We start from the raw sequence: 142,253 nt of genomic DNA, 5'->3' as shown, positions 1-142,253 counted from the left end.
AGCGATCTTGTAGCATTCAGCCTCAACGTTGTGTGAGTGCTTCTTGTGCCAAATTTTTTCTTCTAACCCTTCCTTTTTGTCCTGCAAATGTGGAAGTGTTCTTATATCTATTGTAGACACTAAAAACAACCGAGTTATTTAAAATTGCCACTGTACAAATAATGTCAATTACATTCCCATGAGAAGCATGGATCATTTTTATGTGGATGTTATCATTTGGATCATTCTCATTTGCTATGTGCTCTGTGCTTCTGCGTATTATATCAGTCTAGTTAGAGTAAATGGTCTTGGGATTGATCTAACTTTATAATATATTTCTTTGAATTTAGAGTTCTATCGATCTCCTTCTGTTGCTTTAAATTTCTGTACTTTGAGTATCACTGGAAAATGTGTCATTGTTACAAGTGCTTCCAGATGTGAAACTTTTCTAGTTTGACATCGAGTAAAACGTACTACTGTTATTTTTGGTTTGATTGGGTGCTAGAATTTTCATTTGTCTCTGGAAGTTGGGCTATTTTTTTTCAGGTAATCCTTTCAGTTCTTTACTGTTTCATTTTAAGTCTTTTTCTGGATTTGTCTTAATTTTATGTTTAGTTTTTCTTCTGATAATATGGAACCTTAAAATTCTCAATTTTTACTTGAGTCCTATCACTGTTTTTTCTTGCAGCATATATATTATATGTCGACTGTCGTTGGTTTTTTTCATTGAGAAATAGAATTATATAAATTGTTCTTTCCCCACTTCAGTCGTTTTAGTTGGGTCCAATTTGGCTTGGCGATCTATCCCTATAAATGAAATTCTGATCATTCTTTGTTCTTTCATTCTATAGGTTCCTAGGATAGCTATGAAAAGGAAAAGGAAGTCAATAGCTTATCCCACCAAAGTAGGCAACAAAGATGAACACATTGAACAAATGGGCCCTGTTATAACAGATCTTCCAAAGTTTATTTGTCAAATCATTCTACTAAAGCTCCCAACACGCAGCATTCTCATATGCAAATGTGTATGCAAGACTTGGCGTGTGCTAATTTCTGACCCGGAATTTGCCAAGATGCACTTTGCACAAGCAGAGGCCTATCCCATGGTCCGACCTTGGGGACCAACACGGGTGTCAAGAACCCTTTACTTGGTTGAACCTGAAGATGACTTCAGTTTGGCTATAAAGGACAAGGACTATTTGTCCGATTGTGACTATGGCTCATTGAAGTTTGACAAGTGTCATTTCCGCATGAATCTTGCCAAATATAAATTGCCATTGCGGGATGCTGAGAAGGTAATGAATAATGACGATAATGTCAATCTGATGCGTAATAAGAAACATGGCACTAAAAGGATACCTTGCATCAAGATTAGGCCCAACGATCACAAATACAATGTGGTGAATTCGTGCAACGGCTTCCTTTGTTTGTCTGAACCAATTTTTAATGACCCAGTTGTTGTCTGCAACCCTGTAACAGGCGAGTTTATGCACCTTCCTGAAGCTTCTAAGCAGGAGAACCAAAAGGTTACCATCCACTGCGGAATTGGTTTCAGTCCAAAAGCTAACAGATATAAGGTGGTGCGAATCTTTGATCACGGGTCACCTCATCCTATTACGATGGCTGAGGTACACACTCTTGGGTCAAGTTCATGGAAACTCATTGGTAGTTGTCCCTGCTCATCATATAACCAGCTAGCGTTCCCCACCTATATTGAAGGAGCACTTTATTGGTTTTACAATGATCCTTTAAAATATGTCATACTTTCATTTGACTTGGACAGTGAGAACTTCCAATCACTTCCACCACTGCCTTTTCAACGAGAGCAATATCGTAATGTGAGCATGGGAGTTTTGGGAAATTGCCTTTGTGTCTGTGATGCTCATGGTATTCATATCAATTTGTGGGTACTGAAAAATCATGGTGCAAAAAGATCTTGGAGGAGGAAGATTTCTATTGAAACAGATCATTCTGGGTTTGATGGTGAAAGGTGGCCTTCTGGCTTATATAAACCAATGAAATACTGTAAGGATGGGGGCTTGTTGATGTTTAACTATCGTACTAATGCGTTGATTTACCATCACCCAAAAACCCACAGATTTATTTATCTCAAGCTTCGTGGGATCAAGTCAAAATTTTCAGCTATCAGTCATGTTCCAAGCTTTATTTCACTCAAGGACATTTTGGTGGGGGATGATGTCAACATACTGAATATAAATTCAAGGTAAGAGTGATAGTTTGAAGGTAATTTTACATGCACACAGGTACACAAATATGTGTTATATATTTAAAATTCACTCCATGTTCTCACAGTATTGCTCATAATTTGTCATTGTGGTTGCGGTTTCATTACTTCATCTATGCACACACTATGGTTCATTAATTTACTTTCAAACTGTCAATTGTCACAGTGATATATCTTTTCTTTGGGACAATAATGCAGTTCCCATGTTGAAAAGCCTCAATTAGAAACAACCATTACAATATTTCAGCTAGTGGGAGCTTCTCTAATGGTAGAAGAACACTGAATACATTATATACGTTTTACACATCACGAAATATGATTAATGTAGTCCGTGACATTATTTGTGTTAGATCATTTCTATGACCGCAGACTTTCCAAAAAGATGAGTCCTTTCTGGCAATTGTTATTTGTTTTTTTGTGAGAATATACATGTCCTGTAGTGAAAACTATTGATGGCGCTTTGCCAATATTTTGATGGCACACTGAACACAATACACACACACACATTTTATACCATGGAAAATGATTAATGTAGTCCATCACATAATATTTGTGTTAGATATTTTTTTTTTATGACTGCAGAAATTTCCAAAAGATGAGTCCTTTTTAGACAATTGTCAATTTTTTTGGTGTTAGGCAACTGTCAACTTTTCTGGTGAGAATATATGCCCTAGTGTAGTGAAAACTTTTGATGGTACCTTATACAAGATTTTGGAAAAAAAAAAAAAATGAAAAACTGATGTTGGCATTAGTTCTTAATTTTTTTTATTTTTTTCTTTGAAAGGACTCCTTAATCCATATACAAGCATACATACAAACCTATACATGTATATCTGTTTGTATCTGCAAGTCATGTCGCAAGATGTAGGATTTGGTTTTCTCCATTTGTGTATATTGCTACCTTATCCCTTAATGTTTTATATATCACACTGGGGATGTAGAAGCTGGCAAAGATGGTGTATATTCTGTTTTTAAAAGATTACATATCGAGCATTAAGACAATATCATCTGATCCACTATTTGCAAGTGAGGGGCTGCACCGTCACAATACATAAGATCCACTCTTGTGAGGCATCAATTTAGACCATATTGCATGTTTTCGTATCTCATCTAGTTATCTAAGATTATCAGAAGAGACTGTCATGCTGATGTTTATACAACGGTACACATAAAGCCAAATATATAACAGCAATTTTTGTAATTATTTTGCTTTGCAGTAATAGGGGATACGTGCTTATTAGAAAGTGGCGTTATGAAACTACTTGGAGTGACTATTATTTGTTGAATTATTTTGTAGGTGTGCACAGATGAAGCTGCTAGGAGAGACAAGAGCTCTTTTTCTGGAGGAAGAAATTGCAGATTTAGCATCAGACTTTTTCACGTCTGAGAGTAGCGATGAAGACTAAAATAGATCTGGAGGGCTGAGTGTCGAGTGCACTGTGCCCCATTTTGCTGAAGGATTATAAGTGGCTGTAGTATCTATGTAGTTGGAACCTTGATTCCTCTCACCTAAACTGACCCGCTACTATTTTGTTCTAAGCTACTTTTGTTAGTCTTGCGTCCGAAATTTACTTATCATGTTTATTGCATTAGAATGCTAAAGGCTTTGCTTAGTAGTGCGCAAGTATTTCATCTATGGTTTTCCTAGTATTACATGTTGATTGTCTCTCCCAAAATTACTTGTGAACGTAGAGTTTGATTGAGTTAATTATCATGATCATTTTTTTTTTTCTTTTGCAAAGAAGCAATCTATTAGAGAACAAAGAGAAGGGCAAAAACCCATAACAAAGTCCCATTCTCAAACATCAAGGGGGAATAGCACTTGCATCATACAAAAGGATGTGAGATAAGGAAAGAGGCAGATTGATGACTCAATCTGGAGGACACACTTTCCGACTAGCAAAGCGGGCCACAGTGACGGGTGGACCACTATCAGCTAAAAGAGACGAAGGAACGAGAGAGATCCTTGATAGTGCAAACTAGAGGGGCTATAAAACTCTTCTACCACAGAAGGCCTAGATAGAGCATGGGGTGCGCTCTTTTGGAGGCTTTATATTTGGCTGCCTTTCTTTTCATGCTCTAGCAGACACTGCCATCTTCTACAAGTGGTTTTGTAGGATGTGGCATTTTGTTTCTGTTTGTAACAAAATTGAGTGATTAGGCTTTTTAGTATGAGGAGATAAGAATTATTTTTGTATTAATAAGAGAGCTTAATGCTTTGGAATGAACTTTATTGCCAAATGCGATCAGCCTTTGGCTTGAGAATTGAGATACTAGCATGCACGAGGGGTTTAGTGAGAAGGATGTCTAAGTAGTCATACAATATTTGCACTAGTCTATATATAAGTAAGGATTTAAATTATTTGTTTTTTTTTTTTTGGGTCCAAATATACTACTTATTTAATTAAGTGGACCTAGTGCTTTGCTAGGGTTTTGAGAGTCTATTCTTTGAGTTATTTTCTCTTGTACCTTCTCCATTGATTTGTCAATGGTGGCCATAGCAGGCTTAGGCCTGTTCATCTTGTGTGTTTAAGGAGCGATCGGTGGTGGCGGCAGTTTGGGCCATTCGGTCTCAAATGAAGGCATGGCCTATCTGGTGGCTATGGGTGAGGGGAGTGCTTTTGGGGCTTAGGACGAGATGAGTGGTTTGGGGTGGTGGTTTATGGATTCGTTTCCGCCGGATCAAAAGCCTAAAAGCACGGCTGACGAGGGCTATAGAAGGATTGAGGGTGCGGCTAGCGCACTCGGTGGCGCTAGGGACGAGTTACGTCGACGATCAGAGGATTCCAGGTGGGGTTCTCCTCTCACTACTGTTGGTGGCTTTGAGCATGGGTTCAGTTTGGATTCGTGTTCAGGGTGTTCGGGAGGGGACCGGCGTTGCTTGTGATAGGGGTGACATGTATTGCGGTGGTGTTCAGAAGCTGGTGATGGAAGAGGATCGAGGAAGACCTGGTCGGTGCAGGATTTCTTTGGCGGCGGCGCCGGTAGTCGGTGACTTGTGCGGTCTGCTATTATGTGGTTGCAGTGGGGTGCCCTTAGTAATCTTTGGGGTGCCTTGCGTAATTGCCATGTGGGTTGGAGCTTGGTGGGCTGGTGTTCACTGGTGGGCCTGATGGGCTTGCCTAACTTTGGAGGGGATGGAAGGTGACTTGTCATCTTCCACTCCTAGCATTTAGTTCTTTATTGGGTCGCAAAAACCAAATGCTCTGAGGGTTCATTTTACTACTTGTTTCGGAGTTTCTGGGTTTTTGTTTGAAATAATGGTTCGTGGACTTTCTAACAGTTAGGTGTACTGGGGGCATCGTAGGTCTTATTCTAGTTTCAGAATAGGTTTTAGGGTTCTCTAAGGAACGATTCTTTCTGTCGACCCTTTAGAGGTGTTTCGTTTTTGTACTGCTTCCTGAATCTATATAATGGGCTGACTTCTTTTCATTGAAAAAAAAAGGATTTAAATTATTTTGAAATTTGTTGAAATTTCCGTACATTACTGATATTTGACCAAAACCGAAAAGAGCTTTGAAACTAGTTGTTAGTACCACTATAACAAACGGATATTTATCAAAATTCCAATAAACACTCAAAGTTTTTGTCGATTTCCACCGAAATGAGTGAAGACTTTTTTTCACTTCTGACATGTATTTATCTAAACATTTGTTCACGTGAAGTCGTGAACATATTATGGCAGTGTGTCTTATAATATTTTTTTTTAGAATGAAATTCACATTTCTAAAATTTTGTCTTTATTAAAAAAATTAAGATACACAAAACAAAACACATGGAGTGTGGATTATATTATTGTAAAATAAAGAGTGTGAATTTCACTTTCCTATTTTTCCTACATTTGATGTTAGGGTAGTAAATGAACCGTCACATTATCAACCAACGGGATATTATGTATATTGGTGTGTACTACAGTACAAAAATCCCAGTGCGATAATAAGATGACCGTCTTCTGTGTCGTGAAGCAAAGCAAGTGAAAACAGAAAACCTAGCCGTTGGGTTTTAGATCGCGCTCTCTCCATCTAGGGCTATCCAACACTTTCAGGTAATACTCCTCTATTATATTTCGGTTTTTCCTGTCTCGTTATACAACTTTGATCTCGGTTCGTATATCTTCTTGATTTGTATAATCATTTTCGTGATTTCTCTCAATTATATCGTTTTTCCCGCTCGAATAAGATCAAGTATGGGATAGATTCTGAAACTTTTTTTTTCCTTCACCAATAGATTCATAGAATAGCCATGAGAAGGAAAAGAGGGAGGAAGCCAAAAGCTGACATCCAAATAATTAAAAACAATGAACAAATTCAACAAATTCTGGATGGTCCTTTTATAACAGATCTTCCGAAGTCTATAGTTCAAGTAATTTTAGTAAAGCTCCCAATAAAGAGCATTCTCATTTGCAAAATTGTGTGCAAGACTTGGCAAGGTGTAATTTCGCACCCTGAATTTACTCATATGCACTTGCATTTGAACCAAGAAGAGGCCTATCCTATGTTCCGACCGTGGCATAGATGGTGTGTGGCAAGAACCCTTTACTCAACAACTCTGGTTTTGATTTGGAAGACAATGCTGATGACGATGGCACATTAAAGTCTATTCCCTAGCCTGTCAGCATGAGTATTTCCAATTGTAAAATTCTGTTGCGCAATTCTGAGGAGGCATTCAACTACCACAATAAGCTCATTAATTATATACTTAACAGAAAACGTGGTGCTAAAAGGAAACATAGATCTTGCATCAACGACATAAATCCACTCGATCACAAGTACATGTTGGTGAATTCGTGTAACGGCTTGCTTTGCTTGGCTGAAGAATGCAATGGACCTTCTGTCATGTGCAATCCAATAACTGGCGAGTTCATACACCTTCCTCAAGTTTTGAAGAATGAGAGCCACAAGAGATGTATTAGTCGAGGATTTGGTTTCAGTCCGAAGAATAACAAGTATAAGGTGATAAGAGTCATTCATGAAGGCGCAAAGCATCCCATTCGGGTGGTTGATATAGAGGTACACACACTTGGGACTCATTCATGCATGGAAAGATGTTGGTAGTTCTCCCTTGGCCGAGCATATGGCATATCCCTTCTATTTGAAAGGTGCTCTTTATTGGTATAACTATAGCAGTTTGGATTGCATAGCTTCTTTTGACTTTGACAATGAGTTGTTTCAGTCAGTTCCACCACTGCCTTTTCAGTTGGATTCTTGTGACTGGGGGATAGGGGTTTTGATGTGCTCATATTTTCCTATATTTCTTTACCTCTTAATCTTAGTATTTATGCTTAGTCCTCCTTATTTCGAGTCATTTATGTTGTTATAGTGTTTTTGTAGTTTTGTCTCATAAAGAGAAGAAAAGAAGCTAAAATGAGCTAACTAGGATTGAAAGACGCCCAGGTCCCAGAATCTGTCTGTGCAGAACACCCAATTTCACCGAATTACTGGGAGTTACCTAGATCGAATCAGACAATGAACCTTATATCATTGGAAAGCTACGGATGTCTACTTTCTGTAGAATTTTACAGATCTCGATTTCGATACTTCTGGATAAAGTTATGATTATTTGAGTGAAGATAGGTCAGACAGGAAATCTGCTCGGGAATTTACAAACATTCGTGGATAACTCAAGTTCCGTGGCACAAGATCATTAATCCTAATGTTTCAAGGAAGTTAATTCAGATGAGGATTCAAAGAGCACATGTACGTATTCCTACTTCTACAAGAGATATTTCAAGGTTTTCCCTTTCCAAATGAAGAAAGGAATCTAAACCCAAGTTTTACAAGGAAACATGAAACCAAAGATGAGCAGAAATCTGCCCTATATAAGGGAGCACGAATTTAGATGAGAAGGAGAGTCTCGAGAGCACAATGTAGACGCCTAAGGAGCAGAGACGACTCATCCATTTTCCTTTCTTTTCCCTTCCATTCTTTTTATGTTCTTTCTATGTTTTATTTAGTTATATTTTGCTAAACCTTTTTCTAAGGTTAAGATGATGCCTTATCATGATTGTTTATGTACTTTGATGATCTATTGATGGATTTATAGTTTCTTTATGATGAATTCTTGGTCACTATTTGAATTGATGCTTTATGTTTAAGTTCTTTGATTGATCACCTTAGGGTTTTGCATCTAGTAATTAGAAGATGAATTTGAGGCGTACCTGCAATATAATTCAAATTAGCTTCTTGTGATTAAGAATTGTGAATTACATTATTGTCGTACCTGAAGTAATGGTTTGCATGATTCTCTTGTTTTCTAGTACGTAATGAGTCCTAAGTGTTAAATTTATGTCGTACCTGGATAAACTGGATGTTAGGATATACGACCTCTGCCGTACCTGGAGAGAATCATACACTTAATTAAAACTATGGTCTAAGTGCCGTACCTGGACTTAGATACGAGAATTGTCATCAATAGAAACAAAAGAATCTGTTAATTGCATCGAAACATAAATAGGATTGTTAGTGGTTGATTCCAAAACCCTAGGTTTTATCATCTTTGCTTTTCAACTTACAAAATTATTTTGTTTGTTTGTTTGTTTCACATTATCATCTTCTTTATCTTGATTAATTGTTTATTTTGTGTTTGGATTAATTGAGTTAGGATTTAAATTGATTATCAATCCTCAGTTGGAACGACCTCGTACTTGCACACTATACTAACGACGATTTGTGCGCTTGCGAGTTTTAATTAAAATTTCACAACAGGTTTTGGGAGATATTCTTTGTGTGTGGTACTCATGATAATCATATCGATGTGTGGGCTGATAGGAGCATTTTAATGCGACGTTTTAACTGCATTTCCCTACATTTTTCTGCGCCATTTCCTTGAAAAATCCTTGTTTTGGAAAGTTTCCATTCTTTGATTGGGAAAGTTCCTTATTGTAGAAAGTTTCCATTTTTGTAGTTTTCATTTCTCATTTCTGGCAAGTTTCCATTTTCAGTTTAGGAAAGTTTCTATTTTTCATTTTTAGTACGTTTCTATTTTTCATTTTTAGAAAGTTTCTATTTTTAGTACAGTTTTCTATTTTTCAGGACCTCCGAGCTAAAAAGTGGAAATGAACGCACGAATAGAAAGAGGAGCCTGCGAACATCAAGACGAACGAATATGAGAGAAAACGGCCCACACATTTGAGCAGAAATGAAGAAATAAGCTTTCCTAGTCCAACCAGGAAATCCTACGAAATGGAGGAAGGCTTCCCTAGCAAGTTTCCAACGCAACTATGAAAAAGAAATGGAAAAACAATGTGTTTTGCGTTGGAAGATGAGAAGGCTTGAAGATGAAGCAACGAGGCCCAAGAACTCTATGGATTTTCGGCAAAATGGATCAAGGCCCATCAAAGCCCATGACATTAGGGTTTGTGACGCATAACCCTAACCCTAGGGATGTTTTGCCGTGAAAATCAAAGGGAGGAGAGGCAAAGTGGCGTGAAAATCAAAGAAAGAATAAAAGATTATGCAAGAGATTTTCTAGGGTGAAGTTTATGGTAAGAATTCATTCCTAGAAACCCTAAGCATGTTTTGGCCGAAATATCAAGAAGAAAATCAGAAATATATTCAAGGAATTTCGGCAAGAATATATTAGGGTATCTTCTTGGAGTTTTATGATTGGTTGGATGACACACTAGGGCTTACTTGGCAAATTCTCATTGGTGGAAGGCATGTGGAATTATTAATTTAATTCCTTGGAAAATAAATCAGAAATTCACGGCTTGGAGGCCAAGACTTGACGTCTCCTATATATACTACATCCTAGACGTCTCAAAAGGAGCACTACACAATTCAGAAAATTCTCTCTACGCGCGGAAGCTCTCTCCATTCTCTAGTTCAACTTTTGGCGTTTTCAAGCAAGGAAGGAAGAAGCAAGACTAGGCCGTGAGCATCATCATCCATTCCACCTTGAAGCCGTGCACTTTGAAGCTTGCTTTCAAGTTTCATTAGTTCATCATTCTAATCATTCATCCATCTCTCCATTCACGGTGTAATTCAACCTTCTTTCTTGTAATCACTTTTGATTCTCCTTGTTTGATTTCGTTGGATGTTGTTCTAGTTAACATTGATGTTTGAACAAGATTTATATTCTGAAATTTTATGATTGAATGAAGATTTCGATTCATACTTTGTGATTCCAAAGTTGCTTATGTGTGATTGTTTAATTAAATTTGCATTATAGATAACTTTTGTATTTTAATCTTATGTGGTTGCAAACACTTAGGGTTTCGATATGAATGGTGCTAGGTTTAAGAACATGAAATCGACTTTTCGTTTTGTGTAAACTTGAATCAAAGTAGTAAAGGTTTTGTACAAAAATCGAATTTAATTAACGAGGATTGCAATTAGGTGGATTTTTCCATACTAAGTTGTACACTTGAGTTGATAGCCTTTCTTTGAACTTTTTGCGTTAAACATGTGTGATTGACTAGCTTTCTAGGGCTTGAATGCATGTTTGATAGGATTAGTCTTTGTGCTTTCACTTAGATTAATTTAGCATTGAAAAGTAAAATATGGGAATTGTTTGCTTTCTAACAATTTACATGATCAACTCCTTTCACATGACTTGGAAGAACAATGTAGGGTTAATTCGAATTTAATCATGAACTTGGTTTTAATCTTTGTTCTCTCATTCCATTCGTGTAATTATGTTTTTGTGTTTTATTTGTTTTCTTAACTTAGTTAATTTTCGAAAACCAAAACCTAAATCCCCCCTTTTTCGTAAATAATTGTTTATACTTGTGAATATCTTTGTGAATATTATACTTTGTTTTAATTTTAATTGTTTAATTGTTTGACAATGACAGGTGTACCCTCAATCCCCGGAATAGAACGATCCCTATTTGCTTATACTACTAACGATCTTTTCAGGGTTAAATTATATGCTTGCTTTGAGCGTATCAATTTTTGGCGCCGTTGCCGGGGATTGAAAAATCATTTGTCACTTTGTGAATATATTGTGTTGTTTATATTGTGACCGAAAAAAAAAAAAAAAAAAATTACTTGTTAATTATTTTGTAATTGTCGAAAATTAGTTAATTAATTACTTAGGTTGTTATTTTTATTGTTGAACACGAGTTTAATTGTTAGTTGTAAATTAAAGAAGGAATAGGTGAAGTCGTGTTTATTAATATTGGCCTAAACCCCTTATTGGTACCTAGTTCAGGTCCCTTAAGGTTGAGGGCGGCCTTTATTAACATTCATTGAACTGTCTTCACACCTAGGACCTTTTTCATCTAAGTAAGTATAGCCTATGTGGGATGGTGTCTAGGAAGGGGACAACGTTCATAACGGGTTTGGATCCAGAAGTGCTTACAAATGGGCGTAAACCTCAATGAGGGAGTAGCCTATACCAAAATGGATCCTACCTCTTGTGTTCGTCCTCCCCTACCTGGCCATTTCAGTAAGGTTGCCCAAAGGATGTAGGAGGGACTTTGTGTCTAGACGATTATACTTGGGCCGCACGTCCACTTGATTTACCGCTTGGAATTAAATTTGATATCAATAATATTTATGACAAAAGAAAATGTAAGAATATGTTGTGATGCATTAAGGTATATTGGATTAAACATAGTCTTGAAAGGGCAGTGGAAGATCATGATGCACAAAAGTCTTGGACAAAAAAGGTTTATATTAATATGGATGTTGGGGGAGGACTACTAGGCTGGCCAAAGGGCACATATATACCGATGAAATACTTAACAGATGGGGCTCTATTGATGCCTCGGTTTACTATCATCCAAGAAGAAACTACAGATCAATCATTTATCTTGACCTTAAGATTAGAGGTGGATACGGAGAAGGTTTCGAAGTAATTCATCATGTTCCAAGCTTAATTTCACTTGAGGACATTTTGATAGAACATGATGTAGAAGTACTGAATGTGCATTTAAGGTATGAAATTTCAATAAATCCTCATGTAAATTGGTTTGCTAGTAATTTTTTTATTAGCATATTGAGTAGATGTCACTCCATGTGTGCTTTAGGGAAGTTGGTTCGGTTGATTCTTATTTTTTTTATTATACGTGATTAGGCTTCAGTTCTCCAAGGATTTGGGACCCAGGAGGTGTTTTGGGTATCTGTTTGATCAATTGTGTTATCCGTCTTACTTCGAGTATACCGTGTTTATGTGCAGGTAGATTGCTCATCTCTACATTCTATAAGAAATCTCAGTATAATATTACCGTGAGTACCACAATTGCGTGTCTGGCGAACAGTGCTACTTGTGCTGGGACGAATATAGTTTTGCCTGGTCTATCGATCTCTTGCATACCCAGATTGCAGATACTGATGGTTTCGTCTCCAAATCTCAAGGTCGTGGCAATGGTCTCATCGTTGGTAATTATCTTGAGGAGGCTGGGAATTTACCTTCAGTTGTTTGCTAGTTTCTCTATAAGTGATTCAGAGCAGTATTTTATTGTACATGGACAACCTGTTGGTGTAGTACACCTTCTGGTTTGTTCTAGCTTAGCTCTAGCTTCAAGTCATTTGTGGCTTGTGTCTGCTCCCAAGATTTTTCCGGATGCCATTCTAAACGATTATAATTGTTAAAGTTTCATTGCATTCACTTTTGTTTTTTAAATGATCAAGTTACCTCTTATGAAGAGTCGTATGATAAATTGATAATTAGTCCTAAAGAGATTCTGGACCTAAACTACTTCATACACTACTTCAATAAGTGCATCACACAACGTTACTTATAGAACGGAAAAAAATTAATTCATACTTATATAAGTATCTCAGTACGTTTACATTTTCTTTCAGAATCAATTAATTTGAATTAAATAGTCCATCTGCTTCTTCCCCTCCTCCATCCAAAGCCTTGATTGATTGGCCACTTTGGCCTTGAACTATTCTGTGGGCCTTTTCTATGGGCTCATTGGATTGCTCTGTTGGATGGAATTGGCCTTTATGGCTTATACAACTATTTAAATCTAGTTTGAGTCACAAAAACTAGAGCCTTAGTTGAAACCATTTTATGTCTGCTTCGAGGTTTCTTGATTTTTGTTAGAATAATGGTGCGTGGACTTCCTAAAAGGTGGATGTACTGGGGACTTTTTGGGATTTTTATTTTTCTAGAATAAGGATTTTGGAAGGTTCTGAGGAACGATTCTTTCTGTCGACCCCATAGGGGTGTTTCGTTTTTGTACTGATTGCTGAATTTAATGAAAGGGCTGACCTATTTCGATAAAAAAAAAAAAAATTAAGTAGTCCATGATTTTGTCAGTACGTTAATTGAATTTTTGTTCTCTGTTTTTGCCTTGTTATTGAGAATTATACTCGATCATCTATTATGAATTTATGACTAGGATTTCGTTATTTTATCCACCTATTTATATCATTCATGGCTTTTTACTCTCAGTTAGCATTGCATGCTATAAATCTATTCTCTTGGAAAGTATACATTTTTCATTTTGGAATAGCCTGAATTGAATAAATGTTCAGGACTTCATATACAGGTAGTGTTTGTAAAGCAGCGTTCAGTGATTCTCATTTTAATTTTTGTAAAGTACAACGCTTTGCTCGACTGTTTTTGCCTTTATTAGACCAAAAAAATATGTTATCGTCTTTATATATCTCATTGCTGGAGCTGTAGAAGAAGGGCAAGATGTGATAATTTTTTCTTCTCTTTTTCTACTTGGGGCTGTTAAGAGACGATACCATCCATCTTAATTACCACTCTTATTTGCCGTACCCCAAGAAGTAAAGCTCCTTCAATGACAGAAGACCAGTATTGCACTGGTCTTCTTCTAATACCCTTCAACTTTTGGAAACCATGCATATTTATTGCATAATTCTTGTGTCTCGGATCGTTATGCATACTGTAGTAAACTGGATGCAATCAAGAGTGAATTGTAACACCATTACAATTATTCTCTTCTCGTCACTGCTTTTTTATGTTTTTTTTTTTTTTTTGCCTGAATAATGTTGTAAAGTTTGATGTCAGTAGCAATTAGCCTTGGAAAAATGATTGGAATAACTAATATTTATTCAAGCATTATAATTTAAATGCTACAACTGTTGATACAGGTGTGCAGAGTGCAAGCTGCCGCGGGAGACTAGAGGTCTTAAATTGAAGACAAATGAGTGGTGATACAAGTCAATCTGACACTTGATTTCCCTAAGTAAAGTGAGCAGTAGGGGTGGGCTCGCGAGACTGAAAACCGAAAAAAACCGCACCGATACCCGAACCGAAGCTAGAAAAAAACGCACAAAAAAAAACCGCACCGAAAAGCGAAAAACCACACCGCACCGAATCTGGTCGGTTCGGTATTCGGTTTCAGCCGGGCCGAAACCGAACTAAACCTCCTCAGAACGACGTCGTTTTGTATATGCGGAAACCCTAAAAACCTAAAAGGCTCAATCCGCCTCTCTCAGTCCCGAGACTATCGACTCCTCCCTTTCTCTCAATCTCTCTGACCTCTGTCCCGATCGCGTTTCGACCTCAGCCCCGACCCCCGAGTCTCGACCTCTCCCTCTCTCTCTGACCTCTGTCTTGATCACGCTTCGACCTCAGTCCCCAGTCTCGGCCTCTTCCTCTCTCTTTGACCTCTGCCACAATTGCAAAACGTCGGTGGTCGTCGTCTCCCTCGCTACTTCGCCGGAAGTCGAAGCTCTCTCCGGTAAGCATATTGCTAATTCCCTTCTTTGTTGTGCGTTAATTTCACTTCAGTCTCTGATTGCATTTCATCTTCAGCAAAACCCCATCGATCTGGGCTTTTTGACGTCTCTGTGGATCAGAGCCCGGTGATAACCTCATCATGTTTTGCTGGTCGTCGTCTCCCTCGCACCTTCGCCGGAACCGAACCTTGGAATTGAGTATTTTAGTTTCAGGTACACCTCTTTGATAACCTCATCACGTTCTGGCTTACTCTCTGTCTCTTATGGATTCTTGTTTCTTGAAGTTGTTGGACTGGTTTGTTTCAACATGCAAGTCATTATGCTTTGAGAGTATCATCTGTGTGATAATTGATGTGAACATGAGTTTTGATCGTTTGTGTTTAGGATTTGTGCTTGTTTATGGGATTTTCAGTTGCTTTTGTTCATGTGGGTTTTCAATCTTGTTGGTCAATTGAGTATCACGCTTACTTTTGAATGATAAGGTATTGATTTTGGGTTTGAAATATGGAGGGTGGTGGGTGAGCTTATAACTTTGACAAATTTGGGATATGGGTTTGTTTTAGTAATGCTATATTGTATCGATATACTCAGGGAAATGGGTTTGTACGGTGTTCTGGATTGTTATGGAAATTAGGAGTGACATATTATTATGGATGACATCTCTACTAGTATTGTGATTTCGAATGCAGTATATGTTGCATTCATCCTATTTTATTTACCTTTTGAATTTTTCAATTGCTCCCTGAGTTCACCAAATCTCTATCCTTTGGTAAATTGGTTAAGACTTGAAGATATAGAACAATCTTAATAAGCCAAGGCACTACAAACCTATGTATAATTGGTTTAATATGGATAATTGCTATCTGTCCATATTTTTTTATAGCTTTGCAAACCTGTTCTCTAATCCTCTATAGTCTATACGGTAGCTTTTTGGTCTAAAAATGTTTTCTTGACCTCTATACTCATGTTTCTGTTTACTGATTTGAATAGGAGTAATTTGCATATCTAGAAAATGAAGAGGCAATCTAAATCAGCTGCTACTAGTTCGGGTGCTCATCCGAAATCGACTTCATCATCTCAATCTCAGGTATGTGCTTCTGTCCTAAACAATTTCTGCAATGTGTAAATAGTTTGTGCAATGTGTGTTCATTTTCTGCAATGTGTAAACTTTTTCTGCAGTGTGTAAACATTTTCTGCAATGTGTAAACTTTTTCTACATTGTGTAAACTTTTTCTGCAATGTGTTAACATTTTACACAGTTTCTACAATTTGTAAACATTTTCTGCAATGTGTAAACTTTTTCTGCAGTGTGTAAACATTTTCTGCAGTGTGTAAACTTTTTCTGCAATGTGTGATTTTCTGCAATATGTAAACATTTTCTGCATTGTAAACAGTTTCTGCAATATGTTTTTGTTTATGTTTCTGCAATTTGTGCAGCTTTCTGTAAACTGTTACTGCAATATGTAATGCTTACTGTAAACAGTTTCTTTTTTGCAATCTGTTTCTGTTTTCTGTTTTTATGTCTATGTATCGATATACTCTTAACAATCAAATTCTATAAACTGCAGATCAACACTAGTGTTGGTGAATCGACAACACCAATACCAGTTGCTGTAAATCCGGAAGAATAAAGAGGAAGTCAAGCAACCGAGCTTGAAGATGATGGAAGTGTGGAAAGCATCCTTGAGGCGTTGAAACGGAAAGAAAGGTCAGATATTTGGAATCATTTTGGGAGGGATGTGGTGGATGGTAGAATTAAGGGTAAATGTAATTATTGTGGAAAAAATTACTATGCCGATCCTAGGAAGAATGGTACAACCTCCCTTATAAATCATATGGACAAGTGTCCAAAGTATCCCCTTAATATTGAGAAGTTGAAAGCTAAAAGGCAAAAGATTTTCTCTTTTAAAAAATCAACTACTGAGTTGTGTATTGTAGAATGCACTCAAGAAGAGCTATTTATGTTATGTGTGGAGTACATTATATTAGATGAGCTACCATTTTCTCATGTGGAGGAAGAGGGGCTTAGGCGTTTTATGGGTAGAGCTCTTCCTTATTGGAGAATTCATTCCCGTAAGACAATAGCAAAGGATGTCCTTAAGCTTTATTTGGGGGAAAAGAAAAAATTGATGGATCAATTGAGTAGATATAGGTTGTCTCTTACAACCGATACTTGGACTTCTATTCAAAACATTAATTATATGGTTCTCACTGCACATTTCATTGATAATAATTGGGTGTTGCATAAGAGAATTTTAAATTTTTGTGTGATTCCAAATCATAAGGGAGAGGCTATAGCTAAGCTATTGGAGGATTAATGTTTGTTGGAATGGGGTATAGAGAAGATTCTCACAATCACCGTTGATAATGCTTCATCAAATGATGTTGCATTGAAGGAGTTGAGTAAGAGGATAGGTGATTGGGGTGTCCCTAATGCACTTTTGCGTGAAGGGAAGAATTTGCATGTGAGGTGTGTGGCCCATATTCTTAACTTGATTGTCAATGATGGGTTGAGTGTGATGAAGATATTCATTGGTGTCATTCGCAATGCGGTAAGGTATGTTAGATCCTCCCCACAAAGGCTTGATTTTTTCAAGGAATGTGTTGAAATGGTGAAACTAGAGTGCAAAGGGCTTCTGATTTTAGATGTCCCTACTAGGTGGAATTCTACATTCTTGATGTTGGAACGGGCTTTGAAATTCCAAAAACATTTTGATAGAATGGTGGATGAAGATGCGGGTAATTTTTGGGCATGGCTCCAAGGTGATAGGGGTGAAAAGCCAAAAGAAGGGCCACCGGCAAGTGTTGATTGGCAATATGGGGAGCAATTTGTGGATTTCTTGAGACCATTTTATGAAATCACTTTGAAGGAATGTTGTTCTAATTCTCCTACCGTTCATAATATTTTTGGTGATTTACTCTCTATTTATGGTCTCTTGCAAGAACAAAAGAACCCATGTTTGTCTGAGATTGCATCACCCATGCAAGACAAGTTTCAAAAGTATTAGTGTAGCTTTGATAAGTTGAATCACTATCTATTCATTGCTATTGTTCTTGATCCACGTCATAAACTTGAGAAAGTTGTTGACTATTTTGAGATTCTAGATGATGGGGATATGGATGAAAAGGTGGAAGCTAACACAAAGAGTGTGAAAGATCTCTTGTATGACCTTTACAAGGTGTATGAGGAAGAGGGAAGGGAAAGAGGTGTTGGTGAGGTTAGTGGTTCTCAAGTATCAAGTGAGGGGATATCTAGTTCTAGTTCAAGTAAGGGTGTAACGGAGTTAGAAAGGAGATTGAAAGAGAAGGAGCAAAGGAGAAGAGCAAAGAAAGTCAAGATTGTAAACAACGATGTGGATAGATATCTTGGAGATCCTATTGAAGGAGATGGTGAAGGCTTTGACTTGTTGGATTGGTGGAGGGTGAATGGAGTTTGTAAATATCCTATATTGACCCGCATTGCAAAGGATATTCTAGCTATTCCGGTGTCAACCATAGCTTCGGAATATTCTTTTAGCACGAGTGGGAGGATTATTGATCCATACCGTAGCTCTCTAAGTCCTAGAATGGTGGAGACCTTGATATGTACACAAAATTGGCTTAGGAGTGAAAATGTGTATCTACATCATATGCCTACTATTGAGGAGATGGAGTTGTGTGAAGAAGCGGAAAGAGGTAATAGTTTCTATTTTCTTAGTTAAAGTTTTTTGGGTTAATGAAGTTGTAATATTTATGTTATATATGATTGTATGTATTTATTTTCTAATGTTGTTCTTTTTATTATTCTCTTATACTAATGTAGAGATGCTTAAGATGCCATGTGGAGCTACAGTAGGGAGTAGTCGGAGCGGAATGTGACCTCCAAAGTCGAAGACTTCATCTTTCCGAGCTTGAGATCATGCCATTGCCCTCCTTCATATGTTGATGTTGGTTCATTCTTTTTGTGATGTTTAATCTTTTAGTGAACTTATACATTTTTAATTTGTGAGGTTAGTGTTGATCGATGTAATGATGGACTTTTATAAACTTTGGACTCTATATTTTTTGACCATTTCATATGTTGATGCTAGAACTTGATGGACTATTGGACTATATCAATTGAATTATATGGACTATGGAGTATGGAATTATAGATTATTGTCTATTGAAGTACAAAGCATGCATTAGTAAACTTGTAAACTCATTGTGATAGATTATTATTACAGGTTTGAAGAAACAAAAATTTCTCGAGTTACAATACCAAAGAAGCATATTCGGTAAAAATCTGTTTACAAAAAAAAAAAAAAAAAACGAAACTGGGCCGAACCGAACCGAACCGAACAGTTCGGGTCGGTTCGGTTTTTGGTGTCAACTTCTCAAAATACAAAAACCGCACAGAACCGCACCTATTCTAATTTCAGTTCGGTTTTCGATTTAGGCTTGAAACTGAACCCACCCTAGTGAGCAGTTAGCAGCTTCAATTTTTGTATTTTATTCTTTTAAGTTACTTTAATGATTTTGGATCAGAAAATTACTATCAAGTCTATGAAACTACAATGCCAAAGACTTGCCTGAGTGGATGCTATATATCAGTAATATCCTTGTATATATGGTAAATATGGTATGTAAGATATTATAATGGGGAGTGAAATTTGCACTCCCCTTTTTGCAAACCACACTCCTTTCTTCAATTTTATTATGCAAAATTTCCTTTTTGCCCTCATGTTCTCATCTTCCTCATTTGTTTTCTCCCTCTCTCTCATCTTCTGACCCTTCTCTCCGGGCCTATTACAATTAGTCACTGAGATTAACAACTAAGAAAATTTTGTCTTGAATCGAACAAATGATTATGGAGGAGAAATCAAGAACGTATTAATGAATGATGATCATGGGTTTGTATTTCTATTTGAGTTCTTTTGGTAGGCGTGGTTTTCCCCTTTCTGTCGCTAAATCTATATGCATCTCAAGCTGTGGAAACTGGCAAGTCTCATGAGTTAAATGGATTCTCTTATCTTTTATTGCAGCTTTTATGAAATATTTTCATTGTCAAAGAATAACAAACAGAAGAAGAAAAAAATTTCTAAATCTAATGCTCCTTCCTTTATCTGTTTTACATCCTCTTGTCTCCTGGGTATGAATAAAGCACTAGATGAGTTTCAGAATTAGATTTGAATGACTAAATGAAGGAAATTTATCTTGGTACAAGTAAAACCCCTTTATTAAAGCTGCAGAAACAAGTAGTAAGCTACCCGAGAGCCTCTCTCTCTCTCAACTTAGAGAGAGAAACTAGATCTAGAACTATAGCTCTCTCCCCCTTCTCTCTTCCCCAGATTGTGATCCCTCCAGATCTCGATCGGTGGCTGGGGGGGGGGGGGGGGGCTCTCCTTGCTCTGTCTTGCACTCACTTCATCTCCCTTGATTCTCTCACACCCTCTGTGGTGGCTTTATACCCTATTTTGTGGTGATTTCCTGACTTATGTTCAGATTTAGAGGACTTTGTTCCTTCTTTCTTTGTCAAACATCCCAGAAAATTTTCAAATCCACAAACCTCCATGATTCCCCTCACCCATTTCCTCACATAAACTCCCCTCCAACTACCAAAGACTTGTTCCTTGAAGATTCTTATGGCTACCTCTTAAAAGTGAGAAACACTTACCTAGAGGTGTATGGGTGCTCACGCATGGGTGTTTCACCCCCCATTCACCATTGGATTTTTTCTTTGCTATTGGCTTCTATCCCATTTCGGTGGTGTCGGTTTCTTCCCGGTTTGAGTTTCTCTGGTGGAGAAGAGAGTGTTAGTGTGTGGGTTTGGCTCCAATTTATCATCTCATTACCTTGGTTTCGATTGGATTTGTATTTTGGGATTGTTTTGGCAGCGGTTATTCAGATTTTATCTCCTCGATATGGCACTTTTCCCTACCTTTTTACTCCGGGCGGCGGCGGCGGCATGGATGGCTTGGGTGGCGGCTGTTGTATTGTAGGAGATGATGTTTTTCTTAATTTTTAGGGTTACACTCTTTTTCCCTATCTATGTGGATTTGGGTTGAGTTGTAATTTTCCTTGTTAGGTTTACTTGTAATTGGGCCTTGTTTGGGCTCTTTCCATTGGGTTCTTCCCCTTTAGTTTTTAATGAATGATTTCATTGACCAAAAAAAAAAGTAAAACCCCTTTCATTGTGTTATACTCTTCATGAAAAGTCTCGTGAATTGTGGCTTCAAGAAATTTCTGCAAAGAGGGGGGAGAGAACCAGCTTTGGAGGAGAGGGAGTGGTTAGAGGGGTAATTTTGGAAATCAAAAAGTTAAAATGAAAGTGGGAGTGTGGTTTATAAAAAGGGGAGTGCAAATTTCACTCCACTATGTCAGATATTATAAACTACTAGCCCCTTAACATCCCGTACTTAATGCCGTACTTAATGCCGGTCAAGGCCACTAAGCCGAATTTCCTTAAGGGTATTCACATTTTCGATTAGGACAAATATGAACTCTCTAATTCATGAGTTAGTACCTTACTAGGGCTACCAAAACATGAACTAGAGGCCTAGAGCTCTAGAAATTAGGGATTTAAGCATGCAATATTTACAACCTAAAATTTAACGATTACTTAGTTCTCTACCTAATGTCGGTTAAGGCCACTAAGTCAATTTCTCTTATTTGGTATCCATTCTTCCGGTTAAGGCAAGAATGAACTCTCTAACCCTAATCATTATGCCTTGTTAAGGCCACAAGGTCTAGGATTAAAGGCGAAGGGCACAAGAAAATAGAAACTTAGGCAATCATTCATTCTCGATTAAGCAACTACTTGACACACCACACTAATTACATGAAGCTAGTGAACAAAAGAACCACAAATTGTATCACACATCACAAATCTCAACACATAACAAAGAGAGTGGTTAATTCCTTAAATTCATGCATCAAGAACCAAGTAGCATAGTAATTAGAGTGCACCCATATGAAAATACATTATTTATCACTTGCAAAATACGTCAATTACATGCATCAAAATTGAGCTAGAGTTAGAAACCCTAGCCCCCCAAAAGTAACTACTCACAACCCATATTCATGAACATCAAAATTACAAAATTCAAATAGCAAAGAGTAGAGAAGTGTAGGAGAAAACAAGGATAGTCACAAATAGCTATGAAGCTAGCATGACTAGCCTTGAATTACAACCCCACAAAATACCCAAATCTTGAATCTTGTAGAAATTGAGTCCCTTGATGGATCCTTGAAGCTTTGTATGAGTAGTCCTTCAAATCTCAAAACAAAATATAAAGAAAAGAGGAAAAAATTGAGGAAGAAGATGGGAGAAGAGAGCAGCCCAAAGGGCTGCCCTGTTTTAGTGGTGTGCGGCTACTGTTCTTCTGTAGGGTTGTTCTCATTTTCATGTTACTCTGTGCTTCTTGGTTTAATATCATGCTTAATTAAACCACCAATGTGCTGCTACCATGTTTTGGTTTCCAATGCATTCAATTTATTCAATTAAGCAACGTGCAGCACTTAATTATTAACCACAGTTAATTAAAACTATTGGTTAATTAAGCTTGTTATCTCCCTTTTCTTTTATTTATTTCTTTTTCTCAAATTACTTCTGCGTATCTTGACCGCACGCCAACTCATGGTTGACATTCCCGTCATGTGGTAGAAAATCCTCATTTACTCTATTTTTTTCGTGTCGGTTGTCTCAATTTCGTAACTCCGCTTATTTCATACGAAATAATAAAAATGGATTAATTACATAATAATTGTCATGAAGATAAGCTTATTTCTAGTGTTCTAGATATAATTGCACGCAAATAAATACGCGTAATAAGAGGTTGTCTAAGTCATATGAATCATTTGCGAATCAAATATCTGCTGTATCAGTACCTAACAAAGTGCAGGATGCATTGGGGGATCCAAAGTGGAGGAAGGCAATGGATGAAGAGATGGAGGAGTTGCAGAAGAACAATACTTGTCAACTTGGCAACTTGTGCCTCCACCACAAGGCAAGAAGGCTGTAGGTTGTCGTTGGGTGTTTACCGTGAAGCATAATGCAGCTGGATCAGTGAATCGGTACAAAGCACGCCTTGTAGTAAAAGGGTTTACTCAGACGTATATGGTATAGACTATGATGAAACTTTTGCTCCTGTTGCCAAGATCAATACTATTCGGCTTATGCTCTCGTTCGCTGCTAGTTTAAACTGGCTACTCAAACAGTTTGATGTCAAGCATGCATTTCTTCATGGAGAGTTAGCCGAGGAAGTGTACATGAGCCTTCCACCGGGGTATGTAGTTGCTTCTCCTGGTGATTTTGTATGCAAATTGAGAAAATATCTGTATGGTCTCAAACAATCACCTCGTGCTTGGTTTGGAAGATTTTCACAATTCATGCGGAAGGTTGGTTATAGGCAGAGCAACTCAGACCATACCTTGTTCCTCAAGCATCAACAAGGGAAGGTAACAGCTCTAATTATTTATGTGGATGATATGGTAATCACTGGTAATGATACTGTTGAGATGGATAAACTGTAGAGACAGCTAGCTTCTGAGTTTGAGATGAAGGACTTGGGTGAGCTTAAGTACTTCTTAGGAATTGAGGTAGCCAGGGGGAGAGAAGGAATCTATCTGTGCCAAAGGAAGTATGTTCTTGACTTGCTGACAGAGACAGGTTTGTTGGATTGCAGACCTATTGATACTCCTATTGAGCAGAACCATTGTTTAGTTGAGTATCCAGATCAGGTACCTACTGATTGAGCTCTCTATCAGAGGTTAGTTGGACGCTTGATTTATTTGGCTCATACTAGACCAGATGTTGCATATGCAGTGAGTGTGGTGAGTCAGTTCATGCATAATCCGAGTGAGAGTCACATGGATGCTGTTTTGCGAATTCTGAAGTACTTGAAGTCAGCTCCAGGAAGGGGAGTACTGTTTTCTAAACATAACAACATTCTTAAGGTTTGTGGCTTCACAGATGCAGATTGGGCTGGAAATATCACAGACAAGAGGTCGACATCAGGTTACTTTACCTTTGTGGGAGGTAATTTGGTTACATGGAAGAGTAAGAAACAGAAAGTTGTGGCACGTTCTAGTGCTGAGGCCGAGTATAGAGGTATGGCTCACGGAGTGTGTGAATTGTTGTGGTTGAGAAATCTGTTACGTGATCTGGGTTTCAAACTCAAAAATACCATGCAGTTGTATTGTGACAACAAGGCAACTATTGACATATCACAGAATCCAGTACAGCATGATCGTACTAAGTATGTGGAGGTTGATCGTCACTTTATAAAGGAGAAGCTAGATGCCAAAATTATTAGCTTTCCTTTTGTTCCAACTGAAGAGCAACTTGCAGATGTACTTACCAAAGGAGTTTCTAGGAAGGCATTTTATGACTCACTAAGCAAGTTGGGCATGGTTGATGTATATGCGCCAACTTGAGGGGGAGTGTTAGTGTGAGTCATCGTTCCCTATTAGGAATGGACTACAAGGGAATATATTGTGATCGTAACTACTTACCTTGTATATGTTGTGTAGTGCAGTAGTACACAATAGTTGTAGTACGTAGTATGTTTATATACACCACAGAATGGGTGTAATAAGATATTAGAAAATTCATTCTCTCAATAGTGTCTTATTTGACTTATATTTCATTTCTTAAGAATAGATAACGGATGATGATCTTTCTTACCACATCTCACCCTTCAAATTAATAGATCTAGGCACAATCGATAAGTGAAAATACCACGAAGCTTCCAATTGTCATGGCAGCTAGCTAGCTGTGAAGGGCTTTTGGAAGTTGTCCGAGGTTTCATGAGAAAAAACTACAATGATAAGAAACAAATTCTTTCTCACATACACTACCAAATAATCTCTTTACTGTCTCCTTTTAAGCACAGGACCGGAAATCACCCAAAGTCACAATCAAGAGACTGCATCTACAAAATAAGTTTGCTCAATCATGATCAATACTAAAGCCTCCTGCGTTTTCTCAACTTCGTTCGGAGAAATCTCACTTTAAGCTTCTAAAATCTCACCACAGTCAACATGCAGCCTTAGCATTGCCGTCTAGCATGTGAATTACCTCATTACCTGCCAATACTCTCAAGTCTCAACCAGGGGCGGATCCAGGATTGAAACCTTGGACGGGCTGGATTTCTTAAACAAAAAAAAAAATCACAATATAAGCCACAATGATATATATGCACTGATGCACAATGAAAGAAAAAGAAAAAAGCACCTCGGAAAGCAGTAGACTCAAGCTTTTGCCATTCACTTCATCCCTTTGTGTTCCAGTTCGTAGTTCCACCTCATAGAATCAAGTGTCATTCACTTATCATATCCAACCTACCAAGGACAAGATACATATTAACTTCTACCTCTACTGGAATGTTTGCAGTAGAAAGTATTGAAAAGTGAAAACTGATAAGATCATTCAGTGACAGATATGTTCCCATTTCATACAATCATACCTCCATTTATATAGTCAAGTTCTCCCGTCGTCAGACACTTAGACCCACTTAAAACTTAATTAATTAATCAAACATTCAAACCCACTTAATCAATTAATCAAACATTCAAACCCACTTACCCACATCAATTTAAACATTTAAACCCACTTACCCACATCACATTTAACCCACATCAATTAAACAATAAAATGATAAATTACAGATTTGCAAAACAAGGAGAAGGAGAGAACGCTCAACGCTGCATACCAGATTTCCAGACCAAGAGAAATTGACCGCAAGTCCGCAACCTTCATTCTTCAATCCACGAAATCTTCAATCCAATACAACCTACGAACACGAATTTTACATCAATCCTTAAACCCTATATATTGCCCCAAATTGGATTGATTCAATTAAACAAAATCTTACATTGAATCATTGCCCCAAATTGATGTTGGTGTCTTGATCTCTGAGAGAAGTGGAGAAGCCGAGAATGCCAGAGCTGCAAAAGTTTAGAGGAGGAGGAGGACTGGAGGAGCCGAGGAGAGACAATTAGATGAACTGGAGGCTGGAGCGTAGTCGAAGACTCGAAGTCGACTAGTCGAGTGAACTGGAGTGGGTTTAGGAATTACTCAATTACGACGGGCTTGGGCTGGACAATACACAACTAAAAAAAAAAAAAGTATACATCTAATTTTTTTTTGAAGCCCAAAAATCTCAGACGAGCTGTAGCCCGCCCCACTTATAGTGTAGATCCGCCCCTGGTCTCAACTGGCAGCTGTCTGTGAGAGAAATATATATGCCTGAAGTCTTAACATGAACGACTTGTATAAAATATTCACACATAAGTCACTGTGGCTTCTTACCAGTGATCAATGGCTGAAAAAAGATCCAGCGTCAAACTCCAGTATGCAACATAACACCTGAAGAATAAGGATGAAGAAAGGTTTTAGTTGGTTTTGCATGTGGATTCTCTATGAATTTATATTATATATGGATTGTTAGATTAGCACATAACCAATGTGGTTGATGAATAAACAAAGAAGGCATGATCCAAATTATTGTTGCTCCAAAGTCCAAACATATGTAGCAGCTGACAAGATATAATAACTTTTCGAAAATGAATATTAGTCTTTCATATGACGCTGAGCAGAGTCTATCTATTAATAGTCAAGAAAATTTGATGACTTAGACGGTTCTAAATCTCAACTCAACTGGAAAAAGTAACACAACTGATAGAAAATAAATCATACAAAATGTAAGATCTTGAGTACTTCGTTAAGAATAAAAGGAGTATGATCTTGCTTACCACAAATCTCGATCTCTTAGTCCCTCCCTTAAGTTTAGCTTGCTGCAATGGGTTCCAACCTTTGAACATTTTACTATTACCTCTTTGAATTTGGAATATAATTTGACAGAAGTCTCACTGTTCAAATAAGAAAATGAGACAAGTATAAAAAGAACTATGAAATTAGTAAAACCAAATTAAACAAATTCTTTCCTACGACAGTAAACAAAAAAACATAAAGGTTTTGACTTTTTCTGACATTGAAGTACCTGGGACAACAGAATGAGAATTTTGATGCTTGAGAATGCAAGGTCTTGTGGCTATGGAGGACCAATTTGGTCCTTTACTCCATTTGCATCTGTTTTATAGTCGAGGACCTAAGTTGACCAAAAGCTGTGCTTGAAAAAGGGCAGCAGCCCTCACGAATGAATTCAATTCCCTTTCCAAACTTCGTTTAGGGGATTTGGGAAACAATGTACCATCTCACGCTAACAGTGGCTTATAAGTCTTGACATCATAAATTGGAAGTTTCTGAATTAGCTAGCTTGCCGTAGCATCTGCAAATAATGTATATGCTTAAGGACATGAACAAAAAACAACGTACTTTACTGTAATAAACTATATTGTTTATGTAGAACTAATCAATTAATAGAAAATATGCAAAAAACAAAGGGGTTTAAGTTTCTTGTTGTAAAGGTTATGGGTTTGATTCTCACTGACATATGTAAGGGTGGGGTGGGCTAGGGTTTTTTTTTTTTTTTTTTTTTTTTTTTTTTTTAAGTTTCTTGAATCCTTTACGTACTTTAATAAATTGTAGTGTTCATGTAGAACTAATCATACGGACATGAACTTGATACGAATGCATAAGTAAAATAGTGAAACAAGGTCCCACACTCCAGCTCTGTATCAAGTAATGTGGATAAGGAGGTTGAATAACAAACATTAAGGTGATCATAAATATCTAAATAATTGTACAAGTTTCAGAATGCTATTCTGATTAATAAATGTTATTGAGTAATTTGAAAGGAAAAACAGAATCTTGCTTACAGTAATTTCTTCTTCAGTAACTGCTGTAAGGAGTTGTACAACATTTAAGTACAGAATGTGTTGTGCTTAATCTGGATCGGCTCTCTGCAAGTGAAAAGAATAATGTATTCATACCATTATAAAGATGTTGGAAATTAATTAGTGAAAACAAATAGAGTTTTCTCTGAATTGGAAGCAAGTACATTGGAGGGAGTAGAACCGGATGTCCATGTCTCCATTAGTTATGCAAGGGATGTGGGCTATGGTGGACCAGTATCTACCTTTCATTGGATTGCATCTCTCTTTTAGCAGAGGACATTGAATGACATAAAGTCGAGTAAGTGAAAGAGGCAAACCCCCCTCTGGAATTGATGCTAGTTTAGGACAACTAGATACTTCAAGATATTCAAGAGAGGTGAGGAATTGAAAGCCCTTGCTGAGTTTAGTAAGATTTGGGAAGTCGGCGATTGTGATTTGAATGAGAGATTTGGGCAGGGGTGGTGTCATCTTGTCCTCGGGTGGAAAGGACACCAAATCTGGATCTTCACCACTGATATACAACTCTCTAAGAGAGGTGAGACTGTGCAATCCCAACTCCAACAGTGCCTTGCAATTCTTGACTTTCCAAACTACTAGTCTTGTTAGATTGGCGGGAAAACCCTCTTCTAGAAAAGACGCCAATCCATGAAAGTCCTGAAGAGAGTTCAGGTTCTGCATGCCTTTGGGGATGCCCTCCAAATTATGGCAGTTGGAAATCTCAATCATCCTCAAGTTGAAGGCGCTTCTTGGAAACACTTCTCTGGGAAAGGAAACAAAACTTTCACAGTTTATGATCGATAATGATAGAAGATTGGTCAGGTGGCATAGACCCTCCGGGAAGGATTTAAGATTTGGGCATCTCCATAATTGAATTTCTTCAAGAAGAATGTTATCATGGAACCTATCGACTATTTTCTCCATATTTGCACAGTCCGATATCCGAAGATGTTTAAGCGTCCTGATTAGTAGGTAGCCTAAGGACGTCATAGAGGGACAACTATTTATTGCCAAGTCCTCGAGACTAGATGTCTCCTTTTGCATCATCAGGCAAGGAGTTGAAGCAGAAGATGAAGAAGACCAATAAGATGAAGTCTGAGTACTTCCTACTTCAATCTCTACTAATGATTTAAAGTTTTTGCAAACCAGGATACTTAATCTTCTCAGTTGTGGGGCAATCTGATATCTTGCAAAATACACAAGAGAATGGCAACGCACAATCTCTATTTCTTTAAGAAAAGGTGGAAAACAAACCTCTTCAAAAGAAATTATACTAGAGCAGTCGTATATGTGAAGTTTCTGAAGTGATGATAAGTAATGAAACAAAACAAGGTGGGAGTTGCTTATGAAGAAATGAGGAACATAAATCGGGTTTTCCAGTAATCTATCCTCATTCTCCCTTAAAAATGTCGGCTTCTTAGAAACTGTAATCTTCAGATCTTTAGTTTTTGTCAACCCTCTCACAAATTCCTCTGCTTGGAGTACGAACTCTGAAATACTTGAAAGCTCTAGTGCCTCTAGTGACTCAAACTGAGCAGCACTTCTATGGATCACCTGTCTGCAATTATTTATTTTCAATTCACAAAGGCTTTTATAATTTGTGATTGAAACCACTAGCTGCTCACATTGATGAATCACAAGCGTGGACAGTAAATGAAGGTTCTCAGGTAACCGACCCTGCAGTTTCCAGCAGTTTTTGATGGAAAGCATTTTCAAGCAAGGGAAAGTTTCAAGTCCCTGATCTTGTTGATAGGAAAACCACTCCTTCAAAAGGTCCATCCGCTCAAATTCCAGAATTTCTAATCGAGGGAAAGGCAAGCTACCCTCCCCATAAAACTCCTGCCCTACATTTACCACTCCAGGCATTTTTCTTATATATAGCTCTTTCAGAGAACACAATTGCCCAAGTGGTGGCAAGATCTGGCAGTTTCTACAATTTTCTAACCTCACCACCACCATTTTAGAGAATAAAGAATCTCCAATCCATGCTGAAAATTGCAATCCCCTGAAACCCCTTACTGTGAGCATTTTGAGGTTTTTATGAGGTTGCAACATGTCAAGCACATCTAGTCTCATTTCTCTGTTTTCACTCCATTCGAGTACCAATTCATCAAGCTTGTCCTTCTTAATACAGTTGGCCATCTTTGCATCCTCCGCATCATTCACATTCTCCAATCTTGAAAGATGCAATGTCCCCCGGAGATGCAATAGGGGACCGATCTGACTTATCCCTGAATCTCCACTTTCGGCCACCAGAAAATTATTCAATGTTTGCAGATTTGTCAGACTACCAAGTTGGGCAGGCATTCTTTCCAACAAATATAGTTTTGAATTGTGAAGATGACGCAAACTGATTAGATTCCTCATGTTTGTAGGTAGTGTTCTCAAAAAATTACAGTCATTTACTATCAATGTTTGTAAGTTGTAAAGAGTACTGGCAGATTCAGGAAAATCCTTTATTACTGCATGAGAAACATCAAGATACCGTAAAGACTTCAACTCCCCTATCGATTTTGGCAGATCTGTGATTCCATAGCCATTAAAAGACAACACCCTTAGGTATGGCAGTTTTGGCACTAAATCATGAGTGATCTTACGAGTCAAACAATGTCGAAAACCTGGCAGTGTTGAAACAGTAAATGGTAGAAAAGTCCGCAGATGTTTGACTTGATCAAAGGCTTCGAATTTTTGAACACCATCAGATATGCCAGAAATGTAAGACAAATGACGAGCCTTCGGAGAAGATCTAATTTGCCTGTAACTATTCTGTGCGTCCTCCAATCTAAAACATATCGCTCCTGTGATCTTTCTTGCCAAATCACTAATGAGATCATGCATTACATATCGTGCATTGCTTTTGCTTGAATTTTGAAAGAATGATCTAGATAACAACTCCCGAAAATAATCAGCACCTAAATCTTCCAATTGTTTGTTGTCTTTCGGTTGTGGAATTAAATCCTCTGCCATCCATAGGAGGATCAACTGCATTTCCTCAAATTCATAATCATGTGGAAGTATCGAGCAATAAGCAAAACACCTTTTCAAATCTGAAGGGAGATAATGATAGCTCAAATTTAACACGGGGAGAATGTTACTATTATCAGATAGACTCCATAGCTTGTTTTCAAGTATTTCTCCCCATTCATGTATTTCTTTACAACCTAAAAGACCACCAAGAGTTCTTGCAGCCAAAGGTAATCCACCGCATTTGGCAACAATTTCCCCCCGAAATACCTCAAAGTTCTGTGGTCCGCAATTACTAACATCCAAGAGTGCATGTTGCTTGAATACTTTCCAACAATCATCATTTGATATATAGTCCAAATTGTGAACATCAATGGCTCTCACTATTTTTGCAACTCCTGCATCACGTGTTGTCACAATTATTTTACTTCCTGGTGGACCAGCATGAAAGGGGGACTGTAGTGTCATCCATAGATCATAGCTAGTCACATGAGTTCCAAATGTCATCCAAAACAATTAAATACTTTTTACTTGCTAGTTCCTTTGTCAAGCCATCTTGAATTTGACTGAATTCCTCCCATTGACAGTGTTGGGACGTGACTGATTCAAGAATTGCTTTAGTTACTCTTACAATGTTAAAGTTATCTGACACTGATACCCAGACCTTAAGATTGAACTGTTTGAGGACATCATCATCACTGTCATTGAATATATACTGAGCAAGTGTTGTTTTCCCCAATCCAGGCATACCAACAATGGCAACAACATGAAAATTGATTGTGCTAGGCTCATCTCTTGAGAGAAACTCAACAATCTTTGCTTTGTCACCATCTCTTCCAACAACAGGTGTTCCACCCAACACACATGAACTCGGTGGCCTTAGCCATTCCTTACTAGTAGATATTGTCCCAATATAAGTCAAACCAAGCTTATCTTTCCGTTCAGATATGTCTTGTAACTGATCAGTAATAAGCTTTATCTTGGAGTTAAAATTGAAGCTAAATCTAATTTTAGGAATGAAGCCTCGTACCTTGCTCATGGTAGCCCCATATTGCTGCTCCTTGACTTTGCGGTGTATCATCTCAGTGGAAAACTCATCCAAAACATCTTCCACATCATAAGCCAGGTCTTTCAGATCATCTAGCCACAGTTTCACTGCCTCGCTCGTCAGTTGCTTCTCTTCAGCATCATGCAGCACAGCTCCGATTGCAGCCAGCGTGTCCTTCCATTTTTTCAGCTTCTTGTCAATACCCCCTTGTCGTGCAAAATTGAGGAAGTCATCCGTCAGCCTATTAAGCAGCACCTTAAGGAATGACGCCAGAAAGATCTCCACCACTGCCATGGTCTTTTTGTTGGAAAAAAGCAATGAAAACTGTTCCAAGATAACAGCACTTGGGCAAGCAATCAAAGAAGTTCTGAGTTTTCTGTGAATGCTGGGAATATTAAGTTTCTAATATGAGCTGTATGCAGAAAGTCAGAAGAGCTAGTTAGGTGGGTAAAGCATTAGAAAACATCATGGACAGCTGCAAGTGTGTTTAATAAAATGGATTGAATACTCGTATATGTAAACAAACTACAAAGAACACGCTAATCTTTGAATTTTTTAAGTTTTTAAAATGTAATGATATTGATGCGTGAACAAATTCATTAAATTTTTCAGTGAGTACTTCAAATACAAATGATGGGATAGGTTAACTTCATTACTATAAAGTAAAAGATTAAAACCGAGTCAAAATCAAAAGCAAAGAGTTAAGCTATCCTTTTTGTTATATAAGGAGTATTATTATGACTGATAAAATGGATCAGGAAAAGGTCAATATCCCTACAATCTCATTTTTTTATCTTTCAGCTATACTGGTTCACAAAATTACTCTTCACGTTTACTAAAGTACAATGCTGAATATTTGGCTAATTCCATCTAGTCTTTCTAGTAGCTAGAATTAGATTGCAGAAATTGTTTCTCATAAAAATAATAATAATAACTGTAAACATTGACATAGAGAGACATAGAGATAACTTCATCTCCATATTTGTTCATGGTATCAGAAGGTTGATCCTGGGTTTAGGATTAAATGTGATATATTGTCATGGGCTATAATAATCAGGTTTCCCACTATGTTGTCACCGGAATGTAAATGCAGTGACAGTTAGTTTCACTCTATCACTAGGCGATTGAGACTATTTGATGAAGTCAGAAACTAGCCGTCAACCTAGAATAGACAAGACACACAAAATGTGCAGCTCGGGACCAAGCCTGCCTCGCCCTACCACATATCGGTATGGACTTATTGCTAGCATAAGGCTATATCCCACTAACAAATAACTATAAAAGAAAACAAGAAAATTGTCTTAAAAAAAAAAACAAGAAAATTAAAGCCGTACCAATAATGACACAATGACCCACTTGGGCCCAAAAGCATAGCCCAGACCCAAAAATCCAAGGTAGCAAGGTTCCATTTCGTCAACCTAGACTAGGTTTTCAATTGCGCGCACCACCACTCCACCACCACAAGCAAAAACTATTTTAGTTTTTTTTTTTTTGAAAAATAATTAAAATAAAGGGTAAATTTCGCAAACAGTACACCAAGTAAAGGCCACTAATAATTCTTATACATAAAGTTCCAAACCAAACATTTCGGTACACGAAATCTGAAACTCGACCCACTATCAGTACACGATGTCAATTTTTGACACCAAAATGTCCATTATGCCCTCAGTTCTTTTTTTTTTAATAATTTTTTTTTCTGTTCTTTTTTTTTTCCTTCGTTTTTATCTCTTCCTTCTTCTGGCTTCTTCTCACATGAAAACAGAGGTGGGTTTCGTGGAGCCGGAAGATGGAAGAAGAAAGAGATAAAAACGAAGGAAAAAAAAAACAGAAAAAAAAATTATTAAAAAAAAAAAAAAGAACTGAGGGCATAATGGACATTTTGGTGTCAAAAATTGACGTCGTGCACTGATAGTGGGTCGAGTTTCAGATTTCATGTACCGAAATGTTTGGTTTGGAACTTTATGTATAAGAATTATTAGTGGTCTTTACTTGGTGTACTGTTTGTGAAAATTTCCCTAAAATAAATAAATAAATAATAGTCTTGTTCATCTACTTCGTTGATTATTTGCTCAGTTGTGCTAAATTGTCGTTGGATTGTGCTCAATTGTGCTAAAATGTGATTAGATTTAAATCCAACAACAGAGAATAATAAGACCGTTGAAATTAATTTAATTGTACATTATTCCTATCATTAAATTTAAATCAAAAGACATTTTTATTTTTTTTTATTTTTTTGAGAAATTAAAGTTTATTCACATGAGAAACAATTACAAGATGGGTGCGGCTATTGTCACCCTACCATTTTCTTTGTTCACCCTACTTGCTCATTACACCCTACATTTTAATTTCAATTATTAAATTTACTTATGTAACTCATTTCTATTTCCAAGAATATCCTTATATGACATATTTAATTAAAAGAGATTTTTTTTAATGAAAATCTCTCATTTAATTTATACCAATAAAAAAACTATAATATATTAAAGTTTCCTAACAAAATCATAATCTAATTTACTTCCATTTTTTTAATTTTTCTTTCTGCTTCAATGTTAATCTATTTCAATCTATGTCAAAAGATTAGTTAGTTAACAACTATGAGCAATGAAGAAGATATTGAAGAGAAACCCTAAAGCCGGGAGTTCTCCGTTTGCTGCAACTTTGTGCTCGTTCGGCGGCGCCTCGACGTCTGAGTGGCCTCCGGCCTCCCCACCTTCATGGGGTTGTTGCCAGACGGAAGATCAATATCTACCGCCCATAGGATTTTGTCGGAGGGGTTGTGGTCCTGGTTTGGTCAGTTTCGGTTCGGCTAGGCTCGTGGTGGAGAATAAGATCGTGCTGTTACAGGTCGGTAGCCAGTCCCTGCGATGGGTCTCTTGGAAAGCCGGTGCGGCTTGGAGTTTCAATCGACGGTGGTGTGGGGCTGTGAGAACCCAGAACGAGGACGGGGTTGTTCCATGATGATGCAGATCGACGACGTGGCTCGGGAAGACGCTGGTCAGCGGCGTGTTGGCGTGGATCACATCTACAGGGGTCGGATGGAACACTGCCGGAAGGTGACGGACGACGAGGGAATGGGAGAAGATGGTGGACTGGGCCCGAATCATGCTGTTGGGCCTGGAGTGCTCTCCTTGGTGACGACCCTATTGGGCTTAGTTGTTGGGCTGGGGTTCTATCCTAGTCCATTAGCTTCTATTTGGGCTAGGGTTTCGGCTCTTGGCCCAAACCTATGTTTTTAGATTTTTTTGTCTAAATATTACAATAAGTTTCTTTGTAGGACTAATTTCAGTTTACCCCCCTGAGGTTAGGGGTCGTCATCATGTTAGTCCCTCTAGTTTCAATTTAATCATGTTAGTCCCTGTACTCTCAAATTTCATCATCCGTGTCCAATTTCTACTATTCAGTCCAATTTGGACCGTTAAGTCTGACTTTTGAGGGCTAAAATGGTCATTTCAAGACCAAAAAAAAAACTATAAAAAAAAAAGATTTTTTTTTCTTTTTTTTTGTTTTTTTTTTTATTTTTTTTGCATTTTTTTTTTCTGTTTTTTTTTTTGCATTTTTTTTATTTTCTTGTTTTTTTTTTCTTTTTCTTCGCTTATTATTATTATTATTATTTTTTTTTTATAATTTTGTCTTCAACCTATACACCACAAGTTATAATAGGTTTATAAAAACAAAAAAAAAAATACTCTAGGTGGTTAAAAAGCCGCTCGCTGGTCTACGATATTTGTGATATATCTCCGATAAAGCGAAGAATTTTAGGATATATCTGTAAAATGTAATAGGTTTATAAAGTGAAGAATTTTAAGATATCCTCAATAAAGTGAAGAAATATCTATAAAATATGATTAAAAAAATAAATACAGATATTTCTTCACTTTATTGGGGATATATCCTAAAATTCTTCACTTTATCGGAGATGTTCCACAAATATCGTAGACCAGCGAGCGAAGAATTTTAGGATATATCCCCAATAAAGTGAAGAAATATCTGTATTTATTTTTTTAATCATATTTTACAAATATTTCTTCACTTTATTGGGGATATATCCTATTATTCTTCACTTTATAAACCTATTATATTTTATAGATATATTTTACAAATATATCCTAAAATTTTTCACTTTATTGGAGATATATCACAAATATCGTAGACCAGCGAGCGACTTTAACCACCTAGAGTATTTTTTATTTTATTTTTTATAAACCTATTATAACTTGTAGTGTATAGGTTGAAGAAAAAATTTATAAAAATAAAAAATAAAAAAATAAAAAAGAAGCACCTAGAGTATTTTTTGTTTTTGTTTTTATAAACCTATTATAACTTGTGGTATATCTCCGATAAAGCGAAGAATTTTAGGATATATCCCCAATAAAGTGAAGAAATATCTGTATTTATTTTTTTAATCATATTTTACAGATATTTCTTCACTTTGTTGGGGATATATCCTATTATTCTTCACTTTATAAACCTATTATATTTTATAAATATATTTTACAGATATATCCTAAAATTTTTCGCTTTATCGGAGATATATCACAAATATCGTAGACCAGCGAGCGACTTTTTAACCACCTAAAGTATTTTTTTTTGTTTTTATAAACCTATTATAACTTGTGGTGTATAGGTTGAAGACAAAATTATAAAAAAATAATAATAATAATAAACGAAGAAAAAGAAAAAAAAAACAAGAAAATAAAAAAAATGCAAAAAAAAAAAAAAAAAAATCTTTTTTTTTTTAGTTTTTTTTTTTGTCTTGAAATGACCATTTTAGCCCTCAAAAGTCAGACTTAACGGTCCAAATTGGACGGAATAGTAGAAATTGGACACGGATGATGAAATTTGAGAGTACAGGGACTAACATGATTATATTGAAACTAGAGGGACTAACATGATTTCGACCCCTAACCTCAGGGGGATAAACTGAAATTAGTCCTTCTTTGTATTAGGAACCTAGAACTTTAGCTCCTCCGACGTAGTACCAAAGGAGGATCTCCACTATCTTTACGGTTTGAAATGTGTAATGAGTGGGTCTATTTCTACGTACTACTTGTTTGGCTCCAATTTTGTTGCAGCTGGTCAACAGTCTATTTTCTTGCGCGGGCGTGCTAGCACCGTTTGGGTGCGGTCGTTGGGGGTGTCCCTTGACCTGACTTCTTTTGAGCGACTGTAGACGAGGAGAGCACCAACCTCGTCGTGGGGTTCTTTATGCCTCGTGGCGAGGACTTTTACTGAGCTTCTTGAAAATCACAATCGATACTCGATGTTGTAGATCGAGCAGAGCGAGAACCACTGGGAAGTAGAGAGAATTTGCTAAAGCGTGACTTTAGCTTGGCTGGGTTGCTAGGGCGTTACCCTTGCTTGGCTGGTTCTGTAACCGTTGTGGTCGCGGCACTACCGTCGGCTCCCGAGGAGACTAGGACCGAAGCACGTTGACAGAGGGTTTGGTGGCACTGAAAGTCGGCTCTTGAGGAGACTAGGACTTAAAGTGTGATCACCTATAAGAGAAAGAGAATGAAAGGAGTTGCTCTTAGAGAGGTTTGCTCTAGAGAGGTTTGCTCTAGAGAGAACTTAGATCATCTTAGAGATGTTTTGATGTATGAATTGGTCTTTTGTGGTGTTTTTGGTCGTGGTACTACAATCGGCTCCCAAGGAGACTAGGACCGAAGTACGTTGACAGAGGGTTTGGTGGCACTAATAGTCGGCTCCAAAGGAGACTAGGACTTAGAGTGTGATCACCGATAAGAGAAGGACAAAGAGAGGAGTGCTCTTAGAGAGGTTGCTCTAGAGAGAACATAGATCATCTTAGAGATGTTTTGATGAATGAATTGGTGTTTTTGGTCGTGGTACTACAATCGGCTCCCAAGGAGAGTAGGACCGAAGTACGTTGACAGAGGGTTTGGTGGCACTAATAGTCGGCTCCAAAGGAGACTAGGACTTAGAGTGTGATCACCGATAAGAGAAGGAGAAAGAGAGGAGTTGCTCTTAGAGAGGTTGCTCTAGAGAGAACTTAGATCATCTTAGAGATGTTTTGATGAATGAATTGGTGAATTGTTCTATGTTGTAGCCTCTATTTATAGGCTACCAAGCAACACTATTTGGCCTTAAACAACTCATAATGGGTTAGGTTTTAGCACTTAAACATTAATGGAATGTTAGGTTTGAATACTTAAACACTTAATGGAATTTGTTAGGTTTAAGTCATTTTCTGCTCCCTTATCCCTCAATTTTTTATCTCCACTAAAAACTCAGATTCAACCTTCGATTTCTTCATATGAAATGATCCACCATGAATGTAGATTATTGTGGTAAAATTTCAGAATTTATTTCCATGTGGTTGGGCCGAAAATGCTGCTGGACCTCTTACAGGTCCAGTTTCCAAGTTTTGCTTCTGCAGAAAATTGGACTGTTTGTTTGAAGGTTTTCCACTCCGAACGAGCTTTGGCACTCTTCATAAGAAATGATCAATGGGATGTCTAGAATTAATCTGGAAAGTTTCAACTCATTTGGAGTTCGGATGGTTAGTCCGTCATCCCTCATTTCTTGTCTAGCTCGCTTTCTCCTAGCCGAAGTAGGAAAATGTGCTAAAGTTGATTTTTCATTTCCATGTTTGGTAGGCCTTATTTAGCCTCTTAATAATATATTTTTGAACTTATCGAAAATATATATGTGAGCCACTGATATTGGCTCAATTTCTCCAAGACACGCTTTGTCAAACCAAAATGCTCATTTTGGGTCCAAACACTACTGTGGGTACTACCACTACATTCTTGTCTGTCTATGTCCTTAAATGACAGCGGAAGGGTATGTAATGGTCTATTCTAGCTTGTGATGAATATACTATTTCGCCTCGTGGGCTTGATTCAAAAAAAAAAAAAAATGAAGAAGATATTGAGATTTTTCTTTTGTGTTTTAAATTTTTACTTTTGGTGTTCATAAAAGGTATTGCAAAGATTTTGATGTAGTTAACACTAATGATTTAAATAATGGATTCATGATGAAGAGGTAACAAAAAGATAAAAAGTTAGTAATAAATGCAAATTTGGGTGGAGAAGATGAAGATTAATGTTATCCAATGAGAAATTAAGTAATCTTTCTATTTAATTCATTAGTTATTTATTTATTTTTCCTAATAAATTTAGATTTTAGAAAATTAATGTATTTAGTAGTCATTTTACACTTGGGTAATATAGTTTTCTAATAATTCAAATGTTTGTAGGGTTAACTAAGAAAATGATAGGGTGACAATAGACGCACCCTTACAAGATATAAGTACAGGATTGTTTTGACAATCCAAAACCTAATATGAAAATCAGGAAACAAAAGCACTCACTGTTGAATAGAATTAAGCAATGAATATGATAACTGGGACTCATAAATAACAGAAACACAAAAGATAAAAAAGAAAGGTGTGGCCGAAACCCACCCATTGGTTTACTGGCATGGTCTGGGCCCAAACTGTCTCTAACCGGGTTCAATATTAACGGGAAAACACAGGTATTTGTTCCATTTGGAGAATGCATGTTCTTGGAGGTGGAGGCCATGGCGGCTTTTGGGGTTGGGACTCTCTACCAAAGAAACCCAAACAACAAAGAAAGCGATTCGATTCCAAATCCTCCAATTCTGTCGAGGCAAACGGAGGACCCGGTTTCCGGTTCCCGTTAAAGCAAGCAGTGACGGCTGGCTCACTGGCTCTAACCGGAGACACAATTGCTCAGCTCAGAGAGCACTGGAGAAAGGCCAAGACTTTAGACCAACAAAGCAGCAGCTCCACACCCACCTCTCAGGTTTCGTAACTTGTCTCGTTTTCGTTGTGTTGGGTTTGTTTTTGATTGGTTTCTGAGACAATGTAGAAAAAGTTTAGTTAAAAAAGAAGAAGAAATGAAGACATATTACATTCTGTTTTTGATTGTTCTGTTTGTTTATAGTTGGGTAAGGAACAGTTCATTGAGACATTTTTCACATGCATAGGTTTGTAGTTGGGTTTTGTTATAGATAACTTTGTCAAAGTTGGTGCAAATGCTCATGTCTATGCTCAGTATCTGTATACTATGTTGAATTGAGGAACTCGAATGTTGTTTCTGTTAAGTTGAATAAGTGCTGATGTCCAATTTTGGTATATGCATTCTGCTTCATTGCTGATAAAATGTTGGAAATACTTGCTAGGATGGGGAAAGGACAGTGAATATAAACTGTAGTTGGAATGAAAAGAATTGGTATTTGTCTTACCGGAAAAAACGAAATATTTGTACTCGTGCTTTGCATATTGACAGATGTATAGGACAAGTAAAGTATCCACAGAAGACGGTAATTGAATCAAGACTCGTGTGATGCTGAGATGGATAGGTAGCTGGATACGAGCTAGAAATTATTTAAGTGTTATCAATCACTTTGAATGGCACCATTAGATCACAACTTTCCAGCTTAAAGCTTGTCGTCTGATCATGGTGTCTTGGTTCTAGAGGGTGCAATGATGAATCGCTGAAGGCTTAGTGGTTTAAATTTTGAATAAATTTGGCACTGGTATCTGTTTCTTGTAGATAACAATATACATGTAAGAGAATTTATGGTGTGCTTCCTAGTTGATATGGGCATTCCATCCTCAAGGCATGTTAACTGTTGTTATATGAATCAATTGTTCTAATCTTTTCCAATCCTAAGGCCCTTATAACTCCAGTCTAGTTTATTATTTTTACTTGTTATAGTTTATGTCTTTTATGTACAGATTGTTGTATCAATATTTTTCTTATTTAAGTATTTCTTGAGGCTCCTTTGAGTTTAATGTTTAACCAAAAGCGCTTCCTTAGGATGTTACTCAAGCTCTCTTATCAGACCACGATTGGCTTCGTGCACTTCGGATGACTTCCTATGGGTTTCTGTTGTACGGCCCTGGCTCATATGCTTGGTACCAGTATCTTGATCATGCTTTGCCAGGGAAAACAGTAGTGAACCTTTTGTTGAAGGTACAATTGTTGTTACATTTTCATTATCAGTGTTGGGGTATTATGACTTTTAAGGAACTTGGACAAACCCCACAAAGAAGTGACCTCATTGCTTTTTTCATGACAGGTTTTATTGAACCAAGTTGTGCTTGGTCCATCTGTGATTGCTGTTGTTTTTGCATGGAACAATTTATGGCAAGGGAAACTCTCACAGCTTCCAGAGAAATACCGTAAAGATGCTCTTCCCACATTACTTTATGGTAAAAAGCACTTCCCATCATTATTTTTGTTCACTTGATCCTCCAATCAGAGTTCATGAACTGATTTCTTACAATTATGAGCACTATCATTTCTTATGCAGGATTTAGGTTCTGGATACCCGTCAGTCTATTAAACTTCTGGTACTTTCTCCTCTTGTTAGTTTGGTTTTCCTGCTTTTTCTCCCCTTCTAATTGGCATGAGAAATTTATGCATTGCTTCTGTGAGTTCTGACATAGTACATTATTGTGCTTCATCCTCTGCTCTCTTGTAATGGTTGAGGGTGACTTTAAAGAAAATCCATATTCATATATAGTAGAACCACATTAGCATCCATTGTCTCATTTTAGAGGGTGAGATACAAATGAAGAACAATGTGAATATATGTGTATCTATCGATCTGTATTAAGTTCTCGTGTAAAACAAATAGGGTTGACTTGCCCAGAAGCTTTTCATTCTCAACATTGGGAAATCTAGTTAGTTTTCTATATGGATTGTATGCAGACATGCAGTAGTTGATGACTCGATCAGAAAGTTCTATTCCAGGAACTTACTCTTATAGAATTACAATTTTTAGTGCCAAAGTTTAGTAGTTTTGACTTTTGTGCGATAATATACACTAAATGCTATTGTAAACACAGTTATTTACTTTAAATGCCTCTATGCAGGGTTGTACCTCTTCAAGCCCGTGTAGCTTTCATGTGTGTGGGTTCAATATTCTGGAACTTCTGCTTGTCTTCAACAATGAGCAAGTAAACATATGAGCATTCGTCGACATTTTATATCAGCAACCAGAACTTTGATTACAAGGTACCAGCAAATGTCCAGAAGAAATTGGTAGACTTCATGTGCAGAAGAAATTTCCAGAAGCAACTTCTTGATGCAGTTGGCTTCAAGTTTAGAGATGATTGTAAAACCTTGGACCTAGTGAGCAGTGAATCAATTCTATTCTACTAGTCCAGAAAGAGTGCAGACTGATACTTATCCTAATTTATCTGGTGATTACTTTTGGTCTTTCACATAATCAATTTTTCATGATATCATTTGCTTGACTTTAACCGAAGCATATACCAAGTTATAAGATAAAGCAGTAAACAGAAGTGTCCAAGGAAAATGCAAATATTGTGCTGGTCCAGAAGTGTCTGTTTGGGAAGGACGGGAATGAGTACAAGCAGAAAGATACTGATATTGCCAGTGGAATTGTTAATGACATGTTATATTCAAAGCTATTGTCACCCCCTCAATAAATATTGGAGTACAAGATCATGTCTATTCTAAACTCCTATCACTGGCCCAAGTGCAACTTCCAGTGGACTGGAATGAGATACATAAACGTCACCCAGTACAACGAATCAGTATGACATTCTCACTTCTGAAAAGCCAAACGCTAATTCCTAATTCTCTCTCAATCTCCCTCAATCTTCAACGTTCAATCATTTTAAGCAATCCATCACCAATTCATCATTAGTCACCATTAACAATTCATCACTATCTCTTTCACTAGTCACCACCATATTGTTCCACCATCAAGCAGACAGAGGTCAAATTCATGTCTAGAGGCAAAAGACAGCTACTAAACCTCGACCAAGTACCTCTGGTTTTGATAATGGTTCTTCTACAGCAACTAGTACTCCATCTCTGACACTGATAAAAGGTCCAATTGAAGCAGCAACGTATGCAACCCAGGAAGCTACTTCGAGTTAGCAACAACAAGCTCATGTAACTGACGTTCCTCATGCTCCTTCCTCCTTTATTGTTTATGTTTGCCCGTGACCTGTGACATGTTGGTAAATTATAATTCCAACATTATAAAGGTCATGAATTCGATTCTCACTGGCATATGTTAAAAAAAAAAAAAAAAAAAAAAAAAAAAAAAAAAAAAAAAAACATTTCCCTCGTGCTCCTTCTGCTAGTTCAACTCTTAAACATAGTTGGATTTGAGAACATTTTAATGGGTATGAGAAGATACATATATTGGGGATTAATTAACTACCTTAGAAGCAAGGTAGGAGCGGATAGTTCAAACATTGGAACTGGTGACAGGTTCCTTCGTAATGTCACTAGTTTGAGAATAAAGTTATTGTTTCTACTCAAAATAATAATAATAAATAAATTTAAAAAAAATGCTGTCTGTTTGTACAGAGCTTTGGGCATTTCAAAAAGGTTATCTTGATGGTTACGGACTGGTTTTCCAAAGGGAATGAACCCGAATGAAGTAAGTGAAAGCTAAGCATCTAAAGAACGAGCAATATATCATTATATTGTTGCCTCTTAGATGCCTCGGAAAAGTTTTTGGGGTCTAAAAGTGAACTGAAATATCACTAGGAATAAAGTTTAAAGCACTACTGGACTGCAGTTCCAGGGAAAAGTAGAACTGCAATATCAACGTACCATTTGAAATTTAGTATTTTAGTATTTAGTAAAGTAAACATTCCAAGTAACATACTTTTCTTTTCGTGAGTACTTGAAATGTTGCATATTCTTTCATTCGTAATTTATATGTGAATAGTGTTTACCTTAGTCCTTAATTATCTAATGTTACTTCTTTTTTTTTCTCTTTTTTGAGTTACAAAGTAGAGAGACACCAGTCATCAATGAGAGCTTTAGAGACTTGAGCAGGGAGCTGGATCCAGCTCCATAATCGACCTCTAAACCAATCGTGGAAAGGCCAGCCGCCACCAGTCTTCTCTCTAAAAATATGATTGAACTGAAAGTCTTCAAAGCAGTTTTGTATTCTGATAATGTTTACAGCTTTAGTGTTTCAGACTTTCAGCTCATCAAAAACCTTATATATTCATTGTAGAGATTTACCAAATAACATGTAGTCTGCTGATTTGCTGTAACTTGTCCTAATTAACGGATGATAATTGTTCACGCATGTACCGGTGAGTGACATTGTAGTAGGCAAATCTGTATCGTAGAATGTGTTGGACCCTAGTCACATCCATCAGAGGAACAAGAAAAAGATAGATGTATGTATAAGCATCGATTCCTATCTTACTTTCCGTAAAATTTATGGATGTTTCACTCAATCCATTTGCCAAAGAATCTAGAGGATGGAGAAACATCGATCATATACTTCACCACTTTGCATCAGAATGAAAAAGTGTAGATGAGCATCAGAATGAAAAAGTGTAGATGAGCATGTATAAAAACGAAAGATGAAAAATGGAGAAGTCATGTATCCACAGAACAATGCCTGAATGACCTTGGAGCAGAGGAAGGAATAAAGCTACAAAGTCTTAAAAATCCCAAAACCACAAGCATTGCATCTGCTAGGGAGGTAACCAAAGTTTTGCGGATTTAATAGAACGAAGACATGACGAGCAGAAGAACCAACTCTAACAGTTCAGCCACATTTAATTGGAGACTTGCCTACCCTCCTCCTTCTCCTCCTCCTCCTCCTCCTCCTCCTCGTACCCATGATAATCCATATGGCTACTATTTTTCTTCTCCTCCTCCACCTTCCCTTTCTTCTCCTCCTCCGCCCTCCCTTTCTTCTCCTCTTAACCATCTTACTCCATATGACTACTTTTTTTCAATTGATGATGATGATGTTAATGATCACTGGCATTTCGAGGAACCTATTCAGCCCCTGTCAAATACCTTCCAAGTCACCCGAGTAAGTAAATACTCTCTCTCTCTCTCTCTCTCTCTCTCTCTCTCTGTATATATATCAAGCTATGGTACTGTGATGTTTATCATACACTCAATTTACATCTATTTGAATAATAATTACAATTTATATGAATTAAAATTACGACATTGAGAACAAAGTTACCATATTCATTTACACTATTTACATATAATTAAACAAAAATTACAACATTGACAACGAATTTGTTCAAAAACTTGTAATAAGGTCGTAGTGATATAATTACCATTAATAGAACTAAGATTACTCAAAATAGGACTCAAGGTTACCAATCTGTTACATTTATAAATGTGTGTATCACATACGGGTGTGTATTATAGAATTTTTCCTATATTATATGTCTTAATTATCAAAGATGAAGAGATCGTACATTTTTTCGTAACATTAATTGATCACCAGGTTACCAGAACAAGGAGGCCATTTGGGGGAGCGATAGGAGTAGCACAACCACCGGGTTTTGCAGGGTAATCTATATCCTCATAACTCTTTCTCACTCACATATCACTCGAACTGACTTGAATGCATACATAATCTCCATGAGTAACGCTTCGACTTTACTGATAGCAAAATTGCAAAGACTTAATTAATAATATGCAATACTTGGTAAGTATTCAGAATTATCACTACTAGAAAACTGCTCATACCACACTGAATTGTACACAGGGTGGGGTGGTTTTGGATTGCTAAAGCTAATTAATGAGGTATGTTTGCACTTATATATGCAGTGTATTGTTCACAGTACTAAATAGATCAAGTTGCTGCTTTTGGAATAACTGCATTGCCAAGTTTTCTAAGAACACCCTAGGAAACTATACCAGAATTGAGGTTTAAGCTTTATACTGTCTTCTCTACTAATTAACGCATCTCGAACAGCCATTAAATTCGATAAAGACATCTGAAATTCTCGATGGGTAATATTATCTTGGTGAGATGGATGTACTCAACTGTTCATATTATTACTTGTTCATATTTTTGTTTTTCCCTCTCTTGCAGCTCACTAGCACCACCAGGTTCCCGAATTCATGCTTTGCTCCTCGACAATCCAAGGACTAGACAGATCCTCAGCGGCCAATGGACTCCGGCAGCTCCTAGACAGGAAGCCGACTCCAGGTTGACCTATAATGAGCAAAAGAAGGCATTGCAGAAGCTCAGGAAGCAGATATACAATCCTTTACGGAGAATATCGCCAACGGTCAACTTGTATTATAGAGGCACTCCTGTTCAAGACAGTGGCATAGGAAGAAATGAGGGTAAGAGGTGTACCATTTGCTTGGAAGATTTTGAGCCTAAAGAAGAGGTTATGCTCACCCCATGTAACCATATGTTTCATGAGGAATGCATTGTGCCATGGGTCAAGAGCAACGGTCGGTGCCCGGTCTGTAGGTATGGGATAAGTGACTAATCACAAAGGAAACCTAGGTTTCCCACTTTCCCTGTTGATCGAGTGATGTTATATGTATCATATTTATTGATTACCATATCGGTTGCCCTAAGTAATAAAGAGATTAAAACTTCTATTCAGGGATTTTTTTTTTTCTGCGAAGTTTAAGATTCTTGATACTAAAACTTATTACTGCTAAGTTTTTTATGAGATCGAGCCAACTGCCTCAGCTAAGGTTTTCTTTATTTGGATGTTATTTTTCTTTCTTCTCCAAGCCTTGTGCTAGAAACAACTTCACAAGTTTTAAAGTTATGCTCTAAAACTAACCGGTTAGTTTCATATTATTTTTTATGAACAATGAAATATTTAATTATATTGAAAACCAACGACTATGAAACAATAATCTGCAGCCCAGTACCATTTGGTGTACGTAGTGGCATAAATCTCCCTTTTGTGAGTGGGAAGTCGTGAATTCGACTAACAATAAACTAATTGCTATATATGAATTATTTGATTTGATGAAAAAAAAAAAAAAAAAAACAATAATCTGCGTTGGCCATGTTAAAGTGAATCATCTTTGTAGGAGATATCTATAGGGGAGCCTCTCCCTATTGAGACTGAACCAATGGAGGATGTTCCTTTGGTTACTGTAGAGGTTGGGAATGCTGAAAAAGATGATATGGTAGTTATGGAGGATAAATATGATATAAAAAAAGTGGATCAAGTTTGTATGATAAATTCCGTCTATATTATTTTCTCTACATGCACCAAGTCATTCGTCATTATCTTTTTCTCAATTTGAGAGTAATGCCATGAAGGCGAAATAATATATTCATCACAAGCTAGAATAGGCCGTTACATACCCTTCTGTTGTCATTTAGACAGACAATTAAAAAGCTAGTGGTAGTACCCACAAGTGGTACGTACATATAGTCCTACTCATTATACATTTAAATACGTAGAGTTAGCGGATACCCTCTTTTGGTACTACTCCAGAGACACTAGAAGTACATAGAGTGTTCCTAATACAAGGAACTTTATTGTAATTAGACAAACTAAAAACATAGGGATGAGCTAAGAGCAAAATCCTAGCCCATCAAATTTTTGTCCCAAAGAGCTTCAAAAACAGGCCCACACAAAGCTCAACAGGCCAAGATTGGCCCAGACCAAACTTCCATCTCCAAACCCGTCCTCAGCCGCCACCGTGCCCACGCCCGCTCAGGCAGGATTCCCCTCCGTCACGACGCAAACACCGCCACGACCCAGCACATCACGATCCTACGCCGCCACCGAAGTCGAAACCGCCACGACCCAACGCTCCATGGTCACGCCGTCGCCGAAGTCGAAACCGCCACGCCCAACGCCCTCAATATCTGCAACGCTGTCGATCTGCACTGAGACCCACCATAACTACACCCATCCCAGAGATTTCCATCGACCTAGAGCCAAAAACCACCTGCAAAAACTTTCGAGCAACACCCATACTCGAGCCTCCTAAACGCTAGCATCAAGTCCCGTCCGGCAGCAAATCACGCGTCATTGGTGAGGCCAAAAGGCCCGCTCGAATGCCATAGCCGCCGCCGGACGAGAGAAAGCTCTTAGTTGAAGCCGCCGCCACCGACCCTTAGGGTTTCTGAGAGAGAGAGAGAAGGGTCTCTCTCTTTATCTTTTTTTTTTTTTGTAATTAAACCATGCATATTTACTAATTTATAAAGGGTGGTGCTATTCACACACCATTTTTCTCTATTCACACACCTCCTCTATTTATCTATTACTTGAAATCAATTTTTTTTACAAAATACCCTAACTACCCTCCTTTGCAATTTTTTTTATTTGGCAAGTCAATTATCCCCAAATCCTAAACTCTTATTTTCCCGCAGAAACAGAGGAATTCAAAATACTTTTTCTTGAGAGGAGGGATGGCCGGGGGGGGGGAGAGAGAATTCAGCAAGGTTTTTTTTTTTTTTTTGAAAGGAAAGGTTTGTGTTTTCTATTGAGGATTGATTGGTTTTGATGCTTCTAGTTGCTTTTGCTTATTAGTTTTTATTTTTATGAAGCAATGTTGTGAATTGGTAATTGGTTTTTGTTATTTTCTGTTTGGATAATTCATGCTCTAATATACACAATTGAAATATTTGTGCTGTAAACTTAACTTTGTGAGATGATTTTTCATTGTTTCTGAGATTAGAATGTGGAGAGCGAAACCATATCTACTACTGAAAATTAGTGTTACTTAAAAGATCTTCGTAACATAATCATAATATTTTGGTAGCAAAAAAATTTTGATTTATTGTATAATAATGTTTAATTCATGATTGACTTGCTAAATAGAAAAAAGAAAAAGAAACATAGTTGCAAGAGAGGGTAGTTAGGATAATTTGTAAATAAAAATTGGATTAAAGTAATATAAAAATATATGGGGTGTGTGAATAGAGAAAATGAGTGTGTGAATAGCACCACCCTTTATAAATTCTATAAGAGTTTTTCTATTGGAACCTCCATATTTACTCACTTGACCTCTATGCTTTTTACACCTCTTATCAAATTTTCAAATACTAAATTTACTCACTAAACCTCACTAAACTTCCTCAAATAACCTCACTCATATAATTTGCAAACAAATTATTATCTTTAAAATAAAAAATTTAGTCATTTCAATGATTTAATCACTCTATAAATTTTTTTTTTTTTTGAAAGGGGTTCACTCTATAAATCTTAACTAAATATACATTTCTTAATCAAACTTGAGTTTCAAAAATTAATGTCTAATCAATAAGAAAATACCATGAACTATTATGTTTTTTTTTAAAAAAAATTTCTATTTTAGTTGTGCAAAAAAAAAAATGAAGAAATCATTTGTTTTTATTCTCAAAAAAAAAAAATCATTCGTTTTTTAATGTTTATTTTTTTTTCTGTATTTTTTGTACCACATGATTAATTATTTAAATATTTTTAGTTGTTTTTTTTTTTTTTTGCAAATATAATGGATTGACTTAGATTTAGGTCATAAATCATAAGAGGATTTATTTTGTTTTCCCTCACCAATATGCGTTCAACATATATATCATACATTTTTATGTCACATGATCTTAATCATATTTTTAATTCTTATTATATATATATATATATATATATATATATATATATATATATATATATATATGAATGCTTTAATGAGTATGTAGTGAAATTGGAAAATGAAAATAGATAAGGAATACAATCTAATATTATTGAATTGGAAAGTCTACATAAAATAAATATAATATTTTTTTGGTATAATTATTGTCCTTAATAGTCATTTTATAGTAGGTTATATATGTCATTTAATAATTCATAATAGAGTGAGGTCAAGTGAGCAGATTTGGAGGTCCTAATAGAAACTCTCATTCTATAAATATGATTTGAAAAAAAAGTGGATCATGTTTGTATGATAAATTTCGTCTATATTATTTTCTCTTGATGCACCAGGTCATTCATCATTTTCTTTTCCTGAAAAGTAGTATGTAATTAAACCGTATTTGACTAATTTTATAAATTCTATAAATAAATTTAGGGATATGTTGATAAAATTTCCCTTGTTTGTTTCTAATAGAACTTTATGAGCAAAAAGTCGGAGAATACAAAAAGAATGGGAGGGCTCCGATCTCTAGCAAACCCTAGCCGCCTAGGCTTGGGATTCCATCAATGGCGTGTGGCGCCAATGCCAAGCAGATCATCCATATCTGCCTCTCGCTGTCTTCTCGCAGCAAACCAACGCCGATTTTATTCGGCGAGTTTTCAAAAGGTGTTCTCCCTTGCAGAGGCGATATATTGGGTTTTCCCCTCCACCACGTCGCACCGGAATGATTTTAGAGTGGAAGGTAGTTCTGCCGTCACCGACCGCTTGGGCTGGGTATCAGAGGTGGACTCGGCTGAATTCCAATTGTGCAGAGGTGGTGGTCCTATGTTTATGTGTCGGGATCTTTGGGATCCGGGTCGACATGGGATGCCGGGTGCGGTAGTAGGTATCCGGTTGCAGCAGCGGGTGGAGTTTGTCGCCCAGTTTCGGCTGAGACGGTTAGCGGCGATGTGGTGCGACAGTAGGACAGAAGAATGGCTCTTGAACGTAGGCAGAGAGCACTGTGTTCATGCTGGAGGTTCAAAATGGAGGCCTAATGATGGGCTTTGGGTGCTTTGGTCGATGGGTGCAGTGGAAAGAGCCGATGCACATTGCTTGGGTCATGTTGCGGCGGACATGATGGTGGTGAGCACGACCATGATCGCTGGTGATACAAATGGGAGAGTGCTCTCCTCAAGCTGGGTGCCCAAATCAATTGGGTGGCCCAAGTCCAGTTGGAAGCCCAAATCAATTGGTGAATGTTGGGTGTCCAAATCATTTGGGGATGCCTCTTGGACTAGGGCCCAATTGTGGACCAAAAGAATGGACCTAATTTCTCTAGGGTTTCGCATTTGGGATCCTGGAGGATTGATACAAATAGCTTTGTCTGTGTGACATAGATGATACCAGCTTGCACATCTTGGGGGTGAATTTACACCAAGTAAATGAGTCATCTGGAGCACCACAATTGCGTGCATTGGCGAAGGAGGATTCAAGCTATTTTATTTTGTGTGATATGACCTTACAAAGGTGTGTAGGCTCGTGCAATTTTGGGCTTCAATGTAATAGTGAATGGTACCATGAATCCTGTATGGATGGCATGTATGTACCGTTCTGGCTTTTAGAATTTTGTCTAGCTTTCCTTGTTGCTCCTAGCACAGGTAGGCTAGCTTCCTTAGATCTCAAATCCAATACCAATCGGATATGGATAGACCAAGCTCCAACAAGTATTTTGGATGCTTTACAATTTGATTGTAACCATTTCTCTTGATCCAATAAAAGCACTGCTATGGTTTTACTCAAAAAAAAAAAAAAAAAAAATTCTATAAATAGGAAGTGAATCAAGTTTGTACGATAAATTTCATCTATATTATTTTCTCTTCATGCACCAAGTTATTCGTCATTATTCTTTTTCTCAATTTAGTGTGTAATTAAACCGTATTTACTAATTTATAAATTCTATAAATATAATTTGAAAAAAAATGTGGATCATGTCTGTGCGATAAATTTTGTCTATATTATTTTCTCTTGATGCACCAGGTCATTCAACATTTTATTTTCCTGAAATGTAGTATGTAATTAATCGTATTTGACTAATTCTATAAATTCGGTATATATGATTTGAAAAAAATCTGTGTATTGAATACAATATTAATTACCATTCCATAATGTTATTAGAATTCTCGCTATAAATGAATTGGAATTCCAGGCTTTGTTCGACATCAAAAATTTGTCAACTGAAAACAATGTGCCATTCAGAATTAAGTAGAGATTTTTGTCCATTTGATTTTTTTTTTCAAGGTGTTAAGTTCTCAATCCTAATACGTCTTTCCATGGTAAGATTAGATCATTTTTCCAAAGCACATCTAGATTGTGTGAATGTTCTTCCTCTGGTTTGCAATTCGATTTTTCAGCGACTTTTCTTTTTATTTTCTATCAGCCTAACATATCTCCTCTCTTTTTTGTAGCCATTCTCTAAGATTGTGATTGAAGAAAATCATGATGATGCTTCATTTCGAATTACATATAAGCGTCTCTCACTAATCCATCGAATCAACGTTTTACCAGATTATGGTATACCCATCTCCACGAAAACTCCTTTTATTTATAATTTATCATTATTATTATTGTTATAGAAAGCTAATTTTGTTGTTGTTATGTAGCTTTATATATGTGTGTGTGTGTGTGCTGGTGAGCTATAAATTTTTAGTTATATAACCAATACCGTATAAGTTTATGAATTTGAATCTCATGGGCATATGGGGTGGGGTGGGGATGGGTATAAAATTAATATTCAAAAATAGTCTCTTTCGTATAGAATTTACTATTCTTACATAAACAATAGTTTAATAAATCAAGTATTATAGTAATTAGACAACTTTTCTTTTGATTTGCCTTCTTCTAATTTTTCACTTTCCCTGGCAGTGCTCTTCTATCCTCGGAGGTCCTCTCTTTATGTAATTTATACCAGCAAAGGCACCTTCCAGGCAAACTTTACAGAAGTTATGAGCACATGGTGTCATAACTGGGGTAGTCAAAGCCTTTTTACATATGTGACAGCTAAACTCTGTCAGAATCTCTTCTTCCATGTTCTGTCTCTGTTGATAAACTCTCTTCAGTTTCACTTGCTAAGTGGTGGAGGCTTTTTCCACATCCAGCACTCTTTTTCCTCATCATAGCCCCATGACGGAGATCATTTTCATTATGTTATATCAATTGCATTTTTCAACTTCTTAATAACTGGGAGAGGCCTTAGACGATCCCAACTAAACATTAGGTGTTGAAGGGGCAGATTCCTTGTCATATCTCACAAAAAGATATATGCATACCTTAAAACCCTGGGTTCCCTTCTTCCGCCAACATTTCTCATTTCTGTAAACCCCATTGTATCGCACTACCGCTTCTCTTGGTGCATATATATGAAGAGCAATTCTCCTTATGGGATCTGACTACTTGAACAAAATAACTCATTCGACAACTTAACCTGAGTGTCTCGTTCATATGTGTGAACTCCTGATCTTTACTCTGTTTTTTATTCGTCCGCTTATTTCCTCTCAAATCCCTTCCACCACTCCTAGTTAAATGAACCACTAGCCATGATCCTCATCATCAACATACCCTCTTCAATAATTGTTCTAAAATGGTTAGACCAACGTACGTTGATCGTGTTGGCATGAGTCATCTATTAATTAATTGATATTAAGAATGTACCAATTATTATTTATTGCAACTAGAATTAGTATACATTGTAATATATTATTTTGCCCATACTATACATTAATTGATATATCCGTATATATTACCTCTAAGAGAGATATTTGAATCGAAGGAGGTCAGCCATTTATTGAAATTGAAATATTACAACGATACGATGCCAAAAGACATCAAGAAATGAATAAAACAACCTGAAAAGAAAAATACATATGAAATATAAAAACTTAATAACACAAGGAGCAGCAACGTCGAAACGCAGCGCTGATTTTACATTACGGATTGCAGCCGTGTAGTGAATTGAGTAGTTGGTGGTTTGACTACCCATCAAACTCCAACTCACAAAATGACAAAAATCAACTTGGCGTCGGAATGAAGGCACTCTCCCACCTAAAGATCGAAGCCGACCAAGGGTGTCAGAACATGGTCATGTTGGCAGACGATCTTTCACGAACAAATACCATAGAATTGGGTCTTGGATCCAATACCAATAAGGCACAGGAGCCCCAATCCATTCTAACAAATCATAAAAAGCCCAACAAAGATTATGGGCCGCAGGCCAAAACCAAACTCCACCCGGATCCTAGATCCGGATCCTGATGCCAACGAGCTGGACAGCAGCACCGGCGGACGCGTCCCGAGAACCTACAATGGAGGATGCCAAACTGCAATAGCCATCGCTGACGAACAGAACACCGCCATTGAAGTCCCAACAAACCGATCCCATCGCTCGGCCATCACCACCAGAACCCCATCCCCTCACCTCGCACCAAAATCCGACGTTCTTCAGCCTAGCGTCGTAGTCCCACGCAGATGAAGATTCAAAGCCACCAGCAGAAGAAGAAACCAGATCCCCTCCGCCCTTATCCGTCAACCAACGATCCGACCAAGCCCCCATCACCACCGTATCTGCAGCAAGACCTTGCCCCAAAACCCTGAGATAGCTGAGACTGTTCCCCGGATCCCACTCCTCACAGTAATCACCGCATCCCTCCGATGGTGTACCAATATCAACTTGGCCCACCGACACAGTCCCATCAGCGCCCAAACTCCGCTCAACAGACGCACTGCCGCCGAAGACAAGGAAGACGAAGATCTTGGCAAAAGCCTGAGATTTTCTCCATGAATGGAGTAGGTATAGGACACGACAACCAAGAACGGCCGCCGCACCACAAACCCTAGTAGAGCGTTCTGCTAGGTCATTTTGGCTTTTTTCTCTACCTCTAAGAGAGATGAATAAGATTATGCTGAATATTCATCCTATTTGCTCTCTTTTTCTTGACTTGGTATCAGAACGAGTCCCTTTCCAATCATGTCATTATGGACTCGATTTGGATTTCTTAAATTGGTCATAAAAATTTTTTTGATTGAATTGTTACTTGATTGACCAAGACTCTAATGTGGTAATTGAATTTGTTGATTGATTACACATGCAGACTTAAGTTATTTACATGTAAGAAATATATTAAAGAAAAAAAAAATCTTACATTACAAAAGTGATAAATAATATAATTTAGGGTTTTTGTCCATTTACCCCATTTCTAGAGATTTTTTTCCCACTTACCCCAGTAAGTTTTTTTAATTCTCTCTTACCCAAAATACTCTAAGGAGGTCTTCCCTAATATCCCATTAAGATTTTTTTTATTTTATTTTTTTAATACCATTTTACCCTCACCCCTTTGTTATTTAGAGAGAGAGAGAGAGAGAATGGAAGAGAGAGAACCATAGGAGACTTCGCCGGAGCCGGTCACCGGCTGCCGGATTCTGGTCGCCAGAATTCGGTCATAGGTCGCCGGATTCCGGCCAACTTTCTGTTTGGCTCCAATTTTGCTGCAGCTGGTCAACAATCTCTTTTCTTGCGCGGGCGTGCCAGCACCGTCGGGTGCGGTCGTCGGGGGTGTCCCTTGACCTGACTTCTGTTGAGCGATTGTAGACGAGGAGAGCACCAACCTCGTCGCGGGATTCTTTGTGCCTCGTGGCGAGGACTTTTGCTGAGCTTCTTGAAAATCACAATCGATACTCGATGTTGTAGATCGAGCAGAGCGAGAACCACTGGGAAGTGAGGAGAACTTGCTAAAGCGTGACTTTAGCTTGGCTGGGTTGCTAGGGCGTTACCCTTGCTTGGCTGGTTCTGTAACCGTTGTGGTCGCGGCACTACCGTCGGCTCCCGAGGAGACTAGGACCGAAGCACGTTGACAGAGGGTTTGGTGGCACTGAAAGTCGGCTTCTGAGAAGACTAGGACTAGGAGTGTGATCACCGGTAAGAGAAAGAGAAGGAGAGGAGTAGGAGTTGCTCTTAGAGAGGTTTGCTCTAGAGAGAACTTAGATCATCTTAGAGATGTTGTTGTTGAATGTGAATGTGTGTTTTAGAATGAGAGGAGAAGGTGTTTATATAGGGAAGAAAAAGAAGAGTGAAATGATGAGTGGAAGAAAAATAATGAAAGTGGAGTATGAAAGTGATTTGTAAAATATGGAAAAGATAGAGAAATGATGAAATGAAAGCAAGGCATGAAGGTGCAAAAACATGGAAGTGATGATGATCTATTAAAGAGATTGTCTTGAAAAATATATCCAAGGAAAAGAAGAAAAGCATCTAGCTTTCTTCATGTGGGTAGGAAACATGAACATGTGAATATTGAGCTGGTTTTAGGTCAGTTTCTGCCCCTTTATTCCTTCAATTATTTCTCCAACAAGACTTCAGAATGAGCTTTCGACTTCTTCATAAAAAATGTTCCACTATGAGTGTAGATCATCCTAACAAATTTTCAGAGCTTTATTCCATGAGGTTGGGCTGGAAATGCTGCTGGACCTCTTACAGGTCCAGTTTTCCAGTTTTGCTTCTGTAGAAAATTGGACTGATTGTTTGAAGGCCTTCCACTCAAAAAAATCTCTGTCACTCTTCATAAGAAATTATCCTTGGGCTGTCTAGAATGGATCTGCAGAGTTTCAGCTCATTTCAAGTTCATTTGGTCAGTCTGCCGCCCCTCCTTCCTTGTTTAGCTCGGTTTCTCCTAGCCGAAGTAGGAAAATGTGCTAAAGTTGACTTTTCATGTTTCCATGCTTCCATAGTAGGCTTTATTTAGCCTCTAAATATATATTTCGAACTTGTCGACAATATATAGCTTGAACCACTGACATTGGCTCAATTTCTCCAAGACACGCCTTGTCAGGCCAAAATGCTTATTTTGGGTCCAAACACTTTCTCCAGTGTGTTGTCTCTAATAAGTCCTCATCAAAGTATGGTAGGCGATAGTGGGCTCTGTCCCGGTTTGCACACTCAGTGTGCCTTGTCTGGCCTAGTGAGACGACTATCTGTTTTAAAATGGAAGCAACCTCCTAGTGGCAGGATGAAACGAAGTGCCGCCAGATATGATTCTGTGCGGCAACATAGTAGGAAAGCTGTGCTATTTGTTATGATGCGTCTCCTTCGTAGAGTTATCTTTCCGTTATGTCACCGCTTTGTCAAAGCAAAATAGAGTTGCCAATGATGCATTCTTTGCTAACTGGTGCATGTTAGAATACATTACTTTTTGTAAGTTGGGGTTCAGGCTCTATGTCCCCCCCCCCCCCTTGTATTCTATGGTTTCATTAATCAAGGCTTGAGGGCAGCCGCACCGGCCCTCTTTTCAAAAAAAAAAAAAAGTTTTCTATCTTAAAAAAAAAATGTTTTGATAAACTTAAATCGATTTTGAATTAAAGTGGTTACAATATTTTACTATTCTCAGTTGACCTATTAAATTTTAATTTTGAGAAATTTGGGAAAGTGTTTTGGCCAAAGAAAATTAGCCTCAAGCTATTATGTGAAAGTTATATTTATGGCATTCATTTTTGTTCACTTAGATTTATTTGACACGATCATAAGTTGCAATTTTGTATAGTTATGTGGAAAGTTGTTCTTTTGTGGGTTTTATGTGCAACCAGTGGCGTAGTTAGAAATGTTGATAAGGAGGGTCAAATCCAAATACATTTTTAAACTATAGAAAAATTATCTATTTGCATAAAACTTTGAATAGTCATATAAATTATCGATTAGTAATAAACAGATTATATGCTAAAAGAAAGTGCGCTTAGACTTTGAAACTTCTAGAAATTACTTAACCAATAATTTGATTTGCTGATTGATTCATGTACCAAGAAAAAAAAATTTAAATTTTTTTGATTATTATACTAGAGTAATTGTGCTGTGTTAGGATGATTCTAAATGTTCTTAGATCTAATTGGTAAAATAAAGATAGTTTAATATTGAGTGTTGTAAGTCATTGGCACCAAAATTAATTGTTTAGAAGGGTCAAATTTTTGGATGTATATCTTACACTACGAGAAAGAAACAAAATTTCCAAATCTTCAGAAGGGTTAAGTGACCATTCTCGACCCTACCTCCCTACGCCTATGGAGCCAAGTAGGGGAAGATATAAACCAACTCAGAGCTTGTATATTGATGAAGCTTGTAGGGATTAATCTCTCTCAGTCCCTTTCTATAGTTTAATTATTATCCTAAATAACTCAAAATTAACAGTTCATTTGATAAATTCAATAATAAGGTCAAGTATGAATCCAAAAAGTGTTTGAAACTTCACTCCGGAACTGAATTTGTCACCTTTTAACGTTTCGCTTTCATGCTGTGGTGCAAATTAAGACAGCAAGCTTGCTTAGCTAGCAGCAAAAGCTTACACGCAAAGCTTTTTATAACCAGACAAAGTTAGCAAAAACATGTTTTGACATGCACCATGCAAATAATCCAGCTTACAAGCAAAATAAAATGTTCTTTTTTCTTTTCTTTTAAGCCAAGGAATGCCAAACTTAGACTCATTATTTCAGTGTGTGCCCGTGTTTTCTTAATACTGTTCTACTGGTAGACCAATTTGGTAGAGCGATAAACCAAATTCATGTAATCGTACACCAGCTCAAATCTTGGTTCAATTACTGTACCACTTTATGGACTGTGGAGTCTGTCTATCAATTGATCTATTTAATTAATGTATCTTACAAATATACTCTAGTATCACTCTTCTTTCTTTTAATTTATAGAAAAGACTCCTTCAAATCTCAATATTCTTTATAAAATTTTTGGTCATATGGTATATATAAAATACTATTTTCAAAATGAGACACCAAAAAAGCCGAAAACTTAATAATGGATGATGACCATATGACCAAAAATTTTATAAACTTTTATCACGTTTGCTAATTTGTTTACTTTGATCAAACAAAAAACTAATAGATGATTATGAGAGTCGTCACATATAAACAAAAAACTTGTGCCACTAGATCTCAACTGGTCATGGACGTGTTTTGCTAAATTAGCAATAAAATGTTTTGGAAATACCTAGTCGTTGGGATTATAAAGTTGCAAAATGAAATCAATTTTCCTAGAAAATTTGACCAAAGTTTTGAATGACGTGCCTTCTTAAGATCCCCAACCATTGACAGTCGACACTACTGAAAAAAAATCCTCAAAATAATCTCTCAGTCTTCTGACCAAAACCGCCAACAAAAATCTAAAGAGGTGAAAGAGACCCGAAACAACCACTAACATCGAGCCACGTACGCCTTCTGAAACCACATCCACTCCCTTCAAAAGCTTCTTCCCCTCAGTTTATTTCTCAGACCACCTCTTCACCTCGCCCTCTCCAAAATCTTCACCATTTTTCAAGGTACTAACTCCTTTTACACTTGCATAGTTGTAATTAGTTGCTATCTGTAATGGGTTTGTTTTAATTTGTTCAGTTTTTTAGTCTTAGCAGTTCTGCATAACTGGGTTTGAGTCTCTGTATTTTCATGTCTGTCTTGATATTGGGTCATGGAAAAGTTAAGATTTCAGATTGGTTTGGCCTGAATGTGGGTATTTCATTAACTGTATGCTTCTTTTTTGAATGTTAGTTATAATTAAGCTGTTATTTGCAGTTTTGTTATGATGTTGTTGGACCGGAAATTACTATCTTACAAGTTACAACACAGTCCAATTATGTGTCTTTATGATATTGTTTTCGCTTTCGATTGGATTGTCTATAAAAATCATTACATGGGGTTGGCTGAAAGTCTAATGTATGGTGATATGGATTGAGATCTTGATGATTGATGTTCATTCATTCATTCTGTTCCGTTATATGTTGAATTGCTTTAGTTTCTACTCTAGTAATGCTTATTCAAGTCCAACTGGTGTTTTGTAAAGTCATTATTGTGGTATGTTAGTATGTATTGGGATATTGAGCACCTGTTTGAAGTTGATCCATTGATTTTACCTATTCTTGTTGGTTGAGATGCAATCAAAGATTAGGTTCAGCTCTTTGTAGTTCAGTACTCACTTTCACTTCCATGATCTAACCATCATTCTTGAGATTGAAATACATATTTCATTTGTTATTTTGTTTCTTGATTCTCATTCATGCGTTAATATACTAGGTGTTTTTCTATTTTACCTACAGATGGCAGCATCATCAGCTTGCCTTGTGGGGAACAGTTTATCTACCCATGGTACTAAACCAAGTTTGAGCAAGGATTTCTGTGGGAGACCTCTCTTCCACTCTTCAACTCTTCCATCGTTGGCTAAGGAGACAAAAGCAGTTCTTGTAAAGGCATCATTGGACCAAAAGCAATATGAAGGAAGAAGAGGGTTTATGAAGTTGCTTGGAGTACCTGCTTTACTTGGAGCAGCGAGTGCTAAGGCCGATGATCAAGGGCCCTCTTCTTCACGGATGTCTTATTCTAGGTTCTTGGAGTATCTAGACAAGGACAGGGTGACAAAAGTTGATCTTTTTGAGAACGGGACCATAGCTATTGTTGAGGCTATCTCTCCTGAGTTAGGGAACCGATTGCAGCGAGTTCGTGTGCAACTCCCAGGACTAAGCCAGGAGCTTCTTCAAAAGTTCAGGGAAAAGAACATCGACTTTGCAGCACATAATGCTCAAGAAGACTCGGGCAACCTTTTATTTAACCTTATTGGAAATTTGGCTTTCCCACTAATTTTAATTGGGGGCTTGTTCTTACTCTCAAGGCGTTCAGGTGGAGGCATGGGCGGTCCTGGTGGGCCTGGGTTTCCCCTCTCCTTTGGTCAGTCTAAAGCCAAGTTCCAAATGGAACCAAACACTGGAGTGACATTTGATGATGTTGCTGGGGTGGATGAAGCCAAGCAGGATTTTGTAGAGGTGGTGGAGTTCTTAAAGAAGCCTGAGAGATTCACTGCTGTTGGAGCTCGCATTCCTAAAGGGGTTCTTCTTGTCGGCCCTCCAGGAACTGGAAAGACTCTGCTAGCGAAGGCAATTGCTGGCGAAGCTGGTGTTCCTTTTTTCTCCATCTCAGGTTCTGAGTTTGTTGAAATGTTCGTTGGTGTTGGTGCTTCCCGAGTCCGTGATCTTTTTAAGAAGGCCAAGGAAAATGCACCTTGCATTGTATTTGTTGATGAAATTGATGCTGTTGGACGGCAAAGAGGAACTGGAATTGGTGGAGGCAATGATGAAAGAGAACAGACCCTTAATCAGCTTTTGACAGAAATGGATGGTTTTGAGGGTAACACTGGTATCATTGTGGTTGCAGCAACTAACAGGGCAGATATTCTTGACTCTGCCTTGTTGAGGCCTGGCCGGTTTGACAGGCAGGTGTCTGTTGATGTTCCAGACGTACGTGGCAGAACAGATATCTTGAAGGTTCATGCTAGCAATAAGAAGTTTGAGGGAAATGTTTCCCTTGATGTAGTAGCTATGAGGACACCTGGTTTTAGTGGAGCAGATCTTGCCAACCTCCTAAATGAAGCAGCTATATTGGCAGGTCGGCGTGGGAAGTCGGCAATTTCATCTAAAGAGATTGATGATTCAATTGATAGAATAGTGGCTGGAATGGAAGGCACAGTAATGACAGACGGAAAGAGCAAAAGTCTGGTAGCATACCACGAAGTTGGGCACGCCATCTGTGGGTAAGTCACATTTTAGTCTTTGACTTTTCATTTATTTTTAGAATTCTCTGTGTTAGTTTTCATCAAACCATGGTTCATTCTTTATACTAGTTTTTTCTTCATATTGCACCAATGATTATTTTGTTGGTGAGTTTGCCTTGTTACTTTATTGTTCAGGTAAATTTATATTGATATAAATTATTTAACTGTATGAATTTTGTTGAGTATAATATTACTAATTGCATTAGAATTTTAAACAGATTTGGTATTTTTAAGTTTGAACTCATTCTGACTATCACTGAGCTAGTGAGCCTAAAACATTCAATTGAATCATGAACCTTCACAGGTAAATGCATTATTATCAAATGTTAGTTGATAAAGTTGAATCAATAAATAATTTTGTGGCTTTAAATTGTAGCCAAATTCTATGGTTCTTTGATCTTTTATGGGTTTCTAACAATGATGATGCTCAAGTTCATCTTAAACTCGGTTATAAACTCGCTCGCCCATGCTTTCATCCAATATATCCAAACTCATCTTAGTTTTCTTTTTTGGTTCTGCTGGTGGCTATAATAACTCTCAAGGAAAGTTAATAACCCACCTTGTTCTCATTTTCTCTTCAATACAGGACATTGACTCCAGGGCACGATGCTGTTCAGAAAGTGACCCTAGTTCCACGAGGTCAAGCACGTGGTCTTACATGGTTCATTCCTGCAGATGATCCTACCTTGATCTCCAAGCAGCAACTATTTGCAAGAATTGTTGGTGGGCTTGGTGGTAGAGCAGCAGAGGAAGTGATCTTTGGTGAGCCAGAGGTGACAACAGGTGCAGCTGGTGATTTGCAGCAGATCACTGGTTTAGCTAAACAGGTAACCAATATCCGCCATGACTATCTGCTCATAGGAATTTAAACTGTTGAATTACTATGATCCTTACTTTCCTGAAAGAGATTTCGTATCTTGTGGGATTTATATATGAAATGAATCCTATAACTCTGACTTCATTCATTCTTTAGCGTAGCTCATTTTTGTTGCTTTTTTATTCTCTCTTTTATATTTATTGAGGGCAAAAATTTGGAATTGGCAGCTAAATTTTGTGTCTTTCCCTATCCAATTGTCCAGCAGTTTTCAATGCCATTCCTACTGCGCTTCTGTAGTTAATTTCTTTAAGAGTACCTGTCCTTAGATCATTGAGCATGTTAAAATCAATTGGACTGAGGCATTAATTGACATTATTGCAGATGGTAACCACATTTGGAATGTCCGACATTGGCCCATGGTCATTGATGGATTCAGCTCAGAGTGGTGATGTCATAATGAGAATGATGGCAAGGAACTCAATGTCAGAAAAGCTTGCTGAAGACATTGATTCTGCTATTAAGAGATTATCTGATGAAGCATATGAGATTGCATTGAGCCACATAAGAAACAACCGTGAAGCCATGGACAAGATAGTGGAGGTCCTTCTTGAGAAGGAAACAATGACTGGGGATGAATTCCGGGCAATCCTCTCTGAATTCACTGAAATCCCAGTCGAAAACCGGGTCGCTGCTGCGGTCCCTACTCCAGTCGCTGTTTAGGTAGTGTAAGTCATACTGTCATTGACACTTAGTTGCACATCTATAATTGGTTAAGTGTATAAAAAGCTGTAATTTTTTTGATCATGTGTAAAGTACTGTAATGTGGAATGACCAAATATACTCGGGCCTTTGGTTATATGATAGTTCTTGTTACTTTATTTGCAAGCATAATCTGGTAAGCAATTTGTTCTGTCGAGTCTGCCCATATATAATTAACTGATTACTTTATCAATACACTTCCGAAAATGGTACCATGGAAATAAGGTCACCTTCAAAATTGTAATTCCAAATTTTAACTTTTAAGATACACTACCTAAACTGATCTAGATATTGTATGGAAAGCAATAGCTTATATCCTAGTTTCCTGCTCAATTTAAGCTTAATTTTGATGGTTCAGTTACTCTCGAGCAGTCTTTTTATGTTTGGATCATATATTGGAATTTCTAAGGTAACATTCTCGACCATCCTAATCGTATGCCTCAAAGACTTTCTGGGTCCAAGGACTAAACCTTGTAGGGAGGTCATGTCAGAACGTTCATTTCCTTGGCTACTAATAATATATTGAAATTTAACTCCAATAAGTGTTGGTAGAATTTGAACATATTGGTGCGGGGGTTCCACACCTGGAAGCTCTTACCAGCCAGTTCACCTGTGTTGGTTGTGTCGTAATCAAATTCACTTTTCACGGTCATAGACTCGTATTTATATTATATTAATTGCACTTTCTGAACACAACCCGCTTCGGCAAGCTAGATTGACTACTCTCTACTTACTTGTATGGGCAAGTCTTACTCTTCTACTACTTGTATAGAGCAATTGACTACTCTCTGCTCCAAAGGACTTATCAAAGAAGCTTTTGGAAGGTTCAAATCTGATTTATGGTCAGACCCATCTCTCTTCTCACACTTACTGCAAGCATGCATACCCAGAAAGTCACTCTCATTAGGAAAACAGCTCCATTCTCTGATAATCACATCTGGGTGTTCCTCAGACAAGTTCGTATCCAATCACCTCCTCAACTTGTACTCCAAAATCGGGGACTTGAAATCAGCTTCGACTCTCTTTGGGCATCTGCCGAGGAGAAACATCATGTCTTGCAACATTTTGATCAATGGGTTTGTGCAGAAAGGTGATTTGGGATGTGCCCAGAAGGTGTTCGATGAAATGCCAGAGAGAAATGTGGCAACGTGGAACGCAATGGTGACGGGTCTGGTGCAGTTTGAATACAATGAGGAGGGTTTGGGTTTGTTTTCTGAGATGCATGAGTTGGGGTTTTCGCCTGATGAGTTCACATTGGGTAGTGTTCTTAGGGGGTGTGCAGGTTTGAGAGGACTATCTGCCGGGTGTGAGGTTCATGCTTATGTGGTGAAATGTGGGTTTGAGTTCAATTTGGTTGTTGGGAGTTCTTTGGCTCATATGTATATGAAGTCTGGGAGCTTGGTTGATGGAGAGAAGGTGATTAAATCAATGCCGATTCGCAATGTGGTTGCTTGGAATACGCTGATTGCGGGGAAAGCCCAAAATGGGCAGTCCGAGGGAGTGTTGGATCAGTACAATATGATGAAAATTGCAGGCTTTAGACCTGATAAGGTCACATTTGTGAGTGTGCTTAGTTCGTGTTCGGAATTGGCAACACTTGGACAGGGTCAGCAGATTCATGCTGAAGCGATTAAAGCTGGGGCTAGCTCAGTTGTTGCCGTGATAAGTACGTTAATTAGCATGTATTCTAGATGTGGGTGTCTTGAAGATTCTCTCAAAGCTTTCAGGGAATGTGAAGGTGCAGATGTTGTGCTATGGAGTTCTGTGATTTCTGCGTATGGGTTTCATGGACGAGGAGAGGAAGCGATCAAGCTGTTTGAACAGATGGAGCAGGAAGGTTTGGAGGCAAACGATGTTACTTTCTTGAGCTTGCTCTATGCCTGCAGTCATTGCGGAATGAAGGAGAAAGGAATTGAATTGTTTGACTTAATGGTACAAAAGTATGGACTGAAACCTAAACTAGAGCACTATACATGTGTGGTTGACCTTCTTGGCCGGTCGGGTTGTTTGGAGGAAGCCGAGGCAATGATAAGATCAATGCCTGTTAAAGCAGATGCTATCATATGGAAAACTTTGTTATCTGCATGCAAAATCCACAAGAACGCAGACATGGCAAGAAGGATCGGTCAAGATGTTCTTAGGCAAGATCCAGAGGATTCAGCTTCGTATGTGCTACTTTCAAACATCCATGCTTCAGCCAGAAGATGGCAGGATGTTTCTGAGGTGAGGACAGCCATGAGAGATAGAAAGGTCAAGAAGGAGCCAGGTATAAGCTGGCTGGAAATAAAGAATAAAGTTTACCAGTTTCGTATGGGTGAAAATTGCCTTCCGCAATATATGGCGATTGATTTGTATCTTAAAGAACTGAGGTCGGAAATGAAGTTGCATGGCTATGTGCCTGATACTGGTTCGGTTTTGCATGACATGGATAATGAGGAGAAGGAATACGATTTGGCACATCATAGTGAGAAGTTGGCAATTGCTTTTGCTTTAATCAACACTCCTGAAGGTGTACCAGTAAGGGTGATGAAGAACTTGCGTGTATGCATTGATTGTCATGTTGCTATTAAGTACATATCCCAGATTAAAAACAGAGAAATCATCGTCCGTGATGCTAGTAGATTTCATCACTTTAAACATGGGAAGTGTTCTTGCGGAGATTACTGGTAAAGGAAGGTTCTACCGTATCACAGTCGAGAAGGTTACTTTTCTTATGTCTGATTTAGAAATTTTTTACTGTTGCTATTATTTTGTGAATTTACAACCACATGATTCTTGGTTGGAGAGCTTATTTTATACGAATCAATTAGAAACTCTTAATCAATGACAAAACATGTTCATTTATTCTAACTTACAAGCTCTATATATATTCTAGTGACCTTTTAGTCTAAAGTCTAGTTCTCCATCACTTTAATTTCTACTTGGAATTTCAACCGGAAGTACCAAGTCTAACAGAGTAACAGTTAAATACAGTAAATACTGATATATATATATATATATATATATATATATATATATATATATATATATATATATCTCTTTTTTTTGCCACTATTTAATTATATTTCAGCATCTCGACCGTTCAGTTTTTTGCTCCTAATGTATGAATCAAATCTGCAAATTTTCAGCTAAATTTATGATCGTTAAGGTATCGAACTAGTTTAAATAAATAGACGAACTGAATCTGTCTATGAACCGTTCATATTTATAATTGTAAATCGCAGTTATGAATGCCTTAATGATTATCAATTTGACTGAAAATTTACAGAGATGATTTATTCATATAGACCTAAACACTGAATGTTAGACATACTTTTCGATCACATATTCACATTTCTACCGTTTCCCTTGAGTGACTTAATATATCAATACATTAAAATTTGTGATTGCATCTGGGCCTATTTTTGTTCACTACAAGTTTCAAAGAGCAATGACGTCATCAGATCGTACACTTGAGACACCATCTGTTTGATGAGACTTCACACTTCAAATGGCAAGACTGTTAACGAACACAAGGCTTGGGACATGATAATAAAGTACGTGTCATGATGAGTTTGTGAGAATTTTCAGGATTTTTTTTTTGGATATCCGAGCTATTTATTACGATTTTTAGAAGAGTTAGAATTTTAGATATTATTTATTTATTATATTCTACAAAATAGAAATTATTTATTAGAAATGAATTTTGAAGAGATGCGATCTGGATCGTTCACTCTCCACCATTTGATTTGAATCGTTAATCAAAATTATATATATAGGCTACAAATACCCCTTCTCGACCAGGACACCCAGAAGGATGACCCGATTTGAACTTCAGCATCAGGCCACATCATAGCGGCCCACCGATGCCATTTAACTCGCCTTCTCATTGCCGACCTCCCTCAACACCTGGTTTGTCCTATCTTTGAACGAGGAAGGAGAATCGAAGCTCCAATTAAAGCTTCCGGCTTTCCAATGGTTTTCAAGCATTTTTTCAATGATTCTGGCAACAGTTAGCCATGCATGACCAATGGAACTTCGTCTACTTGTGTTAGGATCCCCAAGATCCAAGCCCAGAAATGACATTGCAAAGAAAGGGAAATAAGGGAAAACTAAAAGGAAATAAGAGAAACTAAACTTCAATATTCTTCAATGATAGTCTTGCAATACAACTCAGTAGCTATATAACATGGTCATGAAGTCTAATAAGCCCACATCACAATAATAGCCCATAAAACATGCAAGAGTACATCTGGCCCATAAGATAAACAGTTCCTAACAATCCCACCCCCTTAAATGAAGGCTTGTCCTCATGCCGAGAGTTCCGAGTGAATTTCCTTGACAAAAATCAACCATGCGGAGCATCTTGAAAATTATCATATTGTCAGAAGCAACCCAAAGAATGTTATACCAGCAACACTCAAAAATGAAAAGATGAGAGATAAACTTGAAGTAGGAGATGGAAAATGTGATACGCCATTGATGAAATGAGCCGTTGTCTTTATCAACAAGTTTGGTCATCTTTGTGGCCTCATGCACACCAAGTTTGTCATTGGAGGTGTAGGATGGTGTCATCATACCCATTTTGACATTGGCAAAGGTGTTTTGAAGTTCATAACAGCTCTTGGCAATTTCAAGTATAAGGATGATACAGTCTAACTTACTAGTAGGGTGCCCCCATTCATCATTGAACATCTTGACAGGCCTAGTAATTATGCCATTGCTTTCAAATGTCCATGCAGTACCAACCTGCTTTCTATTATCCTCAGCTATGAGTTTTTGTGCCATCACAATGTATGAGACAAACATACTGTACAAGACAATCCTGATGAAATTTTGTTGAATCTGTGCTGTAGCATCCACAATTACAACTATAGGAAGAATCGAGTTACACTTGCAATAGCAGCTAGATAATATCCAAGATAGGAAACCAGAAACTTGCAGTTCTGCCTGAATGAGTTTCTTTAGAATTATCTACAGGTAACTGAATTGTTGGACCATCTTATTATTGCAGTGATGGAGGGTAAGCAATGTAAGTAACCTTCTACTGATTCTCTTTGTACCTACGCAAATGGATATTTCATCATGAACAGGAAGCCACTGATCGACATTTGTATCATAAAAATTCACAATGAATGCAATATGAATGAATTGCTCAATTAAAAGTTGTGGACCAATTGAGCAAAGATGGTAGGCCAAATGATCAAAGGCTATATATATCTCAAAAGCTCGAAGAAGTTTGTCCATTCCCTTGTATAACTCAGTAGCTTCATTTAATTGCAATTGAATAGTTGCAGTTGCAACAACAGCCTTGACATCTAATGGATCAATTTGATACTCATTTTGCAGCAACGCCAAACTCGTAAATTCAACCTTTACACCAATTGTTGGGTCTCCCATTAAAGTAAGCACATAGGATGTACCAGGTACAAGGAATATATCATGGAGGTCAATCTCTGGTGCTGCATAGACTTCCACCATAATTGGTTGACTCAAAATTTCATGCCCAAATTGCTGCAAAGCACTAACAGAGAAAGGTGTGATCCCAAGATGTAAAGCTAAAATCTTAAATTTTGGGATATTTATATTTTCTCCACCTGTGTTTGACATATCAATAATTTGATCCACAACATGCACTTGAACACTAATGTAGGCAAACTGATAATTGTCAAAAGTTCTCCCATCACTATGCTCCTTAACACCAAACTTGCCACATCCTTTGGCACAAACACCCAATATACTTGAGAAAGAATCTGCACACTCTGTTTGTCCTATCAAAGAATTCACTCCGCACACAATGAATGCCATATTTTGTGTAATCAGTTTGTTGGCTGCATCATCAATAAGTTGTGTCTTCAGTTGGCGGCAGAGATAGACAGAAAATGCTTCCCATATATTCTTGAGATCCCTATCAACACAAAAATCATGGAATTGATTCAGAATTTTTTCCAGCATAACCAATGAATAAAATACCTCTTTCCATAAAGGAATGGCAATTTCATGAGGAGAATCATGAGTGACAGTATCGATGGCAGACTGCAAGATGCTTTCAGTCACTTGTAATACACTATTGATATGGTTGTGGAATCCTTTCTTCATGACTTTGATTTCAACCAGCAACCCCAAAGCTTGAGCTGCTGCACCCCACAGTTGCTGCTTCTCATCCAAATGCCAAGATAGACTCAGATTAGACAGCAAAAAATCTAAATGTCGTTGCAATCGTTTTTCTGAAAGTGGATAATCACTTAAGAAGTGAGACAGGATCTGAATACACTTGCGACGAATTGGTTTTACTTGACTTGTTACCCTCAATCCTGCAACTCTAGTAAAAAGATCATACATCTCCGGAACAACTAGCTTGCGTTTATTAATTGCTTTCAGAAGTGAAAGAGCAACAAATGAGGGGTCCTTTTCAATATCAACAAACAACGAAGCAGAATCAATACACACCCCTCTCCTACACATCAGCCTAAACATTTCCAAAGCCTCTGCAATTTTGTCCATCTGCTTTAACCTCCCCATTCTAGCCGTAACAGTAATCTCATTCGGCTTAGCCATTTCCCCGAAAACCTGCATTGCATCCTTAATGACTCCACACTTAGCATACTTGCAGAGTAAAGTATTCCCCACATACACATTTACCTCAATGCCAGTTTGCTCCACAAGGCTATGATATTTCCTACCCTTCTCCACATCCAACCACCCTCTACACGCACTGAACAAAATTGCTAATGTAAAATGTGTAGGCACCATTCCCTCCGAAATCATGGCATCATAAACACCCAACGCCTTTTCATCCTGACCATTTAGGATCAAAGCACTAATCAGAGTTTTCCACGAGACAATGTTCCTCTCAGGCATTTTTAGAAACAATTCTCCAGCATCCATTAACCCTTCAGCTTTAAAATAATAACCCAATATAGCATTCCATAAGTACACATCTGGCCTAGGCATTTTATCAAATAGGTGGAGAGCATGGTATTCTAACCTCTCATCATTCACTTCGACGTCATGGGCAGACCATGGTTTAGCTTGGTGAATGGAGGTTCCCTGTGTAGGCATTATACCCAACTCTTGTTTCAAGTTAGCAGTGACAAACTCTGGTCCTTCACTCACAGAACTAAGATTGACATCAACGTTAACATTGACAGCATGGTTAACAAAGTCCTCAATAGCATTTTCCCAAATAAGTTTCTTTCTCTGAGTTTTTAAACACAAGGAATGAATTGAATCTAAGGTCTCTTGACCTTTCAGAGCTTCAGAAACTACAGGAGGCACTAGACTTATATCACTGTCGTTCTCTTGGAAGCCCAAGCTACTGCTGTAGCTAATGCCTGCATTTCCATTGCCATCATGTAACGTGAATTTCCGTGGTCCGGTCTGCTTCATCAACCAAGACGGTTGGGCCACTGGTTCTGGATTCACACCATGAATTTGAGACTCCACCTCTCCTTCACCCCCCTAAACCCACTCTCTTAGTAGAAATGTTGGTTTCTACCCTGTGACCCATCTCAAGTTCGAGAGAAATTGAAGAAGGTTCTTCATTGGCCACGGCTGGAATTGAAAATTAGGGATGTTCCAAGTGTTTTGCAGCAGGAACTAACATCGGTGAAGGAATAGACTGCTTTGTGGGAATGAAGTGAGGCTGGGTAGGTGGGTAATGGTGATAGATTTCACTTGGATGAGGGTGAAGTGGAATTAGAGGTGATTGGGGTGTGGTGGTGAAGAGCTCCGTACTTGAGTAACATTGGTTTTGAGAACGTGGGGAATTGTATGGAGAATGTGCAGCGGTGCTCAACTGAGTGTGATTTGCAGAAAGGTGTGGAAATTGGTGAGGAAAAACATACCCATTGATGATTGTTTGGGAAGGTGGTGGTGCTAGTGGTGGGTAGCTTGGTTGCGATGGAAATTGAGAAGGAGGTGGTGGGTAGCTACGTTGTGATGGATATCGAGAAGGAGGTGGTGGGTAGCTAGGGCTACCGTGAGGGTGATAAGAATGAGTGCTGTAACATCCGCCGGAGATCCCACCGCCGTACACCGCCGGACTCACCAGAAATAGGCCCAGTTGCGGGCTCTGATACCAGTTGTTAGGATCCCCAGGATCCAAGCCCAGAAATGACATTGCAAAGAAAGGGAAATAAGGGAAAACTAAAGGAAATAAGAGAAACTAAACTTCAATATTCTTCAATGATAGTCTTGCAATACAACTCAGTAGCTATATAACATGGTCATGAAGTCTAATAAGCCCACATCACAACAATAGCCCATAAAACATGCAAGAGTCTGGCCCATAAGATAAACAGTTCCTAACAACTTGTCGAGATCTACATTGTGGTATAGTTAATTTTCAATATCAATATCGATTTAGTTTGAAGATTTGGGTTTTTGGGGATTTTTGGCCACCACCGTGGCCACTGTTTCCAGCAGTAGTTTTACATAGGGCTAGCCATTTGGGTTGAGTCAACTAATTTTCAGATCGAGCGGCCATATTCGAACCTCTCACCTCTTAGAGCAAGTCCACGCGTAGTCAAGAAATGTCAAGGCGTCGACCAGTCAAGTAACTGTTCACTGCCACTGGACATGAGTTTCCACCCGTTCTGTTTCTTGACCAGTCAGTACTGTTCGTTTTTCCACTGTTCATCGTTTTTAACTGTTTATTTTCACTGTTCATTGATGTGAGCCCTGGAAAAATGTATTGAGCTTATTGGAGATCATACGAGAAATTATTTAACAATCTCGACAAATGTTAAAGTGCTCGAGAATATTTTCAGAAATTTTCACAAGGTGAGATCCTCAATGTAAGAGTTGGATAATAAAGTACACGTTACGACGAGTTCATGAAAATTTTCGGAGAATTATTCGGATCACCGGGCTATTTTTCGAGGTTGTCCGAACTTTTGGAATTTTGGGAAATTAATTTAAGAAAGAGAAACAGGTGGCGTGATCCTAGCCATCCACCTTTTCCCACCGACGGATCCTAGCCGTCATTCATTAATGGGACACATCTATTTAAAGTGGCGAGTTGTGGGAAGAAACAGGAAAATTCGAGAGAGAGAGCTTGGTGCTCTCTGACCCGAGACGCAGCGCGACCCGGCAGGAAACCCGACAGGAAATCGCTCCTCCGGCCACTCCACGGCGGCGCGCGGACACCATCGTCTTTTTCTCGCCATCGCCAGCAACCCCTTGCCCTTGGATCATCCATGCACTGAACGGAAACGGAGAATCGACGGCGAGAAGCAACGACTGCCTCGGCGGTTCTGTGGTGTTTTCCGGCGACTCCGGTCACCGATTTGCTTGCATGTGGTATGGAAATTCATCCCCTCGTCATGCTCTACACGTTTGTTTAATTATTTTTCAATTCGATCGAGTTTTGACAAATGTGTTTCTGGGTTCTTTCTGTCTCCGTTACTGTTCCTCGCTGCCGGCGACTTCTCCGGCTTTTTGGGCTTCTCTCTCCTGACGTCGCTCGTTGATGTCAGCCACGGGGAGTCTGGGCCGACGTGGCAACCCGCCAAGCTGGGTCAAATTTTTAGTCATGGGCTTGCCCTTTTTCTTCGACCCAGTCAAGAAAATTCATACTTTGGCTGGTTAAGAACCAACCGGTGGAAGCTCCATTTTGCTTCTCCATGGTCACCACCTCACCAAATCTAGGTGAAGGCTGGTCAAGAAGCAACCAGTGGAAATGCTCTTACAAAACGACTAAAGTCTTAACTACTAGACCACAAGTTGACCTGTATATACAACTTTATATTGAATCTTCATATGCAATGTAAATAAAACAAAACAAACAGAACGAGGATTCATTAATTCTTTTTCATCAAATTCATCATCCTCTCTTTCATCATCAAATCCTTATCAATAATCTCAACATCCCAATAATCAATCTATCTATTCCTTGATCTTCATCCTCTAATTAATCTATAATTAATACATGGTACCCAACTCCAATTTCAGATTGGTTTAACTGCTTCATACCTGGCCACCTACATTTCGACACATGGCCGCATGGAAGGAAGACGTTCTCAATGAGTACACGAGGAATGGCCGAATGGGTGTTGCGTCCCTGACTCCATTAATTCAAATTTCAAGGACAAAACATTGAAGCATGGAGCCTCACTTTGCCTTTTCTGATGGAAATGACAAAACAAAGCCAAACTCAGATGTGACCCTTCACTGGGAGACACTTCACTGGGATCGGAACTGCTCCCATCTTCTATCCTTTGCGGCCTGTTGTCGAAGATATTCAGAAAACTACTATAGAGGTCTATAGTGATCGATGTTCAAACTGTGAGAGGGTATTTTGAAGGCCATATATAGACAGTGGCCGTGATGTTGCTTATAGAAAGGTAAATGTACATTATCCTGTGCTTTTTGATTTCTTACTTCCTGGATTTCTCCCATGCATGCCTTGAGGATGTTGTTTCTTTTGTAATGAACTGCTTTTAGTGTATCTGTTCCCAGTTGTTATCCTCAAGTTTGAACTCAGTCACTTTAAAAAAGAAAAGAAAAGGGTTTCTAAAGTCTATCACGTATGTCTGGTTTTGTGGGTGGGAAATTGCAATTATGAGTCATTTTAGGCAAACCAGGTTTCTATCTGATTCTTTCCTTGTCTTATTTTATGTACGATGTGCAAGATCTGATCTTTTTACGAGGGCATCTGACTTTAATTGTGTTCATCAATTAATGATAGTTGTACTTAATATTCTAGATGAAATGATTTCTTTTCAGTTCTTCTGATGTGAATTTTTGGTGTGGACAATTCCAATAAGAACCCCCCATACTGCAATCCTTGATGTTGTAGTGGGAAAATTTATCTTATAACGTGTAGTGAACTGCTTATTGTGTTTATTCTTTTAGAGTAAAGCAACTTCTTTGTTGATCCTGAGAATCCCTTCTTACCATACTTCAAAATGTTAATTGTAGGTGTATCCTGTTTGGAAATGGTATGAGAAGCAAGATGGGATTCGATCTCTGCAGAAAAATAGTAAAGATCCAGCTCCAGAATTTTACAACTTTTATCTTGAAAGGCCCAAGGTGCTTTATTGTTGCCCAAGTTCATAGGTAGTTACTGTTTGCTTTGCTGATTTGTGCCTGATCATTGATTGTTGTTTGGCAGGGTGATGCAGATGGGTATGATTTAGTTGTTGTCGATGCAATGCATAAAGCAACCTATGCAAGTAGAATTTGTCACTTGTGCCGACCTAATTGTGAAGCAAAGTAAGTTCCATTAAATTTGTTCTGTTAGTCATCGTACCGTCCTCGTCCCACCATGCATATAGGGAATTTTACAGAGCAGTACAAAGTTGTGATTTTGACTTGTAATTGTTACAGCCCCATGATATATGGTGCTGCATCTAGTTAAAAGTTCTTTGTTGCTACTTATGTTTTACAGTTACCTTTTGGCTTGTACGTACTTAGAGCTTTTGTACTTTATGATGTTTAGATTATTTTATACTTTGGTGTAAGAACAACTATCCATTTTAGAATATTTATTTTTTGAATATGCAGTTTTAGATTGCCGTTTCAATACAAATTATAGCACTGTGGTTAAGAACGCCTGAAATACAAATTAGATTGATGTATGCTATCAAGATATGTGTTATTAGCAGTTCTTTATGTCTTATATATATATACAAGTACCTATAGTAATCAATGGCATCCTAATCCTAGAATTTAGTCTGGCCAAACTTTGACTACTAGTTCTATAAACATTTACACTTTCGTGAATGCAGAGTTACTGCTGTAGATGGTCGTTACCAGATTGGAATCTACACTGTACGTAAAATTCAATACGGTGAAGAGATCACATTGGACTACAACTCTATTAAGGAGGTCTGACTCTTTTGCCGATGGGTCTCATGTGTTACTCGATTGCAATTTACATGACTGTATCTGACAATTGAAGTCTATTTTTTGACAGAGTAAGGAAGAATATGAAGCATCAGATTGTTTGTGCGGCAGTCAAGTTTGCTGGGGAGGTTACCTGAATTTGATAGGCGAAGGATCATTCCTGGAGGTATTAGAAAATCAAACCTGCACCTGTTAGGGGAACCAAGCTTTTCTTTTAACCTCGTTATATTGGTGCCCAAAGATGGCTGGTGCAACCAGTGTGAAGATTTAGTGATACACTTATCTCCTTTATATTTCTCATTCTAATTTTTATCCACGTCTTGTCTATTCATCAGGTGCTGAAGGATTGTCATAAAATTCTGAATTGTCATCGTCTAATGCTGGAAGCTTGCGAGTTAAATTCAGTATCTGAGGTGGATTCACTTGACCTGTGAAGGGCTGGTTTAGGCAACTGTTTGCTTGGTGGGTTGCCAGATTGAGTGATTGCATATTCAGCTTGTTTGGTATCCCTCCTGCTGCCTAATTCGCTCAGTTTTAATTTTGAAATCAACCGTCATTTATTTTGCTGTTGCTATTGTTTTGCTTGAAGGGGAGGTAAAGCACAACTTAAAAGAAAAGAACAATTATTGCTCAGATACATGTCGTGAGGTTGAGAAGAGTGATGCGGAGGTGAATCTCTCTCTCTCTCTCTCTCTCACATTCACATGTCTTTTATGGGTGACATTGGGTTATTATTGCTTATTGGTTGACACAGGCTGACGGTGTGTTCAAACAAAGGGTTCAGAGTTTGGCTGTTACTCTTGACAAGGTAATTGGCGTGCCATCATTTTTTGCCTATTTTGTTAAGTATATAATAGAAAGATTTATTGGGTGGGCTTGCTATACACTTATCAAAAAGAAAACATTGCATGAATTTGATATGGTGATTTTTAACTTGATGCTAGAGGATTTTGGTTAGGACTTTCTATACTGTTTGTGTCGGGGAGATAGTTAATGAAGCTTAATGTATATAACCTTTTTTATTATTTAGTTTATTTTATGGTTATCTATAGTATTATGTGTTCATGACTTTCTGGTTGGTGAAATCTACAGGTGAAGTATGTTATGTGCTCTGTATTTGGCAACCCAAAGAATGCTCCACCTCCACTGGAGAGGTTAAGTCCAGAAGCGGCTGTTGGCTTTCTATGGGAGGGAGAAGGATCATTTGTTGAGGAAGTCCTTCAGAGCATTGCTCCTAATGTGGAGGAACAATTGCTAAATGATTTCAAATCTCAAATGCCTACTCATGATCCGTCGGGTTCAGATGACATTTGGAAAGAACTTGAGGGTTTGTTACTATGGTAAGTGTATGCTTTTCTCATGCAATGTCTTGAATCTTTACCTTGTAAGTGGTGCTGACTCATGGGTTTTATTTCTTTGGAAGGTTGAGAGATGAGGTCAGGAATCTTCCAAGTACATGCACGTCTAAGCTTAACGCTGCTGCTGACTTGATCAATATTTATGCATGCAGAAGGAACTACATTAGAATACGGGTGAGGTTTTCTAATGAGAATCTCTCTTAAGTTTTCCAACTCAATTGTGCTCTACTGTTTTGAGTCAAAATCTTACTTCATTTTACTTTCAGGAATACAAACCAGTGAATTCACTGCCGGTATACATTAGTCCGCTTGACTTGGGGCCCAAGTACACTGACAAATCGGGGGCAGGTTTTCAGGAGTATTGCAAGACTTTTGGGGAGAATTATTGTTTATGGCAGCTAATTTTTTGCTATAATCAGCCTAATGCAGAGTCAGATTGTAGTATTGCTAGAGCAAGTAGGGATTGCTTATCATTACCTGATAACGATTCCTCCTATGCCGAGATTTCGGAACCTTCATGGCCGCTTGTGTATGGTCCAAAGGCTGTCAAATGTATGCTTTCGAGGGTGGTAAGTCTTTTTAACTTTTTGGTGCCTTTGAGTGTTGAAATAATATGTTATCAATCCCCCTCCTAACCATTTCTTGGTCAAGAGGTATCTTCTACAATGTTTGTCTTCATTTCTTTCAAAACTCCAGGACCACTTGTTTAAAAGGATTCATTTTTTTTTCTCTCATGTAAATAAATAGACGGCAGACTGTGATTATTGGTGGCTGAACCCATGTGTGAACATTGTAACTAACAGATCCTTTTCTTGCCGCTATATAGATCGGAACTTTACATACCAAGAAAACTAGTGTTCTTTCTTAACCAACAGCTTCTACTTGCTTTGTTTCATTACCTTCTGTCTATATCATAACTTCTCAACTTCTGTTTAAATAAGGTGTAATGAGGAAGTTAGTTTTTGATGTTTTGTTTAAGAGTAAAGCATGCACATTCTTGATGATGAGTATTTACTTCTTCAATTTTACTTTTATCTCATATTTTGTGAATTTCCTCTCTTGTTTTTACCATAAATGCAACTCTTCAAAATTTCAAATGCAGGATGTGTCAAATACCAAGGACGGAAAGGCACAGATGAAGGATGAAATTGGAGAAGGGACAGAAGTTGAGGTTTCCAGTGATGAAGATGGATTTCAAGGCTCATGGTTTGCAGCCATTGTTGTCCAGGTATTGGGGAAGGTCAAATTTGTTGTTCAGTATAAGTGCTTAAAAACAGATGATGGTAAAGAGTTCTTGACAGAAGAGATTGATGCATAGCACATAAGGCCTTATCCGCTTGCAGTTGTTATGGTTGATTGTTATAGCACAATCAACCATAACAACTGCAGACAGACAATGTCTTATGTGCTCTGCTTCAATCTCTTATGTCAAGAACTCTTTACCATCATCTGTTTTTAAGCACTTATACTGAACAAGAAATTTGACCTTTCCCAGCACCTGGACAACAGTGGCTGCAAACCATGAGCCTTGAAATCCATCTTACTGAACCAGGAGTTATGGGGGGCGATTTGCAATCATACTGAACTCAGTACGTCACAGATGGGCACATATAATAACCTTATATTTGACAATAAGTTAATTTTATTGATTACACACTGATTCAAAATGTATGAAAATGCAATAACAATGGTTAATCATACTCGTCGGAACCCATTATCAAATGTATGATGAATTAGTACTTCCCTTGGTTAGCTAGGAACTTGAGGGAGCTTTTGGCATAGAAATTTAACCCAATCTCTTAAGGAATTTTTGCATGTTTCCAAAAGCACCATGGTGGTTTATCTTGTTTCCTCGTTAACTGGGACTACTGCATCCACCGCCTTGAACCTCTTTGTCGAACCACCTTCACCACATCAGTGTCATGCTTTCTACCACTTAACCTTGAAGTTTGAAAATCCACACCCTCCATTCACAACACCATGCCCATCTTTATTTTTTCACCATTGGTTCTTTTGCTTTATCCCTCAGCGCAACAACCTCGACCTTGAGTCTGACACCCAACAACTCGCAAGGTCTGCAATTTGAACAAATATGACACCCAGCAACTCGCAAGGTTGCAAATTGAACAAATCACACAGGGTGTCAGGTATCTCCTCTAAAAAGACAATTATGTGATAAATCAAGATACCTTAAGTGCATCAATCCACCAATCTCCTTTGCAAGTTCTCTGATGTAATTATTACTTAAATTTAATGTCTTAATGCTTCTCATCTGTATAATTAACTCAGGGCCAATTTTAGTAATTTTGGATTCGAAAGTTGTGAGGGTACGCAAATTTCTATATTAGCAAGAGAAACAGAAAATGAACCCTCAGGTGCATACTTCAAGGTCAAATGATGAAACTTATCACTCGGTACCTCAATTCTCTCATTAGCAGTGTTAAACTCCATATAGAAACATACATTTTTGCACAGAAACTGCAAGAAATCATGTGCAACATCATGCATTTTGCAACTTTATGTATTGTCGTCCTTATCACTCATAAAATCTTGGAAGAAAGACCGCATTACTAATTCATCAAAATATGTTTGACCTATTATTTCATTTTCTTTGTTGCTTCCCTTAACATCCGGATAATCTTATGACAGCTACAACTTTATTAATCCATCTTTGTCAATCACATAATCTTTTGGGAAGATATCACAATATAAAAGACAATGTCTTATTAACGAGCTCAAATCATAGTAACTTGGTAATAAGGGTTGAAAAGCATGTTGCTCAAACTCTTGACTCCCAAATCTTACTATTCAAAACACCTTGCCCTTCTCTCAATGTTTTCTTATGGTGCATTAATTGGGCTACCTAAAGTCTTTACAGCAAGTGGCAAACCTTTGCACATTTTGACAATATCATTAGCGATAGCTTCAAACATTCTAGATTCGTTTCTTCCCCTATCAGTGAATGCAATGTGATAGGACAATGACCAACAATTTTCTTAACTTGACTCCTTCAATAGGATCATGGGACTGAATGCTCCAATCATGATAGCAACCCCCTCATTTTGTGGTGTCACCAATATTCTACTGCCTATAGCCCCGTTAAATAAAGATCTGTTTAATTGTTTCCACCCACTAAGATTTGGATTCCATAGATCATCTAAAACAATGAGAAATTTCTTTCCCTCAATCAATTGATGTATGCATTGCAGAAGAATTTGAAACTCATTTGAATTTGGGGTACTAGTACTACCAGAACTTCAATGATGGCTTTGTAAACTTTGATCTCGTTAAGAGGGTCTGAGACAGAGACCCATACTCTTGTCAAAATAAGCCTTGACCTTTTCATCATTATAGACTAGTTGGGAAAGTGTTGTCTTTCCAGTTCTTGACTATTTGTAGTCAACAACTTGGTAAAATATTCTTTTCGTTTTCTCGACCAAATACTATATCAACAGGGGAAGAAAGTTTTAGTTCAAGTTGTTCTATAAGTCTCTTTTCAGGTTTGAAAGCTATAATTTTTTCTCTGACTGGCAATCAAAATGAACTCTTCATTTAGTTCTTTTATCCTGACATCAATATCCATGCGGCGATGAAGTACTCGATTGACTTACCAAAGAGAAGCAAGAGAAAGGAATGGAGAAACATACCTACTTCTTGGTAACAATGCCGTCTTCACCTCCATTTCCTTGTTCCTCCATTCGTCTCTTTTGAACTTCAGTGCTCCACTCATCCAACACATCTTCCATCTCGTAGCAAAGTTGTGTCAGATTATTCAGCCAAAGCCTCACACTGTCCTCCCTTAGTTGTCTGCTCTCAGCATCCTCAAGCACAGTTTTAACAACTTAAAGATTGCGGGTGATGTTTGCAGCTTCTTTGTCAACACCTATGACTGGTCTCAGCTCTCTTTCAACCTTGTCAAGGGTAATGGAAGCTAAACGCAGTAGGAGAAAGTCAACTAGAGCTTAGCCAAAATGTTCCTGATGTAGTAAGTTTGAAACAGAATTGAGAGTGAAAAGAGAAAATGATAGGTATACTAATTGAACTAACAAATGCAGAATGCGGCTTTCTATGGTCTTTGCTGTACCACTTTACATAGACTTGATTATCTTAGGTCCTTCCAGTGGGATATTTGCCATAATGCACATCTGGCTTGATACATCTGTTGGCCCCATTCTAGATAAATACATGCATCTAGGCCTCCGATCTTTGGAGGCTTCCGATTATATACCATTGTTTGAATATCGATCTCTTAGAAACTACTTATACCAAAATGCTTCGTTAGTCCAGTAGGCAAGACCGCATGGACAATTAAGAAGAATGTTTAGTGTGTGGTTTTTTTTATTACTTTTTCACCTAATTTTTTTTTAGTTCTTTCATTCGAGGTCATGATTAATAGAGCCTCATTCAAATTTTAAGACCTGTCTTGATAATTATTAGTGTGCACGCAATTGTTTACACAGTAACCTTATAATTGTTTTTAGCACTTGCAAAACATAAGAAGTTTGACTTTTATATATATATATATATATATATATATATATATATATATATATATATATATATATATATATTTGTGCTTGGCCCAGACTCTAGGTTACTTGCTCTAGTTGTAATAGAATTTTTATTAGAGATAATCTCGGAGAATCTTAGTAGATATCCAATCAATATACGATTATGTTTCCATGTACAACTCTATTTCTATGCTTGTAATCCTCCATATAAAGAGACCCCTATTATCAATGAAAACACAGCAAATTCTCTCTCAAATATCGATTCCCTAAAACACGTTATCAACACGAACCCCTAACCCTGAAACCCTAAAATCGTAGTCTTCAAACCCTAGTAACCATCGCCACATATATTGAAGCCCTCAATGCCAGGAGTCCAGAACCGGCGGCGCCACACCCAGAGCCTGCCAGAAAAATACCAAATTGGCCCCCAGAAGAAGCAAAAGGTCCCTTGCCCGGTTCGAACCCTTCCAGTCCGCCTCCTACCGTCATATTTTGTCATCGTCGGCGACTTTACTCCAGATTCTAGGAATAGGAAAAATATTTCCTGGAGTCGGCTTTAAAGTTCCCGAGCCGGCCACCAGAACAGCTGCACCCTTGAACCATTGCCTGTTCGTTGTTCCAGCCTTAATTCCTTTCTTCTAGCTTGCCCAGCCCAAGAGAGAAGGAGGCCCGCGACCTACATCAGCAGAAAAGAAAAAAAAAAAACGAAATGGACCGACCCAAAGGAGACGCGGCCCACTGCAAAAGAAAAGAAAAAAAAAAGGAAGCAGCCCGTCGGCCCATAGACGCGACCTGGCCCACTGACTCTACAGGCCACCTCCGGTGATTTTCCTGCCACCTCCAGCGACTTTCCGGTGGCTTTTTCGGGCCAAATTTTCTGGCGACCTATTTCGAGGTATTTTTTTTTACTAAAAGTTCCAGTTTTTGAGTTTTTATTCAATTTCTCTTCTTTTTCTCGGGGACTTGCAAACTCCATTCTTCTACCCTCTTTCTTCTTCATAGGAGAGACCAAAAGCCGAACTGTGGGGGTTAGTGCTCACTTCAAGCTTGGAGCTTGTAGAGTCCTCCAAACTTAGAGTTTGTTGAGAAGTTTTGATCGACCACAAACACATCATTGGTTCGATCTAATCCAATACCTCTTGGAATCAGATTTCTTAGAAGCGACTACGCTTAGAAATCCCTAATTTCTTAGAAGCGACTACGCTCAGAAATTTTATTGTTTTCGTGGTAGCATTTTTCGCTCCGAAACTAACCTTAATCTTTTGTTGTTTTTCAGGATGAGTAACCTGAACAAGTTGAACTTTGTTCCACTGGAGACAACAGGCGCAGGATACCACAAGTGGGTCCGTGATGTGCGCTAGCATCTTAAGGCTGATGGGATCCTAGATACGATCTAAGAGCTAAGTCAGAACGTGCTTACTCCTTAACAAGTTACTGCTTTTTAAGCGAATAGAGCTACTAGAGAGGCAAATGAAGCTAAAGCCATAATTCTCATGACAAGACACATGAATGACGCGCTTCAGAATGAGTACCTCAATGAAGAGGACCCTAGAAAGCTATGAGTAGAACTCGAGCAGCGGTTTGGCAACGTTCGTGACTCCCTGCTTCTAGATTTAGAAGTGAGATGACATAGCTAGCCTCCGCTTCTGTGATTTCAAGTCCGTACTTGACTACAATTCTGAAGCCCTTCATATCAAGTCTTTGATGGAGTTCTGTGGCAAGACCATCACTAATACGATATTGATCGAGAAGATCGACTCTCTCTATCTTCCCCGTCTCTGCACTGATGATTGCAAAGAATTATCGGATTGATGTAAATGCAGGACGCATCACAAGGTTTCATGAGTTTATTGGTGCCATGAACGTAGCTGAGAAGCATGAAAATATCCCTGTGAAGAACTATAATTCTAGATCCGTGGGAACCAAGTCTATTCCGGAGTCTAACTATAGTCGCGCCCCCAAGGGAGGATGCAAGGAGCGAAAAGCTAGGGATGATTCTGGACATTCTGGTCCATATTCTCGCCCTAAAGAGGAAGGTAACCGCCAAGATAGGCGTGCACAGAACCGTGGAGGTCAACGTGTAAAGAGAGAGAGGCAGAGCCTCCAGCTATGGTGGTGGCGCCACCAAGAAAAATAGTCTTCCCCAACGCGCACCTAAAGCACCTCGATCAAGGGAGCCTGACCATAATGATGCTTGTCTTCGGTGTGGAGCGTTCAGACATTGAGCCAAAGCATGTAGAGTATCCCAGAATGTTGCAGACGCGTACAAGGCGTATCGTGAAGCAAGAGAAGCACATTGCATGGAGCAAGAAGATCAAGATGACGATCTCGCTCTTAGGGTAGAAGACTTCTAGGGCCAAGAGACTGGCGATTTTGATCAAGTCTTTTTATTTTCCAAGAGATATAGGCAATTGCCATATTTTTGTAGTAAATGCCAATGGTTTAGTCTTTCTTCAAATTAGGCTCATCCAAAGTAAGTGTGATGTATATGAAGGTTTTGAGATTAGTGGTACTTAAGCGAGCCTAGCTCCACCGATATCTTTCTACTCACCTAGTCACATTTGCTTTGGAGTTACCCAAAGAAGTTAGACGAATGCCATTGTTTTGCATTAGCTAGTTTATTGGATTAGATTTTCTTTGGCTCAAGAGACAATGATGTAATTTCGTTTGGCTTATTAATAAAAGTTGAGTTCCGGAATGGATTCTGGAGAACTATAATGTCTTGCGGATAGTGCGACTACGCACACCATTCTCTGCCCTAGGCAATTATTCTTAGAGATGTTGCCTACATATTCCTCTGTGACTACGATTGCTGGGCCATCAGGTTTAGTTCAAGGATATGGAATGGCCCAATTCCTTTTGCCAAATGGCCCATTGATTAATGTCACAGAAGCTCTCTATGCTTCTAAAGCAGATCAAACCTTATTGAGCTTTAAAGATATCAGAGCCAACAGATTCCATATGGAAACGCATACTGAGAACGAAAAAGATTTCTTTGCATTACCTCTAATGATTGCGGACGAAAGCGCATCTTAGAGAAGCTTATGTGTCAATCTAGTGGACTTTATGTCACTACAATTCGACCTATTGAATCCAACAATGTAATAAGAGAAGATCTCTTGGATTCTGACACATATTGGCTTTGGCATGACCGACTAGGGCACCCTGGTCGTGATATATCAGCTCCGTATACTAAAGACTTCACACAGACATCCATTCTTCAGAGTGAGAAGAAGCAAGAATCGAAAATTGATTCCTGGACTTAGCAAGACCACAACAATTGCAGCATCTGGCGCTGCAGCCGTCTTGGGGCGCCATAGGGCCGCCCAAGTCCCATGTGATGACGCCATCATTGGCGCCAACCATAAGCATGACGCCATGAGGCACAAACAAAACCTTTGATCATCGATACTCAAAATCTGTCACATGAGAATGTTCCGGATTATGGTAATGTCCAAGAGACATCTTTGGGGGACGCCTCAATGTCAGAACCTATCCCTGAGAATGTAGAGATCTCTGTAAATTACACTAGTGTACATGAGACGTGGGAGCGAAACTACATCATCATAGATGATGTATTCGCCTATTCTGTATCGTGTGAGATTATTGAGACCGATGACATCGAAGCAAGCTCCGTTGAAAATCAGTTGGTCATAAATGGGTATTCGTTAGAAAGTTTAATGAGAGAAACAAGATTGTACGGTACAAATCTCGCCTTGTGGAGCAAGGCTTCTCACAACACCATGGAATCGACTACTAGGAGACATATTCTTTCGTAATGGACGTTATTACGTTCCGCTACCTTGTCAGTTTGGTAGTTTCCGAAAAACTGAACATGCAGCTTATGGATGTGGTTACTGCGTATCTACATGGAGATCTAGATACAGAGACTTATATGAAAGTTCAGGATGGACTTCAGTTACCCAAGTCAAGTGGCTCTAAACCACAGAGCGCACTTGCAATAAGATTAAAACGCTCACTATATGGATTGAAGCAATCCGGACGGATGTGGTATAACCGTCTAAGTGACTACTTGATTGGGAAGGGATATGTTAACAATGAACTGTGCCATGTGTGTTCATAAAAAGAACAAGTTTCAGATTTGCAATAGTAGTGGTTTATGTTGATGACATGAACATAATTGGCATCCTTAAAGAGTTAAGGGAAACTGCTGAACACTTGAAATCCGAGTTTGAGATGAAAGATCTTGGGAGAACATAGTTTTGCCTCGGTTTGGAACTTGAGCACCGTGAAGATGGTATCCTGATTCATCAATCAACTTATACCCAAAAGATGCTTAGGCGTTTAAATACTGATAAAGTTAAGCCTTCAGGCACCCCAATGGTCGTCCGTAGTCTTGATCCAAAGAAGGATCCATTCCGTCCAAAAGATGACGACGAAGATGTGCTAGAGGCAGAAGTGCCCTACCTAAGTGCAATAGGCGCATTATTGTACTTAGCTCAATGCACAAGACCAGACATCTCTTTCGCCGTGAACTTGTTAGCCAGATATAGCTCTGCGCCAACACGATGCCATTGAACTGGTGTTAAAGATATCTTTTGATACCTAAGTGGTACGATTGATATGGGCTTGCTCTATCCCTACAGAGAGACGATGGATTCAGACCCATTATATGTCAAGAACGCCACCAACAGTGGTCTGCATTCCCTCTCCCGATCCCAAAATGACACAAGTGTTTTGGAAGGTTTTGCTGATGTTGGGTACCTCTCTGACCCATAAAAATGTCGTTCCCAAACTGGTTATGTGTTCACCATGGGTAAGACCGCGATATCTTGGAGGTCTACAAAACAGACCATAGTCACTACTTCTTCGAACCATGTAGAGATTATTGCTATTCATGAAGCAGTTCGTGAATGTATATGGCTTAGATCCATAGTTACGCATGTTCGAAGCAATTGTGGTCTGAAGTCTACTACAGATGATCCTACCAGCATTTATGAGGATAATGCTGCTTGCATTGAACAAATGAAGCAAGGCTACATCAAGGGCGACAATACCAAGCACATATCGCCTAAGTTTTTCTATAATCAGCAACAACATAAGCTCCTCAAGATTAGAGTAAACCAGGTTTGATCTGAGGACAATGTGGCATGGCAGACTTGTTTACTATGTCACTGTCCAAATCCACGTTCGAGAAACATGTTGCAAGCATTGGTTTGCGAAAGTTATCTGAACTCCCATGATCGTAGTCATCAAGGGGAGTCGCAGGCATTAGGGGGAGATGTCTACATGTTGATCTCGAAATGTGAAGGGTGTATTGTGCTCTTTTTCCGCTTCGACCGAGGTTATTTTTGTTCCACAGAGTTTTTATTACTCGGCAAGGTGTTTATGAGACAACAAGATGAGCACCATGTTTGGGCGACACAAGGGGGAGTGTTCAAGTAAATTCAGATTTTGTGTCTGACCCAAACTCTAGGCTACTTGCTCTAGTTGTAATAGGGTTTGTATTAGAGATAATCTCGGAGAATCTTAGTAGATATCCAATCAATGTACGATTATGTTTCCATGTACAACTCTATCTCTATGCTTGTAATCCTCTATATAAAGAGGTCCTATTATCAATGAAAACACAGCAAATTCTCTCTCAAATATCGATTCCCTAAAACAATATATATATTATATATTTTGTCTTGGCACCAGTTAACTCTTATCAAGGTAAGATATAATAGTCAACATCTGGAAAAAAAAAAGCAGAAGAAACAAAATTGGATTTTAATTCTAGATGATGAATACGATGATCTTACGACCGGATAGATGATCCCCTGAGATATTCACCACCCTACCACCCATGCTTCCATTTTCTTTTGAATATCAACTCTGGCCTTGTCTGTTAAGAAACTATATACAGAGAGATAGAGAGAAGCAATATAGGAAAATCTACTCACTTGTAACTCTAGGATCCATACCCTAAATATAAGATGCCTTCTGCCTAATCTATTCAAGAAGGTAGTTTCTTATTGAGAAAAGAAAACGAAAGCAATGGACTGAAACGTTCACGGATCGCTCTCATATCCTATGTCAGTGGGTGGCAAAGTATCAAAGGCTTCAGCAAGAGATTCAAGCATGGTGATCACTTCAGTTGTGTCGTCCAAGTAATATGTAGCCTTGCTTGGCTTTTGTCCAACTGTGCAAGCAAAAACTGCAGGATTGGGGGAAAGAATGTCTTTCAACTTCGCATGGCCAAATATCTCAAACATGTCCTCATCGGATCTGTCATCACCAATACAAAGAACAAAGTCTGCATGTTTTCCATTCTCAGCCATTGATGTGAAAATCTTCTCTGCAACAAGCCCTTTACTGACTCCCTAAAATCATAAATAAGCAAACGAAAGTGAAAAAAAAAAAAAAATGTAAGTACTATCTAGTTGTTGCACTCCCAAAAGATATAAATACAAATCATTAACTTGGTACATCAAATAAAACACACCAAGTAGAATCGTGACAAATTATGGAAACTCAAATATTTATATATTGAATGGAAACAATAGACCAATCAGTAACAGGGAGAAATGTAAAAAAAAAATTTGTGGAATGTAGCTGGGTAAAAAACTACATGTGGGAAGAAATAAATTACACCATGAATTACCAAAAACAAAGGATAACAAGCAGAGACCCTAAGAAAAAGTTTTTGTTAAAAAATTGTCTTAAGTTTCTCCTCGAGATAGTTTGGCAAAATGTAACCGTTTCATAGAATTGCAGAAGTTGAGGTTCATGAATGTACCTGAGGCTTGACGTCTACAATAAACTGACCCTTCTTGACAGCAACAGGTTCATTTGCCAAGACACTTTCTAGATGATCCAACATCTCCTTTGCCTGGGAGGACCCGAACCCTGGGTCTGCATCTCGATATTGCCAAACCATAGCACTTTCCTTAATTTCTATAGAAGAACCATCAGTAGCCTCAGTATACAATTTCATTACTGGTTCAGCAATTTTCATCCAGCCAAACCCAAAACTCTGCTGACAGATTTCCCATTCCTCATTTTGTGACCATCTGAGAAGTTGCATAAATTAGTGTTACAATTTAATAAAAACAAAAGGTTGTTTTAAGCACAATCTACTAGCAGACTTATTTAGCACCACTTGACAGTAAAATCCCCATCTCCAAACCAGAGACATTAATTTCACTATTGCAGTCTTACTACCTCATTCATCCTTGTTTTTGAATTATTGGCAAAAACACAAGCTAACTTAGAAATTGTACCATGCCGCATGTTATTTTGAGAAGTCTCCACAAATAGCCCTGTTGAGAAAGGACCAAGAAATTTTCCCTTTTGCCAGACTGATCTAAAGTTTTAAACATAACTTTTGATGCCATGTATAGAAGTACGCTAATCAATTTCAATTCATAATTTTTTTTTTCTCAACAGAAAATTCATGTTCAAGTTTTGTTATTTTATAAAATAAAAATGACATATAATATTACAGGTAGTGCCCAAATTAATAAGTATCTACATAAGTGTGTATGATGGCTGTGTCTGTGTGTGTGTGTGTGTGTGAGAGAGAGAGAGAGAGAGAGAGAGAGAGAGAGAGAGAGAGAGAGAGAGAGATGAAAACCTCAAGAAGTATCCATGTTCTGCTGCAATTCCAAGCCTCTGGCATGGAGAAAACCACTTGCTTAAGCTCTCTCTCCCTCTACCAGTGACGATGAAAACTGTATTTTTTTGGTCGGCACAGAGCGTGTTCATAATTGAGATTACCTTCTGACTAGGGGACTTGTCAATTGAGTGCTGGGGCATTACAGTACCGTCATAATCCAACATAATGGTTCTAGTGTTTGCTCCTTTGTAAGCCGTTACAATAGCATCAATTGAAAGCTTTTTGAAATTAGGATCAAGTGCCACAACTCTGAATCCAAAGCCAAAACCAATTCCCCAACATCTTCTCTTAAAATGGTCTGCACAAGTTCTCTGCATGTCTTGCAAGAAACTGCGGGACCAATAAGCCACATCGTGCGTACTAATATACCGGTAATGCTTCTCGTGCCGTAATTGTTTCTCTGAATCTTCCATTGATATAGCAACATTCATTGCCTCTGCAGTTGCTTCAACATTCCATGGGTTAACACGGATTGCCCCACTAAGAGATGGAGAGCATCCAATAAACTCTGACACCACTAACATGCTCTCCTTTGGGCCATCAAAGTTTGAGCATGATTTGGAACCAGATATTCCTTGTCTACAGACAACATATTCGTAGGGAGTAAGGTTCATCCCATCTCTAACGGCTGTCACAACAACACACTCAGCAATGTTGTAATAGGAAACTCTCTCACTAATAGAAACTGGCCTGTCAATAATGATTATAGGTTCATAGCCCGGTTTCCCAAATTCTTCATTTATCTTCCGGCAGTTTTCTTGTATTTCTTCTCGTATTTCCTCTAAATCTATCACTTTACCTCTAGCAGGGTTTACAATCTGGACTAGCACAGCCTTTCCCTGCCAGTTAGGATGTTGCTTGAGCATCTGCTCCATTGCTAAAAGTTTCAAATTAATACCTTTGAAAATGTCCATATCATCTACACCAAGAAACATTGTTTTCCCTCTGAATTTTTGTGCAAGCTCTCTCATAGTACAATCTTCATCTGCAATTTGCATCACCGACTCTATCCAACCCATATGAACTCCAACTGGCATAATCTTGATCCTAATAGTCCTTCCATAATATTCCAATCCTAAGTAGCCTCTCCTTGACTGATATATCAAGCCCAACATCCGGCTACAACAAGTAAGGAAATGACGAGCATAGTCAAAGGTGTGGAAACCAATAATATCTGAATTGAGTAAAGCTTTAAGTATTTCTTCTCTTACAGGAAGAGTTCTATAGATCTCAGATGAAGGAAATGGGCTGTGAAGGAAAAATCCCATCCTAACCCGACTAAAACGCCTCCTCAAGAAGGTTGGCAGCACCATCAAATGGTAATCATGAATCCAGATATAATCTTCATCTGGGTTTATAAGCTCAACCACTTTTTGAAAAAACAACTTATTAGCTGAAATATATGCTTCCCACAAAGACCGATCAAATCGACCTCCTTGCTCAGCTGAAAAGGGCATCATGTAATGAAACAATGGCCACAAATGTTTCTTGCAGAAACCATCATAGAATTTAGTCAGAATATCAGGCGGGAGAAAAGTTGGAACACACTTGAATTCATCAAGTAAGACATGTGATACATCCTCCTGGTCAATAGGATCAACATGAACCCTCAATGACCCTACATAAAGAACCTCCATGTCATCTGGCAGACCATCCTTAAGTTGCAAAAGCAAAGAATCCTCATTCCAACTGAAATTCCACCCGGTATTATCCCCTCTTCGCTTTGCTTTCAAAGGAAGCTGGTTTGCAACAATAATCACCCGATCTGAAGATATCGAGGATGGTTGATCAGATGACACACTGCGTGCTTGATCATCCTCAAGATCTGACAAATTTCCCGGAGCTGTGTTCACCCTTGGCATCCTTTTCCTTCTCCCCTCCATTGTAGGGAAGTTCCCTGATGCCAAATCTAAAAGATTTATGTACGACTTTGACATTTTTGATTTTTTTTCAGCCTTTTACAACTGGACAACCTCACAAGAGACACTTTATTCCACTTCAGAATGAAAATATCAGGCAATCTGTATATAACAAACCAAATTCACATCAGTACAGAAAAACAATCCTGATCTTTTGAACATATATATGAAATACAGTTGAACTAACTAATTACTAATCAAACAGAGTCATGCAGTGAAAATCAAACACATAAGACATTCCGAAAAGAAAAAAGACTCCAAAAATAGTAGGATTAACTGATACATTCAAAATTTTTTTCCTCACTGTTCTCTATATATTCTCAGCTTGCCAAATAAAAGAAGCCCAAGATCCTTTTCCCTCTTAATATTCTCAACAACCCTCATTTTTCCACAGAATGTAACAAACCAATCAAATCATATGCACTTAGATACCGCATTCAGATCTATCTGAACCACAGAACCACCACATTTGTACAAGAATCAAATAGTAACAAAACCAAACACCCTCCAAGATCAAAATCAAAATGCTCTCTGTGACACTTAACCAACCAAGAAAACATGAAATCTAAAACATAGCCATATCGTGAAAGGGCACAAAGACCATGACTCATTTCTCAGAAACCCATAATCTTACAAGAAGACTATAATTATGAGCAAAACTGAAACTGACCTCTGTATTATTAAGGGCAATGAGAAATGAAGCCTTTATTTAGAAGGCGAAGAATTTCAGAAGAGCACTACCTAGGGTTTGAATGTGTTAGGGTTTGGTTCTAAATCATGTATAGGAATCTGCATTGTTCCCAAATTGAATTCAGAAAATTAGGGCTCTGAGAGAATATGAATAGCCAGAGAATTAATTAGGTGAAAAATTAATGAAAAAAAAAGATTGACCTGCGGATACAAATTTGCTGCCCACCTTAATTGGGATGGGCAAATACCTACCTCATAAGAAATTGCCACATGTATCTTAGGAACTAACCATAGTTACATACAAATATTTTGAAAATAAATAAGTTTTATACCTATTTCAAAAAAAAAAGTTTTATACCTTCTTCTACCTCCAGAAACTAACTGCCAAACCCAGAAAAAGTGCACCCAGAAATGGTGATGAAGAATATTTAAGTTCATGAGATGAAAACACGTAGGAAAAAAAAATAATGAAAATCTGAACCTCAGATCCCACACTCACCTCAACTACGGCGTCGAGCACTTTCTCCAATCTTTGTTTTGATTTTGATTTTGATTTTGGGATTGCATTTACCTGCATTTTGGTTTATATCATATTCAAATTGAGTTCCTCTACATGCAAGTTTTCATCCAACTTAGGAATTGCTAACTCATTTTCAACCTAGTTGTCTTCCTCTTGGTTTGAACTCATTATCTCTTCAAATTGGAGAACAACTCTATAAAAGTTCCTTTCAACGTAGAAATGAGTTTCTGTCAATTTGGATTTTAATTTCTAGGTTTATATCAAGATGGAAGAGAATAAAAATTGGAGTTTTATTGGGTGTGAATTCAGATACCCATATGTTGGTGCGGAAAAATTCACTAGAAAATTCCCTCACCTACTTCTTCTGACTAGAGCGGGAGTGAACGTTTCGCTTATGGGGAATTGATGTGCAACCTTCATAATCGGGATCTGAAATGGAGCCAATCTAATTTTAAATGAAGGATGAAGGAAAAGCTCCACAAATGATTCTTGGGTGTTTTGGATAACAATGATAACGGTGGTGGTCGGGTGATTTGTTGATTGTGATGGGTTTATCAGAGAACAGTCTTTCGAAGTTATTAGTGTTACAGAAACTTGTTCTCAAACTCTTAAAAAAATGAGATATCCAAAGACCTTGCCTAATATGATCTTCAAGTAGAAAATATGCGTTGCCAAGGTTATGATGGTGCTAGCAACATGCGGGGTGAATTTAATGGTTTACAAGCTTTGTTTCGTCAAGAGTGTCCATATGCATATTATGTGCATTGCTTTGCTCATTGCTTACAATCAACTTTAAATGCTGCAGCTAAAGGAGTGCATGATATTTGACAATTTTTTTCAACTCTAAATGTGATTGTTAATTTTGTTGATTCTTCAGCAAAACGGCATTCAGCATTATTAAGAGTTATTAGAGAACAAGAAGTTGCAGATTTATTGGCTGCAGGTACCCTTGAGACAGGTACAGGGGCTCATCAGACTTGCACTTTGCAATGAGCAGGGGCTACTCGTTGGGGTTCACATCTTCGCTCTAGTTGATCAAGTTATTTGGAGCTACCCGAACAACTCTTGCAGATTTGGTTGCAAATGGAACAAATAAATTACAAGGAGAAGCAAAGAATGTAGGTAAAGCTATGAAGGGCTTTGATTTTGTGTTTTGCTTGCTTTTGATGCATGATGTCATGAAGATTATTGACTTTCTTTGTCAGGCATTGCATAAAAAATCCATAGATATCTTGAATGCTCTAAATTTTCTTTCAATAACAAAATCAAAACTTCAAGATATGAGAGAAGATGGTTGGGATGATTTGATTATGAGGGTTGAATAATTTGTTGTAAGCATGATATTGTTATGCTAGATATGTCTGCTCCTTACAAAAAAGGTACAGAGCGGGCTTGTGAACAAAATATTGCAAAGGAGCATTATTATCTGGTCAATATATTTAATGCTGTAATAGACTTTCAGTTGGCAGAGCTGGATAGTAGATTTACAGATAAGTCATTGGAGCTTCTTGTTCTTAGTGCGACATTTGATCCACGTGATAATTTTCAATCATTCAGAGCTGAAGATGTTTGCAATCTTGCTTTGAAGTTTTATCGATCTTATTGATTTTTCATCATCTGATATGCTTGCTCTAGATATGGAGTGTGGGTATTTTCTAACATATATTCAAAGGGATCCAAGATTTGCCAAGACTAATTTTGTGTCTGATTTGTATCAGCGATTAGTTGAATCAAGAAAGTCAGCATTCTTTCCTATTATTTATACATTGATCTGTCTTGTGTTGATTCTGGCAGTTTCTACAGCAACAACAGAGAAAGCATTTTCATCTATAAACATCATCAGAAAAAACTTCGAACTAAGATGGAAGATGACTTTCTTGATGCTTCGATGGTTTTCTACATTGAAAAAGAATTTGCTGATAGTGTTGATAATAATTCTGTGATTGTTGAGTTTGAAATGAGTGGGCCTCAGAGGACACGATTCAGTTAGTTTTTATTGTTTTACTACAATTTTATGCTCAAAACTTTTAATTTAAGGGGTTTTGGTTTTGTGTCCCCCCTGTTATATGTTTTGAATGATAATAGTAAAGGTGTGAGGATGAGCCTCCCATTGAGTTCCAAACCTCAAAAGAAAAAAGAAAGAAAAAATTAAGAGCTTGCAAAATTTTTATGCACTTAAATCCAGCCCACCCTATATTCAGATTCTGGATCCGCCCTTGGTGGTGGTGTTAAGTGTATTTGCTATTCCCCCCAAAATTTGCTTCGCTCGGGTATTTATAGGCTCGCTCAAGCGGATATTCCGACTGGTGCGCGTAATGGCGCACTTGTTCTGCAAGTAACGCAAGCATGGATCCACGACACCACGACTCGTGGAAAAATGATTCCGCTTACTACGAATTCGGATAAGCTGATTTTGCCCGTTGACCCATTCTGCCCATTATGGATTCACCTTGAGAAGAACATATCCCGTTCAAGTCTTTCCTTGAACAAGTTTCTCCCTGATTCAATCTCTCCTTGAACTCATTTCTCCTTGAAAGGTCCCACCATAACTGAATCTCTCCTTGAGCTAATCCTTCCTTGAGGGAATCCGCCGCAACCTAATCTCTCCTTGAGCTAATCCTTCCTTAAGGGATTCCGCCGTAACCGAATCCTTCCTTGAGCTAATTCCTCCTTGAGGGATTCCACTGTAACCGAATCCCTCCTTGAGATGATTTCGCCATAACCAATCTCTCGCGGCGGGATATTACTTCCTTAACTAGATATTTCTTCTCTTAATGAGATACGCGTCCTTGCCCCTACTCTCGAAATTTTCACCCCCACAATGTCCCCTTTTTTTCTTTCCAAGCTAGCCACGAGCGGGGAAGAAAAAAAAGATCTTTGAAGACTCGCCGCTGATTCTTCCGGTTTTAATGTTCCCAAGGTGTTGCCTGAAGGGAATATTATTTTCTAAGGCGAGATGCTCTTGTTTGCAATTCGGAAGCTTAATGTTCATTCACTACGCTTCCCCTTTCTTTCACGAATTTAATATTTCCATGAATCTTCCTTCTCCACACTTCCCGATCCTGCACTTTATTTACTCATTTTTATTATTCTTCTTTTTTTATATTATTTTTTTCTATCATTAGTTTCTTTCTCTCTTTTTTTAAAGCCGTAATCGTTCATACTCATTCTCCTCTTCTCTTATTCAATCATATTCGTTTCCCAGCGATAGAAGCGCCGTGCTCAAACCCACACGTTTGGATGAGAAAATTATAAAATCCGTAGGAATTTATAAATGATGGAATCTTTAACTCCATCAATCTAAAATTCCATTAATTGCAATTTCTATTGTTTGGTTGCATCTATTTAGGATTTGAAATGTGTAATAAATTAAGAAAGTTTAAAACAAATAAAAAGATAAAATAGAAAAAAGTCTTGTTTTGGAAATAAAAATTGAATACTGCAAAGGAATTCGTAAATGACACATGTTTTGGTGAAAATTGAAGTGAGGAATTTAAATAACGAATTCCTTCGTTTTTTTCCACTGAGAAATTTAAAATTTCCAATATGATAATGCCAAACGAGAGAATTGGCTTTTAGGAATTATGAAATCCTCACTTTCAATTAAATTCCATCATTTTTTCTCTCATCCAAACACACTTTAAAAGAACTCGAAATGCAATTGAATACAAAGAGGAAGGAAATGGCGGTGCAATCCACGACTAACTGACGCTATTGCCCCTCCTTCTTCCCGAATCAACCATCAAAGCACGAGAAAGTCTCTCCCTTGTATTGTTGGTTCACTGCTATCTTCCTCTCTGTCTCCCAGATCTGCAGATACCGACTAGCTCCTTGCTGAGGTAAACCCTTCAAGCCTCCAATTCAGGTTCTTAGTTCTTTCCCTACCCAGATTCTTTCTTCCTTCGCTTTGCTATGTTCTGATAGAACAAACCTCGATAAGGACTGAAACTTTTCCAGATTTGGTGATTCCGTTTCCCTATGCTTTTGCTTATTTTAAAATTTCTTATTATTGCTATTTTGTATGCGCCCAATCGAATGACCTCTTAAGTTTGGATGTGGAAGTGGTTTGGATGTGGTGCGAACCTATGAATTTGATTTTACGGTTTGAATAAAGATGAGTAGGATTTCGATTCTGTTTAGAATGAATATCTTCTAGTCTGGGAATTGGCTCTCGCAGAACTTAATTCAAATTCTAAAATTTGCATACATTCTTTGTGAGATTACTAGAATTTTTTTTATTTTTATTAAACAATTGTGCGTTTGACTTAACTTTAGTGTTTACCGAGGAACTAAATAACAGGGCACCAAAACTATTCTAATTAATTGCCTAGTATATCATCATTTCTCATAAAAGCTTCTTTTTCTCATATTCAGCCTGGCCCCAGCGTGTGCTCCCTGTGAAGAATTGAAGCTCTTCTTCCTCACTCCTAAATCATTCTCGCCAGCCGACTGTCGATGCTGCTTCGACGACAATCACACTCTTTGTCGGGTAAACGCTAACTTTTCTCATTTTGTCCCGCTTCCAATATATATTTCTTGCGTTTTGGTGTTGTTTGTTCATTGCCTTTGATTTCCCGGGCAACCCTCTTCATTTCCCTACAATATTTAGTTTCTCCCTCGCTCTCAGTAGTTATGTCAAAGGAGACGAAGCCCACGAAGATTGGTCCATCAGTGGACTTCGGGGAGGAGGAAGTTGAAAACGACCTACTTATTTGGACGCCAAAGGAATTTCAGATCCAAAGGGTGTGGGTCAATATTGTGGACTCGGATCGAGTATCGATCTGCGCCGTTCCTAAGGGGGCCAATATTTTCACGGGTGAGAATATCCTGGATAATGCCCTCGTGATTTCGTCCCACCACCTGCAATTTTTGAGGTTCCCCTTCCACCCTCTATTTCAAATCATATGGCGTGTGTTGCGTTTGCATCCGATGCAACTCAACCCGAATTCATACATGCTCCTTTCTGGCCTATTGGTTATGGGGAAGGGATGGGAAGCTTCGCTTGGTCTTGGCGATTTCTTTTATTTTCACCGCTCAGCCCATATTGCCGAGATGACTTTATATTTAAACTTTGCGTCACGCCCGCTCAGAAAAGTTTTTGACGAGAGGGCGAGTAATTTTTCTAACTGGAAGACTGAACCACTTATGGTTCTTCGTGATTGGTCCGCACCAGAAGTTCCAGCTTTGATTCCTAAGGCTTTCTCCGAACACGCTGGTATGTTCTCCTTTCTTTTTTAATGCTATTCTCTCTACATTTTACTTAGCAATTTCTTTAACATTATCATTTCTAACTTAGTTTTTGTTTTTAGTTACTTTTGAGTCTATAAATGGAAGGCAAGGAGTTATATGCACTGAAATGGAAAGAAATGGAGAAATGAAGTTTTCCCAATTCTAATAGGAAAAGGAATCCCAGTTGAAGTAGGATTCCTAAGTCAATTAGGAGTGAGCTTGGAAAAATGATGTTCGAAAATGAGAAATGATTGAGTCCCAATTGCACTAGGAAACCTGATTGCATTAGGAGTCCTGATGAGACTAGGATACCTAGGAAGGCTAGGAGATGTTGTGGCTTCAAGATTACTCAAGATTGTTCAAGAATATTCTAGAATGTCAAAGTTTGGGTCACAAATAAAGATGAGCTTCGAAATGTCCAAGTGGAGAAGCCTGGCCCAAATATTGAAGCATGTGACTTGCTTGTGAGTCTCTAGAATCATCCATGACATACGTCTTGGAGGAATCCTAATCCCATAATGCTTTGTTGTTCTCGTGATAATTACAAGAAAATACTAGAAGATTTCGGCAAAGGCATAAAAAGGGAGAGTTGTGGAGAATATGTATTTCGTGTGAATTATGGAAAAGAAAATAAAGAGAATAAATATTGATTTAGGTTTCCTGATTATATACAAGTTCAATGAAGACTAAATTGAGGGAAGATGCATGGTAATTTCGGCAAAGAAGATATTCATGAAGATTCAAGATTGTTCTATACTTCTCATCCAATATTTTGATTGGTTGAATGATATCAGTGAAGTAGAGAATATCTAGGATATCCTGCTAGCATACCTTGCACTATATATTGGAGGTTTGTGAAGACGTTTTTCACCACAAAATTCAGAATCAAGAATCCACAAACTCGTCCCCTTTTCCTCTCAATATTTTAGTAACTTCATCATTCTTTAAAGTTCAAGACCGTGAAGCATCTCCATCTCCATTCAAGCATCCTTGCCGTGACTATCATCCTCTCCACCACAATTGAAGCTTCTTACGTTCTTGATCGAAGAATTCAAAAGTGTAACTATGAACACTTTTTTATGTTTTCGGTTTTGGTTTCTTTGTAAAACTAACTTCGAATTTGGTTTTGGTTTTAATGAATATCATTTGTGATTTCATGATTGGATGAAGTATTGATTTTAGATATGTAGTTTTCGAAAACTATTAAGCATATTTTAGGTTTTAGGTTCTTAAAGTGATAAATTGCGATTTCTTATGTGTTATGCATGTTTGTTGGTTTTGTGCTTCAGTCCCATCGTTTATGTGTTAATTGATCTTAGAATGTTCTTTGATCGATGAGCATGTAATTGAATTCATATTAAGATGTGCTAGCATTTTAGGTCTTAAGAATTAAAGTGAAAAACCTATAATTCCTTAGGCAAATCAACAATGAGTCTTGCATGCTTGATTAGCGTTCTAACTTGTGTACTTGGCTTGAATTTATATCAAACTTCCATATGTGCTTAATGCGTTGATTGTGTTCTTGTTAATAATAACCACAAGTAATTGCATGCTTAATATGGTTAACTATGAGGCGTTCATCTAGTTAATTTAATTAAGAGAACTAAAAATGACTTTGTATGCGTTCATCTTTGTTCTTAATCGATTCCTTGCTATAACATGTTTTGATTCTTGATTGATGCTTTGAAACCTTGCGAACGTGTTAGTCGTAGTTAACTCTGTCTACTTTCATTCCATTCATATAATTCTACGTACCTTGATTCTATGTTTTGATGCGTCACATGCACATAATTAGTTGTTAATTTAGAAAATTAAGTCCTAAAATCCCTTTTCTTGTACAAAATCCTAAATATTGTCTATATAATTTGTTTTGTTTTATCTAACGTTTTATTTTCATGAATTAATAAATTCCTAATCCCGAGTTGAGAACGACCCATACTTATTCTTACTACATTAATAAGGTTTTAAATTGAGCACAAACTTTTGTGCAAGTGAACTCTCTTTTTAGTGAGTCCCGCATTAGGTGGTTAAAGGATCATGTGTTGTCTCGAGTGTGGAACGCCGCTCAATTCGCTTCCAAAGCCGACCTCGACGACATTTCTCACCCTCGAACAGGAACAATTTATTCCTCGTTCTTTCAAGTATTAGGGGATGTTCTTTCTGGAGAGGAGTTGTTTTGCCGCGTCATTGAATTGGAGAGTAAATTTATAGTCTCTAAACACACTCCTGTCTTGTTTGCAGAAAGATTCATGACTAAAGATCTCGTTAAGAGAGAGAGGAAGAAGGAAAAAAACCTTACTGATTGTAAGCATAAGGCAAGTTGGGCCACAAGGCCCCACGAACTCAGATGAGAAAGCTTATCGTGATCAACGGTATTCAGGGCCAAGGATTGTGCCACGGCCAAGCACGCTTCTTTGTCAAAGGCAATTGGGCCCCCCTCGAACACGTATGAGCCATCATCTCTGCAGAAAGATAGTTGCAAACGAGGTTTCAAGGATAATGGTGAACTGATTGGGTGAGCGACGAGGTTAGCGCTTGGAAGAGAAACTGCTAGAGGATCGCTGGTTGACTTGCACGACGAATGTAGGGGATCAAGCCGAGGGGGCGGAAAGGGCCCTCGGGGGTTCTTTGTCACCTCGGGGGTCAGCTCCAATAGTTTCAGAATCGGCTTGAGTTGTTTCGACAACAACGGAGACACTTTCTGTTTTTTGGTTTTCCTCCCTTGCGGTGCAGGAGCCTTCACTTTCCCGATGTCCATTCCACCTTCCACGGATTTCTCCGACTCTTCAACGAGATCTTCAGTCTTAAAGCTTTCTCCAATAAAGGTAGAAGTGTGTTAAGAGACTATAAATTTACTCTCCAATTCAATGACGTGGCGAAACAACTCCTCTCCAGAAAGATCATCCCCCAACACTTGAAAGAACGAGGAATAAATTGCCCCTGTTCGAGGGTGAGAAATGTCGTCGAGGTCGGCTTTGGAAGCGAATTGAGCGGCGTTCCACACTCGAGACAACACATGATCCTTTAACCACCTAATGCGGGCACGTACGCTGCATGGGCAAATAAGTGACGTTAAGGAATGTTGTATGAAAGGTAGTGGCAAAATAAAATAAAAGAACGAAAAGAGAACATACCTGCGCGTTCGGAGAAGGCCTTAGGAATCGAAGCTGGAACTTCTGGAACTTCAGACGAGGGGCCCCTTGACATAAAGATGCTTTAACTTGGTTAGCTTTCTCATTGCCTCTTCATCGACATTATGACACGCTAAAAGCAAGCGCGCAATTTAATCCTGTAAAATGTCATCGTTAGTATATGGTAAATAGGGATCGTTCTAGCCGGGGATTGAGGATACACCTGTAATTGTAAAAATAAATAAATAATTAATAAAAAGTATAAAATATTATTTACAAAAATAAAACAAAGAATAAAAATATATACAAGTAAATACAAATAAGGGGGTTTAGGATTATAAAATTGAAAATTAAAATAAAATAAAGAAAATCTAAAAACACATATACAAGGGTGGAACGCAAGGAACAAAGATCAAAACCGCATCCATATGAATGAAATCCAATCACAAATCTTATAGTTGATTATCTATGTCATGAGAAAGAAGTTGACAATGTGAAACGTTAATAAGCAAACGATTTCCCATATTTTACTTTCCTTGAATATTTAATCTAAGTGAAAGCACCTAAATTAAACCTATATATTGAACGTGCAATCATAGTCTAGAAAGCTAGCTAATGAAGAACACATTCAATGCATGAAGAACAAAGAAATGATGTCAACCAAAGTGCACAACCTAGTATGAGAAAGCTCATCTATTTGCAATCCTCCTTAATTGATTTCGACAATTGTACAAAGCCTTTACTACTTATGATTTAGGTTCACAAAGCTTGTAGAGTCCTCCAAACTTAGAGTTTGTTGAGAAGAAAACGATCGACCACATACATCGTTGTTTCGATCTAATCCAACACGCCTCTTGGAATCGGATTTTCTCAGAAGCGACTACGCTCAGAAAATCCCTAGCTAATTTCTTGGAAGCGACTACGCTCAGAAATTTAATAGTTTTTCGTGGTAGCCTTTTTCGCTCCGAAACTAACCCTAATCTTGTGTTGTTTTTCAGGATGACTTACCTGAACAAGTTGAACTTTGTTCCACTAGAGACAACTGGCGCAGGATACCATAGGTGGGTCCGAGATGTGCGCCAACATCTTAAGGCTGATGGACCTCTGGAAACCATCCAAGAGCCTAGTCAGAACGTGCTCTCTATAGAGCAAGCTCGTGCTTTCGAAGCAAATAAAGCTAAGGCCATAATTCTCATGACAAGACACATGAATGACGCGCTCCAAAGTGAATACCTCAATGAGGAAGACCCAAGAAAGCTATGGGTAGAACTTGAGCAGCGATTTGGCAAAGTTCGTGACTCCCTGCTTCCTGATTTAGAAGTGCGATGGCATAGCCTCCGCTTTTGTGATTTCAAGTCTGTGCTTGATTATAACTCGAAAGCTCTTCGTATCAAGTCTCTGATGGAGTTTTGTGGCCAAGCCATAACTGATACGATGTTGATCGAGAAGACTCTCTCTACCTTCCCCGTCTCTGCCCTGATGATTTCAAAGAATTATCGGATTGATGTGAAAGCAGGACGTATCACAAGGTTTCATGAGCTCATTGGCGCCATGAACGTAGCTGAAAAGCACGACAACATACTTGTGAAGAACTATAACTCTAGACCCGTGGGAACCAAGTCAATTCCGGAGTCTAACTATAGTCGCGCCCCCAAGGGAGGACGCAAGGAGCGAAACCCTAAGAGTAGGGACAATTCTGGACGTTCTGGTCCATATTCTCGCCCTAACGAGGAAGGAAATCGCCCAGAGAGGCGTGCACGGAACCGTGGAGGTCAACGTGTGAAGAGAGAGAGAGGCGGAGCCTCCGACCATGATGGTAACGCCACCAAGAGCAATGGTCGTCCAAATCGCGCCCCAAAGGCGCCTCGATCAAGGGAGCCTGACCATAATGATGTTTGTTTTCGATGTGGATCAACTGAACATTGGGCCAAAGCATGTAAAGCACCCCAGAATGTTGCAAACGCATACAAGACGTATCGTGAAGCAAGGGAAGCAAATTACATGGAACAAGAAGATCAAGATGGCGATCTCGATCTAAGGGTGGAAGACTACATGGATCAAGACCCAGAAACTGGCGATTTTGATTAAATCTTTTTATTTTCCAAGAGATGTAGGCAATTGCCATATTACTTTTGTAGTAGATGCCAATAATATTAGTCTTTCTTCAAAGTAGGCGTACTCAATGTAAGTGTGATGTCTAGGAAGGTTTTGAGATAAGTGGTACTTAAGCGAGCTTTGCTCCACCGACATCTCTCTACTCACCTGGTCACATTTACATTGGAATTACCGAAAGGAGTTAGACGACTACCATTGTTTTGCATTAACTAGTTTATTGGATTAGATTTTCTTTGATCAAAGAAACAATGATGTACTCCGTTGGCTTATGAATAAAATTTCGAGTTCTTTTCATTATGACTCAATTTTGATTCTGAGCATATTACTTTGTGACTACGATGGCTGGGCCATCAATATTAATTCAAGGACATGGAATAGCCCAAGTTCTCATTGCCAAATGGCACCTTGATTACTGTCACAGAAACTCTCTATGCTCTTAGGGAAAATTCCCCTATGAATAGCCAACGGATTCCATGCGAAAACGCATGTAGAGAACGGAGATGAGTTCCTTTGCAATACCTCTAACGATTGAGAACAAAGGCGCATCTTAGAGAAGTTTATGTGTCTCTCTAGTGGACTCTATGTCACTATTCGAGCTATTAAATCCAATAAAGTTATGAGAGAATATCTTTTGGATTTAGACACATATTGGCTTTGTCACGACAGGATAGGTCATCCTAGTCATGATATGATGATCCGTCTACTAAAGACTTCACACGGACATCCATCCTTTTGAGCAAAACGAAGCAAGAATCTGATGACGCCATAAAAGGCGCCAACCATGAGCATAACGCCATGGTTGTTCCTCCTAGTGGCCATGACGCCATACATGCTAATTTCCATGGCTCCAACACCATGATAGGAGATGTAGTCACAAATTTTGCTTCTAATAGCGCTACAGACGCTCAGGCCCAACCAAAATCCTCATTGGTTGCTTCTAAGGCCTCTCACTCATTTTGCAAAGCCAGTTCCTTCGGGAAATTAGGACTGAGACCGTCCTACGCAAAGGATATGAAAATACTCATTCTGTTCTTACATCAAATCCATGGGGATTCTATGGACTGATTCAACCAACTTGGGGACGTTTAAATATCTCATGATGTTGGTTGACACGCAAACACGCTGGTCACGTGTTGTGCCATTGTCCACTTGTAATGCTGCTTATGCTACACTCCTAGCACATATCATATGACAACGGGCCCACTCCCCGAATCATCATATTCAGTCAATTGGATTTGACTATGCTGGAGAGTTTACATCAAAGACTTTCGATGGTTATTGCATTGGGACTGATGTTGGACATCATATTCCCATGTACACACCCAATTGGCCTCGCGGAAACGACTACAATGATAGTCCAGACATTGGTAATGCACACCACTCTCCTAATATCCGCTTGAGGTGATGCAATATCGCATGCAGCTATGCTAATTCGTCTACAACCTACCGCCACTCAATGTACCTCTGCGTTACAGCTAGTGACTGGGTACAAGTATTTTGTACTTACGCACATTTGAGTGAGCCATTTATGTGCCCATTGCGCCGCCACAGCGCACTATGATAGGTCCTTACAGACGAATGGGCAACTCAGTTGGATTTGAGACTCCAACAATCGTCCGCCACTTAATGCCCTTGCAAGGCGATCTCCTTACTGCTAGATTTGCGGATGTCACTTTGATGAAACAGTCTTCCCTTCGTTAGGGGGAGATAAGAACACAGATGTTCAGCAGGAACGACAGGAATTGTCGTGGTCTGTCCCCACTATGTCTCATCTTGATCCTTATTAAAGTGACGAGATCACACAAATATGCTGCAAACATGCCTGCAAGGAAGGACGTCCCTACGAGTGGACGTAGCGCCACCCTACACGGAGGTAGGCATGGCACCAACACCAAAAAGAGTGGCACTCTGGCGTTACAGGCCATGGCCCCAGCTAGGATGCGTGGGAGGCCCGTGGGTTCGAAGGATACCTTGGCACAAACCAATCATTGGATCATCGACACTCAAAATCCGTCTCATGAGTATCTTCCGGGTTATGGTTATCGTTGGGGAACGCCTCAACGCCAGAACCTATTCCTGAGAATATAGAGCTCTATGAAACTTACACTAGTGTACATGAGACGTGGGATAGAAACTCCATCATAATTGATGATGTAGTTGGGCATTTCGTTGCGCATGAGTTTGTTGAGTCTGATGATATCGAACCACGCTCTGTTGATGAATGAATGCCAACGTAGAGAAATTTGGCCTAAATGGAAAGATGCGATCCAGGTTAAGATGGATTCTCTAATGAAGAGGAAGGTTTTCGAGCTAGTGATGCCAACACCTCCTAATATAAAACCTATTGACTAATGGGTCTTCGTTAGAAAGCGTGATGAGAAAAAAGAGATGGCAATCTCGCCTTATGGCGCAAGGCTTCTCACAAAACGCCCTGGAATCGACTACGATGAGACATATTCTCTCGTAATGGATGTCATTGCACTCCACTACCTTGTCAGTTTGGTAGTTTCTGAATAACTGAACATGCAGCTTACAAATGTGGTCACTACGTATCTCTATGGGGATCTAGATACAGAATATACATGAAGGTTCATGGTGAACTTCATCTACCCAAGTCAAGTGGCTCTAGACCACGGAGCGCGTTTACAATAAGATTGAAACACTCACTAAAGTGACTACTTGATTGGGAAGGGATATGCCCACGCGTTTCCATAACAAGTTTCAAATTCTATCGCGGTTCATGTTGGACATGATCTTCATTAGAAGCCCTTAAAGAGTTAAGGGAAACCGCTGAACACTTGAAATCCGAGTTTGAGATGAAGGATTTTGGGAGAACACGATTATGTCTCGGTTTGAAACTTGAGCATCGTGTTGATAGATGCTTAGGCATTTTGACAAGGTCAAACCTTCAAGCACCCCCATGATCGTCCGTAGTCTTGATCCTGAAAATGATCCTCTTTGTCCGAAGGATGATGACGAAGATGTGCTAGAGGCGGAAGTGCCCTACATAAGTACAATAGGCGCATTATTGTACTTAGCTAAATGCACAAGACCAGACATCTCGTTTACAATGAACTTGTTAGCTAGATACAGCTCTGCGCCAACGCGACGCCATTGGATTGGTGTAAAAGATATCTTTCGATACTTGAGATGTACGATTGATATGAGCTTGTTCTATCCCTACAGAAAGATGATGGATTTGGACCCATCACACACCAGGAATGCCGCCAACGCTGGCCTGCATCCTCTATCCCCATCCCAAAACAATAAGTGTTTTGGAAGGTTTTGCTGATGTTGGGTATCTCTCTGACCCACACAAAGGTCATTCCCAAACTGGTTAAGTGTTCACCATGGGTAAAGACCATGATATCTTGTAGGTCTACAGAACAGAACCTAGTCGCTATATCTTCGAACAATGCAGAGATTAATGCTCTTCACAAAGTGGTTCGTGAATGTATATGGATTGGATCCATAATTACGCATGTTCGAACAATTGTGGTTTGAAGTCTACCACAGATGAGCCTACAAGCATTTAGGATAATGCTGCTTGTTTTGAACAAATGAGGCAAGGCTACATCAAAAGCGACAACACCAAGCATAATCAGCAACAACAGACTTTCCTCGAGATCAAAGTGAACTAGGTTCGATCTGAGGACAGTGTGGCAGACTTGCTCACTAAGTCATTGACTAAATTCCACTTTCGAGAGACATGTTGGTAGCATCGTTTGCAGAAGTTACCCAAACTCCCATGACCGTAGTCATCAGGGGGAGATGCAGACATTAGGGGGAGATGTCTACATGTATGGTCTCGAAACGTGAAGGGTGTGTTGTGCTCTTTTTCTCCTTCGACCGAGGTTATTTTTGTCCCACTGGGTTTTTGTTACTCGGCAAGGTTTTTAACGAGGCAACGAGAGAAGCACCGCGTTTGGACAACACAAGAGGGAGTGTTTAAGGATATCTCTATTTGTGTTTGGCCCAAACTCTAGGTTACTTGACCTAGTGGTAATAGGGTTGAATTAGAAGGATCTAGATTCCTATTCAATGTACGATTACTTTCCTTGTATGATTGAGATTCTATGCATTGTAATCCTAGGCCCCTATTATCAATGAGAACAGACAGCGATTCTCTCTCAATTACCGTTTCTCTAAAACAAAAAGATGAATTTGCCCTTGCTTTTTGTTTTTTTTTTTTCCACAATTTCAAGGCTGCCATTGGTATATGAATGAGAAATGTCGATCGCTGGCACCTCCGTGTTTAGGCAATAGAAGACACCACAGTGCTGGAATAGAAAGGACAAGAGAAGGAATTGGTCTGCGTTTGGTTTGGACAATACCCAATTCGTCGTTTTTGTGGGTTTGGGAAGGATTTTGATCCCGGGTTGTCAGTATTGAGTAACAGTCATACCATACGATGAGAAATGAAGATTTACAAGCGGCAGCATGGAAGGTCAGTAAGTTGAAGCAGAGCTGTTAGTGGTAGTAGCAAAGTTCATGTTGTCAGTATTGGTGGGTGGGTTTCTGGTGTTGTTCTTATATCTCTATGATAAACTGATATTGAGGCCTAAAAAGCTAAGATAAAAGCTCCAAAAGCAAGGAATTCGAGGGTTTATTGATTGTTTCATGCTCCGTTGCTCTTAGAACATTTAATGTGTAATTTTAAATGAAAGGAATTGGAATTCGTAGATTGAAATCTATGTGAGATATAGAGTTACAACCTGCACTCTGTGTTTGTGAAAATGCCCAACTGAAAAACACCAAAATGGGTCTTCATCGTTTTGGTTTTAATAAGCATAGGTCGAGTTCTGTACCCTATTCATAAAGTCGTTTGCTTGCTTTCGTTTTGTTGTTCTAATCTTGCTGCAATTATTTGCTCAGGTTACAATGATGATGGTGTCAAGGTATTTTCAGGCGAACACTGGTTGCTGCAACCAAATCAGAACCTTCTGGTGTTGCTTCTATGGCTAAGATGACGGCTCACAACCCATTTGAGGAGTTCTTTGAAGCAGGTAGGAAGCCTGATGAAGAAAAGCCAGTTGTATATGGTACATGCTTTTTGTTTCCATTGTTTTCTGTTGTTCAGTGCATGTATGAATTTTGGGTATTGGATTTTATACTTAGCGAGGATCAATTGAAGAAATTTAAAGTGCAAGGCAGAGGTTAATTAGTTTTGCTTTTCAAATAGTGTGTGGATGCAGACCTTTTGATGACTCACATTAGGATTGAAAATAACATCATTTCAATTATATACTTTTGGTGACTAAAAAGAATCTCAATACTGTAAGGTTCGTAGTATCCGGAATTATAATTTCACTCTTTTGGTCGCAAGATGATCTAGATATTGCAAGGTTGGTAGTATGCATTTCGCTGACTGCAGATTTTTATTGTGGTCAGTAGAATCTAGAATCAGAGCTATAAAGAGTGATGGTATATCATGTGGGTGTCAAGTAGTCTTCTGTCGCTATTTTAGTTCTTTTGATATTTAGTTATAACCATTAGACCAATTAGAGCTTAAATGCATTTGAAAGATCAATTTTTTTATTAGTTCTAACTTCCAAGGGAATCAAAGTTACCATTAGACCAATTAGAGCTTAAATGCATTTGAAAGATCAATTTTTCTATTAGTTCTAACTTCCATGGGAATCAAAGTTACCATTAGACCAATTAGAGCTTAAATGCATTTGAAAGACCAATTTTTCTATTAGTTCTAACTTCCAAGGGAATCAAAGTTGCAATAGAAATGATGGTCAAGTGTCGAATGTTGTGATTATTATATAAATGCTATATGGGTTTATCAAAGTCAGAAGATACCCAAGATACGGAACTTGGTTGCAGTGATACTAGGGATTACACTCTGTATTTGTGGGTGATCTGCATTCTTAATTGAACTTAATAACTGGCTTTATGAAATTTGGTCTTTCTAAAGAATGAGAAATTTTATTTGCGATTATCCAACGCATTTTGCATAATTTTAACTTATAAAATTGATTCTCTGATGTCACGTTGTTCAATGCATCACTCTTTGATGCATTTATGTATTGCTTTAGTGATAGATATTTAAGCCACTTCTATTTTTGATGCTTCAATTGTTATTAGGTCTAAGTTGGAAGACATCAAAAAGTGCGTCTGAAGTTTTGGAATGATCTCAATGAGCTATGGTTTGTTTTTGTTCTTGCTTTGTATTGATGAGGTCTTACTTGGGACAATTATGCTGAAAAAACAACAAGAGTGAATGTATAGTCATCACTGCATGACTATATTATGTATACCTTTTAAAGCATGCATGCTATTGATTATGCAAGTCACCATAATAGTTATTCATAATAATTCCATAGCGAAGGAAGATGCACACATTTGATAAGAAACTTATGCAACAGAAAGCAAATTAACATCAAATAGATTCCTCTTCAGAATCTAATTTGGATTGCTTATGTATATATATATTTTTTTGTCTAATTGTATGTAGATTTGGATCCCCCGATGACATGCCGGACCCAATTTGTTATCTCAAGCAACCCAGAAATAGCTGGTATTGTCCCAGAACCAGACATTGACAGAATCATTTAAAGGTATGATGTTTGATAATAGTCAATTTGGTAATAACCACAAAGGGGACTTCAGTTTCTCTAATTTTACCAGTGCCTTTGCTTTTTGGTATGAATAAGCCTTTTCCTCTTATCAAAATGTTGATATCTTTATTTCACAGAGTGAATGATTTTTCAGCTTCTTAAAAATTTGCCGTATCTTAACTCTTTCCCTCCTGCTCGATTATAGCTTTATAGTGCTAATTTTTCATTTTCTTTCATATCTGTCTCTTTCTAACTCAATGAATTGTAGTGATTGTTTGATTATAACAGTAGTGACAATGAAGATTGTGTGTTTTGGTAAATGGAGCTATTAATTCCTTCATTGCTAAGGCTTATGATCTCATCATTTACATATTAACTTTTTTGTGTGTGAACAATTCTGTTTATGTTTTTTTTTGTAATGGATGATGACCAAGTCAATGGATTTATATGGACCATTGAGGATGGAATTAAGAAAGCTGAAAATGGAATTCTGTTGGCATTTTCTATGGCAATGCTTTAAAGCCTTTTGCTTTGTCTTCTGAGGAAAAGAACTCGGCTTTTGCCTTCTCTTTAATTCTTTGGTAGGTTTCTTGATAATGTTCCCATTCTAGCTTTCTTGATATTTTTAAGTTTTCAAGCTAATTTTTGGCATAACTTTTGACCCCTTTCTGTATCAAAGTTGTGTGGCCTTTTCCATTTGCTATAGGATAGGTAAATGTGGAAGTTGATCTTTAGGGAAATTTGAAGAGACATCTTCTAAAAATGAGCAGAGTAAGTTTTACATGTGAGTAAACATGATTGATTCTTCAAGTGTTTCCAGGGACGTGCCTCACACCCTAATCTAAATAGCTTTCAGTTCTTAGTGAATTGAGGATTTAAAATTAGGAACTCTACATTTGCTACGTGTTTTCCGTGTTAGAAAACCTTAGAACAGTGAATGAAATTTGTTTTGCTAGCTATTTACATTAGAGATCTTTGAAAGGATGATATGTATGTGTTATGCATCAAATTAGTTATCTTCTTTAATCTGTAGGCATTAGAACGTAACTTATAACCTTAGCTCATTACAATAATACATTTGTTATTGCCTATCTATTGCAGGTGAAGAATTGCTGTTATCCCATCGGAAAGACTGAAAATTTTGTTCCAGGTAGTTCTTTCAAGCTATACCTTATCCAAGTTTTTGATCTTCCTGAATTCACATTTCTGTTTAAAAATACAACCTCCCATACTAACCAACATTCCATCTATTCTTCAATGCTTCAATATACAAGTGCACAAGGCAAGAGCACACCAAAATTGCCGCAGATGCATGCCAAACAAGATTAAAGGCCAAAACTCCAATGACATCTACTTTTTGCTCACTACATGGAATCCTCTGAACTACAATGACATGAACCATTTTTTGAAAAGCTAATGGCTTTACACTTTTGAACAATGTCAGTCAGCAACCAGTGAAGCCATGAAAATCCTTTTTGCTCCCTGCATGGCAATATTTTGTAATGAAATCAGACTAATCATTTTTTGATAAACCAATGGTTTATACATATGATGCATGTAAAAGGCATCTCCCAGACCTAGGGTAAAACAATGTATTCTATTATTGAATGAATGCCCCTTTCATATAAACTTTGTTTGAACTAATTGTCCATAATCTTAACATAACAAATTTGCCCCGCAGCATCACGCGGGGGCTTTTCTTAGTAGGTATAGCAAATTATCACTTGTGAAACTTAGGCTCTGGTAGGGATTATGGCTTAGAATTTTCTCTTGTAGACCAAAACTGTAGACAATATTTGTATGGCCATTAAGTGCAAGTTTGAGATTGTTGTGACTTTAAAAAAAAAAAATTGCTGCTGCTGTGTTGTGAAAATAATCAGCTGTGAATTAAATCAGTTTTGTGTTTGGTAAATAATATTTTTAAAAGTGTTGTTAGTACATAAAACAACTTCAGAGCGTGTTTTGATCCACAACAGCTTCTAAAAGCAACCTCTGGGCTGCTTCTAAAATCTGTTGCCAGTGACCTATAATTTTTAATTAAAACTGTTTTTTATTTATTTACCAAACACAATAAAATCTAAAATTTTAAACAAAAACTGATTTTTTTAAGAGCGAAGCAATTCCAAACGGGGCCTAAGAGTTTCTTAATTTTAATTCATATGTTGTGTGAGCATCAGAGGTCCACAAATTTCAAGCACATAGTTGGGTTTGATATACTAAGGCTCTGTTTGGTTTGTGGAAAGGAAATGAATCATTTTCCTTTCCATTGGGAAAGTGAATCCTGGGGTGGGGGGGGGGGGGGGGGGGGGGAGGAACCAATTTCCTCCTCTTTTTCCTTTCCTTTGGGAACCAATTTCCCTTCCTTGGCTGTCCCAAACGCAGGAAAGGAAACACGTTCCTTTCCCAATGCCCAGATTCTGGGAAACAAACACGGCCTAAGTGTCAAGAAAGAGTGATGCATTGCAAAGATAAACACACATTCCTAGCTAGCAGGTCCTATAACTGTAACATTATCGGTTGTAGTGTTCCCAAAGAATGCTGCTAATAATGGAGTTTTTTTCATTTTAGATGTCTATGATTAGTGGGAGAACTTTACAACAGTGTTCCCAAACAATGCTGCTAACATTGGAGTTTTACTTACTTTAGATGTCTATAATCAATGGAAAAACTTTACTTCAGTGTTCTAAAAATCCATCAAGGCAGTCACCTAGGCCTCCTCTAGGCGTTACGTGGTGGCCAGCCGCCTCAATTATTATGGGTGGCGCCTAAGTGAGCTGGGTTTAAAAAAGGTTTAAAATATCTTTTTTGTCAAATACTTAAAATTAATGACTTTTATATTTATAAATACTCATTATATACTTAACTTTTTTTACTATGTTTTTAATCAATTATACTACTCGTTATAGTTTTTTTTAGTTGCACTATTTTATATGTTGTATAATAAAATAAAATTAAAATGAATAACTGAATTGCACCCTGCTTGGGTTTGCGCCACTGCACACCACCAATGACGTTGGAAAACGTCCTTAATCGTGAGACCATTGTCAGCGTTGGCACTAAGTCACAGCATGGCCCACCACCATGGCACAACGCCACTGCAGCCGTAATGACTCCAAGTAGCGAGAGATCGAGTAAAGCAAATCCACCCCGGAATTCATACCACTCTACCGCTACGAGCTCGGTTTGTAGAAATCTAAAATTAAGCCTTGATCAGAACGAAAACAGCCGCCCAACCTAGACTAACCCTGCTTCTCCTAACCGGCAAGGCAGATGAGGCACACCCATACCGTTGAACCTCTTAACCTACATCGTGAGCGATGCAAGCCTAGAAACCCTAATCGCGACGAGCCTATACGAACAATGCTAGAGACAACAAAGGCTGGCTACCAATAAACGATCTAGATTGAATCGAAAATATTACAGGTCGATGTCATAGGCGTTTAGCGGCGACCGAGAGAGAGAGAGAGAGAGAGAGAGAGAGAGAGAGAGAGAGAGAGAGAGAGAGAGAGAGAGAGAGAGAGAGAGAGAGAGAGAGAGAGAGAGAGAGAGAGAGAGAGAGAGAGAGAGATGGGAGGGCTAGGGTTTCTCCCATTAATTTAAAGACAGATTTTGTTAAAGAAAAATAAAGAAAATATCACAAATGGTCACTCAACTATGACTCATTCGACAATTTGGTCACTCACTTTTCAAATATATCACTTTAGTCATATTGCTAAATCCTCTGTCAAAATCTTAGTTAAATAAACCTCAACCTTATGCCTCTTGAGTGAATAGATGTAATTATTGATTAATTATACCCCTTTACTATTAGTCAATGTTCTAAAACTCGACCGCCTAGGCGCTAGACAGTGAGTCTCCGACTCGATTAATGGTTAATCGGTTGTGTTCGGAGGTTGGATTTTGGGCGGCCGTTTAGGAGGCTCGAAAGAATATCCTAGGTGGTGAATTTGCGCTTTTTTTTTTTTTTTTCAATTCTGGGTCGCGAGGTTACATCATCAGTCTTGGCGGCTGCGTCCGGTTATGTTCTGAGGACGATTCGATCTGGGTCTTCGCCGAGGTTGTCTATCTGGATCCAGTTGCCGGCATTCAGTTCAGACGACAATGGGGGCGGAGAGAAAGAGGTGGGGTTGGAGCCTTGGAGGGGTGGTAGTGACGATTTGGGAGTAGTTGTTTTGTCTTTTACTGAAAGAAATTCCCATTTTTGGGTTTCGGGAGGAAGAGGAAAGCTGTGAGAAGAAAGGGAAAAAGTGGGTAGGGAGAATTAGAGATAAAGTTCACTATAGAAAGGAGACAGAGAAGCAAAATAATAAAGAAGACGGTAGAGGAAGAGAAAGGAAAAGCAAGGTTAATTGACAAAAAAGGAATTGAAGCAGGCTCCAAATCCTCTGTCCTCAATTTCCTGTCCCTCCATTAACATGTTGACATGTGTCATTTCATGCCAACTCACTTAACCGTCATCTAACTCTGTTAACTGGAAATAAAAAAAAATTCTAAATAAAAATCTAATTACCGAAGAAGTAAAAAACGCAAGATGCAATTCTCTCTCCAAGTCGAATTCACAAAGCTATACTCACCAGAAAAGAAAATTAAGGAATCCTTTTTTTGCGTTCTGTTCAGTTTGGTCACCTTCACATTTCTCATCTCTTTTTAGATGGGTCAATCTGGTTTTGCTTCTTATGTTGGAGATTTTGGTTATGCCCAAATTCAATTTCGGCATCGAAGGGGATTGAGTCTTCATCCGGGTTGTCTTCCTTACGATTGTTCTAGAAATGGATCGCTCTATTTTTTATATCATTTGGTTGCTTTGATTTGATTTTGCTAATGGATTTGTATAAAATCTGGGTTCTTGTTGAAATCTGGGTTATGTTGGAATCTGGGTTCATATTGAATTGACGAAGTCAAAAGAAGCTTATGTAATCTTAGCAAAGTTCAAAGAATCCAACCATGATTAACATGGGCATGAGAGGAAAAAAAAATCTTGAAATTGAAATATTCAGCTTGTCTGGATTTGCCATGATTTTCATCGCTGACCAGATGTATAGCAGATGTTAAGCATAATTGCTTTAGAGGTCAGGGATTCATATGGATGTGTTCTTCAAGTTGTTGGCGTTATATGCAGGTCGAGATTCCATATGAATCTGAGAGGGATGGAGAGAAGATGAGAACTGCAGTCTGTTTTTCGTACTTATTTTGTTTTTGTCAAACTCTATTTTTCATAGCAAGACAAAAAAGAAAAAGGCTGAACGAAGTTAGATTGCTGTTAAGTGGCAAGCCAAAAATTGATTAGGAGACAGGGGACAAAACAGAAAATTGGGGACAGAAGCCGAAACTTAATCGAAGAGTCCGTTAGAATTAATATTCATCAATGGATGGGTCTGGGTATGTATATTCTTTACAATTATTTTTTAAGTCTTTATATTTTTTTTTAACAAAAAAATGTCTTTATATTTTTAATTATATAATTCAATGTTATAAAAATAAATTAAAAAATTAAAAAGTACAAAACCGCCTAAGCGTCTAGGCTCTAGTCTTCTGACCACTGCTCGACTGGCGCCTAGCGATTTTTAGAACTTTGCTATTAGTAATTAAGAAAAAAATTCATTATCAGTCTCCGAACTTTGGTGTCAAGACCAATTTGATACCCACACTCACAACTCTACCAATGTGATACTTGAAGTCCTATTTTTATATTTATGTGATGCCTCCGTCCAACTTCCGTCAAGACTCGATTAAAATAATGATGTATCAAGCACGTTGGAGACCAAAAAAAGGTTAAATGACTAGTTTACCTTTTCTTGTTAATTCTGTTTTTTATTTCTCTTTCTTCTTCTTCATTTCCACATCCCAGATTTCTTCTTCCCCTCGCCTGCCGAAGCAACTGCCATGACTCCATTCCCATCCCATTATTCCCATTCCTAAAACCCGTCTCCATAACCTGATTGATTGTTATGTTCATTACCCACCACCAATTGATATATGTATGCAAAATCAAGCATAGAATCTGTTCCAGATTTATGGAAAACAGAAATTTATTTTTTTGAATCTTCAATGGTACCTAATTTATTATACATTCTCAAGATGGAGTTCTGAACAGCTCCATTACTTAGTAAACCATTCTTAATCACATGCATATCCATCAACTTGCCTCCCATATATTGAAGTTTCAAAACCACAACACCCTTGCAACATGACCAACATTGTCACCGAATTCGGTTCCAATCCCATCCTCATTTCTTTAAACAAACAAAAGCCAGAAGCAACATTTCCTTGAGAAACATACCCGAAAATCATCGAAGCCCAAGAAACTAAATCTCTATTAAGCATTTCATCAAACAACTTACGGGCGTATCTGAGATTGCCGCATTTCACTTATACCTCAATCATAGTATTGCCAAACTACACGTCAGTCCAAAACCCATTTGAATTGCAATAGAATGAACCATTCCTGCATATCTAACATCACTCCCAATCAACAAGACGGCCTTGTTAACAGTCGGAAATATAAAACAATCATGTGAAACACCCAACTCGCGCATCTTTCTGTACAACAACAAAGCCGAATCAACCTGTGCCTCCACAAATGCAATTATGGATTTCTACCAGTGCAGAGGAGACCTCTCTGTTTGAACCCAAAATTAACATTTTTTCCTACAAGGGGGACTCGAGAAAATCTGGGCCGATATCCGTGGGTCAAGCATATATTTTCGATAATCTCGGAATATATTATTTAGAGGCTGAATAAAGCCTACTTAGAGATCAAGCAATCTTGAAGCAAATCTGAATATTCCTTGATCTACTATTAATTATCAAATATTTGATAATTAATGATATAGTTGGTTTGCTTACCAAGATTGAGCAGAAGGGAAGGATGTGGACGTGCAAGCATGGACTCTTATTGATTAAGGAATAATAGACGTGAGCCATGCAAGGAATAAATGGCGGGGACTTGCAGCTGCAGATATATATTAATTGCAAGTAAAGATTGCTCGCGAAGATATATAGGCTTAGTTTGGGATTGATTTTGGAGGTGCTTTTGAAGCTGCTTCTGCTTTTGGGCTTATGCTTGATAGGAGCATAAAGTGCGACGATATTATTGAGTATATGCCCCATTTTAGACTTGTTTCTCCCTTAAGTTTCGTGTTTTGAGTCATCGAGTCAGTTTAAGAGTCTTGTACAGTGTTTGGCGTAAAATAGGCGGAAAAATGCGAAATTTATGAAAAAAATCCTAACGGGATCAGGATTCCTTACCGTCGACGTTTTTTGCGGTCTTTACATTAATTCCCTTTATTTTCTCTTAAAAAATCTGATATTCTCCACCTTTTTGTAGGAAATTTAAGACGTTTGACCAAGCAATGAAGAAGGGAAATAAAGGAGAAAGACGTTTCAGCTGGAAAATAAATAAAGGAGAAAAGACGTTTTCAGTTCGGGAATAAAGGAGAAAGACGTTTCAGCTGTTAAAAGACCCCATTATGAGAGGAGTTAAGGCCATAAAGGAGACGTTTTCAGTTGGAAAATTAAAGGAATTATGATGCAATCCCATCCGTCCAATGATGAAGGGTATGATCGACAAAAGCCAACCAATGCTCCCCTATAAATAGGCAACGTCCAGAACAGAATTTCCATCACTTCCTGGCCAAAAACTATTCCAAGACTCTGCCCAATTCACTCCTTAAACTTCCATCACCTACAAGACCGTGACCACCATCCATCCATCAATCTACGAAGTTCTTAGGCGCTGAGTCAAGGACGCTCCACCACCATAGCAGAGACGAGTTCATCACCTTGTTGCCAAGCCGCTGAGGAAAGCTTCAAAGTGTAACTATGACTCTACTCACAATTTTTGTTTCGGTTTTGTGTGTTCGGATTTGCGAGTTGTGTAATTGGAGACATGAAATTTTCAGAATATTTTTATTAATATTTTTGAGATTTTCAATTTATTATTGAGTTAATTTCGAGAATTCTTTTATGATGCATGTTACAATCTTGTGCCCTTTTATGTGTTTAGGTAATTTTCAGAGTTAGGTTCATAAGTTTGCATGCTAGAATCACGTTGAGTATTCTTGTGTGTTTGCATAATTTGCCAAGGGTAATTGTTATTTGTTAAGGCGCTGAGTTAAACAAGTAGCAATTAGTTCTAAAAAGTGGTAAAAATCATGCTTTAATGATTAAACGATTCTGGAAATTACGTGTTAAATTCTATGAGTAATGGTTAATTTGCACGTGTGAGTTGATTCGAGGGTTAGATAATACTACTAGTTAAGAGAATTACGCTGAGTGTTTTCGAAAATTAGTAGTATTAGGCTTGGTAAGGACTTTTCCGATCCAAACCTACATTAGAACGAATCAGATAAATGGATTGATCCGCTGAGGCTTTTCATTTGGGCTCTTATCTAAGCGTTTAAGATGGGCACATTTTTGTAGCATGTTGAAATGGATTTTCTGTTTTTACACTTAGTAATTTCTGAGTGGTATTGGTCTAGGTTAGGGAAGTCGATCATTGTATATAGTTTTATTTGTTTTGTTTTTATTTTAAATAGATTAGGAACCAAATCTCAAAAACCCCATTTTATTCTTTTATTTGTTAATTGACCTTTTTGTGTAGGTGTACCCTACAATCCCCGGACTGAACGATCCCTGCTTATCCTATACTGACAACTACATTTTTGCAGGATTAAATTGTGAGGCTATTTTAGCCGCATCAATTTTTGGCGCCGTTGCCGGGGATTGTTAAAATCCCTAACATATAAAGTGTCATCGATTTTGTTGTATATAGAATGCATGCTAAATTTTTGTACTACACTTGTGGAATGGTGACAAATTGCGATTTATGTTTGGCCAAGCTATAATTGTGATTTAGTTTAAGTTTTATGAGTGTTACAAAATTAAGCATGTCTTTTATAATTGTTGTACAATTTGTAGAAGTTTGTTTTTTTTAGCATGTTGTAAATTGTATGTGTTTTACTTAGATTAATATACTTAGGTTGTTATTAATTTAGTTAAATACTTAATTGTTTTAAGTGTGTAAAATCGTATGAGTAGACAAGGGCCCTTTTGTTAATATTGGCCTAAACCCTTCAATAGTACCTTGCTAAGGTCTCTTGGGGTTGAGGGCGGCCTTTATTAGCATTTGGAGAACAGTCTAACACATGAGTTAATTTCCAAACTGAGTAAGGGGCATTACAGATGGTGTCTTAGGTTGAGACCCTGGGTGATGGGTTCAAATTGGATCTCAGAGATACTATAGACTGTGCGTAAACCACAATGTGGAAGTAGCCAATAGGGGCGTAAACCTCAATGAGGGAGTAGCCTCCGTAGTATCACCAAAATGAGTCCTCCCTCTCACTTACCTCTTAATCTGGCTATCTGGCCTTCTGAAACCACGGAAAGAGACTTATGTCTAGGCGACTATCCCTATATCGTATCTCACCAATAGTAGTGGTTTCTATTGGGCTCGACTTACAACTTGGAATCAATTGAGATATTAACTAAGTTTATAACAAACTTAAAAAAATAAAAAAAGATAAAAAAAAAATAAAAAATGTTATGTGACATGCTTAAGGTATATTGGATTAAACATGACCTTGTCGAGGGTAGCTGTTCTATAGTCCCATTGCACAAACGAGGTCCTCTGTTCCAATACCTAAGTATGTAAATGTAAAAGTAACTTAGAAAGTAGGAAAGACATAATGTTTGTATTTCGAACCTTGTATATGTTACTAACACTTGATTTGGTCTTAAAGGTCCATGAATGTCCACTGTCTCTGATAAGACTAAGGAGCTCTTTGAGAAATTGGAACGTGCTAAGCAAAGGGCAGAACTCACTTTTTCAGACCGCCCTCTTCTAGAAAGGAGGGATTCTCAGGACTCTAACTATTCAGGTTATAACTCCTCAACTAGATCAACCGAGGAGATCAACAAACCTGACCATTCTGAAGAAGGAGAAGAACAAGTCTTTGAAGAGGAGGAAGAGGAGGTCACTGAAGAGGACGTTGCGGACACAGAAGAGGAAGAAGAGGAAGAGCACGCCCGTGTTGAGCAAGTACAAGCACCAATGGCTGAGACTATTAGGCAACTGTCTAATCCTACAGGTGGGGGTGCTGCGCCCTTATGCATTGCCTATCCAGAACCAGGAGAGGGGCTTAATGATGATTTTGAGTTAAAGAGTGGGTTTCTGCATCACCTACCCAAGTTTCATGGGATGAGTAGTGAAGACACCAATAAGCATCTCAAGGAGTTCGAGTTTGTCTGTGGGAGTATGTGCCCTAAAGGAGCTGATATCAATATCTTGAAGATGAAGGCATTCCCCTTTACTTTGGAGGACAAGGCCAAGACTTGGCTATTTGAGCTGCCTGCTGGGACTATCAACACTTGGGATAGGATGAAGGGCGAGTTCCTTACGAAGTACTTTCCTGCCTCAAAGGTCACTGTTTTGAGGAAGCAGATTAGTGGAATCACGCAAGGACATGAGGAGAATTTCTGCAATTATTGGGACAGGTTTAAGAGCCTTGTAGCATCATGCCCTAACCATGGGATGAGTGAGGGGTCCCTCCTTACCTATTTTTATGAAGGACTCACCGCTAATGAGCGTGGTCTGTTAGATGCTGCTGCTGGAGGGTCCTTTATGGATAAGACACCTGCTGATGCAAGGGAGCTACTTACTAATCGTGCACTAAACTATCAGCAATATGAGGGGGTGCTTTCCACTCAACGGAGGGTACATGAGGTGTCCACTAACTCTGCTCTTGAAGACAAGGTCAACAAGATGTCTACTCTGCTGTCTCAAGTCTTAAACGGTAATGGAGGAGGAGCAATGGCTCAAGTGTGTGGGATGTGCTCGACTCAAGGGCACCCCACTGATAAATGTCCCCAGCTTGCCTCTCCAGAAGGATGGGAATCTGTTAACGCCCTAGGGTATCATGGAGGTCAAGGCGGCCCGAGGTACAACCCTTACTCCAATACGTACAATCCTGGGCTCAGAGATCACCCCAACTTTCGTTGGGCCAACAATGATAACACCTTGAGACCACCTCAAGGCCCAGGTCAGAATTCTCAGCGCCCACCAGGTTTGTTTTTGAGGCCTCAGGTACCTCAAACTTTTGGTATTCCCAATTCTGTCCCTCCACCTCCTGTTTCTAATACTTTGAGTGCCCCTAATTATGATGAACTGTTGAAGTCCCTTGCTGCGGGGCAACAACAACTTAACACGGCTACTCAAGCTTTGGTTGTAGGACAGGCGACCCATTCAAAGGATATTGCAGAGCTCAAGAATCAAATGGGCCAAGTGGTGGATTTCATGGGTCGAATTGCTGAAACAGGGAAGCTACCGAGCAACACAGTGCCTAACCCAAGGAATGAGCACGCCCAAGCCATCATCACTAGGAGTGGACGCGTACTAGTTGACCCTCCCAGAGCCCACAAGAAGATCCAAGCGGCCCATAATGAAGAAGAAGACGTTGTGGAGGTGTCTAAGGAGGATGTTGAGAAGGACCTAGCTACATCAAGGGTGGAAGTTAACGTGCCCCAAGCTGAGGCACCCAAAGGTACAATTCCTAACTCTAGTGGTTTAATTAAGACTAACCCAGTTGTTTCTATACCTTTCCCAAGCAGGTTTGCCAAGACGAAGAAAGATAAATCTGATCAAGAGATCTTGGAAATCTTCAAGAAGGTTCAAGTGAATATGCCCCTGATTGAGTGCATCAAACAAGTGCCTAAATACGCCAAGTTCTTGAAGGAGCTTTGCACCACAAGGAGGCAGACAAGATTGAAGGAGGTGGTGAAAATGAGCGAGACGGTATCAGCCGTTATCCAGAGGAAACTACCCCCAAAGTTGAAGGACCCAGGGAGTTTTTCTGTTCCCTGTATCATTGGTGACACCAGGTTTGAAAATGTGATGTTAGACTTAGGGGCATCCATAAATGTTATGCCTTATAATTTGTATGTGTCCCTAGGTCTAGGCCCTCTTAAAAGGGATAATGTTGTCATTCAACTTGCTGATAGGTCTAACAAATACCCTCAAGGGTATGTTGAGGATGTTCTTGTGCAGGTAAACCATCTGATATTCCCTGCGGATTTCTACGTATTGGACATGGAGGAATCACCCCTAAATACCACTCCATTACTTTTAGGGCGTCCCTTTATGAGGACTGCAAGAACGAAGATCGACGTGTACAAAGGGACTCTCACCATGGAGTTTGATGGTGATGTTATACGCTTCAACATTCTTGAAGCCATGAGGTACCCTGTTTCTGACTTGAAACCTTGCTTTGCTATTGATGTAGTTGATTCACTCGCGCAGGTTTTCTCTGAAGTAATGGTTGAGGATGAATTGGCTCTGACCCTAGAGGAGGTTGTCGGATATGATGCAAATGGGGAACCTATCCCCAAGGTTGAGTGGGACGTTGAGGAGCCTAGAGTGATCAAGACTGTGGCCTCACTGGAGGCTCAGCCTATAAAGAGGTCAATTTCCTATTTGTCAATTCCGGTTTCTACTAATAAAATGCTACGCTCTATTGTTCAGGCACCCAAGTTGGAATTGAAGGTACTCCCTGAGCATTTGAAGTACGCGTACCTAGGAGAAAAGGAGACCCTCCCAGTGATCATATCGTCAACGCTGGAGGTAGAGCAAGAAAGGAAGTTGGTGGACGTGTTGAAGAAGCACAAGACTGCCATTGGTTGGACTCTAGCAGATATCAAGGGGATCCGCCCAACCACGTGTGTCCACCGGATCCTGTTAGAAGATGGCGCCAAGCCCACAAGAGAAGCCCAAAGGCGTCTACATCCGCCCATGATGAAGGTGGTCCAAGACGAGGTGATCAAGTTGCTAGATTGTGGGGTGATCTACCCCATTTCTGATAGTAAGTGGGTCTCTCCAGTGCAAGTGGTGCCCAAGAAGTCTGGGGTGACAGTGGTACAGAACGAGGATAATGAGCTAGTGCCCCAGAGATTAGTGACTGGTCATAGGGTATGTATCGACTACCGGAAGCTGAATGCCACAACGAGGAAGGATCATATGCCCTTGCCTTTTATTGACCAGATGTTGGAGCGCTTAGCGGGCCATTCCTACTATTGCTTCTTGGACGGATATAGTGGGTACAACCAGATCTGCATAGCCCACGAGGATCAGGAGAAGACGACCTTCACGTGCCCCTTTGGGACCTTTGCTTATAGGCGCATGCCCTTCGGCTTATGCAACGCACCAGGTACTTTCCAAAGATGTATGCTTTCCATTTTCTCAGAATACATTGAAAATATTATTGAAGTCTTTATGGACGACTTTAGTGTCTTCGGTAAAGAATTTTGATACTTGTTTAGAGAATCTAGGATTGATACTTGAGAGGTGTGTAGAAACTAACCTTGTGCTGAATTGGGAGAAGTGTCACTTCATGGTGACACAAGGGATAGTGTTAGGACACATAATATCTGCTAGGGGCATTGAGGTAGATAAGGCTAAGGTTGATCTTGTACGTCACTTACCCTCCCCCACAACTGTGAGGGAGGTACGCTCTTTTCTTGGCCATGCAGGATTTTACAGGCGGTTCATCAAAGACTTCTCCAAGGTGGCTAGACCTATGTGTGCCCTATTGCAAAAGGACGTGCCCTTTGTGTTCAATGAGGATTGCAAGAAGGCGTTTGAAAAGCTCAAGGAGTTGTTGACCACGGCCCCCATTATCTGTCCTCCGGATTGGAGTCTACCCTTCGAGCTTATGTGTGATGCATCAGACTATGCTGTTGGAGCTGTGTTGGGCCAGAGGAAGGATAAGAAGCCCTATGCTATTTACTATGCTTCTCGGACCCTCAACGACGCCCAGCTCAACTACTCCACCACTGAAAAAGAACTCTTGGCTGTAGTCTTTGCTTTAGATAAGTTTCGTTCTTATTTATTGCACTCTAAAGTAATTGTTTACTCTGACCATGCAGCCTTGAGATATCTGATGATCAAGAAGGAGGCCAAGCCCAGATTGATTAGATGGATCTTGCTGCTGCAGGAGTTTGACCTAGCGATCAAGGACAAGAAGGGAAGCGAGAATGTGGTGGCGGACCATTTGAGCAGGATAGTACATGAGGAGGACATCCAGCCCCTACAGGAAACTTTCCCAGATGAGCAGCTCTTTGGGATAGAGGTTAGTGTGCCCTGGTATGCGGATATAGTTAACTATTTAGTCACTAGGACATTTCCTGACACACTTTCCAAAGCTAGTAAGGATAAATTGAAGAAAATGGCTAGGCACTTTATTTGGGATGAGCCCTATTTATGGAAACATTGTAGTGACCAAGTCATTAGGAGATGTGTCCCAGAGTCTGAGCATAGGTCAATTCTGTCATTTTGCCATAGTGAGGCTTGTGGAGGCCACTTTGGGCCTCGTAGAACGGCCTTGAAGGTCTTAGACTGTGGATTTTATTGGCCCACTATCTTCAAGGATGCAAACTTGTTTTGTATTTCTTGTGATAGATGCCAACGGACTGGTAATCTTGGCCCAAAAGATCAAATGCCCATGAGCCCAATAATAACTGTAGAAATTTTCGATGTTTGGGGCATTGACTTTATGGGCCCATTTCTTTCGTCTAATGGCTGTTTATATATACTATTGGCTGTGGACTATGTATCAAAGTGGGTGGAAGCAAAAGCCACCAGGACTAACGATTCAAAAGTGGTTGCAGGTTTCTTGAAAACTAACATATTTTCCAGGTTTGGTGTGCCACGTGTGCTGATCAGTGATGGAGGTTCTCATTTTTGCAACCGGACAATCGAGGCTTTGCTGAAGAAGTATGGGGTAACCCATAAGGTGTCCACGCCCTACCACCCTCAGACCAGTGGCCAAGCAGAGGTGTCCAACAGGGAGATCAAGAGGATACTCGAGAAGACAGTGGGCCCAACAAGGAAGGATTGGAGCCAGAGATTAGATGATGCATTGTGGGCCTACAGAACAGCCTACAAGACACCTATTGGGATGTCTCCCTTTAGGTTGGCCTACGGAAAGGCATGCCACCTTCCAGTGGAGCTAGAGCACAAGGCTTGGTGGGCTGTCCAGAAGTTCAACATGGATTATGATGAAGCGGGCCTACATAGGAAGCTACAGCTAAATGAGCTTGAGGAGATAAGGAATGAGGCCTACGATGCTTCATGGAGCTACAAGGAGAAGACAAAGGCCTACCATGACAAAATGATCCGCGGAAAAAGCTTCCAAGTGGGCCAGAAAGTTCTGTTATTCCATTCCAGACTTAAGCTATTCCCAGGTAAACTTCGTTCTCGTTGGGTTGGCCCATTTATAGTTACAAATGTGTTTGCTCATGGTGCTGTAGAGATCAAGAGTGAGAAGACGGGGAAGGAGTTCAAGGTAAATGGGCATCGTCTCAAGCCCTACTATGAGTCCTTCGTGGGGCACACATTGGAAGAGATACCCCTCCAGGAGGCACCCCATGACGTGTGAACAAGGAGAAGAGTCCCGGCTGAAGGACTATAAATATTAAGCGCTGCATGGGAGGCAACCCATTTCAACAGAAGCTGTGGAGGAGCCATCAACGAGAGTTTGACATTTCTATCACTTCACTTGCTTAGGTTGAATTGTACTTGTGTCTTTGTTTGTTGTTTGTTTATTTTACCCTTCCCTTATTTTCTATATACCATATTTTTTGCCTACATTGAGGACAATGTAGATTCTAAGTGTGGGGTGGGTTTACACCTTTATTTTAGTTTAGAAAAAAAAAAAATAATAATAATAATAATTATTATTTTGTTGGTTTTATAGTCTTTTTGTATGTTTGAGTCTTAGGATGCTCCTAACGTCTAGGATGAACATGTCTCTGAATTCATGGCTGAAGGTTTTCACAATCGAAATAGGACTTAATTGAATTCTGTGGTTAATCGACGTTGTGATACTTGTATGAAGATTTGAGATAGGATTGTAACTTGGTTCATTAAGCATGCTAGGATTAAGTCTGATTCATTTGACCCTAAGTGAGCTTTTGAGCTAAAATACTTTCTTTTCGAGTGCTTAATTGATAATTCTAGAATTTCGTGGCTGTATTTGCAAAACCTCATCATTCTTTGAAAATCCAATGATCATGTGCCATAGATTTTAATGGACTAGAGAGTACTAGAACTCGGCTGTTGTGACTGTCAAAACTTGTATGCCATAATATGCACTGATCCTGGATAGGATAGAAGGCATTAGGGTAACCACCATAGCCAAACAAGCATGTGTCCCCAATTGTGCCCGTCGTGGGACTCCTTAGAGTGAACCCCTTTGAGCCTACGTTGAAAACCTTTGTTTCATCACCCTCACTACCCTACCATGAGCTTAGTACAGGATATCTCTACCCTTGTCCTAGGGACTTAGTAGAGCATGACATAATGTGTAGGGGTGACGATGAAAGACAAGTGTGGGGTGGGGAAAATCCAAGAAAAAAAAAGAAGAGAAAAAAAAATTTGCCATAAAAAAAAAAAATTGAAAGAAAATGAAAATGAAAAAGAAAGAAAGAAAGAAAAGTGGCAAAAGAGAAGAAAAATTGAAAAGAAAGCTCTTGGGAAATTGTTGAAGTGTGGTTTTGGACTTTCAAATTTGTAGAAGGCTCAAAGTTGAAAATTATGCCTTTGTCCATTCCCATGTTGGTTAGAGTGAAGGTTTGGCCCAAAACAATGATATTTGGTCTACAAAAATGATGACATAAAGTGGTCCATATATGCTCTGCTAGGTCCTTAGGATTTTTGTATCCTTAATCTTCATTTCGAAAACCCTAGCTTAGCCCCATTACAACCTATTTTAAGTGCTGACTTGATCCTTGAGATGGGCAGTCTTTGGTTAGTGGAGTCAGGTACGCAGTCGAGCTTATGGTTTAGGTCCATTTGTGCACTTAGTCATTTCTTGAGGTCTTTAATAATTCTTCACAAAATGCGTTTATTGATGAAATATGCAAGCTGTTTGTTGCCTTACAATTTGTTCTCTTGCATATACTTGAGTGTGAAGCTTTTAAGCATAGCCATTTCTGAGAGAAAAATCGAGAGTATGCCTTGTGAGTTTGGATTGGACTTGTTCGAAACATGCTATCATTCACTGTATAACTTAAGTTCTCCACATCTTACTTAGTCATATGAGCGTTACATGTTTATTAACCATGGAATTATCTATGCGATTTTGATTAAGTGTTTAACGTGAAAGCCATGAGTTTGGAGTCTCTGAGACAACAGTTAGGGGCAGTAGAGTCATTTACTTGTTTTTTGTCGAGTCTTTGTTCTGTTTTGTATTTCTGTTTTGCTAAGGGACTAGCAAAAGCTAAGTGTGGGGTATTTGATAGGAGCATAAAGTGCGACGATATTATTGAGTATATGCCCCATTTTAGACTTGTTTCTCCCTTAAGTTTCGTGTTTTGAGTCATCGAGTCAGTTTAAGAGTCTTGTACAGTGTTTGGCGTAAAATAGGCGGAAAAATGCGAAATTTATGAAAAAAATCCTAACGGGATCAGGATTCCTTACCGTCGACGTTTTTTTGCGGTCTTTACATTAATTCCCTTTATTTTCTCTTAAAAAATCTGATATTCTCCACCTTTTTGTAGGAAATTTAAGACGTTTGACCAAGCAATGAAGAAGGGAAATAAAGGAGAAAGACGTTTCAGCTGGAAAATAAATAAAGGAGAAAAGACGTTTTCAGTTCGGGAATAAAGGAGAAAGACGTTTCAGCTGTTAAAAGACCCCATTATGAGAGGAGTTAAGGCCATAAAGGAGACGTTTTCAGTTGGAAAATTAAAGGAATTATGATGCAATCCCATCCGTCCAATGATGAAGGGTATGATCGACAAAAGCCAACCAATGCTCCCCTATAAATAGGCAACGTCCAGAACAGAATTTCCATCACTTCCTGGCCAAAAACTATTCCAAGACTCTGCCCAATTCACTCCTTAAACTTCCATCACCTACAAGACCGTGACCACCATCCATCCATCAATCTACGAAGTTCTTAGGCGCTGAGTCAAGGACGCTCCACCACCATAGCAGAGACGAGTTCATCACCTTGTTGCCAAGCCGCTGAGGAAAGCTTCAAAGTGTAACTATGACTCTACTCACAATTTTTGTTTCGGTTTTGTGTGTTCGGATTTGCGAGTTGTGTAATTGGAGACATGAAATTTTCAGAATATTTTTATTAATATTTTTGAGATTTTCAATTTATTATTGAGTTAATTTCGAGAATTCTTTTATGATGCATGTTACAATCTTGTGCCCTTTTATGTGTTTAGGTAATTTTCAGAGTTAGGTTCATAAGTTTGCATGCTAGAATCACGTTGAGTATTCTTGTGTGTTTGCATAATTTGCCAAGGGTAATTGTTATTTGTTAAGGCGCTGAGTTAAACAAGTAGCAATTAGTTCTAAAAAGTGGTAAAAATCATGCTTTAATGATTAAACGATTCTGGAAATTACGTGTTAAATTCTATGAGTAATGGTTAATTTGCACGTGTGAGTTGATTCGAGGGTTAGATAATACTACTAGTTAAGAGAATTACGCTGAGTGTTTTCGAAAATTAGTAGTATTAGGCTTGGTAAGGACTTTTCCGATCCAAACCTACATTAGAACGAATCAGATAAATGGATTGATCCGCTGAGGCTTTTCATTTGGGCTCTTATCTAAGCGTTTAAGATGGGCACATTTTTGTAGCATGTTGAAATGGATTTTCTGTTTTTACACTTAGTAATTTCTGAGTGGTATTGGTCTAGGTTAGGGAAGTCGATCATTGTATATAGTTTTATTTGTTTTGTTTTTATTTTAAATAGATTAGGAACCAAATCTCAAAAACCCCATTTTATTCTTTTATTTGTTAATTGACCTTTTTGTGTAGGTGTACCCTACAATCCCCGGACTGAACGATCCCTGCTTATCCTATACTGACAACTACATTTTTGCAGGGTTAAATTGTGAGGCTATTTTAGCCGCATCAATGCTATGCTGTTTGGTAAAATGTCTAGAAGCAGCTTTTGGTCCGAATTGATTCTCCTAGAAGCTGAAATTGGGAAGCTACAATTTGTAGCTTTTGAAGACCTGCTTTGGGAAAACACGGAGCATGAACAGTACAGTTTAATGAAAATTTGGAGAACTGCCAATTCTGTCCTCCTCCTTTTCTAAAAATTACATCGAAACAGCAGACCCATCGCGGCAGACGTCTCATTCCACATCTCCTCCTTCCTCTTCTTCGGTGTCTGGTTCTCCCTAGTCTTCTCTCAGATCGCCTTCTTCTTCTGCTCGTCGCTGGTGACCTCATTCAATTGGTGGATTGTCGCCGCCTTCCTCCGCGCCGATTCCACCTTCCTGCTACGCTATTCCTTTTGTCCTCCATGTTCTCAACTGTGTTCCTCTGATTAGCCGCTCGCTGAGAACTGCACAACCGATGTTTTACCCGTATCTGAGGACTCTTGGCAACATCAGCTCCTCTGGTGCAACCGATTTGCGGGTAATTCCTTTTATGCTCGGATTTATTCTTCGCCAAATTTTTGTTCTTCGTCCTCAGTTTTTATTATGAATTTGGATGATGGGTTTGTTGGATTTTGGTTGTTCTTATGGGTTTTGTTGTTCCCCCGACAAAGAGGAGGCGAGAGTAAAAAAGAAAGAGAGAGAAGAGAACAGGAAATAAGAGAAAGAAGAATAAGAAGAAGGAGACGAAAAGCTCTCTGGGTTTTCTTTGATCTGTTGGTATTTCTGGGAATCTGATGTTGTTTTTGTCTCAATTTTCTGATTGAACTTCTTTCTGGGATTTCTTATGGTTCCTGTATTTGTCTTCAGCTGACCAAAGGAAGATTCGTCTTCAGCTGACCAAGCCTGTTACTTAGCCTCCATTGGTATGGGGAGTTTGCGGAGCTACTGCCTCTGGTATGCTCCTTGCTTCTTCCTGATGGTGCCGTCTTTGCATGTTTATAATTACTATATCCCAAGCTTGAGGTGATAGGAGGCTAGGGTTTGTGCTTATTGAATTTGCGCTTATTTGTTCTTTTGGATTGGGATTGATTGCAATTATGTTTGAATTCAGTACATTACATCGGGACGGGACACAGTTCGATTCGAGCGGTAATTAGGGGACATCGTTCAGTTCAGTCGGACAAGGTGAGGGAATTTTTGGCCTTTCACTTGTATTCTAATCGATGACTTGATTGATTCAGATGCAAAATTGTGTGTAGTTAAGAAGAAGGGAAAGAGATGAAGAAGAAAGCTCTGGAATGGAAGAGGTTGGCAATGGAACCAGATGCTTCTTTCTCCCAGAAAATAACTAGTAAAACTTTAAAAGAACAAAATTGTTTGTTTTGTTAATTGCTTTAGTTGCATTTGGACTGTATCAGCTAGTTGCTTTAAGTTGTATAGTTTTGACCTCTCTTCCATCTGTTTTAGGTTTTCTTCCCCTCTAGTTAACAGTATGAGATTTTTCGTATGTTCTGAATTTCTGATTGATCTTTGCAGCTTTTAAATTTTTTCTGATTTAACTCTTGGCTGCTCTAACCATAGCTTCCTCTTTCATGGTTTTAGTTGGTTTACATTGTAGGTTCTGTTACATGACTGCCTATTGGTTGATCCTAAAGAGCTTGCAGACCCATCTTTTAACTCCCAGCAACAGAGGGAAAGGTGATCTTTTAACATTAGCTTACAATTGTGAATACCAATTTGATTCAAAAACCTCATTTAAATTACTTTTGTGACAAAACTGAATTAGGACCTAATCGACTACATAAATTAAAAACTGAATTAGTGTACTCTTGGACTTTGAAGAATGTTGTATGCCCCTTGTTCTTCTCATCCCCTTGATTCCAACTTGTAGAACATAAATTACTTGCACAATCTGTTATTTTTCTTGCCTTTGCGATTGCTAGTGACTGGAATGTTCATGATGCCAGGTTCTCACATCTTTTGCATCTGGCTGTGCTACCTCATTAGTAGTTGATAGGTGAGAGATTTCAAACTGTGACTATTATTAATGATCCATTCTCTTCCTACATATACTGCATCATTCTTACAAGTTCTCTTTTGCTCAGACAAGTCATTTATATATAATTGGTATATTCATTCTATGGTTGCTTTTTCTTTCTTATACAATCCATTTGTAGTCTGTTCTCATGTACGTCCCCCGTATTGTAACTATCATCTCTTTTTTATGTGGGCAGTAAGTGAGCTTTTTTTCACGATCAAAACGATGTTCCTTATCTTCCTCATCATTTCTTGTTCTGTCATTCCTATGTCTGCATCTATCCAAGCTTCCTAATGACAGCTATGGTCCCAGGTGAATCGAAGCAATGGACATAGTCAAGGCAATTACCAGCTCCTTTGAGAAAGGATGTTGGGGCACAAAGTCTCCAAAGAGTTTGAAGCAAGTTCATTCTGGGGCAGCTCATTTGTGCATGAAATTCATGGAGGACTGTTATATACCACTTTTTATGATTTTAAGTTCTTTCTTAATTGTATTGGTTTAGCCATAAATTTCAAATGCGATGCTTTTAAAGCAATGTATGTAATTGAATATCTTTTTTTAAATATATATAGGTGTTAAGAAATGCAATTGCACAAAGTCTAATGAATGCATCTACTAGTTCCATTTAGTTGCAAATTTCAAGTGAGTGTAATGGTTCCCGTTGAACTATGGTCGGGAAATTAATCCAAATATTCTATATTTACTTTGTGTAATAGTAAAACATAATATGCATATTGAAGGGTTTAATTTATTCGGTCCAACCAAGGGTAGAAGAATAATACCTCATAAATTTTTTCATTTGGTATGGTTACATAATCAAAAAACAAAATTATGTATTTTAGTAGCATATCTTACTATGTATGCCCATTTTGGTAATTATACACAGCCAAAGCACTTTTGCCTTGCAACTTACCAAACACCTAGAAATTGCTTTTCGTTCTCACAGCACTTTTCAAAACAGTTTACCAAACACCTCAGCTGCTTCCTCTCACAGCAAGTTCGGAAGTGCTTCCTCTCACAGCAAGTTCGGAAGTGCTTCCTCTCACAGCACAGCAATCCCAAACTAAGCCATAATCAAGGACGCAAACGCGAACAAGTAAGTAAACGCAAACGCAAACGCAAACGCAAACGCAAACGCAAATGCAATTAAGGAGTATGGCGAACGCGGAAGCATATGGAAGTAAGTAATCATCGCGGTCGCATGGTGGGCCATCAGCCCATGCACTACCAATATTTAAGTCAACCCAAAGCCATAGTGGACGTGCAATATATGGAAGCATGTGATCATCCTTGATTGCAATATATGGAATATATATATAATTGTTCATGCATGGCAGAAGATCAATTAAGGAATGAAGCATAAATACATACACGCATGCAAGAGTAAGCCACCAATGCAATTACCTTGCCTAGAGGATGACTACATACGTCGAAGAGGCAATTAACCTTGCCTACATTCTAGCTACGACAGAGGATAATTATTAATTATTGCCTACGATAGTTATCAAAACTATTCAGTGTTTTGATTTGATTCAAAGGCCAATAACTGTGGCCTAAAATATATTATTTCATTCATATTTGGAAGGTGAATCTGCGAGCAGCCTATATATAGAGGCTAAAACAGAACAACAAGGGAGAACTCTCCAATTAATTTCTACGATTATCCAAGTCTCTCCGGAGCAACCTCTCTTACCGGTGACCACACTCTAGTCCCAGTCTCCTCAAGAGCCGACTGTCAGGGCCACCAAACCAACCCGGCGACCGTACTTCCAGTCCCAATCTCCCCAGGAGCCGACTGCCAGTACCATTGCCACCGATACTATCTCAACCAGCGAAGCAAGGGTAACGCCCTCGCAACCCAGCGAAGCTAAAGTCACGCTTTAGCAAACCCCGTGCTTTCTCCAACTTCCCAGTGATTGCTTTGCTTAGTCTACAACACTAAGTATCGATTCAGTGAACGCAAGAAATCACAACCAAAGCCCTTACCCGTAAGGCAAGAAGTCCTTTTTCGAAAGGCAGAGAAAAGAACCTAGTGACGAGGTTGGTGCTCTCCTCGTCCACAGTGTTTGAGAAGATCGAAGTCAGGTCAAGGGACTCCCCGACGACTGCACCCCACGATGCTGGCACGCCTGCGCACACGCTCAAAAGAGACTGTTTGCAACCAGACTGGTTTTGGAGCCAAACACTCTCCACACCTGATTCCTCCACCTGTGTCACAAAGCTTCCATCTTTAGCCCTAAAGTTTTGTGGAAAAGCCATAGCAGGTCGGTAAGCTGTTTGCGGGTCAGGTCGAGTAAGAGAAACAGGTTAGGAAGTTGCAGATTGAAAAAGAGAGATATTTTTTGGGTTTGGGCTGCCAGAGTGGCAACGATGATGGTGGAGGAGGTGGTGTGGTGGTGTGTGAGCAATGTTCCAGAGCTGAAGACATGGGGACAGAGAGTTCATATTTTTTGGGTTCAAATTTTGGCAATTGTTCATCTGGGTTCATTAAACCAACCCAAAATTCATCTTTTTATTATTTATTTATTTTTTAATTAGTTAGTAAAGAAAGACAATTTTACCCTTAATAAAAATATCACATGCGTGACATGTGCTTGACACATCAACTTTTTAATGGAGCCTTGACGGAAGTTGGACGGAGGCATCACTTAAAGATCAAAATAAGACTTTAGGTTTCACATTGATAAAGTTGTGAGTGTGGGTATCAAATTGGCCTTGGCACCAAAATTCAGGGACTGATGGTGAATTTTTCTCTTATAATTATCAGCATACAGAATTATAATTATCAGCATAACTCTTCACTATGATTATCAGCATACATGTATCCTTTCAGTTCCATATAATTGTACCATTTCAAGATACATGAATTTCCTTGTTCAGTGTTTCTTGATGCATCAATGTTATGGTACATCTCCTCACACATAGCATACTCATTGTGACACCATTTAATCACAAGATCATATTCCAACATCTCCACTTGATCATGATGATTCAAGTTTCCAATGGCTTCCAGGTTCGGGATATTTTTACCGAGTGTTACTTATTCAATCGCAATCACTCTTAACTATCCATCTTGATTTATTTGGACATCCATTCTAAGTATCTTATACTTGATTACTCTAGACTTTCCAACCGTTAGATAATGATTTCATTTACCACGTGCGCACGCTTTTGAATCATTTTCATCTGACCACAACTTATCTCATTTAATAAGTTAGCATCATTCTCATATATTAGGAATTTTAACGATCCACACCTAATATTAATAGTGACTTTATAATCCGCATTAACCTGAATATTATACAAATTCATTCTTGTTGCCTAAAAGCGGATTTTATAGACAAGAAGATTTGTTATACTTTTGTTTCTTAGTTAATGCCCTCTGTCTGATTTCCGACCAATTTTAATTAATCAGATAGATTACGGATCAATCAGCATTTAATGTCATCATTGTAATTGATATTTCCGTTGTAATTATTTCCCTATATAAAGGGGCTAAGAAATGAGATGAGTAGACCAATTCCAATTCTATTTTACTTTTACACGTTATCAGCACGCTCAGAGCCAATAGCCAAGAAAAAAGTTTTCTAGTTTCTTTCCGTCAAAAAAAAAAAATCAAAACCCATCGAAACCAGAAAAATTTACTTTTTCTCTTTCTTCTTCCCATCGAAACCAGAAAAAAAAAAGGATAAATTTTAGTTTAGTACCCTATGGTTTGGGGGTAACATCATGTCAGTCCCTGCTCTTTCAATTTGATCAGCAACACCCCTGTGCTTTCAATTTCAATCAGCCGTGCCCAAATTTTACTGTTCCGTCCAATTTGAACGTCAACTTTGACTGGATTGACAAAGTAAAATTTGGACGGAACAGTAAAATTTGGGCGCGGCTGATTGAAATTGAAAGCACAGGGGTGTTGCTGATCAAATTGAAAGAGCAGGGACTGACATGATGTTACCCCCAAACCACAGGGTACTAAACTGAAATTAATCCAAAAAAAAAACCATATGAATTTTTCTCTGTCCACCCAAGCTTCCCCTTTGGACACCCACGCTCCTCCAGCCCGATTCTGGCTGGACTGCCTTCGTCTTCTCCAAGCCCTCTTCTCCAGTCGCTCACCTATAGCCCATCTCCGACGCAGCACCGGTCCCTGCGCCGACGCAGCAACAACCCTACTTGCTCGTCCGTACCGGCCTCATCCAGACCTACAGGTGCCCCACACCGGCGACGGATGAGACCAGATCCTCATTCTCGCCTAGCCTTTGCGCGCATCGCCCCGCGCTTGCTTCACAGCCCCAGTCCCGCGCGCCTTGCAGCGTCCCCGTGCGCCCTGCAGCAGCCCAGCATCCTCGCAGCCTCAGCCCCGCATCCTCGTAGACTCAGTCTTGCACGCGACTGATACGCTCAAAACAAGCGCATAATTTAACTCTAAAAATATCATTAGTAGTATAAGCAAGTAGGGATCGTTCTATTCCGGGGATTGAGGGTACACCTGTCAATGTAGGACAATTAAACAATTAATAAAGACACAAAGTATATTATTTACAAAAATAAAATAAAATATATACATATTTACGAAAAAGGGGGTTTTTTGGATTTTAGGTTTTAGTTTTCGGAAATTTAAAATAATTAAAACAAATAAAACTATATGAACACTTATACAAGAATGGAACATAAGAAACAAAGATTAAAACCAAGTTTATAATTGAATTCGATTTAACCTTAAAATTGTTCTTCCAAGTCATGAGAAAGGAGTTGATCATGTGAAACGTTAGAAAGCAAACGATTTCCCATATTTTACTTTTCAATGCTAATTAATCTAAGTGAAAGCACAAAGACTAATCCTATCAAACACGCATTCAAGCTCTAGAAAGCTAGACAATCATAACATGTTCAACGCATGAAACACATAGAAAGGCTATCAACTCAAGTGTGCAACTTAGTATGAAGAAGTCCATCTAATTGCAATCCTTTTCAACTGAATTCGATTTTTGTCTAAAACCTTTACTACTTTCGATTCAAGTTCACAAAACAATAAGTTGAATCATGTTCTTAAATCTAGCACCACTCATACATAAACCCTAAAAGTTTCGAACCAATTAGAATCAACATATAAGAGATATCAATTAAGCAAATCCAATTGAACAATCACACAAAAGCAACGTTGGAATCACAACATAAGAATCGAAATCTTCATTCAATCATAAAATTTCAGAATTAAACTTTATTCAAATATAAATGTTAACTAGAACAACTTCTAACGAAATCAAACAAGGGAAATCAAAAGTGATTACAAGAAAGAAGGTTGAATTACACCGTGAATGGAGATGGTGATGAAGAACTCGAATGATGAACTAATGAAACTCGAAAGCAAGCTTCAAACTTCACGGCTTCAAGGTGGAATGGGAGAGGTGCTCACGGCTTCTTCTTGCTTCTTCCTCCCTTGCTTGAAATCGCAGAAGATGAACTAGAGAATGGAGAGAGCTTTCGCGTATAAAGTAATTTCTGAATTCGGGGGAGGATCCTTTGACGTCTTGGGGAGAGATATATATAGGGAGCGGCAATACTTGGTCTCCAAGCCGTGATATTCTTTTTGTTTTCCATGGAATTAATTTAATAATTCCACATAGCTTCCACCAATGAAAAATTGCCAAGTAAGCCCTAGTGTGTCATCCAACTAATCACAAAACTCCAAGATGATTCCCTAATATATTCTTGCCGAAATTGCATGAATATATTCTGATTTTTCTCTTTTATTTCGGCCAAAATACCTTTAGGGAATATAGGAATGAATCTAGACGCCTTTTGAGCCATTTCTTGATGTCCACACTTTTTCTTTCCTTAAACTCCACCCTAGAAAATCTCTTGGCGTAATCTTTTATTTTCTTCTTGATTTGCACGCCAACTTCTCTCTTCCCCTTGATATTTCACGGCAAAGCTTCTCTAGGGTTTACTCTTTGCGTCACAAACCCTAATTCCATGGGCTTTTATGGGCCTTGATCCATTTTGCCGAAAATCCAAGTCAATTCATAGAGTTCTTGGGCCTTGTTGCGTCAACTTCAAGCCTTGTCACCCTCCAACGTCATGACACTTCATTTTTCCATTTCCTTTTCATGGTTGCGTTGGAAACTTGCTTGGTAAGCTCTCCTCCTTTTCGCAGGGTTTCCTGGTTGGAACAGGAAAGCTTATTTCTTCATTTCTGCTCAATTATGTGGCCCTTTGTGTCTCATTTTTGCTCCCCTTAACGTTCGCAAGCTCCTCTTTCCTTTTGTGAGTTCATTTCCACTTTTTAGCTCCGAGGTCCTGAAAATAGAAACTGTTAATGAATAATAGAAACTTTCCTAAAATGAAAAACGGAAACTTTCCTAAACTAAAATGGGAAACTTTCTAAAAATGAAAAATAGAAACTACAAAATGGAAACTTTCTACAATGAGGTACTTTCCCAATCGAAGAATGGAAACTTTCCTAAACAGAGTTTTATTAAGGAAATAACGCAGGAAATGTAGGGAAATAGCAGTTAAAACGTCGCATTAAAATGCTCCTATCAGCGACCTCTCACCTGCGGCGTCCGGCTCCGGCCCAAAAGAAGGACAGAAACCCAGAAGGGACTGACAAGAAGGAAGAAAAAGAAAAAAAGAATCCCGGCCTAATTAAAAAAAAAAACAGAAAAAAAAAAAACGTGATCCGGCCCAAAATATAAAAAAAAAGGGCCCTGAGGCCCAGAGAGAAATCCCAAAAAAAAAAAGGCCAAAGAAAAGACCAGGCCCAGAAAAGAAAAAAAAAAAAACAAGAACAAGGCTCAGCTGAAAAGAGAGAGGAAGCGGCCCAGTTTTTCTCAGGCCCAAAAACATCGCTACGCAAGTTTGCATCAACATGCGCGTGCGCTAGGATTGTTTTATTTTTTTCCAAACCAAGTATGTTCTCTTTTATTTATTTAATTTCATACTATGGTATATTTAATTGTTGGGCTAAATACTGGTTACTACCCTGTGGTTTGGGTCCAAAATCAATTCAGTCCCTGTACTTCTAATTTCATCAAAAACACCCCTGTACTTTCAATTTTGATCTAATAGGTCAAATTTGTTAATATTCTGTTATGGGTTCAAGTTATAATTGGACTATTTGTTGAAAAACTATTTATTTGATAGATTTCCAATAGTGGGACTCACTCCTAAATTGACTATGCAGGTCATCTCGACACCACATCATAAAACATAGGCTATATATTAGCCACGTTAACAAGTTAAATGACTCAATTATCAGAAAATTAACAAATTGGACCTATTAGATCAAAATTGAAAGTGTAGGGGTGTTCTTGATGAAATTAGAAGTACAGGGACTGAATTGATTTTGGACTCAAACCACATGGTAGTAACCAGTATTTAGCCCAGTACATGAACTTTTGAGCATGTTTAATTAGATAATATTGATTTTTTTTTAAGCATGCCTTGTTATTTATGTTTTATATGATTATCTTTAAGCATGATTATTTTATTGTTTATGGTTTATTATGAAATTTTGAGCATGTTTTTATTTTATTTACGCTTATATAAATTATGCCTATGCATGCTTTGTATTATGCTATTGTTTACATTTTATTTTATGCATGATATATTATTGCTATTATTATGTGTAGTATATAATTTGTTGTATATTTGTGAAATTTGAGCATGTCATGCAATTTATTTTTATATATGCTATGTTTTATCCTTTATTATGTGCTATAGTTATTCCTTATTTAGAATGATATACATATAAATTCCGTTTTGCCATGATAATTAAAATTCATGTGCATTATACATACACACTTACAGTGATAAAACATTTTCACATAGCATCGAAAAATGTGACCATTACGAATCTTGGTCTTGAAATCTAATTCATATGTTTGGAAAATAATTCATATGGATGTCTTTATGACTGCGTAATTTATTTATTCTCTCTTGTTTATGTAGATTGGTGATCCAACTCGACCTGAATTTGACATTTTGGACTCAGAAGGACTTGAGTACCATCGTTGGGTTTCCGAAGTAGAAAATGCCTTTGTGGCAAAAGACTACACTGCCACCATTACCGACCCCAAAGACGATGTACCGTCTAATAAGGTGAAAGCAAATGCCTTAATGTTTCTGGGGCGACATATTAATCCTAGCCTATGCTGGGAGTACCTTCAGTTGAAGACACCCAAAGAACTATGGGATGCCCTTAAGGGACGTTTTGGGAACATTCATGACACTTTGCTCCCAAAACTGACCGTTCAGTGGAATGGAATCCACTTGCTTGACTACACAAGGGTCAATGAATTCAACAAGGACATGTTGCGCTTAAAGGCACGTCTCAATTTCTGTGGAAGGGAAATCACAGAAGATGATATGATCGAAAAGACTATTTCCACATTTCCTGCTTTAGCACTTATACTAGCGAACCAGTATAGGCTGGAGTATGACAACAAAAGAATCACAACTTTCAATAAGCTGATCAACCTTCTGCAAGTGGCTGAGAGGCATAATGAGGTTCTGTTGAACAACAATGCCAGGCCTGTTGGGACAAAGAAAATTCCCGAGGCTAATTATGGCAAAATGAAAGGCAGAAAGAACCCCAATGCAAAGGGGATTGGACGTGCTGATCCCTACCCACATGGCAAGGGACGTGGGGGTCGTGGTATCAGTCGTGGAGGCCCTCCCATTGTATGGAGCAGACATGGTGGTGCTGGCCTTAGTGGTCATGGAAACAAGGTGCAAAGGGCACCTAAGAAGCCTTCAGTCAAACAGGATAGAGTTGGCAATGAACCATGCGATAGGTGTGGAGTCATTGGGCATTGGTACAAGAACTGCCAAGCAAGCAACATAGTTGGAACCACTTACAAGAGGTATGGGGAGTCTAAAGAACAAGAGGCTTACTATATGGAAGAAGAAGATCATGACCCAGATGTCAACCTAACTATTGCAGACTTCAATGGAAACAAGGAACTTGCTCCGTCAATGGATGTCTCAGACTTTGACTGATCTGCTTTATCTATTTATTTTCCAAAAACAGTTGTGAAGGCATAATGTCTCATTTTTAATTAGACTATTACTTGGTCTTAAAGTTTATTTCAATAATAGTTTGATGAATTAGATTTCTGAACAAGACCTTGATTTGATTATCGTTGGCTTATTAATAAATTTTGAATTTTATTCTGAAGCACTGAATTTATTCAAATTTATTTACTACACATATTTACATGGTTCGAAATAGCACTATAAAGATGTAAAGCAATACATCTAGAAAAAGAAAAAAATTATTTGAATGAAAAGATTATCATTCTACCTAAAATAGAAATACTCTAAAGAATATGAGATACATTTAAAGTCACTGACGCTCTATATGCACCAAGAGCTAATCGAACCTTGTTAAGTTTCAAAGATATTCGTGCCAAAGGTTATCATGTAGAAACACAATGTGAGAATGGAACTGAATACCTTTATATTACCTCTAATGAATGTGGAAGAAAACGCATTTTAGAGAAACTTATGAGTCAATCTGGTGGACTGTACCTCACTATGATTCGGATCATTGAATCCTATGCTGTCACCAACAATGAAATGTGGGACACTGACTCATACAGGCTTTGGCATGACCGACTAGGGCACCCCGGTCGTGACATGATGATCCGTATTTTAAAGAACTCACATGGACATCCCTTCTTTCGAGTGAAAAATAAAATGGGAGAAAAATCTGCCACAGTGCAAGGTGTCGGCCCTAGTACTGCTCAAATGCAGCCATTGCCTTCTGAAGTACTAGAAGCACTACCTGACTCCCATTATGCCTCATTGACTATTTCAAAGGCACATAACTTGTTTTGCAAAGCCTGCTCTTTAGAAAAAACAGGATCGAGACCTTCCTATGCTAAAGACACAAAACAAAACATTCCATTCTTACAAAGGATACAAGGAGATATTTATGGAGCTATCCATCCATAATGCGGACCATTTAAGTACTTCATGGTTCTGATGGATGCTTCGACACGCTGGTCACATGTCGCTTTATTGTCCACAAGAAATGCTGCATTTGCAGACATTGCATTCTCAGTAAACTTGTTAGCTAGATTTAGCTAAGTGCCAACGTAGCGTCACTGGAATGGTATCAAGAACATCTTCCGATACCTAAAAGGAACCATTGACTTGGGACTGTTCTTTCCTTACAGAGAGACAAGAGGGACCGCAGATGGAACGGCAATCCCTAAGGGAAGTGTTGATGGCGAAAGCGCCACTCACTACACCGAAACTCCAAATGATGTTTTGGTTGGTTTTGCTGATGCTCGGTTCCTCTCTGACCCATATAAAGGTCGTTCTCAAACTGGTTATGTATTTACCATTGGGAAGACAGCGATATCTTGGAGATCAACTAAGCAAATCCTTGTGGCTACCTCCTCGAACCACTCAGAGATCATCGCTCTACATGAGGCGGTTAATGAGTGTATATGGTTAAGAGCTATCATTACACATATTCGAGGGACTAGTGGTTTGAGTTCTACCACTGAAGAGCCTACTTGCATTTATGAAGATTTGCATTTATGAAGATAATGCAACTTGCATCAAACAGATGAAACTAGGTTATATCAAGGGTGATAACACAAAACACATATCGCCAAAGTTTTTCTACAATCAGCAACAACAGGCCTTCCTCAAGATTCAAATGAATCAAGTAAGATCTAAGGAGAATGTGGCAGATTTGTTCACCAAATCATTACCTAAAGCCATATTTGAGAAACATGTGAAAATCATAGGAATGCGAAGACTTTCCAAGCTCCCTTGATCAATGTAAGGATCAGGGGGAGGTGTAGACGTCAGGGGGAGTCTAACACCCACATGTCATCCTCAAATGTAAAAGGTGTGTTGTGCTCTTTTCCTTCGACCAAGGTGTATTTTTTGTCCCACAGGGTTTTTATTGTTACTTGGCAAGGTTTTTAGTGAGACAACAACTCATGCACCATTTCGTCTTTGACTTGGCACAAGGGGGAGTGTTAAAGGAAAATAACATTATGTGCCTTCATCAAAGTAACTGACGAAGAGGGAATCAAGGAATCAGTGATTACCAATCAATCAGCATCGATTACGGATCAATCAGCATTTAATGTCATCATTGTAATTGATATTTCCGTTGTAATTCCTTTCCTATATAAAGGGGCTATGAAATGAGATGAGTAGACCAATTCTAATTCTATTTTACTTTTACACTTATATAAATAAGCCAATTCTTGAAGGAATTGTTAAGTTTTTGAATTACCATATATGCCCTCACATAATAATAAATAAATTATTTTTATATGAGAAGCTATATCATATTTCAAAAAAATTGCAATACCTACCATGAAAATAGAAGGAGAAACTTTTTCTAAATCAGGAGAGAAACTGCTGTAACTTTTTTAATTTGAAAAAATAAAAATAAAAGCCAATTGAATTGACATGGAAGGGCCTAGTATTTATTTATTCACATGGTTGGGACACAACCGGTTAACAAAGTTCGCCACTTTCAAAGGCCATGATTGGCAACAATTGATCCAACGGTCATGATTGCCACGTATACGTATATTGGCCATATAAATTCTCCCCCAAACCCTAAATGGGTCTTTCTAAATGTACCCAATTCAACAAATTTCTATATAGACCCAGCAAATTTATTTGTTTATAAATATTTTTAATTAAACCACCTAATTTCCCAAACTGCCCTTATCTTGTACCCAGCAAAGAAACTAAGCGATGGAAACTTCGCGTCGTCTTCCTCGTGATTTGGGGTCAATTGCAGATTGCTTATCTGCTCCAGCACATAGAATTCAGATACATAAATTTCAAGCTCAGTTTGATTAAAGAGGAAGAGAGAGGGTTGAGGAAGGGACCGGTTGGTTTGCGAAGAAGGGCTTCACAACAAACACAAACAATTCAATTCACAACAAACCTAATTTTGAATTTTGAACTTTGAATTGCAGAGAAAGAAGAAAAAAGAAGAGAGGTACCTCGGAGAAGGCGTCAGAAGAAGACGGGAGGGTAGAGGTATTGGAGGAGGTGGATCGGGACGACTCATAAGCGGAGGAGGATGCTACTTTGTGCTCCACGCCATCGTCGCTGTCGTCGTCCGATGAGTTATGGTAATGGAGGCCATTTTGGCCTTCTTCTGCTTCTTCTTCAGAGGAAGAATAGCCCTGGACGAGTGCTAAGCTCATTGTCTCCTATTCAAACTTTTACAAGAGAATCAATCAAGGGAATTATAGGCATAGCTTTACTTAGACGAGTTCGGCTTCACTGCTGCCTCAGAATTTTCCATCGGAGAGACGAGGCTTTGGCCGTGGTTGGTGAGAGAGATGGAGGACAAAAATTAAATTGCTGGCGCTTGGTTTCGGGTTCTGGGATTTTGGGTGTGTTCGATTGGTACCAGAATGGGTTTCTTAGACCAAAGAATGGCTTGTTCTGGGTGTTATGGCGTATACAGGTGCCAAATGGGTTTCAATGTGCTCTTGGGGCATCGCAGCTCATCTTGTTCTTCATCTACCGTGACAACAAAGGCGGCTACACAAGCCGCCTAGTGCTGAAGACATTGTGGAGCTCGGTCTCATAAAGCCTCACTAATCGAAGCAATCAAATGGCGTTAATGATGTCTAAGATGGGCATGGCATCAGAATATTGCTGCATTTCCCACTTGTTGGTGTAGCTAGCTAGGCTTGTTTGTAGTTCATGTTTCTCTACTCAGGATTGAGTGAGTACTAATGGCAATATCAAATTTAGAGTCTAATGGAATTGATCGTATACAGACAAATGTTGGATTATTGGTATTGCTTTTCAATTCAATCAGTGATACCAAGAGTTGAGAACCTTGGAACTCATTTAGAAAAACAAGGACTTAAAACAAGAATTGTTACTAAGCTATAGTATAGTCAAAACCTCATCTTGAAAGAACCCAGAAACTGCCGAAGAAGATTGGTATGAAGCTGGGAAGGTTTCATCGGTTTCTTTAGCTGGGTACAAGAAAAGGTTAGTATGGGAATTTAGGTGGTTTAATTAGAAATATTTATAAACAAATTGTTTAAGGATATCTCTATTTGTGTTTGGCCCAAACTCTAGGTTACTTGACCTAGTGGTAATAGAGTTTAATTAGAAGAATCTAGAGATTATCTTTCCTTGTATGATTCAGACTCTATGCATTGTAATCCTCTATATAAAGAGGCCCCTATTATCAATGAGAATACACAGCGATTTCCTCTCAAATATCGTTTCCCTAAAACACGTTATCAGCACGAAGCCCTAACCCTGAAACAAATAGCCAAACCCTGATTCAAGAAGCTAAAAACCTTGAATCCGAATACAAAACCTTGAAGCCTTTTCTGCCTCCACCTCACACATTGAAGAACTCGATCCCAGGAGTCCAGAACTGGCGGCCCCACCCCAAGAACCGGCCGAAAACCCACCGAACCGGCCACTGGAAGCTCCATACAACCCGCATCACATATGCCACCGGTTCACCATCTTACGGACATCCAATTCCCACCAAATTTTGATAGCAGAAGCCTCTTGATCTGAAGTTTCAAGAACCGGAAGAAAAACACTGAAAACCGGTCTAAAACTATCTGAACCGGTCGTCTGAATCATCCGGCAGAAAACCGGCAGAAGAAGAAAAGAAGAAAAGAAGAAAAGAAGAAGAAAGAGAGAAGA

The 142,253-nt window shown here is 38.6% G+C and overlaps 8 protein-coding genes, 4 long non-coding RNA genes and 1 pseudogene across 20 annotated transcripts in view; 10 read left to right on the top strand and 3 right to left on the bottom strand.

Annotated features, from left to right (window-relative positions):
* The window catches only part of LOC133746339 (uncharacterized), a 2,030-nt gene extending 730 nt beyond the window's left edge, over window positions 1-1,300 (top strand). The window contains exons 2-3 of the long non-coding RNA XR_009864068.1: window positions 1-32; window positions 831-1,300. The exon at window positions 1-32 is cut by the window's left edge and continues 128 nt beyond it. This is a non-coding gene — a long non-coding RNA (uncharacterized LOC133746339). The remainder of the gene's footprint in view (window positions 33-830) is intronic.
* Window positions 1,301-1,304: 4 nt separating this feature from the next.
* Window positions 1,305-3,799, top strand: LOC133728120 (F-box protein At3g07870-like). The gene is made up of 2 exons (XM_062155530.1): window positions 1,305-2,203; window positions 3,522-3,799. Exons 1-2 carry the CDS (start codon window positions 1,305-1,307, stop codon window positions 3,628-3,630), a joined length of 1,008 nt encoding a protein of 335 aa, XP_062011514.1. The 3' UTR covers window positions 3,631-3,799.
* A 20,650-nt stretch (window positions 3,800-24,449) lies between these two features.
* Window positions 24,450-27,673, bottom strand: LOC133724929 (uncharacterized). Of its 2 annotated transcripts, XR_009854113.1 has the most exons (8): window positions 27,574-27,673; window positions 26,796-27,083; window positions 26,548-26,664; window positions 26,105-26,161; window positions 25,668-26,020; window positions 25,506-25,586; window positions 25,028-25,134; window positions 24,450-24,945 (listed from the first exon to the last, which is right to left on the bottom strand). It is a non-coding gene; the product is annotated as an uncharacterized LOC133724929 (long non-coding RNA). The 2 variants fall into 2 exon arrangements; XR_009854112.1 differs by lacking the exons at window positions 24,450-24,945; window positions 25,028-25,134 and having other exon boundaries at window positions 25,394-25,586.
* A 23-nt stretch (window positions 27,674-27,696) lies between these two features.
* Window positions 27,697-32,065, bottom strand: LOC133724928 (putative disease resistance RPP13-like protein 1; annotated as a pseudogene).
* Window positions 32,066-39,047: 6,982 nt separating this feature from the next.
* On the top strand, window positions 39,048-41,840 carry LOC133724927 (protein sym-1). The gene is made up of 5 exons (XM_062151845.1): window positions 39,048-39,384; window positions 40,405-40,560; window positions 40,667-40,799; window positions 40,901-40,940; window positions 41,466-41,840. Exons 1-5 carry the CDS (start codon window positions 39,115-39,117, stop codon window positions 41,551-41,553), a joined length of 687 nt encoding a protein of 228 aa, XP_062007829.1. The 5' UTR covers window positions 39,048-39,114; the 3' UTR covers window positions 41,554-41,840.
* A 2,119-nt stretch (window positions 41,841-43,959) lies between these two features.
* On the top strand, window positions 43,960-45,973 carry LOC133737574 (uncharacterized). The gene is made up of 3 exons (XM_062165108.1): window positions 43,960-44,419; window positions 44,852-44,916; window positions 45,446-45,973. The coding sequence occupies exons 1-3, from the start codon at window positions 44,117-44,119 to the stop codon at window positions 45,852-45,854; spliced, it is 777 nt and encodes a 258-aa protein (XP_062021092.1). The 5' UTR covers window positions 43,960-44,116; the 3' UTR covers window positions 45,855-45,973.
* A 12,165-nt stretch (window positions 45,974-58,138) lies between these two features.
* LOC133724924 (ATP-dependent zinc metalloprotease FTSH 2, chloroplastic) lies at window positions 58,139-62,266 on the top strand. 2 transcript variants are annotated; one of them, XM_062151842.1, is made up of 4 exons: window positions 58,139-58,295; window positions 59,067-60,550; window positions 61,158-61,398; window positions 61,770-62,266. In XM_062151842.1, exons 2-4 carry the CDS (start codon window positions 59,067-59,069, stop codon window positions 62,106-62,108), a joined length of 2,064 nt encoding a protein of 687 aa, XP_062007826.1. In that variant the 5' UTR covers window positions 58,139-58,295; the 3' UTR covers window positions 62,109-62,266. The 2 variants fall into 2 exon arrangements, with proteins under 2 accessions (XP_062007826.1, XP_062007827.1); XM_062151843.1 differs by lacking the exon at window positions 58,139-58,295 and having other exon boundaries at window positions 59,044-60,550.
* A 566-nt stretch (window positions 62,267-62,832) lies between these two features.
* On the top strand, window positions 62,833-64,979 carry LOC133724925 (pentatricopeptide repeat-containing protein At2g41080). The gene has a single exon (XM_062151844.1). The coding sequence runs from the start codon at window positions 62,886-62,888 to the stop codon at window positions 64,815-64,817; it is 1,932 nt and encodes a 643-aa protein (XP_062007828.1). The 5' UTR covers window positions 62,833-62,885; the 3' UTR covers window positions 64,818-64,979.
* A 6,205-nt stretch (window positions 64,980-71,184) lies between these two features.
* Window positions 71,185-77,034, top strand: LOC133737563 (histone-lysine N-methyltransferase ATXR3-like). The gene is made up of 13 exons (XM_062165094.1): window positions 71,185-71,429; window positions 71,606-72,472; window positions 73,050-73,160; window positions 73,243-73,343; window positions 73,859-73,958; window positions 74,047-74,142; window positions 74,312-74,479; window positions 74,566-74,645; window positions 74,731-74,784; window positions 75,069-75,316; window positions 75,400-75,508; window positions 75,601-75,903; window positions 76,437-77,034. Exons 10-13 carry the CDS (start codon window positions 75,081-75,083, stop codon window positions 76,650-76,652), a joined length of 864 nt encoding a protein of 287 aa, XP_062021078.1. The 5' UTR covers window positions 71,185-71,429; window positions 71,606-72,472; window positions 73,050-73,160; window positions 73,243-73,343; window positions 73,859-73,958; window positions 74,047-74,142; window positions 74,312-74,479; window positions 74,566-74,645; window positions 74,731-74,784; window positions 75,069-75,080; the 3' UTR covers window positions 76,653-77,034.
* An 8,482-nt stretch (window positions 77,035-85,516) lies between these two features.
* On the bottom strand, window positions 85,517-90,228 carry LOC133724923 (probable alpha,alpha-trehalose-phosphate synthase [UDP-forming] 7). Its single transcript, XM_062151841.1, has 4 exons — window positions 90,056-90,228; window positions 87,425-89,487; window positions 86,588-86,861; window positions 85,517-86,171 (listed from the first exon to the last, which is right to left on the bottom strand). The coding sequence occupies exons 2-4, from the start codon at window positions 89,401-89,403 to the stop codon at window positions 85,860-85,862; spliced, it is 2,565 nt and encodes an 854-aa protein (XP_062007825.1). The 5' UTR covers window positions 89,404-89,487; window positions 90,056-90,228; the 3' UTR covers window positions 85,517-85,859.
* Window positions 90,229-93,109: 2,881 nt separating this feature from the next.
* LOC133737550 (uncharacterized) lies at window positions 93,110-96,979 on the top strand. 2 transcript variants are annotated; one of them, XM_062165084.1, is made up of 4 exons: window positions 93,110-94,434; window positions 94,970-95,084; window positions 95,226-95,810; window positions 95,905-96,979. In XM_062165084.1, the coding sequence occupies exons 2-4, from the start codon at window positions 95,051-95,053 to the stop codon at window positions 95,988-95,990; spliced, it is 705 nt and encodes a 234-aa protein (XP_062021068.1). In that variant the 5' UTR covers window positions 93,110-94,434; window positions 94,970-95,050; the 3' UTR covers window positions 95,991-96,979. The 2 variants fall into 2 exon arrangements, with proteins under 2 accessions (XP_062021068.1, XP_062021064.1); XM_062165080.1 differs by having other exon boundaries at window positions 95,223-95,810.
* Window positions 96,980-105,303: 8,324 nt separating this feature from the next.
* On the top strand, window positions 105,304-109,259 carry LOC133737539 (uncharacterized). 3 transcript variants are annotated; one of them, XR_009859868.1, is made up of 6 exons: window positions 105,304-105,517; window positions 105,946-106,076; window positions 107,164-107,225; window positions 107,534-107,636; window positions 108,738-108,786; window positions 108,911-109,259. It is a non-coding gene; the product is annotated as an uncharacterized LOC133737539 (long non-coding RNA). The 3 variants fall into 3 exon arrangements; XR_009859866.1 differs by lacking the exon at window positions 107,164-107,225; XR_009859867.1 differs by lacking the exon at window positions 107,164-107,225 and having other exon boundaries at window positions 105,946-106,112.
* Window positions 109,260-126,787: 17,528 nt separating this feature from the next.
* Window positions 126,788-128,984, top strand: LOC133737528 (uncharacterized). Of its 4 annotated transcripts, XR_009859865.1 has the most exons (8): window positions 126,788-127,070; window positions 127,204-127,309; window positions 127,400-127,486; window positions 127,644-127,717; window positions 127,792-127,839; window positions 128,151-128,230; window positions 128,500-128,549; window positions 128,883-128,984. It is a non-coding gene; the product is annotated as an uncharacterized LOC133737528 (long non-coding RNA). The 4 variants fall into 4 exon arrangements; XR_009859864.1 differs by lacking the exon at window positions 126,788-127,070 and having other exon boundaries at window positions 127,080-127,309; window positions 127,800-127,839; XR_009859862.1 differs by lacking the exon at window positions 126,788-127,070 and having other exon boundaries at window positions 127,080-127,309.
* The last annotated feature ends 13,269 nt before the right edge of the window (window positions 128,985-142,253 follow it).

This window comes from Rosa rugosa, chromosome 1 (assembly GCF_958449725.1).
Source record: "Rosa rugosa chromosome 1, drRosRugo1.1, whole genome shotgun sequence".
Classification (NCBI taxonomy): domain Eukaryota; kingdom Viridiplantae; phylum Streptophyta; class Magnoliopsida; order Rosales; family Rosaceae; genus Rosa; species Rosa rugosa.
Note: the sequence above shows the minus strand (reverse complement) of the source record. Positions and strands in the feature narration are given on the sequence as shown.

What these genes read in the sequence shown, in the direction of transcription:
- LOC133737563 (XM_062165094.1), top strand. Translation starts at nt 75,081, where the DNA reads ATGTGCTCTGTATTTGGCAACCCAAAGAATGCTCCACCTCCACTGGAG. An exon ending in GGAACTACATTAGAATACGG is followed by an intron (nt 75,509 to 75,600) that starts GTGAGGTTTTCT and finishes TTTTACTTTCAG; the next exon opens with GAATACAAACCAGTGAATTC. An exon ending in AATGTATGCTTTCGAGGGTG is followed by an intron (nt 75,904 to 76,436) that starts GTAAGTCTTTTT and finishes TTTCAAATGCAG; the next exon opens with GATGTGTCAAATACCAAGGA.
- LOC133724927 (XM_062151845.1), top strand. Translation starts at nt 39,115, where the DNA reads ATGCATGTTCTTGGAGGTGGAGGCCATGGCGGCTTTTGGGGTTGGGAC. An exon ending in TAGTGAACCTTTTGTTGAAG is followed by an intron (nt 40,561 to 40,666) that starts GTACAATTGTTG and finishes TTTTCATGACAG; the next exon opens with GTTTTATTGAACCAAGTTGT. An exon ending in GTCAGTCTATTAAACTTCTG is followed by an intron (nt 40,941 to 41,465) that starts GTACTTTCTCCT and finishes GCCTCTATGCAG; the next exon opens with GGTTGTACCTCTTCAAGCCC.
- LOC133724925 (XM_062151844.1), top strand. Translation starts at nt 62,886, where the DNA reads ATGGGCAAGTCTTACTCTTCTACTACTTGTATAGAGCAATTGACTACT.
- LOC133724924 (XM_062151842.1), top strand. Translation starts at nt 59,067, where the DNA reads ATGGCAGCATCATCAGCTTGCCTTGTGGGGAACAGTTTATCTACCCAT. An exon ending in GTTGGGCACGCCATCTGTGG is followed by an intron (nt 60,551 to 61,157) that starts GTAAGTCACATT and finishes TCTTCAATACAG; the next exon opens with GACATTGACTCCAGGGCACG. An exon ending in TCACTGGTTTAGCTAAACAG is followed by an intron (nt 61,399 to 61,769) that starts GTAACCAATATC and finishes ACATTATTGCAG; the next exon opens with ATGGTAACCACATTTGGAAT.
- LOC133728120 (XM_062155530.1), top strand. Translation starts at nt 1,305, where the DNA reads ATGCGTAATAAGAAACATGGCACTAAAAGGATACCTTGCATCAAGATT. An exon ending in ATACTGAATATAAATTCAAG is followed by an intron (nt 2,204 to 3,521) that starts GTAAGAGTGATA and finishes ATTATTTTGTAG; the next exon opens with GTGTGCACAGATGAAGCTGC.
- LOC133737574 (XM_062165108.1), top strand. Translation starts at nt 44,117, where the DNA reads ATGACGAGCAGAAGAACCAACTCTAACAGTTCAGCCACATTTAATTGG. An exon ending in ATACCTTCCAAGTCACCCGA is followed by an intron (nt 44,420 to 44,851) that starts GTAAGTAAATAC and finishes ATTGATCACCAG; the next exon opens with GTTACCAGAACAAGGAGGCC. An exon ending in CAACCACCGGGTTTTGCAGG is followed by an intron (nt 44,917 to 45,445) that starts GTAATCTATATC and finishes CCTCTCTTGCAG; the next exon opens with CTCACTAGCACCACCAGGTT.
- LOC133724923 (XM_062151841.1), bottom strand. Translation starts at nt 89,403, where the DNA reads ATGTCAAAGTCGTACATAAATCTTTTAGATTTGGCATCAGGGAACTTC. An exon ending in GAACATGGATACTTCTTGAG is followed by an intron (nt 86,862 to 87,424) that starts GTTTTCATCTCT and finishes GCAACTTCTCAG; the next exon opens with ATGGTCACAAAATGAGGAAT. An exon ending in TTGTAGACGTCAAGCCTCAG is followed by an intron (nt 86,172 to 86,587) that starts GTACATTCATGA and finishes TTATGATTTTAG; the next exon opens with GGAGTCAGTAAAGGGCTTGT.
- LOC133737550 (XM_062165080.1), top strand. Translation starts at nt 95,051, where the DNA reads ATGCTGCTTCGACGACAATCACACTCTTTGTCGG. An exon ending in ACAATCACACTCTTTGTCGG is followed by an intron (nt 95,085 to 95,222) that starts GTAAACGCTAAC and finishes CCTCGCTCTCAG; the next exon opens with TAGTTATGTCAAAGGAGACG. An exon ending in GGCTTTCTCCGAACACGCTG is followed by an intron (nt 95,811 to 95,904) that starts GTATGTTCTCCT and finishes TTTTGTTTTTAG; the next exon opens with TTACTTTTGAGTCTATAAAT.